Below are 129,604 nucleotides of genomic sequence, written 5' to 3'. Positions count from 1 at the left end.
TCAACGGGGAACCGTCAACTCATCAAGAACCTTCTGCGTTGTCTGATTCTGATGTTGCGCTCCTGGAGAACTTGATAGACAAACGGAACATTCGTGTAAAAACCTTCTGCGGACGGAATCTCGTCCAGAACCAGAATGAATGAAGAGGAATCCACATTGGAAGTATTGTCTGGCATCGTTTCCGATAATAGATGCACACATTTGGCTTCATTGTCAAAACTAAAAAGGTATAATTTACTTTACAAATGGATTCCAGCTGCCGCTCAGTTAAATGTGTGGAGGTCTTTTCCTCTTCAGAGCGCGCGACTTACTGCGGTTGTCTTTGCTCTGCAGGATCGGCGTGTAAAGGTTCTTGGAGCTCCGTCCGTCGGCGGCGGTGCCGGTCAGCAGCGTGGCGTTGTTCCTCTCACCGGGCTGCACCGGGCTGGACTGGTGCCGCAGGATGTCCACCAGAGACCTGACAGGGGGAGGACAGGGAGGATGGGGGAGGGAAAGGAGGATGGGGTGAGGAAAGGAAGGACGGGGTGAGGAAAGGAGGGACGGGGTGAGGAAAGGAGGGACGGGGTGAAGAAAGGAAGGACGGGGTGAGGAAAGGAAGGACGGGGGAGGAATGGGAGGATGGGGTGAGGAAAGGGAGGACGGGGAGGGAAAGGAGGACGGGGTGAAGAAAGGAAGGACGGGGTAAGGAAAGGGAGGATAGGGTGAGAAAAGGGAGGACGGAGGAAAGAAAGGGAGGACGGAGGAAGGAAAGGAAGGACGGGGTGAGGAAAGAGAGGACGGGGTGAGAAAAGGAAGAGCGGGGTAAGGAAAGGGAGGATAGGGTGAGAAAAGGGAGGACGGAGGAAGGAAAAGGAGGACGGGGTAAGGAAAGGGAGGACGGGGTGAGAAAAGGGAGGACGGAGGAAGGAAATGGAGGACGGGGTGAGAAAAGGGAGGACGGAGGAAGGAAATGGAGGACGGGGTGAGGAAAGGGAGGACGGAGGAAGGAAAGGGAGGACGGGGTGAGAAAAGGGAGGACGGAGGAAGGAAATGGAGGACGGGGTGAGGAAAGGGAGGACGGGGTGAGGAAAGGGAGGACGGGGTGAGGAAAGGGAGGACGGAGGAAGGAAATGGAGGACGGGGTGAGGAAAGGGAGGACGGAGGAAGGAAAGGGAGGACGGGGTGAGAAAAGGGAGGACAGAGGAAGGAAATGGAGGACGGGGTGAGGAAAGGGAGGACGGAGGAAGGAAATGGAGGACGGGGTGAGGAAAGGGAGGACGGAGGAAGGAAAGGGAGGACGGGGTAAGGAAAGGGAGTACGCGGCGAGGGAAGGGAGGACGGAGGAAGGAAAGGGAGGACGGGGTGAGAAAAGGGAGGACGGAGGAAGGAAATGGAGGACGGGGTGAGGAAAGGGAGGACGGGGTGAGGAAAGGGAGGACGGAGGAAGGAAATGGAGGACGGGGTGAGGAAAGGGAGGACGGGGTGAGGAAAGGGAGGACGGAGGAAGGAAAGGGAGGACGGAGGAAGGAAAGGGAGGACGGGGTGAGAAAAGGGAGGACGGAGGAAGGAAAGGGAGGACGGGGTGAGGAAAGGGAGGACGGGGTAAGGAAAGGGAGGACGGAGGAAGGAAAGGGAGGACGGAGTAAGGAAAGGGAGTACGCGGCGAGGGAAGGGAGGACGGAGTAATGAAAAGGGAGGACGGGGTGAGGAAAGGGAGGACAGAAGATGGAATGTTGAGTAGAAGAACAAAAGTCTGATCAGCTAAACTCAAAGTACCAACAGCATTGTGAGCAGAATGAACTGCGCTCTGCGTGGGTCAGTGAAGGCAGCACACCTGTCCCGGGGCTCACCTGGGCATGTTGATGTCTCTGTTCCGGGGGCGACGCGCCACCTTGCTGAAGGCGATCCTCACGCCCACGGCCACCACCAGCGTGAAGGAGATCACGCCGCCGATCACGTAGGCCGTGCTGTGAATAATAATAATAATAATAATAATAATAATAATAATAATAATAATAACAAGTTTCTAGGAATACGGTTTAGTCATTAATGCTTTTATCATCATGTTTTCTAATGTACTTCTTTGAGTTTTTTGTCTTCTAGTTGTTACAGGATTGCCCTGAACGCATCGCGTTGTTGCAGCAGCACCTGAACGCCTCACATTGTTGCAGCAGCCCCTGAACGCCTCACATTGTTGCAGGAGCACCCTGAACGCCTCAAATTGTTGCAGCAGCCCCTGAACGCCTCGCGTCGTTACAGGAGGACCCTGAACGCCTCGCATTGTTACAGGAGCGCCATGAACGCCTCAAATTGTTGCAGGGCACCCTGAACGCCTCGCGTGGTTTCAGGAGCGCCATGAACTCCTCACATGGTTACAGGAGGACCCTGAACGCCTCACATGGTTACAGGAACACCCTGAACGCCTCACATGGTTACAGGAACACCCTGAACGCCTCACATGGTTACAGGAACACCCTGAACGCCTCACATGGTTACAGGAACACCCTGAACGCCTCACATGGTTACAGGAGCGCCATGAACGCCTCACATGGTTACAGGAACACCCTGAACGCCTCACATGGTTACAGGAACACCCTGAACGCCTCACATGGCTACAGGAACACCCTGAACGCCTCACATGGTTACAGGAGCACCATGAACGCCTCACATGGTTACAGGAACACCCTGAACGCCTCACATTGTAACAGGAACACCCTGAACGCCTCACATGGTTACAGGAACACGATGAACGCCTCACATGGTTACAGGAACACCCTGAACGCCTCACATGGTTACAGGAGCGCCATGAACGCCTCACATGGTTACAGGAACACCCTGAACGCCTCACATGGTTACAGGAGCGCCATGAACGCCTCACATGGTTACAGGAACACGATGAACGCCTCACATGGCTACAGGAACACCCTGAACGCCTCACATGGTTACAGGAGCGCCATGAACGCCTCACATGGTTACAGGAACACCCTGAACGCCTCACATGGTTACAGGAGCGCCATGAACGCCTCACATGGTTACAGGAACACCCTGAACGCCTCACATGGTTACAGGAACACCCTGAACGCCTCACATGGTTACAGGAACACCCTGAACGCCTCACATGGTTACAGGAGCGCCATGAACGCCTCACATGGTTACAGGAACACCCTGAACGCCTCACATGGTTACAGGAACACCCTGAACGCCTCACATGGCTACAGGAACACCCTGAACGCCTCACATGGTTACAGGAGCACCATGAACGCCTCACATGGTTACAGGAACACCCTGAACGCCTCACATGGCTACAGGAACACCCTGAACGCCTCACATGGTTACAGGAACACGATGAACGCCTCACATGGCTACAGGAACACCCTGAACGCCTCACATGGTTACAGGAGCGCCATGAACGCCTCACATGGTTACAGGAACACCCTGAACGCCTCACATGGTTACAGGAGCGCCATGAACGCCTCACATGGTTACAGGAACACGATGAACGCCTCACATGGTTACAGGAACACCCTGAACGCCTCACATGGCTACAGGAACACCCTGAACGCCTCACATGGTTACAGGAGCACCATGAACGCCTCACATGGTTACAGGAACACGATGAACGCCTCACATGGCTACAGGAACACCCTGAACGCCTCACATGGCTACAGGAACACCCTGAACGCCTCACATGGTTACAGGAACACGATGAACGCCTCACATGGCTACAGGAACACCCTGAACGCCTCACATGGTTACAGGAGCGCCATGAACGCCTCACATGGTTACAGGAACACGATGAACGCCTCACATGGCTACAGGAACACCCTGAACGCCTCACATGGTTACAGGAGCACCCTGAACGCCTCACATGGTTACAGGAACACCCTGAACGCCTCACATGGCTACAGGAACACCCTGAACGCCTCACATGGTTACAGGAACACCCTGAACGCCTCACATGGTTACAGGAGCACCCTGAACGCCTCACATGGTTACAGGAACACCCTGAACGCCTCGCATTGTTGCAAAAACTACAACTGCGTGATCATTTTAGGTCTAACTTCCCACAGACCTGCTGTTCTGCTGCTGCAGCGTCTCGAAGTCCGGGTCGGGCTTGTTGCCGCCGCTGATGGTGACCGGGCCCTGCGTCTGGGCCCAGACGGGGGAGATGTAGTTGTTGCAGGACTCCTGGTCCAGCCGGCTCCTCACGTGCTCGCAGCAGAACCGGTAGTGGCAGCTCCCGCAGCAGTAGATGTAGCTGCCCTTGGAGCAGTTGAACGTGGTGTCAAACTGACCCATCACGTCGTAGTAGCCCCTGTGGGGCAAAGGGCACAGTTTAGGAACAAAGAGGTTTTATTCGGGCTTCCAGGACATCTGACCGCTCGGCAACACGGCAACACACCACTTTAAGCCTCAGTGAGTCGTTCTTTCTGGACATTTTGTCGCCATCAAATCCTCAAAATAGGTCACAAATATCCCATGAGTCAAAGAACTGATCCGTTTACATTCACTATTCATGCAAAAAACACAACATTTAGTGGTAATCTCAACTAGGAGGAGAATGCTCATTATCGGGCAACGCTTCTGTAAACTAGCCTTTTTTTTTATAGTTTTTGTTGTTAAGAAAAGTTGAAAATGTTGTCGCTTCGCTCCGATATCGTTCACGTTTGATGAGCTTCAGCAGATGTTGGACGTGTTTGTCTTGTCTCCTCGAAATCAAATCAAACATGGGAGCTCTTTGTTTGGTTTGAACGAGCTCCGAGGAAGACGAGCAGCCGGAGCCGCGGTGAGATCTGACGGACGGAGGCGACGTTACAAAAGAAGCACGGAAGTTTTAAACGAGAGACGAGCTTTGTGTCGTTTTCAAAAAATCTGGTGTCTGATATTACTGCTGGTGCTGCTCCTCCTGAACACAGCCGCTGCTGATAGTGTGTGTGTGTGTGTGTGTGTGTGCGCACAACTGATTTAGAGCTGATTACATGTTGCCTGGCAACAGCCAGACGCCTCTCAGTGCAGAAATATAAGCTCGGGTGAGATGGAGATCAGAGCTGCTGCATGCCGGAGAATCATGAGGCGCCTGGTGGTTTTATGGCATCCAGTGAGATGAACGCACAGCGCAGACGGGGAACGCGGTCGCCCCACAAAAAGGAGACATTTCTGGGTTTTTTTACACCGTTTTTTATGTTTTACCCACAAGTTTTTGCACCCAAAAGTTACCGTTACGAGTCGCTTTTTGGAGATTATGTTTAAATCTGTTCTACTACTCTCATTATATGAGTCATTTCTGTCATATGCATTGAATGCGTTGTTCATTCTGGTCACATGATCCTCCTCTGATGCTCTTTTTTCTCCCCGTTAAAATGATTTTTCCTCAACCGATGTGAGGTCAAAGGTCAGAGGATGTGTGTACAGACTGTAATTTTTACATTTTGGGCTGTACAAAATAAAAAGAATTTTCATCTGCCCTTTAATGCTCAAAATGGAAGCCGTACCTGCACACGTCCACGTCCACCAGCTGCCGGGGGGGCGGAGCCACCTGGGCGGCGCCGAGCGGCGGCTTCAGGGCGTCGGCCGTCATGTTCCTCGGCAGCATGGTCTGAGGGAGGGGCTTCGGAGGGAGCTCGGCCATCACCGGCGCGTCGTCGCCGTCCTCCACCTCGGCCGCTTTGGGCGCCACTTTGGGCCCGGCGGGCAGCGGGGGCAGCGGGGGCTTGTAGCCGGTCAGGAGGAACAAGGCGGTGCTCTTTTTACCGGAGACGGCGAGGCCGGAGAGGAGGAGAAGGAGGAGAACGAGGGACGAGCGGAGCGTCGCCATTGTTTTTGTTGTTTTCCTTTCAAGTTTCTGAGCCGTCGTTTAAATTGGACGGCTCCCAATCCAAGATGGCCGCCTCTCGATTTATAAAAAACGTCTATGAAAAGTCTCTTCCTGGACTCGATGCACAGGAGCAGAAGGTCTCTCAGAGTTCTCTCAGTTCAGGCGATGTCTCATGAAGGTGTTTCTCTCTCAGCTTCATGTAAACAATTCCCTCTGGATACAAATCCTTCACTTAAGCAGCTGTTGTAAACATTGAGGTCTTTCAGAGGTTTCTTTTTCTTTTAGGAACTGCCTGTGAAATGGCTGTAGTTCTTAAGGTCGAAAGGAAAACTTCGACCGATTTATAAATATAGAATAATGTGGTTTTGTTTCATGGCAGCGGGTGTCGGATGCTTAATGTCAGTTTTACAGTCTCTTGGCCAAAATCTTGAAAATAGGCAGTAATGTTGAGTTTTTTTTTTTACATTTTCTGTAAACAAGATGAGAAAACTGTAAACGCGTTAAACTCCGCAGAAAGAGTCTGGCATCTCCTACCGAAGGGTTTTTTTCTGGGAGACGTTCATGGCACGAAAGTTACATGGAAAACGTGATCTGTAAACATTTAGCGTTGTATGTAAACTTTTTGTATATTTTGTTTCCTTCAACAGACGTTGGGTGTATTCTGGTCTGGGTTTGGCACTTCTGTTGTCCCGCGGGCAACTTATGTTCAAATCATACATGAAAAATGTGGTTTTCTTTTTTAAAAAAACAACTCAAATATTGGAGCCGAGCGTCGGTAAACAACAGCGCCGGCAGCTTCAGAGATCTTTGTTCAGCTCAGAAGAAGCCGGTCTGAATTTGGCACAAGCTGTGACTTAAATGTTTATTTCTGTAGTAAAAAAAAAAAAGACAACAAAAAAAAAAATTTTTTTTTTACATCATGCTCACAATTTGCGGTTAAAAACGAACTCTTCCTCTCCAAAGATTCAGCGGAGGAGAATCAGTAAAGGTCAATATGCTTGAAATTTTGGTTTTGAAACAGTGAATTTAGAAGTTTGACTGAAGCTAGCGAAATGAACGTTAAGCAGCATTAAACGGCGAAGAGAACGAAAGTCGATGATGTCAAGGCAAGAGTGATCGAAAGCGGGAAACTTAAAAAAAAACGACGGAGACAGAAAAATCGTTTTTTTTTTGTTTCTTTTTTTTGTTTTTCGCGGGAGGATCTAAGTGCGTTCGGTTCCCTTGTGTGAGTGTCTTTGCTCTGAATTTAGTTTGGCCCAACAGAAGAGAACGAAGGAGGGCTTGGGCCCGGTTCTAGCAGGGCAGCGAGGTTCTGCCCACAGAACAGACATGAAAATGTCCGGATTCATCCGTCACACACGTGGGCGGGAGGGGGGGGGGGGGGGGGGGGGGGAGGGGAGGGGGAGGAGGGGGAGGAGGGTTCGCAATCGATGCCGAGTTAAGACACGTGTAGAAAAGCAGAGGCGCGTGGTCGGCGAACTCGGGCTTCTTCTTCTTGGCGAAGCGGTCGCGTCATCGACTCCCTGAAGTTTTTGCGCGCTTTTTCGCTTCGTCGACGAAATCCCCGAAACTTCGCGAGAGAATGAGATGGGCTGGCGGGTCGGTATGGCTTTTAGCTGGCGTCCTTACAGTCAATGCAAAATACAGTGAAAGGTTTTAAGTTGCATTTCTTTTTGTTTTGAAGAGGTCACTGCGATAAGATAAAGGGATGGAAGGGGGAGGAGTCGGGATGGCGAGAGGCTGCTCTCGTAGAAGCAGCTGGAAGAAGGAGATAGGGTCACAGGCCGAGCCTCCGAGGCGTCGATAGCAGCGGAAAACTACAAGAAAATCAAGGTCTTCAAAGCTAAATGGCTTCTTCTTTTTTTTTGCTTCTTCTCTCGACACAGTCGGTCCGTGTGGCACCTGGTTTCGGTCTCGCTCCGAACAAAAAACAGTCCTCAATAAAAAGAAAGAGGCGGTCCGTGGCCTCAGTGAGGCGACTCGGCTCCCGGGGCGGCCGACAAAGGCCTCCGGAAAACCCCCATGGGTTTGGAAGACGGGTCCGAGGCCACGCCCACTTTTTAGAGCTTCCTCCTCTCACCGGTTCCCGCGCTGGAAGACGAGAACACAACGTTAAGGGTGCGTTAGATTTAGAAATGTTTGATTCAATCAAACAAACAGTCATGTGACATCATATCAGGTCCATTTCCAAATGAATGGCGACCAGTTTCATCGCTCTTTTAAAGCATCGTCCTTGTGTGAAAGCAACATTTCACATTTGGAGTTTCATCCGGAATGAAACAGGACAGTTAAACCTTTATTTAAAAGCAGAACCCCTAATTGGCTAATACGTAACATTCTATACACACACACACACACACACACACACGCTGTTGTATTGCTTCACGGGTCTACTTAAAGGTTAGCATAAAAAGCCTGTGATGAGACACCTTTTGACTTGGACACGTTGAACTACGAGACTTTTTGGTGACGTTTTCACGCCACAGAAAAACCAAACGGGTGGAGTTCATGTTTTAGGCGTTTAGCTGGATCGCTTCCTGCGTCGAGAAAAACGCAAAGTATTTATTTAAGGACGCCCGACATGTTTACGTCCACCTTTATGTAACACTGTGGCCTGCAGCAGCTTTCAGTACAGATTCCTTAATGCCCGATTAAACCTGGAATTCTGCTTTCGCTGAAGGACGTAAAGCACATACACGAGTTCCTGTCACACACACACACACACACACATATATAAAAAAACATCAGCTGACAGATGAGATGGGAGCAGCCGTGATCTGAATTTGTAAAAAAAAAAAAAAAGAGCGGGAGACATGACAGCTGCCATATGGACTCAACTGACAGAAGGATAGCGGAAAGGGAGACCGCAGATGTGTGTGTGTGTGTGTGTGTGTGTGTGTGTGTGTGTGTGTGTGTGTGTGTGTGTGTGTGTGTGTGTGTGTGTGTGTGCTCTGTTTACTGAATGAAGCCTCGTAGCGTCAGGAATGGGAGGCGACCAGCAGAACGTCGCTGTCGGGGAAAATCTCACAACCTCAGTATTAATGTTTTCTGACTCTTAGCCAATTGTATACAAATACAAGTATATTTATACTATACTATTATATAAATACACACACAGAGTAAATAGAGATATTAGAAAAGGTCTCCTGTTGTCTTTAGTCATCATAACGTAGTGATGTACATTTAAATGGTCAGATAGTCAGAGAAGATGTGTAGAACCTCTGGAGTACAACAAACAGACAGTACTGTGTACTTCATCAGCGAGTATTAGTGGTACTACTTAAGGGTACATGTTGCTTCTCTCGGCCTTAAAGTCGGGATGTCACAAGAACTGCTCCTTCGGGACCAAGTCAATGCCAAAATGTAGTTTTCCTTGTTTTTCTACAATACTGCAAGTACCGGTGATGCGTTCAAGCGCCATGTTCTTGTTGTGATGACATTATCATGCCATGGTATCATTTTTTACAAAGTTCCGTTGTTTATTTCGTAATTCCAAGCAAATTGTGATAAAAAATAAATAATACTTTGTTGCTTTAATCATTTATCAAGCAAACATTCAGCGTTTCCACCTCCTCAAATGCAACTATTTCACTCTTTTCTTCATTTTAAATTATTCCAAACTCCAAATGTATTAGTAGAAAAAAAAGTTTTATCTGATAATTTATGGACCAAACAATTCATCAAGTAAAAATAAGAGTAACTGACAGGTTCATCAATAATGGGGAAAACACATTGCTAGCTACTTGCAGCCCTGAAAGAAATTGATTACTGTATACGTGATTATGTATACATGTGTCATTTTGTGTTATGTATTGATACAGAAAAAAATATGAATATTGATTCCAACCACATACCAGCCCAGTACTAATACACGTCCTGTACATCTCCATGCAGTACGCCATACATATACTACTCCCAGTAGTAGTATACTGCAAGCAGAGCGCTTCCTCTTCTTTAACCCCATTCTCAACCCGTCTCTCATCTCTATCCCCCGCCCCTCCCTCTCTGAAGCATGCTGGGAAATGTGCCAGTGCATAAGGGCATGCAGCAGCAGCGACGGCAGCATGGCTCTGTATTCTAACATGGACTGGGGGCGAAGCGGCTGTGAACTCTGCCCATAAAGGTCAGTGCACTGCCCTTGTGCGTGACACAGTGATGCATGTTGGTGGCGGTGGCATGAAACTGGTTTCAAAATAAAAATCCATTAATGCAGCCTAGTTTTTCGGGGCGATAGCGCGGAGTGAGGAGGATTACAGAAGAGCCCGGGCTTCCATTAACTCTTGGACCAGAACAACGCCGGCATAATGTGGCAACGATTTATTTCGGCACGGAGTTGAGTAACCGGGCGTTTGCCGCAGAGTTCAAGGGAACATATTATTAAGCCTTCACAAAAACGCACAATCGTGGTGGTGGTCCTTGAATGGACCTTGCAGATAAATAAAACTCCAGATTTTAGAGGCCAAATAAAACCCACGGCAATAAAAAACGGTCTGATTTCTGAGTAACAATACAAGTACAGCAGGAAGGAGGGATGTTGAAGCCCAATTGTTGATATGAAAAACAAAAGAAAGACGGAAAATCCTCACATTTAATTAACTGGAACAAGTTTTGTTTTTTTCCTCATAAAACTTCCGCAAATAATTTGCTCAGCAACTCAGTTTGGTTTCCTTTTTTAAAACATCTTTCTGACCAACAATCCAAAACCAAATAATGTTCAGATTTCAATAATGTATTACATTTCTTTTTGGGCCAATAATAATAAGTTGATTATCATAATAATTGCAGATTCATTACCTGCCGATAAAACAAACCGTTCCAACTCTGCCAAAAACCACAGTATACTGTGCACAAGTACCACTTAAAATACGATACCAAAAATATATTTTTATTTCTCCACTTCACACGAACAGAAATGATTTAGTCGATAAACCCTTTGAGCCGAAAGCTCTCAGATATTTACTGATGTTTAAATACGAGCAGCTGCACATATTTGTTGGAATATTTGCTTGATGAATTTCTCAAAATGATTAAATGGTAAATGGACCGTTCAAACGCCACAAGCCATACACACCCATTCATTCCCCGTTAACTAACCCATTCATTCCCCTTTAACTAACCCATTCATTCCCCGTTAACTAACCCATTCATTCCCCGTTAACTAACCCATTCATTCCCCGTTAACTAACCCATTCATTCCCTGTTAACTAACCCATTCATTCCCCGTTAACTAACCCATTCATTCCCTGTTAACTAACCCATTCATTCCCTGTTAACTAACCCATTCATTCCCCGTTAACTAACCCATTCTTTCCCTGTTAACTAACCCATTCATTCCCCGTTAACTAACCCCTTCACCCATTCAAACCGCCGATCCCCTGATTGATTGCTGAGCCATAGTCGCCCGATTAATCGACTATTTAAAAAATAATTCTCCACGGCAACAAGAGAAATTGACAGAACACGGCGAGGAAAGAGGATGTTTTGTTTATTGCACTTCTGATCCCTTTCTGCAAGAATCTAATTAGATTTCTAATGACTGCAGCATGACATAAAACAACACTTTCAAGCTAATAAGATAATTAATGATCACCCGCGGATGCCACGTAAAAAGAACAACCCAAAAAAAAACACATGTTCACATGAGACGGGACAGAAAACAGGAAAAATAGGAATTCCTGCCTCGTCCAAAGTCAGTGACCCTCAGGGGTCCGGCTCTCTTTTCTTTTTAAGCTGCGTTGGATGCAGATCAGAGTTTGGGAACGCCCGACTATAAGCTCCGATGCTCATGACTCAGACTCCAAAAGGCCTCTCCGTCGTGGGTTGCGATTCCTGCTGCGAGCATCCTAAAACTCTCTTGACCCCCCTCCGCACTCCCTCGGCAGCAGAGAACATTCAGCCGTTACATCACCTGCAGCCACGAGCGTGGAAACCAGCGACAGGTGCGAGCGTCAAGCGAGTTCACGCCGACTGGCCTGCTGTTGCGCAACATCCCGCCACGCGCAGACTCCACCGGGAGCCGTTATCTAACATCAGGGGAGGCGGCGTCAGTGTTTTAAAGGTGTGACCCAGAGTGCATCTGCACAAAGAGGTATCACTTATTTTTTTATTTTAAAGTACCGGGGTCACGGTATATAATCCAGGCTGCAAGCGGTGACCCGGTCACGCCACGACGCCCCGCTGTCGTGTAATAACAGGGTTCATTTCACAGTGAGTGCACGGCGAACTTCCACCTGGGAACGATGCATCTGAAGGAGGAGCTGAAGAGCTGAATACAATCTGACCAGGATTTCACTATTAAATAGTATTAACAGTATTAAGTAAATTGCAATATGGAATTTAATGCAGATTATTTGCCTTTATTACACACCGATACCACTCAAAACACAACCTTACAGTACAACTAGAGACGAATATTAAAATAAAACGATCGACATCAATGCGGCAGAGTCAGAGAGCCGGACTTTCAATCCCTGGATCCCAATTTGACCATTTCCCATGATGCAACGGCATATGATCTTTTGTTTAATGCTCAGGTTTTCCCAAACTTCGTGCCCTAAATTCAGAGTGTTTTTCCCGTCAGTACAGAGAATGCAGCTTTCTCTCTCCTGACCACCAGGGGGTGACTCCACTGGTTGTATAGAAGTCTATGCTTCATGTGTTAAAGCTGCATTCTCTCTCCTGACCACCAGGGGGTGACTCCTCTGGTTGTATAGAAGTCTATGCTTCATGTGTTAAAGCTGCATTCTATCTCCTGACCACCAGGGGGCGACTCCTCTGTTTGTATAGAAGTCTATGCTTCATGTGTTAAAGCTGCATTCTCTCTCCTGACCACCAGGGGGTGACTCCTCTGGTTGTATAGAAGTCTATGCTTCATGTGTTAAAGCTGCATTCTATCTCCTGACCACCAGGGGGCGACTCCTCTGTTTGTATAGAAGTCTATGCTTCATGTGTTAAAGCTGCATTCTCTCTCCTGACCACCAGGGGGTGACTCCTCTGGTTGTATAGAAGTCTATGCTTCATGTGTTAAAGCTGCATTCTATCTCCTGACCACCAGGGGGCGACTCCTCTGTTTGTATAGAAGTCTATGCTTCATGTGTTAAAGCTACATTCTCTCTCCTGACCACCAGGGGGCGACTCCTCTGATTGTATAGAAGTATATGCTTCCCGTGTTAAAGCGGCATGCTCTCTCCTGACCACCAGAGGGTGACTACACTGGTTGTATAGAAGTCTATGCTTCATGTGTTAAAGCTGCATTCTCTCTCCTGACCACCAGGGGGTGACTCCTCTGGTTGTATAGAAGTCTATGCTTAATAATTTTTGTATTTGCTTGAGATCTACTTTTGACAGTAGAATCAAATAGTTTTTCAGTATATTTGTACCTATGTCACGCGACAAACTTCAACACCGACTATCCACGGAGCAAGTTGGCCACAGCTTAGCACACGAACCACACACACAGTACACGTGCACATGTGCGTGCACGTGTGATCGAGACGGCGGCCCCCTGAAACAACCCTGGTTTATAATGATGGCTTTCACAACAACAAAAAGACATCATCTAGGGTAAAAAAAGACATAATTTAGGGTAAAAATAAACAGATTGGAAAAGAGGCGTTGAAGCTTTTTGATGCTTTTTCAGCCATTTAACACAAGATCTGAGCCTCGACATGCGGACTCTTTCGTAGTGGACTCGGTGAAGATGCGGTCGAGTCAGGGCCAGACCTCCCTACCCCCCAAACCTGATCAGCTCCCTTCTGGCCTGCACACTGCAAGAAAACGAAACTCGGTCGATGGAAGCGAACACAAATGTGCAAAAACAAAGCAGACGGTAGCAACGCGCTGCCTTCAGCAGTCGGAAGGTCTAGATGCGGCAGCGACTGGGGGTTGAACCGCCGGCCGCGTGACACCTAAAGGTTACGGACCGCATCATCCGCTCACCGCGCCGTATGCTCGCATCATAACTGTGAAGCGGAGAGTGACAGCCGCGGGGAATGACGACGCCAGACATCACACGTATGCCTTCGCTTGCTGCTCGCCGGCCTGCGAAACCGCTCTGAATATATTTCTTTCAAACAAAAAAACAAAACAAGAACGATTATCAACTGTATAATTAGTCAATCTGATCCGGGCGATAATTATTCCCTCTCCCGCGGAAGCAGCGGTGTGATTTGTTTTCTCGCCGACAGCTTCGGGAGGCGTGAATTAAAAACACGCAGCGGCGGGGCGCCGTCGTCCCCGGAGGAGGTCAAAGCGACGGAGCGGCACCTCCCTCACAGCCGGAAGGTGTCAGGCCGGAGAGGAGCCTCTTTTTTTTTGCCGAGGGCCCCGAGAACGATGACTAACCGGCTTTTGGGTTTGAAGACGAGGAGCACTGGCAAACGCCGGGAATCGACCAAGAGAGCAAAAAAAAAAAATCAAACGAAGTCAACAAAGCGACCGTTTGTGACAACGGAGACTCCTGCCAAGAGTCCTCCTGGGAAAGAAGGCAGAGAATGTGTGATAGTGGGAAGGTACCAAGATAAAAGTCACTGTGTGTGTGTGTGTGTGTAATTAAGATATTACTACAAAATGTACCTGTAATACGGGATTAAACACTTCATACTCGCGGTTTGCCAGTACAAGCGTTTACAGGCAGGTTACTGGGAGGATTGGAAAGGTCACACTCTCAGCATGAGTCGATCACAACGAATGTTAGACTCCGGATAGCTTCCGGCATCGAGATCCCGTCGGGGTCACCGGTCAAACGTTTCATTAAAAAAAAAAAGACGCCTTTTGGCAATGAGACAAAAAAAAAAGGCTTTTACAGTTAGCGGAATAACTGACGGTGCACGCCAGCGATGCAGTGGGGGAGTTCCAGGAAAAAGGAGTCACTATAGCAGTACGAATGCGATTGTTCCTGAAGGTTGAATGTGTGTGTTTGTGTGTGTTTGTGTGCGTTTGTGTGTGTGTGTGTATACAGTCAGTTTGTACCCACGTCCCCGGTGATGACGTGAAGACCTGAGACTCTCCGGCGGTAAAATCCCCCGACATCCGGGGAGGGTGGCGTGCGTGTGTGTGTGTGTGTGTGTGTGTGTGTGTGTGTGTGTGTGTGGTTCACTCAAGGCCGTTCCGTCTACGTACGCGGCCCATTTTCCAGCTCGTTCTCTCGGGTGCACTGAAAGGCCGGACCACCACCGATCGGATTAATCACCGCTGACTCATCAAACAACCGTGATGGACGGCGGAGCGGCAGACGATCCGCCTCCTCCGCCACATCGGGGATGAAGATGAGGATGAAGATGATGATGAGCACACCGGGGGCCCCCGGGAACCTTCAGGGAAGTCACTCATCGCACAACAAGGGACCGTAACTTCAAACCGAGGGGTCACCCCAACACACACACCTGAGTGTGTGCGGATACTTTGCCGAGATCTTACCGAACAACTCAACGCTGCTTTTTGCCGCCAACGAAAGGTGCATACTCTCCATGTCCCAGAATGCATTTCAACGGCACCCAGAGGGGTTGGAGAGGGAACTTCTTCTTTTTTTCCACAGATTCTAAGCGATTCAAAGGATTTAATTTATGCGTTCCTCCGAAAAAACACGAATGAAAATAATCCTTATTCTTATCATCTTTGAGTTTAGGACTGCTGGTTGTTTTATCACACAACCTCTACAGGTTTTAAGTGTTTTTCGGGGCTGGATTTCACATGTAATTCGTCACTTTTTGCTATGTCAACGATGGACTACTGCACCCTGACTTTAGATACACCGGTAGACAGGTAGGTGTGTTAGATGTGCAGCAGCTCTACACAAAAAAACACAAACACACACACATCCTCTACCACACATGGCCCTGCAAGCATATGCACGGTGATATCATCCACAAACACCCACACACATGCATGCACACACACACATGTACACACACACACACACACACACGCTCAGTAAGTAAGGCTGAGCACCTGTGAGCCCCCTGAGGCGGTGCAGAGGGGAGCAGTTAGTTTGCAGTGTTTCTCTGCATTAACATGAGCCATTAGCATTCAGGAGGCAGCCATGCGTGTGTGAGAGAGAGTGTGTGTGTGTGTGTGTGTGTGTGCGCGCGCTGTCTTTTTACATCATGACTCTAATAATGTGGCAACACACGCATGCATGCACACACACACACACACACACACACACACACACACACACACACACACACACACACACACACACACACACACACACACACACACACACATGCATTGTTTTAAGCTGCTAGGTGCACGTATGGACGCTGCTGCTGCATTCAGGGCCCCAGAGCGAGACACAAAATGGGAGTGTTGTGTTGCATTATGCCGAGGCGTTACTGTGTTGCACGTATACTGAGATGAGACAGCAGCCTCAAGAAGAAACCTGTTCGCACTCGTTTAAAAAAACATTAAAAAAAACACACACTGCAGCAACAACACCGACGGGAAAAATAAAAAAATAATAAAAAAAAGAGACCTGTTAATGCTTTTTACGCAGGAGCTCCACGGAGAGGATGCTGATGCTCCAGATGCGGCACCATGTTCCCTCTTTTTGGGGTTTCTCGTATGACTTGAAGTAAACATTTAAATATGCGTTGTAGATAACAGCCCCCCCTTAATAAATCAATGGAGGCTCAACAATAAAGCGCAAACATTGCAGTGCCACACATGCGCCCTGGCAGCGACAATGTGGCTTCATTGACGCCTTTAAGTTCACATTCAATCCGTCATGGATAAGAAAAAACAACAACAACAACAAAAAAAGAACAATTGTCGACTGAGGATGTTGTGATGTTAACATGACTCTTTTCCTCCTGAAACAAATGTGACATCTTTGAAGTTACGCACGGTTAAAAGCATATCACTCCCGATGCGTGCGTCTCTCTCCCTGTGTGTGTGTGTGTGTGTGTGTGTGTGTGTGTGTGTGTGTTTGTTTTGTTTACCTGCTTTCCTCTTCCTCGTCTTCGCTATCGTGATTCCTGGATTGTGAGAGAAAACGTGTCACCTACATGTTTCATTGTAATTCCCGGGTCTCGAAGAGGAATAATGGATTTAGCCGCAGTGGAGCCTCGCGCGCGCCGTTTTCCTCCCTCTCTCTCCTCTCTCTCCTCTCTCTCCTCTCTCTCTCTCTCTCTCTCTCTCCTCTCTCTCTCTTTCTCTCTCTCTTCTCTCTCTCCTCTCTCTCCTCTCTCTCCTCTCTCCTTTCTCTCCTCTCTCTCTCTCCAGTGCAATTAAAAAAATAAAAACAACACAAAGAGAAAAGCGTATAAAAACCACACACAATATATATATATGTCTTTATCTTCCCAGTCCAGTGACGTTGTGCCAGTTGAATCGTCGCGGTGGGAAAGTGTGTGCTGCTCGAACGCTCCGCGCACCGCACCGCACCGCACCGCACCGCGCTGCTGTCGCTGCCTCCGCCTCTCCGACGCGAGCTGCTCTTCTCGCGGGTCCGCGGGCCGAGTCATCGATTGGGCAACATGGCGCGAGACCGAGGCGAGCATTCCTCAAGTATACTGGGGGGGGGGGGAAGGATGGACCAATCCTGGAGCGGGAGGAGGAGGAGGGACGCTCATGCGCTCTGATTGGACGAGCACAACGAGCACCTGTTGACAGTTCATGTCCATATTAATGCGCGCATCGAACAAGGATCATTGTTATCTGAGGATCTATACGCTTATAATTGTATGTCTGAACCCATCTGTTATTATTATTATTATTATTACTACTTATTAATAACACAAATCCATCTTTGCTTCCATTACACTTGCTACATTTGGATGTTTAGCTACGATACGAAGTGGGTTTACTTTTGCTCGTATGTATTATTATTATTTAAATTTTTTCCCTGATATACTCTTTTATACCTAAAAAAAAAAGCGTGTCCGTCGTCAGCTGTTTAGCTAACAGCTAACAGTATTTGTTCGCGTTCGATCGCTTACACAAATTGTACCTTTTATTATTACCAAAATATACTATTTACCCTTTTAAAAGGCAAAAAAACGCACAGTTAGGCTCAACAATAGGCTACATGAGATATAAATGGGGGATTCAATTACATTTCAAACATTTAACAGCGTTTTTTCCGCATCCGGGACCAAATTGTAATGGAACTACTTTCTTTCTTCGGTGGATTAATGTGGACACTGCTCTCTAGAAAGACATGTTGCTGCTTCACAAGCCTCTCATCTCACAACACACCACCAGAGAGCCGAGGCAGATGAGGAAATTGCGTTGTTTTTTTTGTATCGTATCATTTGGGTGGACTGAGCCCCGAGAAGAGAATAAAGCCATAAAAGTATACGGTTTACAATAACTGGTGATTTCCCCATTGTAACGTGTAATCATCCTATTATGGTAATTGACTTTTCCACGATTAATACCAGACTAATAAGGTGTGTGAACTCTCTCCTGTGAATAAATATGAGTTTAATATGGGTTTAGATGGGTTCCCCCTCCTCCCCCTGGAGCTGCTCAATGGCTGCTTGATGAATGGGAGGAAGGAGGGAGGAAGAAGGGAAGAGGAAAGAGGGAGGAAGAAGGGAAGAGGAAAGAGGGAGGGTGGAGGACGAAGAAGCACCAAGTGATAATGCGGTGTCATCAGTTACCTTGACAACCGCAGCCTGCACATCTATCGTGTTAATTATTAAGTTGTATTTATTTTTGATAGGAAATTAGCAGAGGCTTGTTCCTCTGGTCTTGGTCCCAGGGGAGGAGAGAGCAGAGGAGAGAGGAGAGAGAGGAGAGAGGAGAGGAGAGAGGAGAGAGGAGAGAGAGAGGAGAGAGGAGAGGAGAGAGGAGATGAGAGAGGACACAGGAGAGGAGAGAGCAGAGGAGAGAGGAGAGAGAGAGGAGAGAGGAGAGGAGAGAGGAGAGAGGAGAGAGAGAGGACACAGGAGAGGAGAGAGGAGAGAGAGAGGAGAGAGCAGAGGAGAGAGGAGAGAGAGAGGAGAGAGGAGAGGAGAGAGAGGAGAGAGGAGATGAGAGAGAAGAGAGAGGAGAGAGAGAGGAGAGAGGAGAGGAGAGAGGAGAGAGGAGAGGAGAGAGGAGAGAGGAGAGGAGAGAGGAGAGGAGAGAGAGGAGAGAGGAGATGAGAGAGAAGAGAGAGGAGAGAGAGAGGAGAGAGGAGAGGAGAGAGGAGAGAGGAGAGGAGAGAGGAGAGAGGAGAGAGAGAGGAGAGAGGAGAGAAGAGAGGAGAGAGGAGAGGAGAGAGGAGAGAGGAGAGAGGAGAGGAGAGAGGAGAGAGGAGAGGAGAGAGGAGAGAGGAGAGATGAGAGGAGAGAGGAGAGAGAGGAGAGAGGAGAGAGGAGAGAGGAGAGAGGAGAGGAGAGAGGAGAGGAGAGAGGAGAGGAGAGAGGAGAGAGAGAGGAGAGAGGAGAGAGAGAGAGAGGAGAGGAGAGAGGAGAGAGGAGAGGAGAGAGGAGAGAGAGAGGAGAAAGGAGAGGAGAGAGGAGAGAGGAGATGAGAGAGGAGAGAGAGAGGAGAAAGGAGAGGAGAGAGGAGAGAGGAGAGGAGAGAGGAGAGGAGAGAGGAGAGAGGAGAGGAGAGAGGGAAAGAGGAGAGAGAGAGGAGAGAGGAGAGGAGAGAGGAGAGAGGAGAGGAGAGAGAGGAGAGAGGAGAGAGGAGGGAGGAGAGAGGAGATGAGAGAGGAGAGAGAGAGGAGGGAGGAGAGAGGAGAGAGAGAGGAGAGAGGAGATGAGAGAGGAGAGAAAGAGGAGGGAGGAGAGAGGAGAGAGAGAGGAGAGAGGAGAGGAGAAAGGAGAGAGGAGAGAGGAGAGAGGAGAGAGGAGAGAGGAGAGAGAGGAGGGAGGAGAAAGGAGAGAGAAGAGGAGCGAGGAGAGAGGAGAGGGAGAGGAGAGAGCAGAGGAGAGAGAGGAGAGGAGAGAGGAGAGAGGAGAGAAGAGAGAAGAGAGAGAGGAGAGAGGAGAGAGGAGATGAGAGGAGAGGAGAGAGGAGAGAAAAGAGAGGAGAGAGGAGAGGAGAGAGGAGAGAGGAGAGAGGAGAGGAGAGAGGAGAGAGGAGAGAGGAGAGAAAAGAGAGGAGAGAGGAGAGAGGAGAGGGAGAGGAGAGAGCAGAAGAGAGAGAGGAGAGAGGAGAGGAGAGAGGAGAGAAGAGAGAGAGGAGAGAGGAGAGAGGAGATGAGAGGAGAGGAGAGAGGAGAGAGGAGAGAAAAGAGAGGAGAGAGGAGAGAAAAGAGAGGAGAGAAGAGAGGAGAGAGGAGAGAGGAGAGGAGAGGAGAGGAGAGAGGGGAGAGAGGAGAGAGAGGAGAGAGGAGAGAAAGAGAGGAGAGAGGAGAGAGGAGAGAAAAGAGAGGAGAGAAGAGAGGAGAGAGGAGAGAGGAGAGGAGAGAGGAGAGAGGAGAGAGGAGAGGAATAGGAGAGAGGAGAGAGGAGAGGAATAGGAGAGAGAGGAGAGAGGAGAGAGGAGAGAGGAGAGGAGAGAGGAGAGAGGAGAGAAGAGAGAGGAGAGAGGAGAGGAGAGAGGAGAGAGGAGAGGAATAGGAGAGAGAGGAAACTACAATATGCAAGCCTCTAAAGCGCTCTGCCTGGAGCTCTGGCTTTTACTCCAAGGCAATAAAATTGGTACTGCCCCTCATCATCCTCATCCTCACCCTGCAGAAAGAAGGAGGGAAGCACGGAGGTTGAGCGTAGATCTCCATGAAAAAACAACCTCTGATATGAATTATGATTAATCATACGTTGTCTTCATCTCAATACTCGATTCTGCTTCCTTTGTGCTGCATTGTGACCGAGGCTTCAGTAGAGACCTGGTCCGCCCGTCTTTATAATATGAGAAAGGTTCCTCTCGGGCTAACGTGAAATTGGATTCCCTTTTAGCGTCTTATTTATTCATATTTATTCATATTTATGCAAATGAAGTCTTCATGTACAGACACAATGTGTCCCCGAGTTCCTCTTAGTAGTAGAATATCTATTTAAGTATATTATGTAATCATCTTTTGACGATTCTTTTCTTTTTTGAAAATGATTACATTATTTTTTAAATGCACATCCATGCAAGAAGTTGATGTTGAAGTACACTAGACTCTGTTCATGTTATGAATTGACTAATTTCCTTACAATCACAGCAACCCGCCCGCCCCAAACATTTAATTTCCACGCCTCATTTTAATGACTAAGAAGTTGCAAAACCCTAAAATGTTAAGGACATGACCTCCGTGGTTGTTCCCCAAGAAAGGTCATCACGGTGGGCACACGTTGTCCTGTTTTAGAGGGTCTGAATACTTGGGATGTCTGCCATAAAAATCACATGATTTCAACATAATACACTACAAACCTTCTAAAACACGCGCCCTTGAACAAATGTCAGCACGTGTGCATGTGCAATTATACATTTTCCGCCTGAAAATATGTTTTAAAGTGAACTCTGACCTGCGTTACGCTCTGCAGGTCCGCCGCTCTCTAACCCCGGCAGTTTGGATCCTTCAAATTATCGTCCGTTTCCCATGCAGATGAATATTTCAGTCCGAGTGTGAAGGTTTTCGGTGGAACGAGCGGCGCTGACCTGAATTCAGTAGGAACGCTGCGGAGGAATCGCAGATGGAGAAGCTACACGTCGGGCTCTGCAGGAATAGCCAGAGGAGTTGGCTCACTTCTACCCAACTGTTTGCCAGCTGTTCCCTCACTAAAGACAACTAATGCTTTCATACATATATCTCTCAATATTGTGCACATATCAGCGAGAGCGCGGGACAGATTATAGCAGAAGGTGAAGTCAGACGGTCCCTGCAGGTGTTATTTTCATAAGAAGAGCTTCACAGAGCAATAGATCGATACCTTCACTAAACGTGCAATCAATGCACAGCAGGAGATCAATGCTGTGCAGAACACTGAATTAAAAATGAGGGGGTTTCAGTGTGTGTGTGTGTGTGTGTGTGTGTGTGTGTGTGTGTGTGTGTGTGTAGTGCTTAAGAGAAGATTTGATTTTTAAAAGTCATGTAAAGATAAAGCACAGGCAGGTTTGGTTTCAGGTGTCAACATGGGTCATGAATGATGATCGAAACAAAGAGAAAACCACAGAGAGACTGAAACAGATGAAACCTTGAATTTAAAAACATTTAGTTTTTGTGTCATTTTACTGCCAGAAGATAATAGAACACCAATACCGGGAAAATAATTCTTTTCAACCAAAGGTGCTGAAATTACAGTACAAAGTATAAAGAGACACAGAGTAACCTCAAAGAAACACAAAGTAAGAACAAATAGAGACAAAGTAACAATAAAGAAACACAAAGTAGAACACATAGAGACAAAGTAAGAACAAAGAAACACAAAGTAAAAACATAGAAACACAAAATAGAACAAATAGAGACATTGGGTCTTTCTCATTTCCAGATGTTGTTCCTCCTCGATCCCCAATTCCTAAAAAGAGTTATTAGCAAATAAACAATAGTGTATGTAAAGAGACACTAAATGACCACAAAGAGACACAAACGACAACAAAGAGACACTAAATGACCACAAAGAGACACAAAATGACCACAAGGAGACATTAAACAATCACAAAGAGACACTAAACAACCACAAAGAGACACTAAATGACCACAAGGAGACATTAAACAACCACAAAGAGACACTAAACAACCACAAAGAGACACTAAACAACCACAAAAAGACACTAAACAACCACAAAGAGACACTAAACAACCACAAAGAGACACAACATAACCACAAGGAGACTAAACAACCACAAAGAGATACAAACGACAACAAAGAGACACTCAATGACCACAAAGAGACACTAAATGACAAAAAGGACAGGCAAAACAACCACAAAGAGACACAAAATGACCACAAGGAGACTAAACAACCACAAAGAGATACAAACGACAACAAAGAGACACTAAACAACCACAAAGAGACACTAAACAACCACAAAGAGACACTAAACAACCACAAAGAGACTAAACAACCACAAAGAGACACAAAATGACCACAAAATGACCACAAAGAGACTAAACAACCACAAAGAGACACTAAACAACCACAAAGAGACTAAACAACCACAAAGAGATAGTAAACAATCACAAAGGCACAACATGACAGCAAAGAGACGATAAACAACAACAAAGAGAAACTAAACAACCACAAAGAGACACAAATGACAGCAAAGAGACGATAAAAGAGGCTAAGCTATAAAGTCTTTACAGGGTTCAGTCGACCTCGGTCTCTTTCTTGACCTCAGATCGCCTGTAAAAAGTTGAACACTGTGGAAACATGCAGCGGCTCTGATCATAAACAACAACAAGAGCCTGTTTGTGGTTCAGGAACTGAACATCTAAAAAACAAAAATACAATTCACCCCAAAGATCTCGTGTTTTCTTTTGGTTCGGGTGACAATTGGAGAAAATATACAAACTAATAATAATAATAATAATAATAATAAGCATTAGTAACACATTATTCAGCCTCGAGGTCATGTGTCTGTTTATAGACAATACGTGAGCCACGCTTTATAAATCATCAGCAAAGAAGCTGTAGAAGAAGCTGTGGATGAAAATGCAACAACAGAAAATGGAAGGAAAAAGAAACAGCAGAATGAGAGCGTGTGGAGGAGGAAGAGATGATTCACAGAGCAGCTGATGTGAGGCTGCTGGAAGAAATGAACCTTTAATGATCCCCTGAGGACCCGGCAGCAGAGGATGAGGAGGGACGATGAGGCGAGGAAGGTGAGGCGCTCAGGTCTCAAGCACCCGGCAACACGGCCGAGTGACCACCTGACACCTGACACCAGGAACACCTGTAACACCAGTAACACTAGTAACTGTAACACCAGTAACAGTAACACCTGTAACACCAGTAACACCAGTAACACCTGTAACACCTGACACCAGTAACACCTGTAACACCAGTAACACCAGTAACACCTGACACCAGTAACACCAGTAACACCAGTAACACCTGACACCAGTAACACCAGTAACACCTGACACCAGTAACACCTGTAACACCTGACACCAGTAACACCTGTAACACCTGTAACACCAGTAACACCTGTAACACCAGTAACACCTGACACCAGTAACACCAGTAACACCTGTAACACCAGTAACACCAGTAACACCTGTAACACCTGACACCAGTAACACCAGTAACACCAGTAACACCTGTAACACCTGTAACACCTGACACCAGTAACACCAGTAACACCTGTAACACCAGTAACACCTGTAACACCTGACACCAGTAACACCAGTAACACCTGACACCAGTAACACCAGTAACACCTGTAACACCTGACGCAAGTAACACCTGTAACACCAGTAACACCTGTAACACCTGACACCTGTAACACCTGTAACACCTGACACCAGTAACACCTGTAACACCAGTAACACCTGTAACACCAGTAACACCAGTAACACCAGTAACACCTGACACCAGCAACACCAGTAACACCTGTAACACCAGTAGCACCAGTAACACCTGACACCAGTAACACCTGACACCAGTAACACCAGTAACACCAGTAACACCTGTAACACCAGTAACACCAGACACCAGTAACACCAGTAACACCAGTAACACCTGTAACACCAGTAGCACCAGTAACACCTGACACCAGTAACACCTGTAACACCTGACACCAGTAACACCAGTAACACCAGTAACACCAGTAACACCTGACACCTGTAACACCTGACACCAGTAACACCTGTAACACCTGACACCAGTAACACCTGTAACACCAGTAACACCAGTAACACCTGACACCTGTAACACCAGTAACACCAGTAACACCTGTAACACCAGTAACACCAGTAACACCTGTAACACCTGTAACACCAGTAACACCTGTAACACCTGTAACACCAGTAACACCTGTAACACCTGTAACACCTGTAACACCTGTAACACCTGTAACACCAGTAACACCTGTAACACCTGTAACACCTGACACCAGTAACACCTGTAACACCTGACACCAGTAACACCTGTAACACCAGTAACACCAGTAACACCTGACACCTGTAACACCAGTAACACCAGTAACACCAGTAACACCAGTAACACCTGTAACACCTGTAACACCTGTAAGAAGCAGAAATGGCTTTTTGAGGAACCTTTTCCGGTTCTTTGAAGTTCCTCTGAATGTTTTTCTTTTTTAAAGAAGCGTTTGAGATACTGTCTCTTTAAAGAACCTCGGTCTGAAAGGTTCTCTTTGGTTCTCCTCTAAAGAACCACTTTCGGTTCCAGATGGCACCGCTATCTTCCTCTTCGTCGACAAACTTTTGGTCCTTTGAACCTCGACGAAGGCCCAGATCCACTCCTTCCGTTCTCACCCTTTCAAAATAAAAGCCTCAGACAGATACAATGTAACCGTTCCACCAGAAGGGAACTCAATAAAACAGTTCAGCCTTCCATCTAATTTAGACACTGGCTCTTCTCCTCCCGTGAAGCTGCGTTCAAGCCTCCAGGATTCTGGAGCGTTTTGTGGAGAGGAAAACTTTCTCAGGGCTTTTTCCAGCTTCAGCACCTCGTCTCTATAGTAACATGTATGAACGGATGAGCGTCAAGGCGGAAGAATGTAGGTCAGAGCAAAGATGGCGTCCTCCAGCACGCAATATAAGGTACAAGCACGGGAGGAACGCTCCGGAAAATGGAGATTTATTTTTAGAACGTGTGAGTGTTTAATGTCCGAGGACAAAATACATGTTTTGTGAAGAAGAAGGAAAGAAAAAACGAGGCTTTTGTTTTCCTTCTCATTATGTTCAGCCTTTACATCACTTCCTCCGGGGCAGGATGGAGGGGCTGTGTGTGTGTGTGTGTGTGTGTGTGTGTGTGTGTGTGTGTGTGTGTGATGCAGCTCTCAGTGGTGGACCTGCCAGACCTCAGTACAGTCAACAGACTGGGATGAGTCAAAGTGTCCTCTGGCCAGCAGAGAGTGCGTCACACACACACACACACACACACACACACACACACACACACACACACACACACACACACACACACACACACACACACACACACACACACAAATCTGTATTACAAAAAATGTCAAATGTGAGAATCCAAAACTCAGGTTTGAGTTCATCCTGTTGCTTTTTATACGTTCACGTTTTCCTCGAGAACTAAAAATAGACGGAAACTTCACTTCTCACAACTAAAAAACATATTTACTAAACAATTTTAGCCACTTTTAACTCCTAATCGCTGCTAAAAGATCGTCTGACGGCGATCTAGATGCTTTATTAGCCTCCACCACCACGTGCATCCATCGCTCCGAACGCCAAGAACCGCTGAGTCAACAGTTTTTTTTGTTTGAGGTCATGAAAAAAACTAAAAGCGTTAAAGGAATGAAACATTTTGACCCATCGAAGTCGTCGCCTTGAGGTAAAACGAGCGCCGACAGTCATGGAAAAGGTCGGAGGGATTCATCCTCTGGGGATCATGAACGTGTGTATAAATAATCCTTCAACGTTCGCTCGAGAATTCGAGAAGCCTCGAGGAGAAATGTGCTTTTTAATGAACGGCTCGGATTTAAAAAAAATAAAATAAAAAAGCCCCGCAGCCGATTAGAGGCTCTCCATCACTCTGACAAATTAAGGTCAGTTTACGCATCGTGGAGAGAACGACTCGTCTGATCTCAAACACAACGCTGGTGACGCAACAGTGACCTCACAAAGGTTACAAACACACATATGTATATGATAACAAACATGTTGCATTATGGGAAACGTAGGTGTTCCTAAAAACCTGGACAGCTCAGACTTCAAAGCTTCGAGTATCGGTTCATGATGACAGCTGTGCGCCTACTGTACACACACACACACACACACACACACACACACACACACACACACACACACACACACACACACACACACACTTCAAATAATAATTAAAAAAAGAAGCGGAAACATCTGCAGCCGGTGACCCGGCTAAGTCGCGTTACGATGAGGTCATACGTGCAGCCAGCCATCCACGAAAAGGAAGGCCGGCGAAAACGGGAGCATATGGCGGCGGCGTCTCCATCTGCGGCGCGAGGAGTAAACAAGCGAGGCCCCAGGGGGCCACACAGGAAGCTGCAATGCATTCTGGGAAATAAAACACCAGAGGTGTGAAGGTGTGACTGAGTGGTGGAGTAAAATGTTTATTATGATTATTATGATCATTATTACATTTATTAATATAAAACAAAATGATAGTTTCAAACATGCTACATTGTAGCAGATAAAAGGATATTTTAAATGTCAATTAAGACTTTTAATGTATATTTCAACCTGATGAAACACATCTGCACTTTATTATAGAGTTTTGTAAACCCTTTTTTTATATTAATATGCTGCCTATGTTATTAAACTGGCATGTTAAAGTAAAGAGTATTATTATTATGTACTTGAGAATAATTCAAACTAAGAGGCACAAAGACGTCCAGACTTCTCAGTTGGATTCGGCAATAATTCGATGATTAATCAATAATACAATCGACAGAAAATCAATCAGACACTATTTGGATAATTGATAAATCAGTTTTTCGCAATTTTTCAAGGCAGGAACATCCCAAAATGTCAAGTTTTTCTTCTTTTAACATGACCGTAAAGGTAATATTTTATATATTAAGCTACTAAATGTCCATTATTTTGTTTTTTATTTTATCCTTCAAGTATTTCTTTGTTTCTTGTGTCTTACGTTTAATTTTGTGCGCTTGCTCTGTGTCCCGCTTGACTTATTAATAATAATAAATGATTAAAAAGGTGTTCAAATTCAAAGTACGTGTCAAACTTTTAATGTGATTTTGAACATTCTGCATATAGTGCTTCGACTAAAGCGATAGAATACATTTAATCCAGAAACGAGTGCATGAACGATGAAAAGTAAAAGCAGCCGGTGTTCAAAATGGGCTTTTAATGAGCGTATCAATAAATCATAACAGTACTTTTACTGTATATGTACATATTGTAGCAGGTGCAAGTACAGCTCATAACTGGTTATTATTTTATTTAGTGCTGCGTTGGTGAATATTTCATGACATGTTTTAATGTTCATTTTCTATCTGTATCAAACAAATGTCACAAACTAAAGAGCACAAATATGGAAAAGAATACGACAAAAGGATATCATTTCACACACACTAAAAAAATAACCTCTTAAGCTGTATAATATTTAAATAAATGTGAATTAAATGTATATCAAGAAAGATTTCGCCTGGAGGAATGTGGCTCACGTTTAAATAAGAGGAAGTAGGATTTCTGCTCAGCAACAGAAATGTACTGCTACTTCATATTGTACTTTTACTCATTACTACATTTATTTGACGTCTGAAGTTTTCTGGATTCATTGAAAACAATGAAACGGCTGCAAATTAGCACGTTTTGTGGACATAATGATACTTAAAGTACATTTTGCTGAAAAAAACTACTATAGAGGGATTTTAAATGCAATTAAGTATTTTTAACCACTTTTATTTAGTTATACGGCTTTGAATACCTTGTTTGAATAATATAGTTATTAGTATTAGCTAATGAGTAATTCATGTTGATTCATAATGAATCACTTATCACTCAGGAATTCTTTAATTAAACTTCAAAACTACGAGGGGCGTTTACTGTCTTATCGTATATTGTAGAAAACGTTAAAATATAAAAAAGAAGTAGAGTCATTTATATATACTTCTATACAACCAGAGGAGTCGCCCCCTGGTGGTCAGGAGAGAGAATGCAGCTTTAACACATGAAGCATAGACTTCTATACAACCAGAGGAGTCGCCCCCTGGTGGTCAGGAGAGAGAATGCAGCTTTAACACATGAAGCATAGACTTCTATACAACCAGAGGAGTCGCCCCTGGTGGTCAGGAGAGAGAATGCAGCTTTAACACATGAAGCATAGACTTCTATACAACCAGAGGAGTCGCCCCTGGTGGTCAGGAGAGAGAATGCAGCTTTAACAAATGAAGCATAGACTTCTATACAACCAGAGGAGTCGCCCCCTGGTGGTCAGGAGAGAGAATGCAGCTTTAACACATGAAGCATAGACTTCTATACAACCAGAGGAGTCGCCCCCTGGTGGTCAGGAGAGAGAATGCAGCTTTAACACATGAAGCATAGACTTCTATACAACCAGAGGAGTCGCCCCTGGTGGTCAGGAGAGAGAATGCAGCTTCAACACATGAAGCATAGACTTCTATACAACCAGAGGAGTCACCCCCTGGTGGTCAGGAGAGATAATGCAGCTTTAACACATGAAGCATAGACTTCTATACAACCAAAGGAGTCACCCCCTGGTGGTCAGGAGAGAGAATGCAGCTTTAACACATGAAGCATAGACTTCTATACAACCAGAGGAGTCGCCCCTGGTGGTCAGGAGAGAGAATGTAGCTTTAACACATGAAGCATAGACTTCTATACAACCAGAGGAGTCACCCCCTTGTGGTCAGGAGAGAGAATGCAGCTTTAACACATGAAGCATATACTTCTATACAACCAGAGGAGTCGCCCCCTGGTGGTCAGGAGAGAGAATGCAGCTTCAACACATGAAGCATTGACTTCTATACAACCAGAGGAGTCGCCCCCTGGTGGTCAGGAGAGAGAATGCAGGTTAAAAACCTTTAAATGCAAAAGAGTCACAAAACCTCCACACAAGTGCAGTTTTCTGAAAAGTACTTCTTTTATTAATATTTTACAATCCTTTATTCATGGTTATGTCATTATTTACTTTTTCAGCGCCACTTTTCAAGTGTCATTATTCCATGCTGTCTGACGACAACAACAACAACAACAACAAAAAACAAAAAAAACAAAACAAAACAAAAGGAGAGGTTTTGAATAATGAGAGTCTATACAACACTTTTGTCAAGGGGCAGAGAGAGATTCACATTTTGGCTCTCGGTTGACCTCTCATCCCTTCCGCTTGTCCAAAAAAAAAAGTAAACAAAAACAAAGTTAAAAGTAGGACCGTCAGTCAAGTGAATAAGTGTCGAGCTGTCTGTCCGTCGGCTATAAAAACACCCCACACTCCTCTTGAGAAGTTGCTGCTCTTTAAACCAAGAGCAGGGGTCCTCGTTCTCCTCTGGGTTCTGAACCCCCATCTCTGACAAAATAATACGACTACAAAGAACCCACCAAGCAACAAAAAAGACAAAGATGGTCTCTCTCTTCCAGGTGCTGCTCCAAACATTGGAGGATAATATTTGCATTTCTAAAAAAAAAAAAAAAAAAGGAAAAGAAAAGCTTTTTGGTGAAAATGGAAAAAGAGCCACTTGGAGTTTTTTGAAGGATTGATACCATTTTGTTGTTTTTATAATTTTGGTGCGACTGTCGGGGAGAGATGATCTAGTCGTTGTGCTGCTGTGGCGACGGGAGCTGCTGGCGGATACATTTCCTCAAAGTGATCTATCAAATACTTCCTGAGAAATAAAGGAAATATCTACCTGGCGCGAAGAGGAGGAGGAGGAAGAGGAGGAGGCAAAATAGAGAGGGAACCCGAAAAAAAAAGAGTCGGAAGAGGAAGGGGAGCGGAAATCAAAAATGTTTAAAAAAATAAAATAAAAAAGACAAAATAAGGAAAAAACGATTGGCTGCTTGCTGTGTGTTTCGGCAGCCGAGGTGAGGATGTGGAATGACTTGTTGGTCGTGAGAGCTGGGCAGTAATTGTGTGTGTGTGTGTGTGTGTGTGTGTGTGTGTGTGTGTGTGTGTGTGTGTGTGTGTGTGTGTGTGTGTGTGTGTGTGTGTGTGTGTGTGTGTGTGTCGTGAGGTCGAAACCCTTCAGTGTGGTAACATGAAGCAGAGAGCTGGAGGACAGAGATGTGGGCAGCAGTGCTGGTGTTTGTGCTCTTCAGCACAGAGAGAGGAGGAGGTGAGGGAGGGAGTGAGGGAGTGAGGGAGGGAGAGAAGGATGGATGGAGGGAGATAAACTGTCCATCCAGCTGCTGGAAGCATCCAACGCCCACGCCGCTCAGAGCGATCACTGCTGGAGCCGCGTTCACGCGTTGAAACCATCGGATACTGGCGGTCACGTCGTTTCTCGTCACGCAGACAAATTCTGCTTTGACTCGTCCAGATTGTGTTACTCGGTGCGCTGTAAACTGTGGAAATATATATTTAAAAAAAAAAGAACGATTACTTGTGTTTTTTTACGTGGGACAATTTTGGCAAGAAGTAGTCCGGCACATAACCTCAAATTCTTGGATTAAAACAACGTGAAACGTGCCAAGTAGTGAAGCTAATTCTGTTGGGTTGGCTAAAGCTAGGCTAGCTGCCCCCTCTGTTTCCAGTGTTTATGCTAAGCTAAGCTAACTGGCCGACGTGAGAAGAGGGGCATCGATCTTGGAGGCAGAAAGCTCAAAACGAGCAAATAGAACCGAAACGATCTGCATGACGAGAAAAATGAGCAAAAGGTTTTTTATTTGTATTTATTTTAATGCAACCGACTGCTTCCCTTCAACGAGGTGAAAGTTAAATAAAATACTGGGCGGGGCGTTTGTGACATCGCGATTAAATTAACGATGTTGGAAAGTTCGGGTCTTTTTGGCTAACGTTGAGGCGGCGCTGGCACTTTAAAATGTGTTTTTATTTCCAATAATCTTTAACGTTTCCAGCAGCGGGCTATTTCTTTGTAAAATGACGTGATAGAGAGAGAGAGAGGGAGGGGGAGAGAGAGAGAGAGAGAGGGAGAATGAGCGATGCTCCTATTAATTACTTTAATGATACAGACTTTTAAAAAGTCAGTAAATGTAAATGCAAAAAAGAAAGTTCATATTAGCACCACATTTTGTCCCACGGGAAAAAAATCATATATATAAAGCATAAAAATGGCGTTTGTTCAGATATTCGAAGGCGTGTTTAAATAACGTACACCCGGGGGATTTGGCTCCGTTTATCCAAAGCATTCTGGTTCTCATCATTTAGAGGAGAAGCACAGGTCACAGGTTCACATCCCGCCTGACGACCGGATCCTCGCTGGATTTACGGAACTAAAGTCACCTTTTTTACTTGAATTCAGATCCAGATTTAGAGTGTGTGTGTGTGTGTGTGTGTGTGTGTGTGTGTCACAGGCGTCTGTTATCTCCTATTCTGTTAAGTGAGCCTGTACTTTGTGGTTAACCAACTATCTTTGGTTCTTTAGGGGCCAATATAATACGTATTACACGTTTTTTAAAGCCAACAGGTGTGACTCTCTTATTCCGACAAAACAAAACCAGAGTCTTGATATAAAGAAAAGTTCCAGTTCAGGATAAAAGATGGAAAAAAAAATTAAAAAAAATAAAGGCCTGATGATGAAGAAGGAGGAGGAAGAGGAATGACAGGGTGGGAGGAGAGTAATCGCTGCCAGGGTGAGGGTGGTGAGGCAGGGTGGGAGGGGCACCCGCTAGGCCCCGCCCCCTCCCCAACGAGGCCGAGGGCGAAGCCAGGAATGTCAGCAGCCGTCTTCATTCGTTCGTTCGTCCCTCCCTCTCTCTCTCGCTCGCTCCCTCAGCCGTCCGCCCGTCCGTCACTGGAGGTCTCGGTCCTCCAGGTACCGGTACTCGAACGTGAAGCCTTCCTTCTTCCGCTGGCCCCATTTCTCATAGTCAAAGTAAATGTAGGTTCCCTGGAGAGGAAAGCAGAGGACAGAGGATGGAGGAGGTCTTAGTGGGTGAGCAACTCCCAGCATGCTTTGTGTCAAAAAGAAGCAGGGAAACAGTATCTTTCTCACCTGCTCAAACTCGTCCGTGATGGTCTTGGGTTCTTCGTGCCTCTGAAACCACATCATGTACTTTGTGTGGAACCTCCACGACTGCTTCTTCAGGGCTTTGGCTGCCAGATACTGGGCCTTAGTGCCCTGCAGGGAGGAGGACGAGGGAAGAGGAAGGTTAGCGGGGACACGTGCAGGAAGAAGACGCAATCATTCCTGCAGCGGGCGACGTGGGGTTCCTACCTCCAGGTAGTAAAAGATGAAGAAGAGGGTTTCCGTGGAAAGCCTCTGGTAGAACTCTACAGTGTCGGAGTGAGGCGGCGGCACCTGGTTGTGGAAAGGCAGGGTGGGGCAGGGGTTCCTCATCAGGTACTGCCTGTTGGGGGGAGGAGGGGGGGGGGGTTTATTATTAATAAGGGAGATAATAATCAGGTACAACCGGCTGCTGTCAGACTACACAACAAACTGAGATAAAAACTAAACACTTCAATCACCTTTTGGTCACTTTAACCACTTAACTGGTGCAGCAAAAGTACATCTAAGTAAATCTACACTTATATTACATACATCATGTATCATTATTATCATATTACATACAATATTTGCATCTTTGCGCTCTCCTATTGTTTGTTGTTGTTGTTATTTTTATTTACACCTTAATATGCACATACATACTTGCACTTCTACTGTTTAAGTTAATTTAATTCCTAAATTAATACTCTGTTATTCTTTCTTTCATACAGCTATTTTATTGTTGTTGTTATTAGTATTTTTTATCCTTATTCTATTAGTATTATTATTGCATATATCCTTCATCCCTGTTGTTTTTATATCTTATTTTCTGTGTAAATGGCTGCTACGCGATACAAAATTTCCCCTTGGGGATTAATAAAGTGTATATTCATTCATTCATTCATTTGTTATACTTGTTTATTCTGTCTGTACATATACTAGTGCTATAGTGGATCATTTCTACTGTTTTAGTTCTTATTTAACTACGCTCTCTTGCTGCTGTAATCCAGCAATTTCTAATAATAAAGGATTATTTTTAATGAATGAATGAATGAATGAATATATACTTTATTAATCCCAAGGGGAAATTTGTTGTCGGAGTAGTCAACAAATTAAAGCTTAATTCCTGAACTCGGTTAGTTAAACGTCGGGGAAAAGCTATTTTACGTCGACCCCATCTCACTTTAAACGAGTATTTAAACCACGGATTCTTCTTCATTGGCAAAAATCTGCCGCCTACGTTTCCCACAATGCAACACAACTGCCAACAGTTTCATTCAGAATCAGGTGTGTTGCGCTAGCAACTGCTAAAGTAGCTCGAAGAGGAGAAAATCTCTTCAAGCTACATTTGCAACTTCACACCCTCAGATGTTTTTTGGTGGGAAAAAAAATTATAATTGCAAATATTTTGACTGATATTGCAAATGGGATATATTTTATGGTTTCATTGAAACAAAACGTTGCAGATTTGTGGAGGTTATGACATCGCATTTAATTTAAAATGGAGTTTTAACTTTGAGGATTCATACAAGATATTTAAGTAAAATAAATATTGTATTATTTTAGTTATGGTGCTTTCCAAGGAAATTAAAAAGCATGAACAATAAATAGTGAAAAAAATAACTATTTCAGCCGTTCTATAAAAGTACGAATAAAACTTTGGTGTCCAATCAAAGTTCCTCTGTTCTAAAAATACATCGTATCTTAAAAGGTACGGAAAATGTGAATTACACAATACACAAGTATTTTAGAAACCGGTAGTGATCTGAATCATGATTATAAAATATAATGTTGTACTCCTGACTAGATGGATAAACAAACAACACACACACACACACACACACTCGTCTGTTAATCCGAAGCCACGCGCTCATTAACTCTGCGTCGGGCGTATTGAACGTTTCAGGACCGATTAACGGATCCATGAGCCGACGGGTTCGGCTCTTCGACGGGAGCCAAAGTGGGAAACTTTCCCCTCGTGGCTTCACAGCACTTTGCCGTCCAAACGGAGTATTTTTAGACCCGTTTGTTCTTTTTCCCCGTTTCCATCCGCGGTCAGCTGATGACCGTGACCCAGTAATGCACTCATGTACTAATATAAAGACCTAACATCAAACAATACACAGAACACTGTGTGTGTGTGTGTGTGTGAAATTAATCATCATTAAATACAAAAAGATTTCCCTCGTGTTTATTTTTACTGTCGATGTCACAACCTTGTAGAAGAAGAGACGTGTGTCTTTGTCTGTGTGTTCGTGTCTGTGTGTGTGTGTGTGTGTGTGTGTGTGTGTGTCTCTCCTCCTCCGGCTGTAAAAACACAACAGGTCCTGTTGGACGAGAGGGTTTGAGTGTTTTGATTTAAATGTCAATTGTACCTGTGTGGGATTACAGCGGAGTCGATACAGGACCAGAATAATCTGCGCTCTAGGTGTGTGTGTGTGTGTGTGTGTGTGTACGCTACAATACAACAGGAGTGGAAGTGTTTGAAAACACACAATTGTGTGCGGCAGCGAATTCCTGCTCTTTGATTTAAACTTGGTGAAAGGACGCAGACTATTATTATTATTTATATATATATATATATATATATATATATATATATATATATATATATATATATAGTCTAGAGACTGTGTTTAAACAGCTATTTGTCTTTTTTGTAAACCAGCTTGTCAACTCTATTTTTGGAATTAATGATATTTTGAAAAATGCTCACATATTTCTCTTTTAATTCAAAATGTAAAAAAAGGATTAATTACAGGATTTTTTCAATTTGACTGATCAGTACTCTGCCCCATCAGCCCGAGGGCATCCCTATTGGGGGACTTTAGATAATAATCTAAATAACACACAAATATAAGACCTAAAAAAATAAATAAATAAAATTAAAAAAACCCAGAAACATCAGGGCTACAAAAATATGTCATTGCCATGTACATGCGCCAAACACAACTCAAACAATAAATAAAATCCGATCCGTATCTAGCAGCTAGCAAACAAAGTGAGACGGCAGAAAGCAAGCCGCTTCCACACGTATCAAACCCTGTAACCCAAAGTATCGGCAACTTATGAGCAAAGGAACACCAGCAACATAAATTGCTTCATCGCTTCACGGTCAGCCAATCCGTCTTACCTTTGATGATAAAACGTAGAGAATGATTTTTTTCCCAGTAAATCCACACTGTTTTATTTTCAACTGATTATCCTGTGTCTCTTTCAAATCATCGCAAACTTTGGGAGGGGCCGTTCTGACCAGGTAGACGGGCAGACTGTCAGCGTACCGGATCAAATGCTTCACCAATGACGACGCCTATCTGTAGCCTATTGGCTCACAGTGCTGTCAATCGTCTTTTTGAGTTTACAGATTGATTCTATAGGCTGTTCATTTTTTCTCGGCCAACTAATTACCGAGATAACGCCGTGCGTAGTCATAAGTGGGCAGGGATGAGAACGTCTTCATTATGTATATATCATTTTCATCCAAATTTTTTTTTTTTAAGAAAAACTGTATTTGGATGTATTGAACAACATTAGTAATATACAAGTGAAATATATTGTTTGCTACATGAGAAAAGTCAAATGGCACCCATAGTGCCAAATGTGCCCAAATGTCCATTTTGGGGACCTCGCCTAAACTGCCTTTACTAAAAATGCTCTAATTTTGTTCTGCTTCACTTTTTCAAAGCAAAACTTTGCAGAGAGACTGGTCACATGTTGTGCTACCACTGGAAGAGGCCTATGCAGGCTGATGCATCATTCCAAGGAGATAATCATCCTGAAAGTGCTTTCTTTTTTAGGCGAACCTGAAATCTCTAAGTTGGGCTGTGTGCCATCTTCATTTACTCTTAAACAGCATATATAGTGGTATTAACACATCTGAACAATGTCTCACAAGTGTACTGTTTATTAGAACACCAAAATTATTAAAATACACCTTGTGGTTGCAGAGATACACCCTTTTTAGTTTAGGTATGCAATTAAGTCAGTTTATAAAAAAATGACCTAGGGCTTATGGGGTTAATACCACTTATCCACTAATATATGTACACAATAATAAACCTAACAAACTGAATGGTCTTTGCTGTACTTTAAGTAGACTTGCTGTATTCACTATATTTATCAGTGCTGCAAACTTTTAATACTATTTAGTGGTTTAATTTACTGTGTTTTCATACAATCTGCAAAGAAATCATCAACTGAAGAACCTTCTGAAATGTAGTAGGAGTACGTTATAGTGTGTAGTATATGTGTTTATTGCACATGTCTCATCATCATCTTGGTGGTAAACGTGGACTTTTCTCCGCACCTGATTCTCTCGGAGTCGGACGGGTGCGGCATGTGGGTCCACGCCGCCTCCTCCATGGCCTGCTGGTACAGCTGGTCTTTGGACAGGGGGACCGGCCCCAGCGGGCAGACGCCCAGTGACGGGGGGATGCTGACCTCCGACAGCGAGAGCTGGGGGGCCGACGGCGGGCCCGAGGGGGCCACAGTGCTGCTGGGAAAGATGTCCGAAGAGAGGCGGGAGACGGAGACTAGAGGACAGGATGGAGAGAGATGGAGAGAGAGAGAGAGAGAGAGAGAGAGAGAAGTTGAGTCAGGGCTGATAATATCGTCAGCAGGTTTTGTTCAGAGGAGGCTGAGAGTGGGAGGTGAGATGACATTTTGTTCCATTAAACTACAGCCTTTCTATTTCTGCTTTGTGCCAACCCTCTTGTTCCTTTTATTAAAGGTACACGTGTGTGTGTGTGTGTGTGTGTGTGTGTGTGTGTGTGTGTGTGTGTGTTAGTGTGTGTGTTACCTGGGGTGAGGTGCAAGGAGGGCACGTCTCCCTCCATCCCTGAGCTGAGTGCTGCTCGCTCCGCCATGGACTTCAGGCTGCTCAGAGGCTCCTGGGGCTGAGGAGGACCGACAGAGAGACTCATGGGAAACCAGATTCTACCCTGTGTGTGTGTGTGTGTGTGTGTGTGTGTGTGTGTGTGTGTGTGTGTGTGCAATGTTATCGTACCTGCCCGAATAGAGGAAATCGCACCATTGATAACGCTGTCATTTCCTTTTTGCTGCTTATTTGCTCTCGTCCGTTTCTTTCACGCAACATAAACTACATTAAAACGGCCAAAATCCATTTCGTCGTCCACTCGTTTACGAGTATTAAGACTCTTTTTCTACTAAAACGCCAAAACTGTGCATCCGGTCTCGAGATTTCAGCAGCAAACTCTAAAAGATGACAGCGGAGCGACGGATCATAAAACTCACGGGTCGGCTTGAATCAGCACAAAGGAAAAAAAAGGGGGGAAATAGAACTTTGAGAGATTCCTGATCACGTCTTATTGCCGATCATTTATGATCCATATTGACAGTTTTTTAGAACTCCAAATAACATCTGAATTCATATATATATCTATATGTCACTGAAGCTGCAGAACTAACTCATGATGTTCTGTCTGCTCAGCTTCGTTGGCTGTGTGTTTTTGCCTGAACTACAAATCACGACAGACAATAACAATAACAATAACAATAACAATGCCCGCTTGTTGGCAGGATTAATTAAATCAGAGTGGAAGCAACAGTTTTGAGTGTGTTTGTATGCAAATTAACAGTCTGGAGGTTTAGGATGTTCAATCTTCAACGCAGTCGAGCCAAAGAAATGTAAAAAAAACCTCAACAATGATCATAAAAATAAACGCATGACATTGCTGCGTCTCCCTTCCTCTCACCTGGATGCCGTCGGAGGACTGCGAGTAGGACAGCGGCCCGTTCAGCAGGCTGCCGCCGCTCGCCGCCTTGGCCTCGCTGTAGAAGGCCGCCGACGGGGAGCTGGACGACAAACAGATGGAGCCCAGTAAACTGGAACCAGTGTCCTTACTGGGGAGACGGAAGAGAGAGAGAGGATGAGCAAAAAAAGGACACAAATAAAAAAGGTAAATATGAGAGGAAACATGTTTTTGTCTGGTAAACCCGCGCCGTCGTACTCACGGCTGATTGGCTGCGGAGGTCAAGGACATGGATTGGATGCTTTGTGATTGGCTGGCGCTGGTGAGGCCGGAGTCTGTTGTGCTGTCTGCTAACACAGCGCTGTAACCTGTCACGGGGGAGAGACGCGCAGACGTTAAACACGCACACGCGTGTGTCAGAGGATTGTGTGGGAGGCGTTGACGGTGCAGGCGGATACTCACTAGTGCTACCGTTCTGCTTCTGCTGGCTCGACGGCCTGATGGAGAGCGACATGCCGCCGCCCAGCCCGCCGCCGCCGCCGCCGCCTCCCGAGCCGCCCCCGTTGCTGCCGATGACTCCCAACCCGCTGCCCGGCGCCAGACCGCCGACCGGGCTCAGCGACATGAGGGAGGAGCCCTGCATCCCCGACTGGCCGGAACTCAAACCCAGGATCCCGGAGCCGACGCTGGGCAAGCCCGGCGCCGGGCCCAGCAGGCCGCCGGTCGAGGACGTCGGCCCGCCGACTGTGATGCTCCCGCTGCCGATGGAGCCCGCCGAGCTGTTGGTCGTCGTGGGGTTGATGCCGATGCCGCCAAGCGAGCCCGGCAGGCCGGAGCCGATCGCCCCCGAGGACGCCGCCTGAGCGTAGGGCGCCGGGGTGGAGCCGGACAGGAGGCTCGCCATGTTGCTCAGGGACGCCGGCATCCCCGACAGGCCGAGGCTCCCGGACATCGGGCTGCCTGACATGCCGCCTGACATGCCGCCTGACATGCCGCCTGACATGCCGCCGGACATGCCGCCGGACATGCCGCCGGACATGCCGCCGGACATGCCGCCGGACATGCCGCCGGACATGCCGCCTTTCCCCAGCGACAGCCCCAGGCTGAGGCCGAGGCTGTTGGAGCTCGCCGTGGACCCCGACAGAGCCTGCGGCTGGGACATGGACGTGAAGAGCCCCTGTGTGATGGCGTTGGGCGGGGAGGAGGAAGAGGAGACCAGGTGGCTGTTACCGGACGCCATGGGGATGGAGATGGGAGCCGAGGAGGAGGTGCCGACTAAGTGTTTGGCCTGTTGCTGCTGCTGATGTTGCTGCGCCGACGGGTGCGGCGGCTGCTGGGTGGCGTTGCTGTAGCTGCCGGCGGACGTGTTGGAGAGGAGACCCCCCAAGCTGCCGAGGTGACCGCCGCCGCCGGAGCCGCCGAGCCCGCCTCCGGGGATGGCCGCCATCGAGACGAGCGAGGACGGGGTCAGACCGGAGACGGAGGAGGAGGAGCACGAGGAGGAGGACGAGGAGGAGGAAGAGGACGAGGACGAGGACAACGAGGAAGAGGGGTTTCCGTTCTTCACGGGTGACTGGAGGGGAAAGAGGAAGATGTTTACACGCCGGTGTTGGTGAGGAACAATCATTGTTCATCAGAAGGTTCGTTTTACTGGTTAATGGCTCTTTGTAAAATTAGCAAAGAAAGTCACAAAACTAAAATGAAAAAAATATATTATATAATACCGTTTCTTATTTTATATATTTAAAAAAAAATAATTATATAATTGTATATATAACAATTATATAATTTTATATTTATTACATATATATACACATATATATATACATACATATACATTTTTCATGTATGTATGTATATATGTGTGTGTGTGTGTGTATATATATATATATATATATATATATATATATATATATATATATATATATATATATATATATACACACACAACAATTATATAATTACTTTTTTTTAATATATAAAATAAAAAATGTATAATATATTCTTTTTCATTTCTTTTATACATATACATATATATATATACATACATATATATATATATATATACATATATATATATATACATATATATATATATATATATATATATACATATATATATATACATACATATATATATACATACATATATATATACATATATATATATATATATATATATATATATATAGAAATAAATAATTGGCTTACAAAAAACTCTATTCTTCCTATTATTAGTTAAGTATATTATAACATATTATTAGTATATTAGGACACGTCATATAATGTCCAATTATTGATGTATTTATTAATATATGTTTACTTAAATGGTTAATTGCTCTATGGAATGTTATAAAATAGTTATAAACAAAAGGTGACGCTTTAAATGACCTATTTGCTCGCGACAACCGTTTCAACCCCCCAAAATATTGAATTTATATGAATTTAAAAAGAAGAAAAAGCAACAAGATCTCAAATTGGAAGCAAAGGTATTGCCTGTTTTGTCATAACAGATCAGAGTTGTCTAATCACATAAATCCTGATTATTTCCATGATTTTCCCGCAGCCTTCTGTATTTCTGAGAGACTGAAAGAAGAGGCGACGGTGGACTTTAACGGCGTCTTCAGACTCACCTGACCGACTTCGCTGTCCGTTGAGCGTCCTCTCTTCTTGTCATCTTCTGAGTTCTCCTGAATAAAACACAAATGAACAACATTAAGCCAAAAGAAACGACACAAAGTTAATGTTCAGTGGGTGTAAAAACAAGAAAGAAAAAAAACTAAAAGAAAAAGACAAATTAAAGCCGGTTTTCCATTTGTTTCAGAAGCCTGCGGGTTCAAACCAACCGGAACAAAACTCCCGGTGGTTAATTAAAAGTGAAACAACGGCGAGTGAACTTTTCCCCCAGAAAGCACTGCGGCCTTCAGGTTCCCTTTCATGCCAACCTCGTGTCAGCGGCGTTTAACCGCAGCACGCCTCCCCTCCGCACCGCAGACCTCTAATAGCGGCTCGTGGGCGGCGAGGAAGAGCGGATGATATGATGACAGCCGAGCAGATGGCAGCGCGGCTCACAAAGGCAATTATCTCACGTTCACATTTCAGATAAGGAACGAGCAATATTACCGCCATTAGTCATGAGGTTCAAGAGGTCAATGAACAGATATTAATAATAACAAGGCTGTAAAGAGTTTATTTTTCATAAAGCTACAAATGTCATCAGTTTGAAAAATAAATCTGATTAAATTTGTCTTTTTGAATTTTTGTATTAAATCAATTTTCTTGAGTGGATATAATAGTGCGGGCCACGCTTTGTGAGCTGAAGGCTGCAGCTAAACGCCAACAAATGATGAAACTTTGATTGCACTCATCTGGTGTAATACAAATACATTTAAGTACTTTTATATACTTTTTATTCCATCTGTATATTTAATTTAAAATTGCTACTGTATTCTTCTTTACTGTTTTTTTAATTACTGTTATTTATATTACTTGATTTTCCTCACAATGCTGCCGTAATCCTGCAATTTCCCCACTGCGGGACTAATAAAGGATTATCTTATTTAATATTTCGTTAGATTAAAAAACATTGCGAGTTTAATTCTACAAATATCCGGATCTTTTTCTGCAACTGTGCAGAAATACTGGCCGTAAACAAAATGAACAGACGTGCAAAAAATGTAAAATAAAAAGCATTTCAATGTTGATTTAGCATTTTAATGTTGCTGGTTAACTATTTGACAAAGCCCTAAACAATACATGTGTTTTTCTTCCTTAACTCGTAATTCTTTAAAAGGAATTTCTACTTTTAAGTGAGGCGAGAAAAGAGAAGTTGGCGATATGTGGACACGTCATATTTAGCCTGATGAGCAGCAAAATAATGAGCTTTATTTTCATCGTAATAGCGTGAAAACTCTTTGCGCGTCCGTACCGTAGTGCAGGTGGCCGGCGACGGCGGGATGGGCGAAGACGACGTGGTGGAGTTCGGCGTGCTGCTCGAGTTCTGGAAGATCTCGTCCTCCAGTTGCGAGTTCCCCGGCGGGGAGGTGGCGACCAGCGTCTGGGCTGCAGGCGGAGACACAGACGGGAGGAGAGTTCAGCCGTGGACGACGGCGTCAAAGTGGTCGTTCTTTTCTCAGAATCCACCGTCTTCTTGTTTGAGACTTTCTGAAGCTTTTTATTCCTCAATGCCAAACGTTTAGTGTATCTTCGCACCGTACGGTACGGCATCGTCAGTAGTTATTTGATCTTAACCTGAACCCAAACAAACTGAATCCCCCCCCGGCTCGTCCTCTACTCACGGATGTCGTCCAGGTCCAGGTCGTCGTACAGGAACTCGTTCTCCTCGAAGTCCGGATCCTGCGACGAGTCGAGGTAATACTCCACGTCGTCCTTTAGGACAAGAGCGAATGAATGTCAGATCAAAATAAAAGACAAACACAACACAAGCTGCAGCCACAGGTCCGGTTTATTAAAGACATGCGCCCACCTTGATCTTCCTGATGGAGTCCACCTGGATGGAGTCGTTGTCCAGCATCCTCAGGATGGTCTCCAGCATCCGGATGTGGTGCCGATGCTTTTCAATGAACTTCTTCAGCTCCTCGATCCGGTCCTGGTTCTTCACGGCAAGGGGAGACAGTTTTGTTGTTAGTTATTATTACTTTTTCAGCTAATAAAATGACGCCAAGCAGAGCCACAACCTCGTGGTTCCTCCTTAACAACAACAAGCACATCGTTTTGGTTAAGAGACTCATTCGTCTGCAGAGTTTGAATGTTTCTCATTGTTGTAAATGTTAGTTCGGATGCCTTTTACAGCCAGATATTATTCAAATTAAGGCACAAACACAATGTTTTGTACTAGTTGGTATAAAATAAGGTTATATTTAACATGCTGGGGGATATACGGCGCCTTGTTCCATCGCAAAGCACCAACGTTCACATCAATTATTCATTGCAATAGCAAGAAAAAAAAAAAAGGGTTTACAAAATGAAAAGCGTGTTAAAATTTTAAAGTTACACACAGTGCAGGAGGGAAGGGAAAGGCATGAAAGTTGAAGCAGCTACATGTGCACTTCCTGGCATTATGCATCATACAACAGGCGCAGCACCACTTCTGATTTCAATATTTAATTAATGTTCCCGAAGGCTGTCGCATGTCGTGAATGTTTTTTTGTGCAGTTTATTTCTATATTTGAGGTCTAACTGTGTTCTCAGAGGCGTTTGGATAACACCTAAAGACAACAAACAAGAGCGGCTCTGCGGGTCACTGGCTGAACTAATGCCATTATTATTTAAAAATAAAACACCGCGGCTGTAAAGAGCTGCAGAGCCACTTTAGATGCATGTTGGTAGCGGAGGCGAACATGCTAATGCGTTTCATCACAATACATATTAATGCTGCTCCAGCACACGTCTCTGTGCCGAGTGCATTTTCCTACCAGGGACACGTTTTTAAACTCTCAACGGCACAGCGGGTCCGACTCCAAGTGCTTGAGGAACGAGTTAAATGTCTCATGCAGGTTAAAATGGTTTCATTAGGATCTTTTTTTTTAAACAACTGCGACTTAATAAAGCCCCAAAAAAACAACAAAGAAAAGCTTCTAGCAAACAAACACGAGCTTTAGAGATGTAGATTCATCGACTATAACGGCGTTCAACCAACTAATGTGTTCAGAGGTGAACACACCGGAGACGCCGCGTCAGCAGGAGTCCAGTAACTCCTCTGAAATGCAGAAAGAAAACCTCATTCATAAAATATGTTGATGTGCAAAACAGTCTTTTTTGTATTTTTTCCCCCTTCCACTGTCGGTTAAAAGCTTCTAACATGTTGTAACCCTCCAACTGAAACAGTTATATTGGGTAATAATTATTATTTTAATATATTTTAAAAAGGGAGCAGATGGAAAGGATGATGCACATTTAAAAAACAAGCAAACGCGAGTAAAGAAATCGCTGCAAATGTTTCTGACGGTGCAGATATGAAAAGACTGAACGTAGTCACAGATAACCAGGAAGGAGGAAAGAAGAGCGAATGATCAGACGGTTAAGGACCGACCTCTTTGTCTCCTTTCTTTTTTCTCGTCTGGACCGATAGAGACTCCACTTCGCTCTCGAACTGGTCCACCTGCATGTTCAACGTGTCTATCGTATTCTGGAGGAAAGAGAGGAAGACAGGCTTTTGTAAAGTTGACCAAATCATTGGTCTAAATAAGCAATTTGAAGACAATGTTTTAGGTGATTGGAGGGATTATTTTGTATGCACTGCACTGTAAACAGCCTCTTATTGTATCTCCAATGAGAAGAGTAATCAACATATAAACAAGCTCGGGCTTCACGTGGTAAAATTAAAATATGACGTTTTTGTGCAATTACTTTGTCACAAACTGCTTGAATTACCTAAAAAAGCGTTTTACAGATTCAATGTAAGAGAAACTATCAATCGTAATGGTTTTATTCACTTTGAGATGAATGCACAAAAACTACAAAGACATGATTTGGTATTTTTCACGCTATATTTACAGTATTAACAATAAGAAAGAAATTAAGTGACAATATGCTTCGTCTCACTATAATAATAATATTTATGAAGCACATTTCACAGACAAAAGAGGTCACAAAGTGCTGCCGTACAGTTTAAAAACACAGTAAATGATGAAGTAAAAAAAGACAATAAAACAAATGGTGAAAATAAATACATAAAAACAGGTCACATCAGGTATTTAAAACAAAGCTAAATAAAGTCTCCTCCTCCTCTCTGATGTATTAATGCAAGTGGCTGCTGGTTAATGAGGTTTTCAGTCTGATGAGACATTGTTTTGTCTTCATTTTGCTTTTAGTTCTCCTTTTTTTTCCACTTTCAGTTCCAGATTTAGTCTAAAACTAAATCTCAAACCACTTTCGTATCGTTTTAAAGACATGAGCGACGAGTTTCCTTGTTTGTCGGCCATTTTGAGACGGCGTTACTCACCGTCAGCCAGACGCCGACCTCCTCCTTCTCCTTCTGGGCCGGGTCCACCTTCTGGGCCAGACCCAGCCCTTCTTTTGAGTACGCTTTCGTCTTGGTTTCCCTTTCCACTATTTTGAACCGCTCCATTTGCTGCAGGCGGACACACACAGACAACAAAAAGAACAAACAAAGCATGTTTCATGTCAAGTCATCTTTTATATTCTACGAGCAGGAACGTCACCACGGATTATTCTGGGATACCACAAAGACAAGATGTGCATTCAGGAAATCACTTGTTTTTGAGACGTTCTCTTTTCTTAAATAATCTCAACGACGATGGAGCTGTAAAATAGGAGAATAGGAGGTCCAGAAACAGGACGAGGAACGCCTTCATGAGCGGCTCCTGGGTGCAGGTCTTCATGTAAAAAAGGCCAATCTGAGACATTATGTATAATCTGGTTTGTACGGAGCTCCCAAAAAAGAAAGAAAAATATGTCTTTTTGCACGATCTCGTGAAAGTGTTTCAAGTTAAAATCAAAAAGACAAGCACGAAATAGCCAGCATTTCTTTTCGCTGGTTCTGGAACGATAATCAGGAAATTCATGAACTCTCTGGCGTCCCACATCACTAAACTGACATCAAAGGGACCCGAACTTAAAGTCTGGACACGAGCAGTTCCTACTCCTCTCCTCTGGGAGGCGCTGCACGCCCAAAGCCACCAGACACAGGAACAGCTTCTTTTCCACCGTCACTACTACCTCCACTTCATTGTGTTTTATGTTCATAAATATACTTTTATTTCCACATTTATGTTCATACACAGCTGTTAAATGTTTATGCTTTCATTTGTTCTACTTTGTCGTCTTTGTTTTTGTCTACTTTTGCGTAGCAATGAGTCATATTTCTTGTATGTGTACGCATACACGGCAAATAAAGCTGATTTATTTATCCATTAAGAACAAAAGTACTGACTTTTTTTTTTACAGCTGCCTATAAACTCGACAGTGTTTAAATATAATCTTTCAAACTCTGTTTATATATATTTTTAAAAGTGTTATGTCTTCAAGTTTTCAGACACATTATTTAAAAATAAAGTCAATTTATAGTATTCAACGGACAAAAAGGATTATATTTTCCACAAAAAAAAAACATATTTTAAGACAAACCTCACCACAAATAAAATGCGTTATCAGTGAGAATAATAAATAAATGAACGTAATCACTCCTGGAAGTCAAATATGAATACATAAAGACAAATGAAGGTGACCTCGTGACCCCTCAACTCACCTGGAGGAGCTTTGTAAGAAGCTAATGTGATTCATTCGTCACCATTTATAAAAGACCAGGACTTTTAAAGACTTTCCAGAGTTCACAACAAACACGATCCTCCCGAGTCGACGCGGTTCTGCAGGGAGCGATAAAGAGTTCTACTCACCGTTTCTATGAGTTTGCGGTTCTCGACTAGCTGCCTTTTGTCTTTGATCTCGTTGGATGCAACCCACGTCTTGATCTGGTCTCGAAGACGCTGAAGAAGAGGAAGAAGAAGAAGAAGGAAGAGAGAAAGCGATGCAGAGACATCAGTGAACGCATGCAGAGACTCGTCCTCGACGGTCACGGCGGTGAACTTGTTGTCTACGCGCAGCAAGCGGGCTCGGCTTGGCGTTCGGTCCTCATGGTAACACAACGAGATGACACACACACACACACACACTAGCTGACCAGGAAGATATTTAATACTCCACAACGCACACTCACCTGTGTGTGGGCTGGTTAAACAGTAGCAGTTCAGAAAAACAACGTAAATTCATCTCATTTCCAATCTCAGCTCCACCTGCCGATTGGCTAGAAATCAGAACCCGTCACACACCTGTGCTAACGCGCACCTGGAGAGTTCGAAGCTGCATTCTGTCACGGTGACATTATTAATTAAATGCAACACTCGCACTGAGCTGCACGGATTATTTTCATTGTTTAAACACGGCATGATAAAGATCAGGCGACACTAATACGACGGGCCGCGTGGGATTATTTCACTCATACGATCCAAATAAGTAAAAAAAGTATTTTAAAAAGCATTTCCAAAACTCACAAGGTGGTTTTTTTACAAAAATATTCAGCTTCAATCCGTATTTGTTGGTGTTTAACCCCCAAAAAATATAGTTTGCTGCACACAAAGTCAGACTGGGACTTGTGTTAACAGCATTTATTAAAAAAGACAAAAATGTATATTTTCCCCTGTTTCTGAAGGGTGGTGACATCATAAAATATGCCGACGGACATTCAAAGCTTCATTTAAAACTTTAACAGAAGCAGGAAAGACGTAATCTGACCTCAGCTCGGTTTAAAGACATTTTAGAGCCGAAAACGATTAAAAGATTAAACAAATCAGGAGGAAATGAATCTGCGTTTCCTCTTAAAGATTTTTACCTGTAGCTTTTTAATCTCTTTCTTGAGGTCTGCTTCATATTTCTCCTTCTGATTCGCGTTGGCTGCATTGTGAAGCTGCGCGGGAAAAAGAAACAACAGCGTCCAACAAGTTCTGGCCCAAAAACAACAACAACAACAAAAACAACAACACAGCAAATGCCTTTGTTATGGAAACAACTTCTGTAAATACTTAACAGAATATATGTATCAATAAGTATATGTATTAATGTATTTGTCAAGTTTTACTGGCCTGAAAATAAAGACTTTGTATGTATAAATATAAATAGATACACAATATATGCAAATAAATACACACTTTATAAAAAAAGCACATGCTATGAGTTAGATGAAAATATATATTTACACACAATTATTGCACTTCACTCTTCACATATTACATTCCTTAATTTGTTTTAGCTTTGTGTAACTCACTTGATCTCTGTGGGGAAACTTCAAGTTCAAGACACACACGATTAATTACAAAAAACAAACGATTAATAACCACGGGACAAAATGAATTATAAAGAAAAACTTCATACAAATGGGGAAACAACAACAACAACAACACAATACTTATGGGATGTAATGAAGGAAAAAGGGCAACTGGGATGCTGGGTAACTAAAACACCGGCAGCTTTCTGCCTCTTTATTAGCAGAACGGATCTCCGCTTTAATAACGGATCACTTTATTATCCGTATCGGGAGTATTGTGCGTTTAAATTAAACTAACAGACATTTTTCATCAAGCACAAAAACCCTTAAATCTGAATAAATAAACCAGCCAAACAGAAGGATTAACAGGATTCTGTGGGCTTTTATTCCCTCAAATCATAAAGCAAATAAAGACAATTAGAGTCTGAGACAATTAGTTAACTGGCAACAGTACTGAACAGTGATAATTGTCTTGAGTTTTATTTTTTTAATATACCACAGTTTTCTTGTTTTCTTATTCTTAACTTTGATATTTTGCAGACTGGTAAAGCTTCCCTCGTTTTAAACCATTTGTAATGTAATATTTTAAATATTTTTTTTGTACCATTGTGACATGAAGAAGTGCTCCGGGAAGTAGTGATGGGAATGTTTTCTTTTGCCATCTAAACAGTCTAAATTCCTCACCTTTTGCCAAATGTCTTCAAACTGTTCAACTCCTTCCGCTACTTTTTTCAGACATCGATCTATTTCACCTGGAGGAAAGAGGTGCAGAATTAACACCGATCACATTTAAAGTAGAACAAAACAATGTAACCATCGCAAGACAAAAGGGACAGCTTTAAAAAGCAGATTCAACCGATTATCGGGGGTGAAAACCAGAAAACACACATCAAAAATAAAAATACTAAAAGTAATTTCAGATTCCAGTCGTGAGCGGTTGAGCACGCACGCGCACACACACACGCACACGCACACGCACACGCACGCACACACCAGCAGAGCATTTACAAATTGTGTTTGACATCCTTTATTAAATATGCATGTCTTAAAAGAGGTACATTATGCTTTAGGGTTCAACGTTAGTGCCTTTTGCAAGACTACCCTCCGCCATTTTCTCATGACTGAAGGGAAGCGACAAAAACTATGTTTATTTCTGTTTATTTCTGTTTATTTGGGCTCATTCTTTCTCTTCAATGCGCCGCGGAGCTGATGGCTGAACAGACACGCGTGTGATTCCTGACTTGGACTGAAACTGTCTCCGGCATCTGATCCAAAAATAACAGATATCTCAGTCGGTCTTCGTCAACAACGAGTATGAAACGGTAAAAACACGCCACCGAATACCAGGAAATATTTCATCACAGATACTGTTTACCTTCATGGTGTCCGGATATTTATCCTAATTTAGGCGTATTGTATTTTATAGTATTTGTGTTTCTGTTTGTAATTAGTTATAACAATGATTCATTACAAGTTACATTGACTTTTTAAACATTTACTGTTGTATTTATTGTCTTTGATAGTTCATTATAATATAAATAATAATATATATATATCAATATTTTGCAATGCAATCTTGAGAGTAAGATTATTCATGTGATCATTATTATTTAACTGAAGGCCGAATCGGCCCAGGAGGAAGATATCGAGGTATGAAGGACTGGGACTCTCGGTCAGGAAAATTCTATTTTTCAGGTTTTTCCCCAATTTTTTTCCTGTGCTGCGTTCAGGAAATGCCCCCAAAAAACGATCCGGGAGTTACAATTAAAAGTGGACAAAATGTTGTGCTAAAAGATAAGTTCCTGTTTAAAGACACAGCTCTCTAACTTATTAAAAACTGTAAATGTCGCCACTCAACTTAACTGCTATTATATTAATGTTGTTCAGGTTATTAACTTACCAACGGTGAGCGCCGCTCTGCACATTTGCAGAGTCGTCGAGGACAGAATAAGTCGAGTGAACAAACTCTAGTTCGGCCTTAAAGAGCCTCGATGTGAAGACTCTGCTGCCGGTGTGCTATTTTTAGACCAAAGTCTACCTCCTCGGTAATAATACATTACAAATTTGACAGAGACTAGTCGGGGCTCGTGCTTAATCTGTTCTTCTTCGCGAGGAGATGATTTTTTCAGGGGACACATTTGTTAAATATGACCGACGTTCCAGTTGGAGAAAGTCACGTGACGGGACGAGTGATGCAGCCGGAGAATCGGTCGCGTCAGAAAGGTGCGTTTGAAAATAACATCAGAAGAAGAGGAGAGGGGTGTCTGTGGGACAGCAGAGCCTCGGGGGTTTTCTGTCTTTTACTTCACGGTCTGGGTCGGGTTACACAGCTAGTCGTGGTGAGCGGCGAGCTTTTGGGTGCATTATCTCCTGAGTCCCGTGAACTTTAAAACAAATAAAAACTCTGGAGCGAAGAGCGGCAGACGACCCGGCTCCCGTCTGAAGCCTAAAACGCGCTCCGGCGTCTGTAGAAGTCTGCGGGAGCGTAGCAGACATTTGTCTGCTGAAACAAACGGGGACGCAATGTCGGCCAAATGCACTCGCCTCAAAATCTGCAGCTACGCCGATGCTCTCTGATGGCTTCAAAGGTTTGGATGCAGTGCCGGTTATTTGCGGTCCGACTCGGACAACAGTTGCCGGCATACGATGCTGCAGCTGCTGCTGGTAGTTTGAAGACAGAGGAGGAGTGTATCTAGCTAGTATTCTGATTGGTTTAAAAAGTCTACTCTTTGAGTTGTATAGCAGCTATAAAGGCTTTTAAAGCAGTTACTTAAAAAAAAAAAAAAAAAAGAGATTTAAATTTTTAAATTGAAAGAAGGTTACATTAAACGGTCATTTCAAACTGTTCTGCTATTTTTTTATTGTCATGAAGATTTATTAGTTTCCCTAATAGCCATCTTGATACAGTTTAAATACAACTCTGCCCTTAATCAATTGCAGGTGGTTCTTTGTTAAAGTGCTGTAATAAAGTAAGTGAAGTAATAAATACACATGACGTCTTGTGGTTTACTTTTTGAGGGGGGGGGGGGGGGGGGGGGACCAGAGATGCATGAATTAGTCAATAAAATTGGGTAAAAGAAAATTAATCTCAACAGTTTGATGGTTCCAGGTTCTGAAATGTGAGAATTAGTTTTCTTTCTTTTGTCGAACGTAACAGTAAAGTGAGTGGGACTTGGTTTTGGACCGTTGGTCGGACAATGCAAGACATTTTGGGATCTAGTCGGCAGAACAGAGACAAGACAGCGACAATGGAAATCGCTCCATATTTAGATTTTTTAAAAAGGTAAAAAGTGACGAGGAGGCGCTCAGGTAAAGCCGTCATGTTTGAGCTGAAGCGACAGAAACCAAAAACACATTTATTCCCCCCCACGGCTCAGTAAACGAGCTTCTGTTTCAACCGGGCAGCGTGGAACTAAAATATATTTATTTATATATATAACAAAACACTCACAAAGCAGCAGCAGGCGTGATCACACTAAAGCCGTAGAAATGTTTTAATCTCGTGATTCAACCGACTTAAAAAGGGACAGATGGGCCTGCAGTTCACAGCCACCTAAACTGTGGCCCTTCCTGTATTTCCCTCACATTGTCTGTGGTTAACCTCACCCACCTGGAACCTGATCAGAGCGCAACAACTCCCACTTTGCATAATTTCAGGTGTTTTGATGGGACTCGAGAGATCTCACCTTGGAGTTTCCTTTTATCGGCCATGGCTGATGACTAGGATGATGTCTTCATGCCTTCTTTCACTGCGGGAAAAACGCAGACAAATGAACGTTTACGCATGCATTTATTGGTTTAACTAAAAACGGGCCAAGTGCACGATATTCGTGAAAGAATATGCAGTAAAAAAAGACAGAGACAAAGGCATGAGGAAAGAGGTGGGACGGGGGACAAGCAGGCAGAAATAAAGAGACAATTTTCCGCCTTATTAATAAGTAGCTGGGCAAAACACTGAATCCCTGATGATGGAGCTGCAGAGCTCAACCTTTATCCTCCAAAATGTCCCTACAGGAATTAACTGTAACTAAAAGCAACCTCCTCCCTTGGATACTTTTATACTCGTTTCATTAATCTGGGATGTTCAAGGCATGCGATGGGTCACGTTTAGGGATTTGCACATCAGCGGATGAGCGCCAAATTGTGATTATGCGCATCCCCGCGGCTGATTTGACACTAAAACCTACCTGGAAATGAATGTGGGCATGATATGTGAGCACAAGATGGACCAAGAAAGACATTGCAGGCAGGAGAGATATGGACAGCGCTTTTGATTGGAGGTTTATGGCCTCCTTAAATACTTGGTAGGTGCGTGTGGCGCCAAAAAGCATAAGAGCACATTTTCAGACAATAGGTGATGAAACCTTAAGTGAAACTAAAGTCCTGACATATAAAATTCAAGTATTTCTGTCTAAATCGCTTCACAGGTGGCGACAGAATACAAAGTGTCTGCTGCTGCATGCAGGCCCACATGTGGCCTCGCTACCGGCCTTGAAGGAGTTTCAGTATATTAATTAATTTTAACTCTCATTTTGCTTGCTGTAAGTTAAAACAAGCAAAAGTGTAGAGACGACTTCAACTACGGTCACTTGTTGTGGCGATGAAACCTTTATTAAATGAGATTCCAGTGTCTAATCCGCATGCACGGGTGTCCTGAAGAGAAAATAACAGTAATAATTATAGTAATTTGGAGTTATAGTCACACAGTGTGAAATCTGTCACAGATTGCAACCTTGGCGAACAACAATAAGGCAAATACAATTACGTGGATGATGCAGTGACATTTTGCTATGTGACGCGTTTTAAAATGTTATTTCTTGACAAACACCTTTATTTAAAAATCCTAAGATCCTAAAATTAAAAAATGTGAGCACTGATGACAGTCTCTATTTTATTTTTTTTTAATATATATATATATATATATATATATATATATGTGTGTGCGTGTATAGTTTAAGTCTGTCTGGGGATTTCTGGAAGTTTTTGTCATCTCCTGCCTATTTTTTCTTTATTCATGTAACCGCAAGGTTTTTTCATGTAGTATTTGTACCCCTTTATTTATTTTAAATGTGCCCGTTTATGTTCCTTCCCTCTATCGTAAAGCACTTTGACCTACACCCCCTGTATGAAAGCTGCTATTAAATAATAAATAAAGTGTATCATCATCATCATCATCATCTCCCACGCTCTTGTACTTGTATTCTCCTGTCACCTCTCAAATAAACGTACACGATGCCCCAAAATATACACTGAAATAATGAACCCACCCCGATCAATAACACTGACAACATTGCAATACACATGTTTTGCACTTTAAATATTTGACCCAGATAAATGTGTTATTTGTGTATCTCCTAAACACCTAGAATACGCCGGTGTGACCTGACACACTGATCCATTATGTCAGCGTATATATAAATATATACTTTTTTTTTTAAATAATGAAACTTACCTGTAAAACTAAGACACAGGTGTGTAATTGAAATGCTGATCCAATCCTCACGTGCACGTCCTCGCTCTCTAACAGCACCCATAGGTTTGATTAACGTGATGAAGCCAAAGTGTAGCTCAGTAGCTTGTGTGGGGCTCCGAGCACATCGGAGCACTAGCACTTTAAAACAAAATAAAGTTTACATCCCGGCGGGGGAAGTTGTGCGTGTGCGTGTGTGCGTTTTTAGTGTGTGAGTGTTTTTTGTACCCCCAGTTTTTAACGGCTAACAAACACGTTGATGTGTTGTCAGTGTGGAGAGCAAAGCAGCTTCCCACCGGCTGCGATATCTGATGTGGGAGACACAGTTTGGAAAGGGGAGAGAGGCAGAAAGAGAGAGAGATGGGGGGGGGAAGCCACATTAACGCATCACCTTTGAGTCCGGGACTAATTTACCTGGATTTTTCCGAGCTGCGATTTCTTCCCTCGGTCGCCCGACTCCGGCAAATCTTCGACGATTCAGTACAAAGGCTATTTTTTCTAAAAAATATAATGTCAATTCTTCTCGCTAAACAATCACTCCGCACATCCAAGATGGCTGCCAGGAACACCTCCTCCTCCGATGCCCTGTTGGACACAAGTCCCGCCCAGCTGAACTGTGATTGGCCCGCCGCGGCCGATGCGCACTCCTATTCGTCGAGGCCCGCCGTCGGTCACGAGAGGCTTGTTTTACTACTTCCAGGATAGCTCCCGCTCCGATTGGACCGTTTGTAAAGTTGAAAGGTTAGACCGAATTGTGTCACGCCCTCTTCTGCATTTTTTTTCAACGCAACTTTATTTATAACCACACATAACAACAAACTAAGATCAGTGACAAAGCCGATGTCTAAAATGATATCTTACTATGATATTAATTGCTTGGAAGTCAACGTTTATTCAAATTAAGTGTGTTTTTATCACGATAGACTACCGGGTTAATCTTTTTCAAGTTAATTTTTTTAAATCTTATTAAGTTTGTTTATTTCTTACCAAGCCGAAAGCAAATGACAGGGAAAACAACAGAAACGACAAAAGCAATTTAGCAATTTGAGACCATGCATGAGACAATAAAATGTAAAAAAAAGTGTAATATATAATCAAAAGTTATAACAGAAATAGTAGTAAAAAATTAGAAAATCTAAATTGTTTAATAGAAAAAAAGTAAAGTATACAACTTAAATACAATAAAAATAAGTAATACATTAAAAACACGATAAAATAAAATGACAATTTAAACTCATGTCCAATAAATTAACTATTTGATTTACTGCATGTTGCTCCTTATTATTTTATCCTAGTATGTTTCTTTTTATTTGTGTATTGGTATGAAAATAACCCAGACGTTCCTTAATGTGTAATGTATGGATGAACAAACCAGTGACTTTAAGCCTATGCTCCAGATATAAACCTAACTCTGACCATGGACACCATCCACTTAATTCCCACATACAACCACATGTTAAAATGTTGACAGTGTGGTCAGAAGATGACATTGAAAAACGTAAAGGTCCTTTCCTGTGCATAGATAGCATAGCATTTCTACTTACTAAAAAGGACATAGTTGTGTACCCAAACAATAAACTATTCTTAACTAAATAACTAAAGTCTTTAATAGGAGAAAAACAGGCAGAATTTAGAGATAAGTGGAGCTACAAACGGTACAAAAGGACGACAAAATGGCATTATTAAAGAACATTTTACCACTAGGGACGCTAAGAAACATATACATACACCAATATGGAACCAAACAAACCACATATTTATTCTACTGATGACTTACAGAGAGCTAAATGAACAGAATGACTTCTTGCCCATATTAAGAACAGCGATTATACTCGTCGCATTGACCTCAATTGTGATGAAATGTAGAAGCGCTGATGATGTTATATCATCCACTTAGTCCTGGTCGACACTTGGAAGGCAGCAATGACTTATTTACTTTTCATTGATTCAAGTATATACTCTTCAGCTTCATTTATTACTGGATGAAATGAAACAAATGGAAGTATATTATGTTATTATCAAAATGGTATTTTTCTCTCCTAACTAACAGAGTCCAACATGTAAAAGATAAACCCTGAATCTGTTAGCACAGCTAATGACAAAGGGTGTGTTAAACTCAGATGACACCGCTGTTCTTGGCTTACTAGGGCCCAATCCCAATGTCCCCCCTAAGGCCTTAAACCCCCAACCCTCAAGGACTCACTGACGGCACCTGGTAAGTGGTCGAGTGAGAGAGGCTGTAAGGGCTTGCTGCAACATGCAACAATAAAATATGATGTACAATTGTGGGTACTTATGTTATACTCCCTGATTTGAACGTCTTCCAGGCTCATTTCTTCACAAGAGGAGAGATATTACTGTCAAATAATTAGTTTAGTCTTAGCTTCGATAACTAAATGAAATATTTTATGAATAAATAACTAAATAACTCATGATTTCATGTGTTTTTATGTTCCATCTTTAATGATGAATGTGAGTAAAAATCAGCAAATGCAATTTGCCATCCTCTTTGTTTACAATTTTTTTGTTTTTTGTTCCAAAGTCCACTCGTTCATAACGTACCCGTGAATCAGGATTCTTCCTTATAAATATCTCTGCGTCCACATCAACAGCCCGCTCACCTGAGGATGTTGTATTATTTCCTGAGAAGACTCAGACTCCGTGGTGTAAATAGTAAACTCGGCTGCCAGCTGGATGTTGTTGGACAGACGGAAACAGCCAGTTATTGATCAGACTTTTTGGGATCCGCCCTGCTGACCTCTGTGGTTCCTGCAGCTGCTCCGGATCAAAGGCTTTGAAATCTTCTTTCATTTGAGTAGACGATAAAAAAATAAACATGATTATTAGTGTAGTATTAATCAGGTAAAAATGAATATATAGGAGTATAAAAGCATTTCATTCAGTTAAATAAAATGTAATGAGTATGACTGCTCAAGAACTGCACATTTACTTTAGTTGACTCCTTATATTCTTAAGTAAATGAACCCCTGGCCTGGATCATGGCTCCTGCAGTGAGTTATGAACATACCATGGTCACTTCATCACTGACTGCAGTGTTTCAGGTCCCATATCACACCATCAGGATCATAAACCATCATAACAGCTGCATGACTCCTTCCTACCACTGGAGGGCGCTGCAGACTTCAAGCATGCTGGAAACTCAAAAGTGCAAACCAGTTTTACTATTATAAGTAAGACCTCATTTCTTAAATATTTAACAAGTGAAATCTGTGTTCAGCAATTTTAAATTAATCAGTTGTCTGAATCACTGCAACTTCTCTGAAAGAGCATGCAGATAAATGGTGGAAAAGTAAAATGGCGTTCAGAGTGTAGTGGTGGTGTATTATTTCTCATATACTCATCTGAACGCTGGACTCGAAGGCCGAATTCATACCTTTATTTACATCATTCGTGAATCGTGTCCCGATTGTAAAGAAACAAACAAAACAATCACACATTTAAAGTCATTTACTTTCTTTCACGATGACATTTCAAACCTTCGACTACAGAACTACAACATCAACGTCCATCTGGCCAAATCAAAATAAAATGCATGACAAAGGCACCGGATGTTTGAGCAAAACAAACGCTCTTTATCAATGTTAAATATTTTACAAAATAATAATACATACACTACAAAATGCAATGTCAAAAATGAATGAAGCACATAAATAAATAAATAAATAAATAAATATGCATCTCTTTTTAGACACAAAACCAAAAAAAGGTGAAGGCCAGTCATCTTATCAACAATAATCTGGAGTCTGCAAATACTCAGAGCAAATTCAACAGTCTTGGTCCAGAATGACACAATTACACTCTGATGCTTTGATACCGGCTTTATACAATGTTTGCAGCCCTTCAAAGATCAGTCAGTGCACTTTGAAATTAAACTTGTTTCCAAGCACATTATTCTTCTCAATAAACTGCGTCTTCTAGTTAAAGTATAACATCAATTAATTACTGAGGAAAAGCAAAACGTAACCTCAACCTCCAATGAAAATCTTCACGACAGCTGAGCTACAGAAAAAATAAAATAAAGTCCTTCCCACCTTTACAGTGGCACGATAAATAAAAAGGAAACTCAAATATAAATCCAGCAGTTTGTTCAAACTAAATAAATCCTGTTATTTGTCATCTAATCTTCTCATATCTTCTTTTCGTTGTTTTAAACAACTCAAAATAAAGATAAACCTCCCGTCTCTTGCAGCCTTTTCTTTCTCTCCTGTGGGTCAGTTTCTGAATCTGTAGGAGATCGGCAGCAGCTTGTGAGTCTTCTTCATGCTCTGGACCTTGGCGTGCGTCTGGTCGTCCATGGTCTTGTAGCACCGCCGGGCGTAATCCAGAAGCTTCTCCTTCGACGCCTCGAACTCCCCGACCTCGGCCACCTGCAGGAACAGCAGAGGGGATTTAGTGGACGTTAAAACCCGGTGGATACGGACCCTGTCAAACATAACATAACAGTGTTGTGGTCCAGAACACCTAAACCGAGACCAAGAGAGGGCCAAGAATTTGAAGGGGTTGAGACCTAGTCAAGACCAAGACTGAGACCAACGCAGGTTAAGACCAAGATCAAGATCAAGACCAAGACCAAGGCACGCCAAGACCTAGTCCAGATCAAAACCAGAGTTTACCAAGATCTCGAGAAGATCAATACTTTGAGGGGTTGAGACTTTTTGGCAATGCAGTAGCTGACAGGAAGTAACAATGAGTTTGACACCCCTGGTTTAGGGAGATCATTTCATTTTGAGGACAGAAATTGGGATCAGTTAAGAATTTAGGATAATTTATTCTTGTGGCAATCAAAAGATAAAATCGATTGAAAACCGAGTAGAAAACAAAAGTTGATGATTGTAATTGTTTTTATTCGACACCCTTGGATCAACTATTGCCTGCGGTGTTGCAATTGTGAACACAGAGCTTACTTAAAGTAATAAATCTGCTCCCAAACAACAACAAAAAAACACACACACACACATATACATATATATATATATATATATATATATATATATATATATATATATATATATATATATATATATATACATACATACATACATACATACATATATATATATATATATAGCATATGTGGTTGTCATTCTAGAAGTTGACAGACGCATGCCAGCTATCATGGACAGGAACAATAAAAAAAATAAAAGGTCAGACCTTCTCCGGAGCCATCAGCAGCAGCTCTGCGATGGGGGAGGTGGAGGCCATGGTGTTTCGGTCGACTCCGTGGATCTGGAAGGCTCTGGACATGCTCCTCACCCGCTGGTAGGTCGCCAGGATCTTATTGTAACGGATCATGACGCCCTCTGGGTCTTTAACTGGGGAGGAGGAGGTAGAGAGAGAGGGGAGACAAAACGGAGGGTGTAAATACTGAAAATAAAAGAAACTGCTTTTGGTTGACGTGGATTAATTTGGACTCAATCACAGAATTGTGCTTTTGGTGCTTTTTGACAGTGTGCAGGATTTGGCGCCATCTGGTGGTGTGGTTGCATATTGCAACCAACTGAATACCTCTATAGGGGTATACGCTCACTCAGAGGGCCTCCGTACCAAAATCACACTGATGGAGGCGCAGCAGGAGTCAGGCGGCTCTCTCTGGAGCCGGTGTTTGGTTTGTCTGTTTTTGGGCTACAATTAAACATAATTATGAATATTATATCCAATTTCTGCCAGTAGATCCACCAGAATCCTACACAATGGCCCTTTAAATGTGCTGGTTTGACAAATACATTTGTACATTCAACAATAGTACTAAAGTACACAGTGTAGTAACACAGTATAGTGCAGTATAGTATATAGCATTGTGTAGTATAGCATAGAGTTTAGTGTATTATATAGTGTAGTATAGTATATAGTTAAGTGTAGTTTAGTACAGTATAGTTTATACTATTGTTTTGTAAAGTATAGTCTATAGTATAGTATTGCAAATAGTAATGTATAGTTCAGTGTTTATTATTCCATCCATCCATCCATAATATATAGCATAGTGTAATATAGCATAGTGTAATGTATAGATAGTATAATGTAATATATAGTGTCGTATATCACCCACCTCTCTGCCTCTCCCTCCCGTGGGTGATCCTGAAGATCCTCCTCATCTTCATCCTCGGCTCTCCGTTGGCTCGCCCCCGGCCCTTCTTCTTGGACCCCTTATCCATCGAGGAGTCCTCTTCTTCCTCCTCCTCCTCCTCTTCCTCCTCCTCTTCCTCTTCCTCCACATACTCGTCCTCGGTGTAGAATTTATCCTCCGCCAGATGAAACTCCTGCTTCACTGCAGGCGAGGTGGAAACAATTTAACGAGGCAAGATTTCCGTGTGATATTTGAATACTTGGAATGTTTTTCTGACATAACAAAAAGATGCATTGATTTGCTCACCGGCGTTGGCGGTGCTGCGACGGGTCCGGGGTCCTGACCCCTGCAGGCGCTTCAGAGTCATCCCAGACCTGGTGGTCATGGGGGAGGGAGGGGAGGGAGCGCTGGCTGTCTGGACCTTCACGGCCCGCTGGGGGTCTCCACACCACTCCGTCACTGAATGAAGGCATACATTGACTCAACTCTAATATACATAAGACTGCCTCCCAAAAAAAAGTTAGAATACAAATTTAAAAAAGTAAGGGTGTATATAGCATATTATTGGTTTCCTTGTGGGTCTTTTACAGAGTAACTAAGTTTTGACAATTGTCAGATTACTATTTGTGTAGTTTATACAGTTGTCATATTTTAATTGTATCTATTGGAACAGTATATTTCCAAAAATAATTAAATTAATTTTCATCTTTCATTTCTCTGATGCCAATGTTAATCCATATTGCACAAATATACTACCGTAAAAGTCGGGTTACAAGCCGCTACTACCTTCGGTCAGTGTCCCCGTTAGCGCCCCGCTGTAGCCAGCTAGCGCTCCTGCTAGCTCTCTGCTAGCTCTCTGCTAGCTCCCCGACAACCACCGACGACCATCCCCGGCTTCGACACCCGACTCGGGCAGAGGGGACGCGGCCAGTAGCAGTATCAGCAGCAATGGGGAGCTAGCACCAGCGCAAGCTAGCAGCAGTACTAGCTAGCGCTGCTGCTAGCTTGCTACAGCAGGGACACCCACCAGAGGTAGAAGCGGCTTGTAACCCGACTTTTACGGTACATGTAAATATTTTTCATCTTGTATTAAGTGTCTCTGGAGAGTTATATGCATAAATCTCAATGAATGCAACTTGTATTACAGACTCAAGGTCCAGATAATACAAAAGACATTAAATAGAATGAAATGCATACAAAAGCACAATTAAAATACATAGACCTATCAATGCTTTATAAATAGACAGCTGCAATGTCTCCACAGATGGGACTGGTAGCCTGTAGTACTATACTTTATGTTTGATAAAACCATGATTTTTTAATTTATTTTCTCCTTAATAATCTAAAAACGACTCCTCACCCTCGGGGCCCCTCATGCTGACGATGAAGCGGTCCAGCTGACAGCGCAGGAAGTTGCGCTCCTCCTCCAGCTCCTCGATGCGCTTCTGCAGCCAGGCGTTCTTCTCCAGCGTGACGTACAGGTGAGCTCGCAGGTTAGAGACCAGGATGAACGGGCTGTACTGAGAGTGAAGAGGCTCCTGCACCACGGGCTCTGCAGGGCGAGAGATTTGCCATCAGAGTGTACTCCAAAGTGTTATATTCATATACATATAATATAATATAGATCCTATTATTAAAGGGATCCTATAATAATAATAATAATAATAATAATAGGATAGAATATATATTCAATTATTTATAAGTATTCAATTATTTATAATTGTTTCTCTTTTTGTGAGGTTATATTATCATGTCATCATATTGTGTATGATAATAATAAATAAAAAAAGACTAAATATATATATATATATATATCATATCATTTTATTTTTCTAAATTTACCGTTAAATTAATTAATTGAAAATTGTTATTTTAGTTATATTATTTATTTGTGTGGTTGTATTGTCATGTCATCACATTTTGCCTTCATTAAAAAAAAAAAAATAACATTTTAAAAATATCCTAAATGAATAAATGTTGAGAAGGCAATGAAAAGTGTGAAAACAGTTCAAGCTATATTCATTTTTGAAATATGTGCCGTCAGAGTACCTCGACAATCCCGATATCATCACTTCCTTCAAAGTCAGATACAATACGGTGTGTATTAAGAAATATTTTACATTTTATATACAACTAATGAATATTGGTTTCAACGTGCTTGTTAATAAATGTCAAAAAACTGCCGATTAACTACCGATCCCAGCAAGTCACTCATGAAGAGCTGGAGCGCTGAAGCAGGGCTCATGTGTAGTAGACGCGGCGTACCGTCCATCATCTGCTGACCCTGGTTCAGGTGGTATGCAGGCGGCCGCTCGATGCTCTCCTCCAGAGGGAAGGAGACCTCATAGGCGTCCAGGTACAGACCTCCTCCTCCTCCTCCTGAAGATGATGAGGATGATGACTGGGGCATGTAGTGCTCTGACAATCACACACAAGACACATCGGTAAGTTAAGTTTACCACAACAAAAGATTATTTTCCTTATTAAATCATCCGTCGATTCGGCTTTTAGTAGTTGATTTACGTTTATTTCGGAGAGTTTCCAAAGATGACCTCCTCTAATACGGCCACAGTCAAAGCTGTTTCACACAGCACCTAATGACGGTCTTATGTTTGGGCTAAAATAACTAAATTGAGGTTATCAATGAAAAACTGGCCATCCTAATTCCTCAGAGCAAAGATGTAAAACAGAGTAGAAAATCCTTGTATTTGAGGAGCTGAAAACAGGAAATGTTTATTTTTAACTTAATAAATCAATGAATTAAGCAATAAATCAATATCTAAAGTGCTGTAGATAAATTACTGTTGACCTACTTATGGTTTCCACTCTAATAACAAAGTTCATAAAGTTATACAAGATAAGTCTGCAGGTTATTCACTTGCGCTTTAGTTACATAATTACAATTAGTTTCAATTAATGATGAAATTAGAAGAGATATAACTTAATTTATCCGGTACAAAATACAAAGTAGGAAAGAGTGCAAATAAAAAAATATAGATTTAAAAAAAGGAGTAAAAAAATATCCCTTTATTTGGTATTTTATGGGGATAAATCAATAAAAAAGATGATCAGTAAAGTAGTCATAACATAGAAAACAGCGTTTAAAGTGTATACAACTAAATGAGATATTAAGACATAAAAAAATCGAGGACTAAAATTGATAATTCTTACTTTTTAGAGGCAGCACGTGATTTGTTGCACCACAACCCTGTTAGCTAAATGTATGTTACATTACATTACGCTAACTGTCGAGACAACCCACGTTTAGAAGACGTTGAATTTCGCTAATTACAACGTTTAAAGGTAATTTAAACGCATCCGTCTGAAGGTGTGCAGCACGACGTAGATGCGCCATTTAACGCTAAAGGTGTCTGTTACCTGGCTGGTGCGCATCGTCTCTGCTGGCCGGAGGGTTCATGACTGGGAGCCGCGTGCAGGTGAGCCTGTATTATACCGCAATGCTGTGATACACTCGTTATTATTGGTCTCCAGTCGTCATGTGTGCAGTTATACTTCTGTAATACGGCCTGAAACGACCCACAGCTGCCCGCGCGACCTCACCCTCAGCGGCAATTACCTGATTATAAGTGGTTTCAACAGGTGTAGCGCAGCTCAGGCACGCGCATGCGCACAACGCATGTGCAAAGACACTTTTTTTTAAATACTTCTGTGTTGTGTGCGGCTTCTAAACATTTTTTCTGTGTGGCTCCACCTCAGGCGGAAGTGTGTGTCCCGCAGGGGCCCAGACCGGAAACGCGTCACCGGACAGGTAGGTTGGAGTAGGCGCGGCGACGTCTGCAGAAAGGTGAGCCAAACGCGGAAGTGAAGGGACAGCTGCGCGAGAGAAGCTTCAGAACTAATTTTATGCAGCTGGACTGGACTGAACAACAAAAACAAGTTAGTTTAAGTAAAACATGACTTTAATTAAATGTTTGTTTAATTTAAGGTCAAAATCTCACCTGAGATTGAGTCCATGAAGCTAAAGGAGAATGAACTGGTAGATGTAGAGGCTGGGAGGCTCTCTGTCTACATGGTGGCTAATATTCATTATACGGGCAGTGGAAGAAGTATTCAGATCATGTACTTAAGTAAAAGTACTAATACAACACAGTAAAAATACTCCATTAGCAGTGAAAGCCCTGCATTGCATTGATGTTACTTAAGCTAAGTAAAAGTGTTTAATTAGCCTACAATCTGATAGAAATGTCTGTTATACTATTATATATTTGTATAATATTATTATTACTCATACATTAATGTAAAAACAGGATGTCTTACTGTAGTTGGAGCTCATTTTGAACTATTATGTAATGGATTAATCTGCTGATTATTTTCTCCATTAATAGATACATTTTCTGGTTAATAAAAAAGAAATCAGTAATCAAATTGATTATAAAGACAATTAACAACAATGCATCACATTTGAGGAGCTTTACCCGTGATATGTTTGGCATATTCCGATATTAAAATGTCTTTTATCAAAATATTCTGCCAATCAACTAATTGATTAATCAACTAAATGTTTCAGCTGTTGTTGTATGAACTGTTGGCTAGTTTGATTTATTATAAAATATCATATTATCTGTCAATTTCTAGGCTGCTGATTTGTAAATTAATTCCAGTATCACAAAGGTATGACGTTGTTGATATTCCACTTCTAGATGTTTAGTTTTTTTGTGATTTTCTTTTCTTAAGACAAACTTTCAAATATGAACTTTATATATCTGTAGTTTATTCATGAAGATGAATCTCTAGCTCACCTTCAAACTAGTGTTTTATGCAGAAAAATGACAATTCTCACTTATTAAAAACCAACAAACGCACATATTACTGCATTAGCTGCTCTTAAAGTCGGGATAAAACAGATTTCATCAGAACAAAATGGCACATTTTAATGCTTTTATATAATATCAGCCTGATAAAGCCTTTCTCCTCTTCCCCAGGTGCATTATGGGCCTGTGTGACGGCCTCTCCCACTGTAAACTGGCCCTGGCCTTCGCTGTGATGATGGACTTACTGGGAGGAGCGGCTCTGCTGGTGGGAGTCTTCGCCCCTCTGGAGATCAAAGGACGGGACTTTGGGGACTTACTGGTCTATACTGGTATGAAATAACTCTCCCAGTGACGTGAAACAGACGAGTTTTCAGTCGTCGTGGAAAGTAAATCCCTCACATTGTTTTCCTGTGTTTGAATTTAAAATGTTAAAAAGCTACGTTTATTATTCTTAAATACAGAAAAGACATTACACAACATAACGCAACTGAAACGAGAATATCTTTCTTTTCTTTTTGTTTATTTCATGTTTTTCTCAGTCTTCATTCAGTGATGAATGATCCTGAACTTTAAACTTGTTCCATGATAATCATGAAAAATAAGAAAATACAATCCCAATAGAAAACATTTATGATGTTATGGAAAACAAAAACAAAAAGTTCAACGTAACGCGCCGTATTTTAGTTTACAGAGCGGTATAAACTTTAAAGAAAAGGTTAAAATAAATGAGGAAACAAAAATAAGAAAAAGAAAACGACAAAATAGGATGAAAAGAAAATGGAGAAAAGCTCAAACATAACTTTATTGATATCAAAGAAAATGTTGTGCAGCGGTTGCAGTGTTATATATTATTATTATTATTTTATATATATTTACGTATATATTTTTGTTGTTTGACGTTCATTAAAATGTATAAATCTATCTAATTATGTGGTTGAAAATGTAATGAAAACAGATATTTTTAGTGTATAAAATGCATTTATTGAACTGCAACAAGAAATCACATATAAACAAACACTAAAAAAACATGTTAATGCTAATAAAACTCCAATATCACGTAACAGAACTGTAACTGAAATACTTCTGACGGGCGTATGATATCAGTCACGTACACTGCAACAGGAAATAATAGAATAAGTTGATATATTTTTGGGAGTATTTTCACATAATATGACTTATAAAAACACGCTGACTGCTCCGTTCGCAGGCGCTCTGTTCGTGGTGATGTCTCTGGCCGGCTGGGTGCTGTGGTACAGCGGGAACATCGACGGTCTGACCTCCAAGAAGGAGCTCGGACACATCAGCAGCGCCGTGGACCGGGTGGCTCGCAACCTCAGCCGCAAGATCCGCACCTACAGAGGCCACCTGTGAGTCCGCGGACAGGAAGTCCGACTGCTTTTCAGTTTAAAAGTCTCCCGTCTCCCCGTGTCCGTCAGTATTAATATGAAATATACGGCGAGTCAAACTACGAGTGTTACACGCATGTCAGAAGCATTTCAGTTACAGTTCTGTTATGTGATATTGATGTTTTATTAGCATTAACATGTCTTTTTAGTGTGTATATGTGGTCTTTTGTTCAATAAATGCATTTTTTTATACACTATAAATATCTGGTTTTATTACATCACCCATAAGTAATTTTAGCATTAATGTAATGTTTTTGAAGCCTCATTGTACAATGACAAATTCATAAAACGAGATTTGTTTTTCTTGACCAAAATCACAGCTGTGTGTTGACAACGTTGCTGTATTTGTATCAGACTTTTCAAGTTTATAATCAATCAGTAGTTATTGTCAAACAATATCTTCCCAATCTCTACATGATGTTTTTGTCAACCTTAGTTATTTTGTGATGGATTCTTTTTATTCAACCATATAATTAGATAGATTTATACATTTTAATGAGTTAACCCGTCAAACAACAAAAATAAAATAAAACATTGATAATATTGATGAAAGTACATACATATATATCTACATGTATACGTCTATTTGTGTGTATATACACATATGTCTGTGTATATAGATGCAGCACTCATTGTCACACACTGTAGATTATATAAGCTCTTATGTGTGTGTGTGTATATATATATATATATATATATATATATATATATATATATATATATATATATATATTATTTTATATTGTGTTTACATTTTTTATTATTCATATCTTATTTAAATCTTTGTATATTTTATGTTTATTATTTACATTCATTCATCAATACATATTATATTCTGTACTTTACTACACATTTTTCTAATTTAACTTTTATTAAGATATTGTGAACTGAAAAAAAATGCATCAGAACATTTAAAACAAATACATAATATATTGCACAGTATATCTTTATAATAATTATGATGTATCACACAGTTTCTTATTTTCCTCCCCTTACTTTCTGCCCTGCATCCTATTTTTTATCTGGTTTGGTTCTTGTGCTGCTGTATCAATTTATTTCTCCTCACTGGGGATCAATAAATAGTTATTGGTCTTAATTTATATTCAGAGTAATTAGTAGATCTATAATATCTACTGACCTCTGCTGGTGACTTATAGGCATTACAACAACATCAGCACACCCTGAACAAGAAGGATCAGAACAGTTAACATAATGATATATATTGTCTAATGTATTTATTGTCTATCTTTACTGCTTCTTTAGGATGGAATATAAGTGATTTATAATCAAATCATAAATATAACCTGAACTCCAGGTTACTACGTCCATAAAAGGACAAACTGACCTGGCAGCAACTTTTCTCTCCACCAAAAAGGGAAGTTTCCCTCTGACACGGCTCAGATAATCCGATTCACCTGGAAACACCAGCCTCGTAATAGATTACTCCCGGTGGGATTATTGTAATCTGCTCATCGACAGTAACTGTAACAGACCGGTTAATCCCAAAAAGCAGCCATTAGATCCATGACAGCGCCCGGAGCCGACAGATGTCAGAGCCGACATTTGTTGCACTGGTTTCTTGAAATGGAGTTTAGAGTTATGAAAACAAAGTATGTATGAGATCGTTATTAGTTGTAGATGATCATTTAATCCTATAAAAAAAATGGAAAACAACATTTTTAGCACCACAAACAAATACTTTATTATGATTTGTAGAGAGGATTCATGCTATTAAATATCTTAAATGTATTATATATGAAAAGCAACGCTGACAATGGAGAAAGATCATTTTTTTATTGGTATAATATAATAATTCCTTGAAGCCTGGTGCATGAATGAAAGCTGATATTTGATCAGATCTTGTTTCATTTTGTTAACACAGAGCAAAATGTTTTCAAAGAGTTTTATATATCTTTTTGTATTAATCCATAAATCAGAAAATACTGTCATTAGCCATGAAAAAAACTATTTTCTCCATGTTTTTATTAATAAAATGTTGTATAAATGAGGTTATGAATGCGTTGTGAACAAACCCCTCTGCATAGGGTCAAAACATTACCTCATAGATATCACCATGAAACTTCACCACCTCATCACTGAGAGGAGGATTTATTGTTTTTATTAAATGTTGTGTTTAAATACATAAATGAGACATTATTTAATGGTAACTTTTGGCAAATTTAGGAGAAATCCACAGACGCAAACAGACAAAGTAGTAAAATAAACAACTAATTGTGCATTCTGGATGTTTTCTTTCCACTAGTCTGAAAGAACACCTGTTATGGAAGAAAAATTGCCCAAAATCTCTAGATTGACGAGTGCAGGAAACAATATTTTTTGCCTCGAGCTCCACTTAAATTCATCAAATCTTATGGAGTTTCTCTCGTATGTCAAAATCCCCCAAATGGATTAAATCTGAACTCAAATAACTTCAGATTTGTCTCTCAGGTTGTTAAGAAGATACTTTGGTGCGGTTCCTCGACAGCTCCTCGGCGCTCAGTCTGTAACCCCCCGCATGACCTCATGTGAACTCCGTGCCAGCCGGGTATTCCCCTGCAGACGGTCTTAACCAGTAATGGGATCACGAGGACAGCGAGCATGTTTTCACCGGCATTACCTCGGAGAGCGGCGGGTGAAGTCAGGACGTTCTCCTCTCGGTTCCACGGTTCTACAAAAGATAAAAGATCACCAGGAAAACTTTGGGTTTTAGCGCTTAAATGACTTCACATGCTCACGTTTTTGTAAAAAATCGTAGGGTGAAAGTAGTACTACAGTGTAGAAATACTATGATGAATGAATATATACTTTATTAATCCCCAAGGGGAAATTTCGTGTCAAGTAGTAGCCATTTACACAGAAAATAAGATAAGATATAAAAACAACAGGGATGAAAGATATATATAAGATATATACAATAATAATACTAATACAAATATAAAAAAGATAAAAATAACAATAAAATAAAATAGCTGGATGAAAGAAAGAAGAACAGAGTATTAATTTAGGAATACAATTAAATTAAATTAACTTAAACAGTAGTATGATACAAGTAAAAGACCGGAATTTAAATTCTCACTTCAAGTAAAAGGGCAAAATATACTTTAGGTACCAAAAGCACTGCTTATTCAGAATAATATAGAACGCTGGATTGAAATTGTTGATGCAATAATGTGTTTAAAGGTGCAGCTGGTGAAGGTGGAGCTCATTTTAAATACTTTACACACTGCTGAGTATCTTAATCAATTCATTAATTAATAACTTATTGTGTATATATATATATATATGTTGTATTAAGAAGTAAAAAAAAAAGTACAGTATTAGCTTTCAAAATGTAGTGAACTATAAAGTAGAATAAATATTCAAGTGAAGAATTTGTAGACGACCTTCAGTACAGTACTTGAGTAAATGTACTTAGTTACATTCAATCACCTCAAGCGACCCTTTGAGTCTCACACACACACACACACACACACACACACACACACACACACACACACACCGAGAATATGTTCATGAAAACACATTTTATGTATTTATTCCGTGAATTTACTGGTTACGTGGCTCCAAAGTGATGAAGATATTTATTTTGTTCAATCTTCCGAGAGACCTGACCTCCCTCTGCTCCCTCGACTAGTATCCACATTGGACGCCATGATGCCCGGTAAGGTGTCTAGATTAAACGTTCCTATAATGGGAATAGATTCATCAAGGTCGGGCCAAAGGACTTAGATAATACTTATCAGCCCCGTTCTGGTCACCACGGATTTTCCATTCCCTGTATTCTCTCTGTCTGCTTTGCATTGCTGCCAAATCCTCCTTACGTTGCCTAACACCACCACCTCTGCTGCTTCTCCCTCACTCTCTGCTTCTTTTCCTCCATTTTAATCCTCCTCTCTTTGCAATTAAAGGATTCTCTTTCCTGGAACTCCATCTAAGCGAGGGTTAGCAAACAGCTAAAGGTTTGTTTTTTTGCGCAATTGGTCTGCTTGTTATTTAATTGTTTCAAGTGGTTTGTGAGAACTTTCTGTCTCCTGACCACCAGGGGGCGACTCCTCTGGTTGTATAGAAGTCTATGCTTCATGTGTTAAATCTGCATTCTCTCTCCTGACCACCAGGGGGCGACTCCTCTGTTTGTATAGAAGTCTATGCTTCATGTGTTAAATCTGCATTCTCTCTCCTGACCACCAGAGGGCGACTCCTCTGGTTGTATAGAAGTCTATGCTTCATGTGTTAAAGCTGCATTCTCTCTCCTGACCACCAGGGGGTGACTCCTCTGGTTGTATAGAAGTATATGCTTCATGTGTTAAAGCTGCATTCTCTCTCCTGACCACCAGGGGGAGACTCCTCTGGTTGTATAGAAGTCATATAAGTGACTTCTCTCTTGATTTATTCCCTCAGTAAACATTGTAAACATGAGTTTATGTCTCAATCTCTAGTTTCAAGTCTTCTTCAATACAGCATGATGTTCATTTAGTAAGTTATGGTCATTTAGAGTCAAACAGACCATAAAGCAGGGGACGCTTTAGGGGCGGGGCTACAAGGTGATTGACATGTTGCAACCAGAGCTGTTTACGGTGTCTCTACAGTCCACATATGGCCACTTCCATTCACTGGTTGCAAAAATCCAAGATGGCGACATCTATTCAAAGTTTACTAACTAAAGCTAGAGAACATTAGCCACTGATCATACCATAGCGAGTAAAGGCCAAAGCGGGCCTTCAGGGGAGGACTCAAGTTTAAGTAGTGGGTGTCGACACATGATTTAAAGCTAATGCAGAGCTAAAAGAAGTAATGTAGATCAAATCGACTACTTTACCACCGACTTCCTGTTTTGAAGCCGATAGCCACGGTCGGGTTAGCTCGCTAACTAGCATTTGGGCTGTGGGGCGGCTGTGGCGTACGTGAGAGGGCAGAGAATATTCATACCTCATGTCGTGATTGCTTAATATAGGTTAAAGGGAGCGAGGGAGCGAGAGCATTATCCGTTTTCCGTTAATCTTATGAGATCGCTTGTGCACGCAGCCCCACCCCACAGGCCTGACCTGCTTTGCCAAGGTGCTTTTTGAAGATGCTTTCTTACATTGGTTATGACTTTCTTATTTGCATGGGTGAAGACGGTGCCTTTCGCTGCAGTTTCGCTTTAAGAAGCTATTTCACCCAGAAGGTGACATTGATTTTGCACTTCCTTTGGCAGAGCGCCGCAAAGCCTCGGCAGCCAGATGGCAAAACCCAAATCACCTGTGGAGCCGCAGGCCGCCGGTGCCAAGAGGGGAGGCCGGGTGCTTGAAGTTCAGCCTCAGCACGTCAGCAGAGGAATTAAGTTGTTTTATTTAATACAGAAGGGAGATCAGCGCTTTGCCAGCACGGCTTACTGTAGCCTAGAAGCTGCTCTGCCGTTGCCCTGAGATAACGCAGTGGGTGTGAGGGAAGTCTGCAGTGCAGTTATGTCACCGTAAGCAGATTGAGCGCACGTTAAAGTTTGTTGTTGTTGACGTTGCTCTGCCTGCTGACAAGAGTTCCTGAGTTCACACCTCTGCAAGAGGGTTTCGTGTTTGCCAGATAGTCTTTTTTATTTGTATTTTTTGTGCATCTTCTCCACATGTAAGTCTGAGTTGTTGTTTTTTTCGGGCATCGTCCTCCAGTCCAAACACACGCAGGTCAGGTTCATGACTGTAGGTGTGAACCATCGTGAGAATGGTCGTCTGTCTGTGTGTCACTCCGCCTTCCGCCCGATGTCATCCAGGTTAACGGATAAGCAGATACGGATGGATGGGTGGATTAGTGTGAATAGGTTTATAACATCATAATGGTCCACTCCTGTTTTTTTTTTATTTTTTTTTTACAAAATTACAGTCCAGTGCCACTCAAAAAAATGAATTACATTTAGGGGGAAACCCGTATTACGGACACATCTTTTTAAACAGTTTTTTCTTAAATTAAACAGACAGTCCGATAACAATAGTAAAGATAAGGTAAAATGAAGTAAAATATATTAAAATCAGTACCCATATTTGCAGCATGCACATAAGAACATAGAATGTAAAAAAAGAAAATCAAGTAAATTACAAAATTTTAAGAGCTATATTTGTCTCCCAGTGTTTTCTGAGTTGAATCTATGAGTATGTTTACTTTTAATGAGTGGAGAGCTCAGGAAATGAAGGCACCCGCACATGATCAGATCTGCCACCTGGATAGTTTTACATTTCAATCTTAAAAGAGCCCTAATATGCCCATGAGGGCATTGAAAGGGTCCTGGTTATTGCTTCTCCTGTCTCATACTGGCTGCAAAGAGATCTCTTTAATTTGATGTTTCTACTGTCTGTGTGTGAATAAATTCTACGTAAAAAACAATCCCCCCCCCCTAAGGGCAGACTGAGCGATTGTTAAATAAAACTGTGAATCATAGCTTGTTTTATGAAAAAGAGCCCTACACTGCTGTATTTAGATCGATTGAACACCATAAGTAATATACAATGAAATATATGGTTTGGTACATGAAAAAATTCAAATGTCACAGATGTGCGCAAATGTGCCCCAATGCAAATTTTGGAGACCTCACCTGAAAGTTCTCTGTTCTAAACCCTCTCTAACTTTGTTCTGCTTCACTTTATCAAAGTCAACCTTTGCAGAGAGAATGTTCACATATTGAGTTATGATTTGGGTTAGAGAATGTTCACATATTGAGTTATGATTTGGGTTAGAGAATGTTCACATATTGAGTTATGATTTGGGTTAGAGAATGTTCACATATTGAGTTATGATTTGGGTTAGAGAATGTTCACATATTGAGTTATGATTTGGGTTAGAGAATGTTCACATATTTAGCTATGATTTGGGTTAGAGAATGTTCACATATTGAGCTATGATTTGGGTTAGAGAATGTTCACATATTGAGTTATGATTTGGGTTAGTGAATGTTCACATATTGAGCTATGATTTGGGTTAGAGAATGTTCACATATTGAGCTATGATTTGGGTTAGAGTTGGACCTTACAGCTGCATAATTTCAAAGAAATAATCATCTTGAAAGTGATTTTTTTATAGGCGGACCTGAAACCTTTTAATTTTTTCTGTGTCATCTTTATTTACTCTTAACCAGTAACATGTATACTGATAGTTATACATCTGAACAAAATCTCACATGTGTACCTTTTATTGTAACACCAAAAGTATTGAAATAGCCCTAGTGGTTGCAGAGATACACCCTTTTTAGTTTGGGTATAGAATTTCGAGGAAAGGGCCTAAAAATAGGTTTGTTTTCTATTGGTTAAAATGTACCCTTGCTGTTCCTGCTACACCTCTGAGTGATGCATTAGCTTTAAAACCTTAAAGTGAGCTGGCAGAGAGTTGAGGGTGTAAATACCAGTCTGGTCCAGACCCCTGATTCCTGCAGAGTCCAGACTTCCCTGTGCCGACTGGTTTAAGGTGGAGCAGATGGTGGGTGAGCGGTCAACTCTCCCTTAAGCACATTTAAATCGCAGAGGCACTCGCCAGCTCGCGCTGGAGTTAAACTGCTAAGTCTCTGCCTGCGTGAAGGTCCAAGGTAATTTTGGGGAAGGACTCACTTTTATTCTGTCACTTTACTTGACCGGGGTTTATTTATACGTCGGATGAAACCTGCAGCGGGCTCGTGATCAGGCAGCGCCTCGGCGTCAGGTCAGTTTTCAGCCGCAGGGCGATCCTTGGAGTTCGTCTCGGTCCGACCTTTAACCCGTCGCGTGTCAAACCTCCATCTTCCCTGTCACTCTCATCATCATAAAACTCACAACGAATACACAATAACACAATGTTTTGGCGATATTTAAATTAAAATATATTAAAAAAACACATTCAAATATGACCATTCAACAGGCAAAATAAATCACATCTAACTCTTGATTTTACTAAACAACTCCTGGACCTTCATGAGACACTAAAGCGCCCCAAAGAAGCTTTTTTCAGTCTTTTCTTAATCATTTGGAAAATGATTTGAGTCAGAATAAAAAATGGAAAGGTTTATTTTTTTCTTCTCTTTTGTAAATTGAATTAAGTCCAAATTTACTTCAAGTTTACCGAGATTTATATAAGCTAAAGTGTGATAACGGAACTTAACTAAGCTCAACTGAACTGAAGTCAATGGGCTTTACTGCACGCAGCCTCGAAAGATGAAAACAATGCTAAACCAATAAATCCTTTGTTCACTTGTTTTGTTTTTTTACACGTGCAAAAATGATCTTTTACAAGTAAAGGTGCTGCATTCCAATTATTTACTGTCAAATTATACTTAAGTGCCAAAAGTAAAAGTACTCATAGTGAATAGACTATATCAGAATAACAATGCATGTTAATGTTTAATGTCTAAACAAATACATCAATTATTCATTTATTGATTCATTTCAATCTGCAAAGTAACTAGGAACTTGTTTTTGTATCTTGTTTCTTTTTTTGCTCTACAACCTGTTTGTGAAAACGCCTCCTAGACCGATGTGACTTGACTGCATGAAAAAAAACTAAAATTAGAAGCTCAGGGATTCACATGATCGTGGCTCCGCGTCAGAGTGATCCAGTTTAATTGACTTATCTCCACAAGTGGAGGCTGAGTTCCTCTGCTGCTCACAAACACATCGTCAGTATTGGTCCTGGACTCCTCCGCAGCTCACACAGGTAGGAAACACACCTGAAACATCTCCATCCTCAGCACTTGAGAAACCGAACGGCTCATTGGACCTATAGACCATTTGACTATGTTGGTTTTGGAAGTTTTTATTAAATTAGGTCAGTAGAGGCATTACAAGGGAAGGGAAGACTTTTAATAGATGAAAAGTAACACATTTTTTAAAAATTTAGATGATAATTAAAAGTGTTTTTACATAATTATCATAGTATAGGATATAGTTGACAGACTGCAGTCTGCAGGGGAATCATTAGAAATGTGTGTTGTGTACCTGACCTATTACTTTAAAGATAATAACGGGATTTTATAAATCTAATGGTCATTTATTCCATTCCCGCTCTCTCCTGGTATTTCCCCAAATAGTTGCATAAATGGGTTTTTAATTTCGAAATTACAAATATATTGTATTGCTCTTGTAATTTAATATTACCAAAAGCCAATTTTGTCTCAACACTTGCATTTGTACTTTCATTGTACTTGTGTATTTGTGTTGTTTGAAAATATTAATTAAAAGTAAAAATATATTCCATAAGTATTCTTTCCAATAGTTTAAATTAGTTGTTTCACGTGTGTTTTAACACATTTGTTCTCAGTCAGCTTCGGGCATAATGCATGGAAGTTCATTTTCCCATTTAACGTTGACATGGAAGTTCATTTATTTATCTTGATTAGTTTATATTAATTCATCAATCTTAGTAAATTATTTAGTTTTGACCCCACAGTTATCCATCTTAAATACACATTTTTATCAGGGGATTTATATCTTGAATATATCTCTTAAAAAAAAAAAAGAAATTGAGAATTGGGTTGGTCATAAATATTATTTTCTTTATCTCCAAATATTTGTTCATACAAACTTTTAGAAGCCAAATGTGTTATATCTGATCAACTTTGCTAAGAGGAAAGGACAGATCAGTTTACCATTTAAAAAAGAATTACATTTTAGTTAAATTTTTTATTTTGACAAACTTTAAGTGTAGCAATGTCCCATCTAATGTCTAGATTCTTGATTTAAGATGTCAAAATGTGTCGGGTAACATAATTTAATGGTTTATAGAGTGTTGCTAAGAATCTGTACCAAAATGCACTCTGCTAGTTTTAAAATAGCAAAGGGGGTAGAGAATTGCAAAAGCGTCTGAAGCGCCCCCCTTTACATGTCAATAAACAAGCATCCCAGCCTTGACCTGGGTTGCACCTTGTCCGTGACACCTCTTGCCGGTATTACTGACGGTTGATTGGCTTAATGAGCTTAACAAGCGGCTTCTGCTCTTTTCACAGCATATGTTTCCGTGGACTGAACTGTAGGCCGCGACCAGGATCAAGAAGGATACTGCAGCCATACCTCAGGGATCTGTTTACCACTTGACAGAGTAGAGGAGGCTACTCCCTAGGTAGAAGCTGTGTGTCTTAATTGCTCTAGAAGAGCACACATTCTCACTTATAAATAACTGTAAAACATCCCCAACACCATCAACAATGGGTAACACCAAGAGTGGCGCTGTGTCAAAGGAGATTCTGGAGGACCTGAAACTCAACACCAAGTTCTCGGAGGTTGAGATCGCCCAGTGGTACGAAAACTTCAAGAAGCAGTGTCCAACGGGGCGCATCTCAAAAGAAGAGTTTCAGAACATCTACAGCAAGTTCTTCCCAGAAAGCGACGCCCAGACGTACGCCCAACACGTCTTCCGCTCCTTTGACACAAACGACGACGGCACACTGGACTTCAAGGAGTACATCATCGCTCTCCACATGACATCAACAGGCAAGACCACCAGGAAACTGGAGTGGGCCTTCTCGCTGTTCGACGTGGACAAGAACGGATATATCACCAAGTCAGAAGTCAAGGAAATCTGTACGGTGAGTCTTAGAGAAACGTAAGTGGTGTTAGTAGCTCTGCAGACAACCAGTTCTTGGAGTTTTATAACTGTTTGGCGTCCAGATGTTGAAGGAATTGCAGGAAGGAACAGTTTAGTACTTTGAGTCAAACAGCAGTGTCATCTGCATAGAAGTTGATCTTAGACTGTCTCTACTTTATCAGTTAGTGGCTTCCAGACAAACGTCAGCCACTGGCAGGTTTTGCAGATCTCACCAGTGTTTAATTAAACTGGGTTTAAGTGGGAGAAGGATATTTTGTATATCTTAAGAGTTCAACGTGTTCACTTTGGTGGAATGGACAGGGACATTGATTTGGAGATGAGACGTTGATGAAAAGTGAGGGAAATAGATAGATGAACGGAGGTAAGGAAGCTCATCATCTGTTACCTGAAGGAAGCTATATAGCATGTAATGTTAAAACATAATCCTATGGAAAGATGTTGCTTTATTTGGGTGTAACTGTTTTTTTTTACAGTAGCTTCCCATTTTTTTCTTCTCATTTCATTCCTTATTATCACCTCAACTCAATGAAAGCATCGATCTCCCTGTCACCAAATGTACCTGCAGCATTGAAACCTCTTCTGCATCTTCTGGTATTACCCTTGTTAGGTAACTGAAGACATACGATTAGACTTGATTGATTGATGCTGATAAACAGTTTAAGGGCTAAGCCTACAGAGGGCTTTGGAGTGATGATGAGAGGATATATATAAAAATAGATTTAAGAGAATAAAAAGTGGGCCGGTAAATGTTCTTATCTAATTCTAACAATTTTGGATTAAGGGAAATATGACTAATTATTCAAACTTAAATTAGAAAATGAAACATAAAAAAGTATAGTGTAGATAACAGTATCGTCTGCATATGGGATGCATGTCCCATACTGCAACACCATTGGCAATTTAGCAGAACTTAACATTACAGTGAATAATACATATTATGACTTCCAACATCTGAATGTTAAATTGTCAGATATTGACATAACAAAAAAAATGTATTGCCTTGGCCAATTTCTCACTGACAATTTTGAAGGATGACAGATATCTGACTGAGGTCGGTGGAATTTATTTTTTTAATTTACAGACGGAATTTACAAGATTGATACAAATGTACTATTATGTACTAATGTGTATTATTTGATGTGTTGCTTGGATGAGTCAGTAAACAGCTTCATAAATGCTTCAATTAGCGGTTGGGAGAACCTGCTCTTTGGACTCATCCAGGCTCAGAAACCCTTTTAATTGAATGTTGAATTTTTGTGGTTTATCTTGTAGATTATTTTCCGTTTCTTACTGCTATGGACCCTCTCGTGAGTCTGAAATCAAGTTTAAATTGAACTGAATTAAAACCATATCTGTGAGGTAAACAGTAAGATATTTGGAAAAATAGGGTTTGAGAAAAGAAAAGGACAAATCCTACAGTTTGACGAGTAAGATTTGACAGCCAGAACATTACAAAATATATTTTCTTTAAGTCCTGCAATTGCAATGAAAATTGATTGTATATAGTTTCAGTATTCATAGTGCTGTCGATCTTCATTTTTTCCCATATGTGATGAATTTTATGTTGAAAATGTAAAATGCTTCAGATATTTATATTTTATTTATATTTAGTGTTCCAGAAAATGGTTTATAAGTCAAAGAGACAGGAACACACCAATTTGTGTAACAAATACACCGTTTCCCTGCAGGCCTATTCATAGCGACCACATTTCAATTTGTAAGATTAGAGGTCATATAATCCCAGAACAAAGAGGAGTTTGTTGGTTAATCTGTGGCACCACAGCAGTTTGTTGCTGTCCATTGTCAATAGACCCATTTGCTAATAGATGAGAAAAAAATGGTTGAGAATAAAGGACGATATTGGAGAGATGGTTTCTCTCCGTTTGCAACTAGTATATTTTAACATTGGTTGTGACTGGTCAAATTGAATGCTACTCTGTTGTTGACCAAATTGTGTGTTATTTTTTATTTTTCCCTAACAGGCTATTTTCAAGCTGATTCCTAAAGATGAGCTGGCTACTCTGGCTGACGATGAAAACACAGCTGAGAAGAGGGCAGACAAACTCTGGAATTTCTTTGAAAAGGGTGAAAACGGTGAGATACAACAGGGTGAAGGGAGACATGAATGAATTGATTTAGCTCTGTCCACCGTTTGGCCAGCCACAAAAATGATCTATGCTTCCTAACAGCTCTGTCTCGGCTGGATGACTGTGCACATTTAAGTTCAACCGCCTCTTTATAGTCCAGGAGCTACAGAGAGACACAAAGAGACACAAAACAACTTCAAACGGACACAACATAACCACGAGGAGATGCAAAACAACTTCAAACAGACACACAATGACCACAAAGAGACAAAAATAACTTCAAACAGACACAAAATGACCACAAAGAGACACAAAACAACTTCAAACAGACACAACTTGACCACAAGGAGATGCAAAATAACTTCAAAGAGACACAAAATGACCACAAAGAAACGAAAAGAACTTCAAAGAGACACAAAATGACCACAAGGGGACGCAAAACAACTTCAAAGAGACACAAACGGACCACAAAGAGACAGAAAACAACTTCAAAGAGACACAAAAGGACCACAAAGAGACACAAAACAACTTCAAAGAGACACAAAATGATTACAAAGAGACACAAACAACTTCAAAGAGACACAAACTGACCACAAAGAGATGAAAACAACTTTAAAGAGACACAAAATGACCATAAATATAGAGAAAACAACTTCAAACAGACACACAATGATCACAAAGAGACACAAAACAACTTCAAAGAGACACAAACTGACCACAAAGAGACGAAAAAACAACTTTAAAGAGAAACAAAATGACCACAAAGAGACACAAAACAACTTCAAACAGACACAAACTGACCACAAAGAGACGAAAAAACAACTTTAAAGAGAAACAAAATGACCACAAAGAGACACAAAACAACTTCAAACAGACACAACTTGACCACAAGGAGACACAAAACAACCACAAAGAGACACAAAATGACCACAAAGAGACAAAAAAATTTTCAAAGAGACACAAAATGATCACAAAGAGACACAAACAACTTCAAAGAGACACAAAATGATCACAAAGAGACACAAACAACTTCAGAGACACAAAATGACCACAAAGAGACACATAATCCATTCATGATTGTAGCATTAGGCTTCAGTCTGTTTCTCTTGGAAACCTTTAGCAAATGTCTTTAATTTAATTTCAATGGCCTGAACTAAACTTCTTCTTTTTTTTCTTTCTCTTCTTCTTTTCTTTCACTCCTTCCAGAGCGAGTGGCAGAAGGCGAGTTCATCCAGGGAGTGTTGGAAAATGATGACGCTCTTCGTTTGATTCAGTATGCACCTTCGAAGTAACAAACTTCATACGCTAAATCAAATAAATGTTTAAAAAAAAACTCTGTCGATCTAAAAACTACGAAGAAGACGCAAATACTCCCTAACACACATGCCACCTAATTAAACTAAATTAAAATGTGTTACTCTCTTCACCGAAGTTGCAATAGATGAAGCACAAACTGTCTGTGTTTAGATTACATATCTTGCGATAATGTAATTATGAAGGTGTGTTGTAGCAACTCAAGCAAACATTTTAACATGATAACATGTCACATGCTTTAGTATTTAGCGTTATTACCATGAACATGTTTCTTTTTCTCTCTTCTGGGCAGCCTAGTTTCTCGTTTTACACATTGGGATGTTTTTTAAAACCCTGACCAACATGTAAGGGCATCAAGGTGCAACTGTACCTTTGTTATTGTCAACTTTTGTGTCTTTTACAGTGTCCGATTCCTCCATGTGGTACAGTCACGTTTGATGTTCTAGGTATAGTGTTAATCGTGCACATCGCAGAGTAGACTTCCGTCCATGTACAACTGCATGTAAGGTTAAGTGTCGTCCCTTGATCTCCCCTCAACGATTTATCCAATAAATCAAACCCATGAAATTGTAATAAAACTTAAGGTGTCCAGAGTTTTTCTTTTTGCACTATTCTCTTAACACTTTCACCGTAAATAAAAACTTGGATTGTGGGATAGAGTGTTCGTTGTGTTTGTGGAAAAACATCATGGTTGGGCTTGAAATAAGTACGTAAACGAAGTAAAATGCAAACAATTTGACATAAACTAACGGAAAAAAAAATTTTGGGACATGAACGCCGGTCTACTGATTGAAAGTCCTGTGTTTGTTTGACTAAGGGGCCGAGGGGGCGGGACAAAGCGTCAGTATTTGACGCAATCGAAGGGAAAATCCATCCAATAGTTGTTGAGACGTTTGACTCAAAACCACTCGGGGACAAACCATGCTGGTCACCAAAGTAATTGGGATCCATCCTCTGGGAAGCACGAACATCTGCCCAGCAACAGTGAGAGGAATAACTCAGCCTCTTGTCCAAAAACAGCACAAAAGAAGTGTCCCATCTCTACAGCGCCGACCTGAAGGTGTGAATGACGCTGGTCTCCGTGAGCTTGTTAACCCACTTCTTAAACCTGTTTATACAGCGTAAACCTGCCGTCACAGGTTAATCTCCAACAGAGGCATTAACTTTATAAAATAAACTGTGATCAAAAGGATAATCCACCTATCCCATGGCTCCGCTTGTTGACTGGGATTAAGTAACCAGGACACTTTTTCTATGCTTCTGCTTAGACTCTGAACAAATATGCTTAGATCTGAACATATACACTTGTTTTGTATTGTTCTTATTTTGTGTCTGCTGATATATATATTTGAGTGTTTTGGTCCTAAAAATAAGAGCCCAACCCTTCGTTCCTCCCAAAGTCTCCAGCTGTTTCGCGGTTGTCCTGTTTCATTCAAGACAAACACATAATGTATAAAAGATAATCGCATTGTTTCATCATGACAAGCTCTAGTTTTATCTCTTGATCCACTTTCTGGGAAACATCTGATGTGGTTTTTAAAGTTCCCTTCAATGTTAAGTCCAATTCATTTCTCTGAATTTTTTATTTCTTCACCAAAAGAGGAAATATTATAATTATATAACTTATTTTTTTACCAAAATAACATTTGAAAATCTTCTCGTGGAACTTCTTTGACTTTGAGCAAATAAATCCTCTATATGGGTGATTAAAAGTACATCAATTAAAGTAATAGAGATATGAGAGATATCAAGATCTTGGAATAAGAAGCTGCAAGTGGAAGCTTCCTCAGAATTTTCAAAATAAAATGAAAACGTTTAAATAAACTGTTTTATAATTCCATTTAATTCATATTTTAATTACTTTCCTGCCTGTGAGTTTATTGCTGCTTCGCTGCCAATATCATGTCTCTCTCTCTCTCTCTCTATCTCTCTCTCCCTCGACTGGGGAGATTATTGACATAATCTTCTGTCCAGCATTTGAAAACATCTGTCTTAATTTCCAGATCCGTCTATTTGCTGTAATCTTGTCTTCTTTATTTTAAATAATGTTTTTCCATAAGCAGTGAATAACTGGGCATAAACACTTTAATCAAAGCAGTTTCTTTTGGTACATACTGATGATTTAACTTGACATGTGAGTCTAGAAATTGTCGATAAAAGAAATAAACATATAACAAATATTATTAAACCCTGGATTCCCAAAACAAGCTAAACCCTTTTAACATAAATATAAGTTAGGTTGCAATTTTATTTTGACACCTTTGCGAAACAAAACTATAAATTGACATAAAAGTTATGATTTCATGGAATCTGTGTATTCAGAATTCACCATCAGATAATGTAGTTTATTTATCACCTTATACTGGAGGGCATTTTCATTCGTCTATGCAAACTATAGATTTACAACAACAACACAAAGATCACAGCATATATACCACAGTCACATCCACAGTTGTACATTACCATCTCCCAACACCTTTTAAATCTACATGTGAAGACAGTCTCACATCCTCTCACACGGCTCGATCCCTGAAGAAGTCACTGTGCATAAGGCTGAACGTACACCAGCAAAGCCATACTGATCTGTTAGTAGGAACATTTTATTTTGAAAAACAACCCTGGAAGAGAATTGTCATTGCATAGCATCAAAACATGTATTTCTGTTGTTATATTCTCTGAAGTTCTCTGCACATATAAATAGCTGTAATAACATTTGTTATGAGTCATAGAACAAAGTCTAAGGTGTGATACAAAATAAATTGATTATTGATGCAAGTATTTTAACACAGCCTTCAGTTGACATGGCCCCACATTATGGCCTTCTGCTCCCTTTACCATATACAAAAAAACGATTAAATCTTTGTTGTTAAAAAGAGGCAACAGCTTAAACATTTTACACAATGTTTGTGTTTTGGTCTTCCTGTCATTCGAACTGCTGGCAGCGTCCTATAAATGTGAAAAAGTAAAGAAATTAGGAAATTAGTTTTTAAAACATCAACAAGGGTTTGAGGGTGCAATCACATGTTGAACAGAAATGGGTCACTACTAGTGACCGGCTAATGAGAATGAACACCTTTTCTTTGCACCTTGTAGCCTCGGTAAGCCCTGATAGTTGTGGTTCTTCTGCTGATGGTAGAGTTTCACCTCTTTTACCAACCTCCCTCCTAGAAGCAAAGGTTTGCAGGAGGATACTAATGTTGCTCCGTCTGCTCACTTGTTCGCCGTAACAATACGATCAACCAACAGAGCAATAGACCGATCAGTTTGTTTTGGAGTCCTTCTGCCCCCTAGTGGTGCAAACTAAATCAAATGACTCAAAATGATCATTATGTAATTTGAAAACAGTCCAGACATGCAACAATTGTCATTTGAAACCTCATATGTACAAAAAATTTGTGGATTGAAACACAACGGCTTCAGTCCTGACAAGATATAGCTAAAGTCCTCGGTCCTCCAAAGTCTCAGCAGAGTGAGTCCTCTCTCTCGTCCTGCAGAGCGTAATCTATCTCGTCCATCTCCCGCTCGCAGTCTTCACATCCTTCGACGCAGCATCCCTCCACCACCACCATACCATGAGGGTCCACCAGCCTTCGCCCTCCCATTCCACATCCTCCAACTCTTCCCACTGCTCCCATTCCTTCCATACCAACGCCATTCCCTCCATAGCCGCCCATTCCCATTCCCCCGGGTCCTCCTACTGCTCCCATTCCTTCCATACCAACGCCATTTACTCCATAGCCGCCCATTCCCATTCCTCCTACTGCTCCCATTCCTTCCATACCAACGCCATTTACTCCATAGCCGCCCATTCCCATTCCTCCTACTGCTCCCATTCCTTCCATACCAACGGCATTCCCTCCATAGCCGCCCATTCCCATTCCCCCGGCTCCTCCTACTGCTCCCATTCCTTCCATTCCAACCCCATTCCCTCCATAGCCGCCCATTCCCATTCCCCCGGCTCCTCCTGCTGCTCCCATTCCCATTCCAACCCCATTCCCTCCAAAGCCGACTACTCCCACCCCCATTCCTCCGGCTCCCCCTACTGCTCCCATTCCCATTCCTCCCATTCCAACTCCAGCTCCTCCAACTCCTCCCATTCCCATCCCAATGCCCACCCCTCCAACTCCAATCCCTCCTCCGCCAAGCAGCGCCCCACCAGCGCTGTACGCCAGGGGGCCGACGGCCGGTCCCATTCCTCTGGGCCACAGAGGGTCCATGAGCGCCCCCTGTTGGCCGAGCTGGATCAGCTGACTGACGGAGTAAACGCCTCCGCCGCCGGCTCGGACGACCTCCTCGTAGGAGGGGGCGCAGACGGCGGCGCGAGCGTCGTCCAGCCTCACCCGGGCCCTGTGCTTCATCTCTATGAGGGTCTTGGTGTAGGAGTTGAGCGTGGCCACGGCGGCCGCCATGCAGCAGCTGAAGGACAGCCACGCCATCCTGGTGAGAGAGAAAAGAGTCGGTAGAACATTTAGACGTCTTTACTCAGACCTGAAGGCCAACGCAATTTGTTGTTTGAAGGCCCGTCACACCAGAAATACGATTCTTACGACATTTTGGACTAAAAATTGGAGATCAAATCTTCTTTTCGCAGTAAAAACTTTTCACATTAATTGTTTTGCTGCAAAATGTCACTCTTGGGGTTAAATTGGAACAAACTTACGCAAAAGACCATGAGTAGTCCCAGGTCTGTGGCCTCCAGTCTTTGGGCCCGATGCTCACGGTCATCTGAAACACTGTGGTGTACATCATGTGTGCTACCATCCCCATCAAACCTGTAGAGGAAGAAGTAGGCAAAGACAGAGTTAAAAGAAGAGACAAATGAGAGAGAATAAGTCTGATTAGTTAAGAGCAAATAAGAAGTGATAAAAGACAGGCAGGGAAAAACAATATGAGAAAATATTTACATCAGGGGGGAAAATAGACTTGTCAGCAGTTTGCACCTCATGCATTCATCATTGCTTTAATTGAATGATTATCTTAGCGTACATAATTCAAACAAAGTGATGCTTTCTCACCTGAGAGGACGGTGCACATGGCGGCGAAGGCGTTGATCTTGAGGGCGTTCATCTCCCTCTTGGCACAGAGGCAAATCACCTCCACACACATGAGCAGGAAGCCCATGGCCAGAAGACCGATGTACATGAACTCACTGATGACTGAAAGCCAGAGGACCCCTGTGAGAAAAAAAGACCAAAAACATTTAGCGGATACGTGCTTTTACAGTTTGGTAAAGGACCTGAATACTGAATACACTGGATACTTTGCTTTAGTGAGATAAATATTCATTGGAATACAGGTTATGGTTTCTGTGTTTTCTGTTGCTGACCTTGCGTCTCTCCTGGCGTCAGCTCGATGAAGCTGCGACACTTTTCTTCCTGATCTTCACCTGGAGGAACAATCACAGCAGAGTTCATCCCGACGGTGATAAACATCAGGGCATCTGAGTTATGTAGTTATTGTGGTAAAGTGCAACACTTCGGTCTTCTTTCCATCTTTGAATTGTATGCCAACAATCATTTTAGGGGATTAAAACCAAACGTATGCCGGTGCTTATAGCCACAATAAAAGCTTGAGGATTAGAGTTGTGTAGTTTTTTGAGGCGAGATGTAATCTCTTGCAAATTTTAGGTCAATACTTATTATAAACCCTGAAAACGAAATAGAAAGGGTTGCCTTTAAGCCCAGCAGTTCAAATTACTTTGGAAGAAATAATTAAACGTCGACCAATCACAGTGTCTGTTAGTTGAACAATACATGCCAGGGATTACTTTCTTTTCAGGATACCTAAACTTGCTCTGTGCATTCTTTCTCACATAATGTGTGAGATCTAATAACATTACCAACGTAACAATGCAATAAAATAGCGCACCAAAGTAGCGCACCAAAGTAACGCAACAAGGTAGCGCAACAAAGTAACACAACAAAGTAGCGCAACAAAGTAACGCAACAAAGTAACGCAACAAAGTAACGCAACAAAGTAACGCAACAAAGTAACGCAACAAAGTAACGCAACAAAGTAGCGCAACAAAGTAGCGCAACAAAAAACAAACAAATTGGGAAGTTAAATGCTTTGAAGACTGGTCTATAGGGATAAATGTGTAGTTTTAGATCTTAAGACAGCGTCAAAGATAAATACATTTATTTTTGATAACTGAAGTAAATGTATATTTGAAGTGTTATCACATTACTTGTACTACACTTCAAATTGGGTTTCAACAATGAACCTTTTGTGTACAAACCCAGTTGTGTAACCAATGAGCACACACACCTTCATTGTGCTTCTCACAGGAGAGCCAGAAGCCGGTGTGGAAGTACCGCAGCATGTACTTGTCCTCGCCCGTCTCCCAGATGTATTGGACGGCGTTGGCCAGCTGCTTCTTCTTTATCCTGGCCAGCTCCTCTTTCTGCAGCCAAGAGAGCGTCACGTTGGTGGGCACCTGCCTCGGATCCGGGGTCGGGGTCTCTGGATGGAGGAAAGAAATTAAGAAATAAAGAAGTAGGAGCTTAGAGGTGACAGAGGAAGTAAAGGGGTAGAAAGAGACTTTTATGTTCCTCAATGCCGCTTGAAAGCCTTTTCTAAAGCATTCTAAGAAACTCTGGCTCTAAAGCCTGAAAGGGTCTCCTGTAGTTCACAGCGTGTAACACAATCCAGCCCTCAAACACTGTTCTTTAGGTAATCTGTCGTTTTCTATGGAGCGAAAATTGAATACTACATGGAAACAAATAGGCTTAGTGCTGAGAGATAAGACAGCGGGTGAGTGAATCCAGATAACATGCAGATGCAGATACAAAGTTCTGAGATTAGCAACAAAGCCGGGATTATGTGAATCTCTGCCGGTCAAGTCGAGAGAAAAATACTTGAATATGTGGTGCAAGAAAAATACTGTGAATGCCATACAATCCTGCTTTCTATTTCTGGAAATATTATTAGTTATTCTTACATTATTAATATGCTGTACGGCCCCTGACGGATTAGAAGTCTAAAAGAATATATTTTTCAATCATGCATGTGACAGCAGGCCTTCACAGGAAGGAGGTCAGAGGAAACGATAAGTTTACGTGTCTATATTTAACAGGTGTACAATACACATTATTCTAGTATTATTTTTGCATATGCAGCTTTATTCACAGCAGGTTGGTTTCTCTTATTCATGAATGGGAAATAACTAAATCTTTTAGTTTGTTTTAGATTTGTTGATTTGTTTTATGGGTTTTCAAATATATTAAAAGATCCACCTGCATGAGGTTGCCAAGCAAAACACACATAACCTGTATATGTCAGACTGTTGCCAGACAAGTAAGTGCAATAGTTTCATTAGAAAAAGACCCCCTTTTTAAAAGACTTTCTACCAAACATGACGGGCAGTTGTTGAAATGTCTTGCTGATAAACAGACAAACTGAAAACATTATAACATTATAAAAGTACGAAATGAAAAAAAAAACATGTTGTGTCTGACCCTATAGCATTGAGGGATTGCCTCCAAATGGCTCTCAACATGGCGACCGCTGAGCTGGCAGTTTGCAGCTAACAGCGCTAACAATGCAAACAACGGCTGGCAGAGCTAACGGTGTTTACCTGAGTGGAGAAACAGAGTATGGGCGCTATGCTACTTAGATAGTGAGGCACTAAAATATGCACGCAAGGCTGGTCCAGCTATGATTTATAGAATTATGATTTATAGAATAGAAATAAACACTGATTTGATGTTCTCCAGCCAAAAGACAGTTGAAAAGTGACATCACTGCGGAAACTGCAGTTTCAACCGTATTTTTATGAGAAATTGATCGATGTGAAGCAATATGTTAAAATGTTGTCGTTTACCATCTTGAAACCTGTTGGGTTTCGTCAGTATCTGGTTCATGGACAAACATCAAGGGGCAGCCAAACCGAGATCAGAACTCGGCCGTCGTTCCCCGGCCTCACCTGTGGTGTACGGCTGGCTGTTGTTCTGCCCGCAGTTCCTCAACTTGACCGGCGACAGGCAGAGAGGCTTCACCACCTTGTGCGTCCCCTCGCACCAATAGGAGGTGCAGAAAGCCGAGACGGACAGCGTGAGGGCCATGGAGGTGAGGGAAAGCGACAGCAGGGAGCGGTTACGTCTGGACATGTTCTCCAGCATCGTCGCTTCTCGCCACAAAGGGGCCGGGGGACACTCGGAGAGAAATGAGTCACGACCAGAAAGAGTCACTTTGAGGGTTAGAGAGGTTTCGTGAAGCCAAGATGAAGCCTGGCGGGTTTGCGGTGGCGATTGAGATTGATTCAAGCAGGATGGTCGAAAGGAGAGAGGAGAGGGGATTAGGGATGGTTGAGAATTGGCGCAAAGGTCAAAGGTCGGGTGGACGATGGAGGGAGGGTCGTGAGGCTTGTGGAGCGGAGAAAGATGAAATGCGTGGGACTTAATCACTTCCAGCGAAGTAAGAAAGAGACAGATGTGCGGGCCAGACGCTGCAGGAGGAACTCCGGCTCTTCCCCTGCTCCAGTTGCAGTTTTAGGAAAAGTAGTTCATCAGATTTAAATCCTTTCTTCGTGATGTCACGGCACGAGCCAGGCGGCATGTTTGACTCCACACATTTCTTGACTCTACCCCATGTTTCCACGTCTCGGATGCTTTTAAGTTTAAAACGTTTTTTATGACTTTTGCTTCGCTCGGATGAAGATAAACGTCTTGATCTTATCCTGCGGATTTTGCGACTAATCAGTCGCGGTCTCAGGGCGCATCCCGCTCTTCAACCTGTTCCTCCACCTCTCCAGGAGGGATTGACCTGGCGGAGGACTGATTAGTCCGGTATGTCTGGCCTACCTCTGGGCCTGGTAATCTGAGTTAATCTTGCAGGGATGAGATTTATGTCAAGTGAATCTCATGTCGTCTTTGTCTGGACGACCACCTGAAAGTAAAGAAGGGAGATTAAGAGATAAACAGTTGAGTCACGAAACAGTATTTTGTTTTTTATTGTATGTAAGAACTTGAACCTGACTTTCGTTTTCAAAGGATGTTTAAAAAAGTTTGAGGGAAGCATTTTGATTTTCGAGTAGCGTTTCAAGAAGCAGCTTTAACTCACAGTTTGGCTTCCAGGTATCAAGCAGTGTTTTAAACTTACATTCTCTCTCCTGACCACCAGGGGGCGACTCCTCTGGTTGTATAGAAGTCTATGCTTCATGTGTTAAAGCTGCATTCTCTCTCCTGACCACCAGGGGCGACTCCTCTGGTTGTATAGAAGTCTATGCTTCATGTGTTAAAGCTGCATTCTCTCTCCTGACCACCAGGTTGCGACTCCTCTGGTTGTATAGAAGTCTATGCTTCATGTGTTAAAGCTGCATTCTCTCTACTGAACACCAGGGGGCGACTCCTCGGGTTGTATAGAAGTCTATGCTTCATGTGTTAAAGCTGCATTCTCTCTCCTGACCACCAGGGGGCGACTCCTCTGGTTGTATAGAAGTCTATGCTTCATGTGTTAAAGCTGCATTCTCTCTCCTGACCACCAGGGGCGACTCCTCTGGTTGTATAGAAGTCTATGCTTCATGTGTTAAAGCTGCATTCTCTCTCCTGACCACCAGGTTGCGACTCCTCTGGTTGTATAGAAGTCTATGCTTCATGTGTTAAAGCTGCATTCTCTCTACTGAACACCAGGGGGCGACTCCTCGGGTTGTATAGAAGTCTATGCTTCATGTGTTAAAGCTGCATTCTCTCTCCTGACCACCAGGTCGCGACTCCTCTGGTTGTATAGAAGTCTATGCTTCATGTGTTGAAGCTGCATTCTCTCTACTGAACACCAGGGGGCGACTCTTTGGGTTGTATAGAAGTATATGCTTCATGTGTTAAAGCTGCATTCTCTCTCCTGACCACCAGAGGGCAACTCCTCTGGTTGTATAGAAGCCTATGCTTCATGTGTTAAAGCTGCATTCTCTCTCCTGACCACCTGCGGGCGACTCCTCTGGTTGTATAGAAGCCTATGCTTCATGTGTTAAAGCTGCATTCTCTCTCCTGACCACCAGGGGGCGACTCCTCTGGTTGTATAGAAGTCTATATAAATGACTCTACTTCTCTTGATGTATTCCCTCAGTAAACATTGTAAATATGAGTTTATGTCTCAATCTCTAGTTTCTAGTCTTCTTCAATACAGCATGATGTTCATTTAGTAAATTATGGTCATTTAGAGTCAAACAGACCATAAAGCAGGGGGCGCTTTAGGGGCGGGGCTACAAGGTGATTGACAGGTTGCTACCACAGCGTTGTCTGATCTGGAAGTTGTCGTTTTTTCGTCTTGCAACTTTAACCCATTCCCTGTGTTTTTAGTTCATAAAAGTAAAAATGAATATTCAGCGGTTGTAGTTAGCTCCACCCTCTTTTCTCCCTTTTGGTCCCAAAAAAACAAGATGGCGACGGCCAGAAAAACCAAGATGGCGACGACAAAAATGTCAAACTCAAGGCTTCAAACCTCGAGTTACAGTGACTACATCGTTTTAAAGTTGGAGAACTCCTCTCATTCCCCGGTTTCTGGCAGTAACTTAAACACTCGGTATTCTCAACCAATGAACCTAGATGAAGTTTACTGTGAATATTCTTACAATATATACTATATATTCTAAAAGGTCCTGTGCAGCAGGTTGGACAAATCCCTCCACAACATTTTTGTTATCTTTGTATATTTCACTGCAGTTTGAAATACAGTTCGTAAGGAAAGACCAGAGCCAATGAAATTCGAGTTAACATGTGATCTGTGTCTATATTCTGATTTATTAATGCCAGAAACAAGTCGTTCTTCCGTTGAGCTTCAATTTGTTCCTGGTATGAAACTATAATCTGTACATGTGTAGACGTAATGTCTCACACACCTGTTCATTTTATCCACAGCTGACAGATTAACTGCTGCAAGCACACGGCTTTGAGACTCGAACTCAATGCACCATCTCAGCGTGCAGAACATATAACAATATATCATATTTTAGCGATTTTTTTAGTATATTCTCCACATTGAAACAATAACATATCGTCAATAAAAGCCGAACGCATACTTGGTCGCTTTGTCCTCATCTGATAAACTGAAATCTTTGCGTGTGATTGGAAAAAAAGAAATCCAGCCGCTGTTCACGCTTAACTCTTAATCACCTTACACCCAAAAAAAAACAACTAAAAAAACGACTCACCGTGTTCGAGACTCTTCGCGTTCCCTTTCCCCGCTCCTCGGATGGGGATTCGGTTTTCCTTCACCTTTCTTCTGCGCTCCCTCATCGCTCCCTCCTCCGTCTTGGGTGAGTTTCCGTCAGAAACCCACTCAGATTTCTCTAATCCTCACAAGTCCATCTGTTACTTTCCCTCCCCTTTGCTCTAGTGTCCATCCATCCACAGCTCTCTTATCTCTCTCCCGCTCTCTCTTGTTTTCTTCATCTCTCCTGTTCGCCGGCTCATAACCCCCCTGACCTCTGCTCCTATAGTAATTAATCTGACACTATGGTATGGAACAGCTTGGCTCCAGATGAGTGGCACAGTGTCGCCGTCGCTCTCTAAACTTTGACTCGTCTTAACCCAAACGAGTACAGCTGTGCGGCGCCTGCAGCCGCGTGGCTTTAGGTCAATCCCATGCCTTGAAAGTCTTTGGTTTGAATCTCTGATTGCTAAAACTGCGACAGCATGCTTGGGACAGTTTGTTCAAAGTTTGAAAGGTTTTTCTTGCCTCCGTTGAGTTTGGTCGGCTCTGTGAGGACAACAGAGGGACGAAGTGCAAAACCTCCTTTCTACAAAATTATCCAGGAATGTGAGAAAAAAACTCCTCTTTTGTCTATTTATGTCAGTTTTTGGTCTTTTTTTGACTATTTCTTTCTATTTCTTTCTATGTTTTCTATTTTTCAGATAGGACGTTTTGCTCTTCGGCCATCGATGTGCATATATATATATATATATATATATATATATATATATATATATATATATATATATATATACTGTATATAATTTGTGAAAATTATTGGCCAAGTACAATACAATACCAATGAGAAGATGACAAGTCCATGACCTCGTTCACCAATCTATTAATAAAGTTTTTCCCAGTGCATGAGAAGAGTCTACGTCAGATTCTCAACCAGCGTTCTATAACAGTGAATCCCGCCAATCTCCACAAAAAGGTGCGTGAAACTGCATGTGCACGCAAAAACTGAAACGCCCAAAAAGAAGTCTAAAAGTGGAGAAACAACCTCCAAAATAAAAGAAACTGGAGGTACTTCTGCAGGGAATGAGCGCCAAACAAGCTGCCATATTTAGTAGCTTGATCAATACCTAATTATTGGATGGCATGGTTCCCAATAAACAACATTATACAATGTATAAGTATCATGAACATTTATGCCCTTTGACCTATAAAAATACATCCTCCCTGCAGCACTCTATACTAAATTTACCAACAAAAGCGTCAGTGCTAATTCATAATTATTTAGTCTTACATGTCACTGCAAAATAATTCACGAAGATATGATATATATGTTGCATGATATTGAAGACTCAGACATGTTTATAATCAATGCTCCAATGAGCAGCATCTAGAACTGTCATTATGGTCTGCGTGAGCGCTGCTGTAGCTCATCAGGCTGTAGTGGAGAGGTTGTGGGTTTAAGTGTCCAATATGTAATCCGACTTCCTTCTGTTAAAAAAAGGGCAACGCACGGACTGAAGTCACCGTTGTGTCCTGATGGAACAATGCTGCTCACTAACTATGAAAACCCTTAATCTCACCCTTTTCTGATTTTAGACATAAGCTGTTGCATCAATGGGGAAGCTCAGAGCCGATGTTCCTCTTTTCATCAAACTGGGTAACGGCCTCACTCCCCTACTCTCCTGAATGAGTGAGATGCAGTGAATACATGAATGAATACACCAGTCAACTGTCTCTCTGTTGTCATGTTGTGTCTATTTGTGGTTGTTTTATGTCTTTGTTGTCATTGTGTGTCTCTTTGTTGTCTTTTTGTGTCTTTCTGTGGTGTTTTATGTGTCTTTTTTGTCATTTTGTGTCTCTTTGTGGTTGTTTTATGTCTCTTTGTGGTTGTTTTATGTGTCTTTGCTGTCATTTTGCGTGTCATTGTGGTAGTTTTATGTGTCTTTGTTGTCATTGTGTGTCTCTTTGTGGTTGTTTTATGTGTCTTTGTTGTCATTTTGTGTCTCATTGTGGTAGTTTTATGTGTCTTTGTTGTCATTGTGTGTCTCTTTGTGGTTGTTTTATGTGTCTTTTTTGTCATTTTGTGTCTCTTTATGGTTGTTTTGTGTGTCTTTGTTGTCATTTTGTGTCTCATTGGGGTTGCTTTATGTGTCTTTGTTGTCATTTTGTGTCTCTTTGTTGTCATTGTGTGTCTCATTGTGGTAGTTGTATGTGTCTTTGTTGTCATTGTGTGTCTCTTTGTTGTCATTTTGTGTCTCATTGTGGTTGTTTTATGTGTCTTTGTTGTCATTGTGTGTCTCTTTGTTGTCATTTTGTGTCTCATTGTGGTTGTTTTATGTGTCTTTGTTGTCATTTTGTGTCTCTTTGTGGTTGTTTTATGTGTCTTTGTTTTCATTTTGTGTGTCTTTGTTGTCATTGTGTGTCTCATTGTGGTAGTTTTATGTGTCTTTGTTGTCATTGTGTGTCTCTTTGTTGTCATTTTGTGTCTCATTGTGGTTGTTTTATGTGTCTTTGTTGTCATTTTGTGTCTCTTTGTGGTTGTTTTATGTGTCTTTGTTTTCATTTTGTGTGTCTTTGTTGTCATTGTGTGTCTCATTGTGGTAGTTTTATGTGTCTTTGTTGTCATTGTGTGTCTCTTTGTTGTCATTTTGTGTCTCATTGTGGTAGTTTTATGTGTCTTTGTTGTCATTGTGTGTCTCTTTGTGGTTGTTTTATGTGTCTTTTTTGTCATTTTGTGTCTCTTTATGGTTGTTTTGTGTGTCTTTGTTGTCATTTTGTGTCTCATTGGGGTTGCTTTATGTGTCTTTGTTGTCATTTTGTGTCTCTTTGTTGTCATTGTGTGTCTCATTGTGGTAGTTGTATGTGTCTTTGTTGTCATTGTGTGTCTCTTTGTTGTCATTTTGTGTCTCATTGTGGTTGTTTTATGTGTCTTTGTTGTCATTGTGTGTCTCTTTGTTGTCATTTTGTGTCTCATTGTGGTTGTTTTATGTGTCTTTGTTGTCATTTTGTGTCTCTTTGTGGTTGTTTTATGTGTCTTTGTTTTCATTTTGTGTGTCTTTGTTGTCATTGTGTGTCTCATTGTGGTAGTTTTATGTGTCTTTGTTGTCATTGTGTGTCTCTTTGTTGTCATTTTGTGTCTCATTGTGGTTGTTTTATGTGTCTTTGTTGTCATTTTGTGTCTCATTGTGGTTGTTTTATGTGTCTTTGTTGTCATTTTGTGTCTCATTGTGGTTGTTTTATGTGTCTGTTGTAATTTTGTGTCTCATTGGGGTTGTTTTATGTCTCTTTGTGGTTGTTTTATGTGTCTTTGTTGTCATTTTGTGTCTCATTGGGGTTGTTTTATGTGTCTTTGTTGTCATTTTGTGTCTCTTTGTGGTTGTTTTATATGTCTTTGTTGTCATTTTGTGTCTCTTTGTGGTAGTTTTATGTGTCTTTGTTTTCATTTTGTGTGTCTTTGTTGTCATTGTGTGTCTCATTGTGGTAGTTTTATGTGTCTTTGTTGTCATTTTGTGTCTCTTTGTGGTTGTTTTATGTGTCTTTGTTTTCATTTTATGTGTCTTTGTTGTCATTGTGTGTCTCTTTGTTGTCATTTTGTGTCTCATTGTGGTTGTTTTATGTGTCTTTGTTGTCATTTTATGTGTCTTTGTTGTCATTTTGTGTCTCATTGGGGTTGTTTTATGTGTCTTTGTTGTCATTTTGTGTCTCTTTGTGGTTGTTTTATATGTCTTTGTTGTCATTTTGTGTCTCTTTGTGGTTGTTTTATGTGTCTTTGTTGTCATTTTGTGTCTCTTTGTGGTTGTTTTATTTTGTCTTTGTTGGTATTTTATGTCTCTTTTATGGGTCTTTAAAGTCATTGTGTGTCTTTTTAAGTTGTTTTATCTCTTCAAAGTAATTTTGTGTCTTTATAGCTATTGTGAGTCTTTTTGTTATCTTTTTGTGTCTCAGTTGTTTTGCTCATTGTTTTGCTCAGAATGTATTTCCCTTCAGAAAATTATTCCTATTATTTAATGTTTACTAATGATTGTGTACATAACAGTGACATCAACTGGTGTTTCATTAAGTGTTTCATACATGTGACTGGAATAGTATATATGTGTATTTATGTCCCCCTTGTGGCGACAGTCGGTACATTTTATGGGTTGTAAAACAAAGTTATGCTCAAGAGAATCCCCAATAAACAATAATTCTGTTTAAAAATAGAGATTTTAGAACTATGCAGCAGAAAATGAGACAAACAGAAAGGCCACACTGCTGTTAGTCACTTATTGTATCATTTTATTTTCTCAAATACTGTTTACTATCACAGTTTACAACATAAATTTAAATACACAGCAAAATAAATTAATTTCATACAAAATTAAACGTGAGAGGACTTGTTTCTCATCCTCATCTTCCTCCGACTACAACTCCGAGAAGCTTCCAGTCAAATCTTCCACCAAAGTTCATATTTAAAAAATATAAAAGAAATACACAAAAGACGCGTCCAGGCCCACGAAACACAAACAACAATTTGCTTCCTGCTTTTGGGGTGGCTTCGATTAACTGATCTGAGATGAGTCCTGCTACGGTTTCTAAGTCAAAACACACACACGCCCACACACACACGCACACACACAGTGTTCAAATTCAGACTTCATTCAGTCAACACTGCAGCTAATCGTCACGCAACAACACTTTTCTGTTTCTTCTTTCTGTTTCAGGAGATACAGCGGAGACATGTTCAACTACACAATGAATCCAGAACGACTACAAAGCTAAACAAGGAATGAAAGAATAAAAAAGCCACCGTTGGTTACTGAGTTGATTGATAATACAGTGTTTGAACAGCCACGTCAGATCACATCGATCACGTGTGATCATTACAATCCGGTCAACCCGTCTTGATGATGACACTGAAAAGAAAGTCAACCTGAATAAATAGATCAATAAATAGTCACCCATGATTGTAACACTCTAATATACTGTATATTTCAAGGTTTATCTGTGATTTCTTCCACTATTTACATCAGCACAATGTACACTGAACACACACACACACACACACACACACACACACACACCCATACGCACATGCATGCATGCATGCACGCACGCACGCACACACACACACACACACACACACACACACACGATGCTCTCTGCTTCTCAGACTTGTGCACGGACAAAGAAGGACGCCTGACCCAGTAGATTGTGATTTTTAAAAAAAGGATGTTTCACACATATTTTGTGTGCATTTTTGTTAATATATTCCACAATGCTGCAAACATTTTAACCATTTTATTTGGACGTGTGTAGATCGCAAGGGGAAGGAAGCGTAAGCTGAGGAGCTCACAGGTTTAATTAAGGGATCAGTCAAGTGGTTTTACGTGTTTTAAATGTCGCTAATGCTCATTTTCCAAAAGTATACCATACAAGGTTTGAGCTGTTTCATAATTTCCAGTCTGCTTGTGATTTTAAACCATCCATTATTGCATGATGGTCCATGACGGAGCAGGGACTCACAACTAAGTAAGTCTTATAAATTCGCCTTCCTTCCTTCGTGGTGCATTCAGGGACGTATTCTGACATTGGAGTTTTGAGAGTCGGTCGCTGAAAAAGTTTTAATGCAAAAAAAAGGCCAAATTTGAGTTCTCCTGACGGTTCCTGCCCCAAAAAAAGTGCTATTTTATTTTATTATATTGTAAGGCTGACAAAATATTGTGAGGGAAAACTCCACCTCCAGGATGAAGGTAGCTAAAACCAATGACCTGCAGGATACATAGTAAAGAAGTTTAATATCTTTGGGCCATAATTTAACAAATGGTTGCGACAAATAGATTTAGAGTGGGGTCAATCAATATATTATATGTATCTGGCAGGATATATGTTATATTATATTATATAAGCCTTCAGAACAGGAATGGGTTGTTGTTTTTGTTCCCCGTGTTACCCGACCCGTTGTCGGAGAGCAACTGTGGAGTGGATCCTCCCAAAGGAGCCACGCCCGCTTGGCAATTCCCTCCAAAGGAACTGGACTGACCCATTCCTGTTCCCATTAGGAGGGGGTCTGTCAAAGGAATCCCCACCAGAGAGCCGGACTGCACCATTCCAAGGAAGGGGTTCACGTTCACTCCCATTTGTGGACTCCCTCCCATAGAAACAAACTGTACCGTTCCAGTTCCTGAGCTTGGGGGAGCCACCTGAAGCATGTTCAAGCCAGACTGAGAATCTCCCGCGGTACGGGACGGCGGCTGAAATAAAGGAGATTCCCTGCGAGGAACAGCAGCTCCAAAAGTGGGAGCTGGAGCACCGGAGGAGGGAGCGAGGGTGGAACCAAATGGACGGCAGTGTGGGGTTGACGTTTCAGGAAGGAATAGCCCTGCAACAACCCCCGATCTGACCGCGGGGCCAGATGTCATGCCCCGGGCTTTGAAAGCGCCTGGGAAATTAGGAGGAGTAACAGGAGGGTGGAGGGATGAGGGGGTGGAGTTTGAAGTGTTCCAGCAAAGAGAAAATGCACCAGAGCAGAGAGAGCGAGAGGGGCGAGAAGAGGTAAATATCTGCTGGTTAATATACACTAGTTTCTATACTAAACTTCAATAGGTCACTAATGCTCACACACACACACACACACACACACCACATCTATACAGCGAGAACACAGGGGAGGGCGGTGAATAGGCAAATCACATGATCACAAAAAGCTTTTCCATACAAACCTATTGATAAATATCTATTTGTCAATCTTACCGTCTCCACCCCCCTCTCCCTCTGGACTTCAGCTAAACAGTTGTTGAATACATTTGAATCATCATCACCAGCGAATTACAGATTTTTTTTTCGTATCCCGGTGATTTTCCAGTCTTTGAAGTTGAGCATGCATCCATTTGAATCAAGCGCAACCACAAATAATCCCACGGTGTTCGTCACCCAGAGCGAAGCACTTCCTCCGTCCTTACCGATGGCTTGGGTCTGGGCGACGAGCGCGTTGGCGAGGAGGCGCAGCTTGGGTTTGGGATTAGAAGAAAAGAGATCGTCCAAGTCAACGAGCGACGCCCCCGCAGAGCCCAGAAACGAAGCAGTCTTTCTGTACGCCTTCTCCTCCTGCGCGGTTCGCTTTCCTGCAATACAATAAAGGTCCAATTCTACTCTAAAAGGTGTTTTCTTTTGGGGACAGGTCAGGGAGGAAGAGAGAGCAAAGCGGAAGAGAGGTTTAATTGATTACGTTGTTAGGCAGCTGCTGACCGATGGGAAGATGGGGGGTGAAATGGAAAATGGAAGAAAACTGTAACGTAAAGACAGACCCAGGAACACAAACAGTTAAGTTGTTAGAGAGTCAGATTCTCGACTGAGCAATAAGCCAGCTGGCAAAGTCTTCTACAGATTAAAAACAAGCATTTTTCCAAACTATGCAGAGGAAAAAAATTAGTGGATCATTTTATTGTCGAGTACCAAGCAGACAATGAAGTTTTTTAATTTCCCATGAAATGTGATGGATCACAGAGGCAAGCCTTTGGACGGAGTGTAAAGTGCGACTTACCCGTCCCATTGCTAGATGCGTTGCTCGGCGCACCCCATGGATCACTTTTTTTAGATGCAGCGTCGCCAAAGGGGTCACTAGATGGGGAGGAGTCTAAGGGTGCAGCGGGTGAACCCCACGCATCATCTGTGCCAACTGGAGCTGCAGCTTAACAGAGCAACAGAGCAGAAACGTTTCAAAAAGCACAAATCAATACCATACCGATATGAACTTTGGTCATGTAAAAATAAGCGGTTGTATATATATATATATATATATATATATATATTGTTAGTTTCTTACCTGGAGCTCCCCATGGGTCATCGTCCACTTTGGATGCATCTCCAAATGCATCAACATTATCAACAGGTGAGAAGGAGCTTGTCCCGTCCCCCCAGGGGTCTCCGCCCTTCGTTTCCTCTGTCGCAGACGGCGCCCCCCAGGGATCTGACCCGTCAGTGGGTGTAGAGCTAGCAGGGGCTCCCCATGCATCTGCACCGCCTTGAGGCGAGCTCACTGGCGGGGCATTGAAGGGATCGGAGGCATCCTCCTTTGATGGACTGGATGCCACTGTGAATGGGTCCTCTTTAGGGGGCGTGGTTGGTGCAGCAAAATGGTCCTCTTTTATGGGTTTGGGGGGCGCAGAGAAAGGATCCTCTTTGGGCGGTGTTGTTGCAGCAGTGAAGTGGTCATCTTTAGATGATGCTGGGGCTGCAAATGGGTCTTCTTTAGGGGGTGTTGATGCTGGTGCAGTAAAGGGATCATCTGGGCTACTGAATGAATCACCTTTTGGGGCATTAAAAGGGTCATCCTTGGGTGCGTTGAAGGGGTCATCTTTCGGGTGGTTGAAGGGGTCATCTTTCTTGGCGTTGAATGCATCTTTGGGGGCATTGAAGGGATCGTCTTTTGGGGCGTTGAATGGATCATCTTTGGGGGCATTGAATGGATCGTCTTTGGGGGCATTGAATGGATCGTCTTTGGGGGCATTGAATGGATCGTCTTTGGGGGAGTTGAAGGGGTCATCTTTCTTGGCGTTGAAGGGGTCATCTTTCTTGGCGTTGAAGGGGTCACCTTTCTTGGCGTTGAAGGGGTCATCTTTCTTGGTGTTGAATGGGTCTGCTTTGGGGGCATTGAATGGATCATCTTTGGGGGCATTGAATGGATCATCTTTTGGGGCATTGAATGGATCGTCTTTCTTGGCGTTGAAGGGATCGTCTTTCTTGGCATTGAATGGATCGTCTTTCTTGGCGTTGAAGGGATCGTCTTTCTTGGCGTTGAAGGGATCGTCTTTCGCGTCGTTGAAGGGATCATCTTTCGGGGCATTGAATGGATCATCTTTCGGGTTGTTGAAGGGATCATCTTTCGGAGCGTTGAATGGATCATTTTTGGGGGCTTTGAAGGGATCCGGTTTATCTTTTGAAGCAGCAAATGGATCTTCCTTGTCTTTGGGTGCATTGAAGGGGTCTGAACTATCTTTTGGTGCGTTGAACGGGTCGTCTTTCGACGCAGTGAATGGATCTTCCCCATTCTTTGGCGCTGCAAATGAATCTTCATCAGTTTTTGCAGCTGAAAATGGATCCTCATCCGTTTTAGCTGGAGCCCCCCAAGGATCACTGCTGGCTCCTGTATCAGCCGTGTCAGGCTTTCCGGGTGTGCCCCATAGATCTGTGGCTTCTTTCGGTTCTTTTGGGGCTACCCATGCATCTGGTTTCCCCTCCTCCTCCTCTTCCTCCTCCTCTTTTGCCTTCTCCCCTCCCCAAGCACCTCCTTTATCATCATTGCCTTTGCCGGCATCCTCCCATTTCAGCTCGTCGTCACTCAACTTGGCCTAGGATATTACAATTCGAGATATAAACACAAATACTGACAATTGGCTTCATGAGAGGTGCAACTCAACCTGTCCTGTTGACACATGAGATCTAACCAATTTGCTCAAGTCGAGTAATGGGTTGCAATTGGTATTGGGAACCGATCCGTAATCTAATTTCAAAGGATCCATTCTTTGACTGAAATTTTGCCTTCAAAAACTGTATTATTGGGTTCGTTGAGACTTTTGAGGCTATGGTCTGCGGTGTCGCATTTGTGCTTTTGTGTCCACCTGCTGTAGATGAGCGCTGTACTTTTTACACTTACCCTCCTCTCCATGTCTTTCTTATCAGCTTCCTGCTTTAGACGCTCCTCTTTGCGGGCAGCGAAGGAAGCGGTCAAGTCGGCCACTGACGGTATGTTGTCTAAGGATGGAAGCCCTGCGGACCCAACGACGTAGCATGGCTTGTAGTTGGGATCCTTGATGGCGTCAGTAGATGAGGCTTGTTAGAAGGAATGGAAATAAGATTTGAATGTGAGACACAAGCAAATTCAGTGAATTATACTACAACGGTTCAAACAATTGGCTTTTCGCAGTTATAGTTCAGGACAGGAGGACTCACCAGCAGAACCTTTTGAAGTCTTCTCTCTGGTCTTGACTGCAAAGTCTCTCTCCTCCTTTAGTTTATCATCGTCCTCCATGAGAACAAGGACAACTTTGGCCTTCTCTCTCACATTTCCACCCTGGGACAAAGATGCTTAAATTAGACTTCGATTGACTGACCATTAGACTATCTAAGCCTTAAAAACAAACTTCAGATGTTACAAGTTTTATAAGCCTGAAAGTGTCAAGCATTGTCTTCTGGAAAACGATTAATTATAATGTGTGAGACACCAAATGTGTACTTGGCATAGAGGTTAAAAGGAGTACGATGATATGAATATTATAGTGGCAATAACGGATCATTTTAACATTATAGCATTAAACCTTTAAGTAGATACTGAAAGTATCACCTGATCCTTGCCGTCCTTTTCTATAAAGCGATACTCTGTTAGGGCTTTGACGATGTAGATGCTGTCTTTCATTTGCAGAAGCACACGATCGTCTCCGGTCTTTAACAGGTACTCCAGCAGCGTCAGGGACTATGAAAAAAAGCATTACAATAAGCAAGTTCTGACGTGAAATAAAAATGTATATGACTGAAACCAAAATAAACTGACAATCTGTACAGTTTTCACGACTACTTTTTTACAAATAATTGTAGTATTTGTTAAAGACAAAACCACGAACGTAAAACAAATCTGTGTAAAGTCACAGATTTTGTCTGAAAGTATAAACAATATACAAAAGCCTCAAAACATGCAATGCTAGTGGACACTGGTGCAACTGACATGCAGATCACAAGACTCGCAAAGTCACGATGGTCTGTCATGTTACCGAGATGGTGATACCAGTAACTTAATAGCAGATATGTGGTGCAGTTTACACCTTTACGAAAGACTAGATTAATAAATCATGTCATGTGAACCCAGAGTGTTTTCCCTAAATGGAAACATGTATTTTAGAAGAGCTACAACAGTAAAAATAAAACCTACTATGCTTGTAAATATTGCAATGTTAAGAGTTTAAGAAGTTTGGGTATCACTCTAAAAGTGTCGGTCCCTCTACTGCAGTGATGTGATAACACAATTATTCTAACATTTAAGTCTGAATCAAAAGGAGTCCATGTAAAAAATGTTCAGCAATAAGAAAAGATTCTGACTTTGTCATGCATTATGGTTAGTCTTCGGTATGTCGTAGGTTGTGAATTTAACTATATAAAACATATTAGTAAACATATATTCTAAATATTATCTGCTTATTGTCTGGGTTGCCCCATTTAACATATTTCCATTATGTCTTATGACTGTTTTTATATACTGTATTTTGACGGTATTGTGAATGAATTGAAACCAAAATGAATTATTGTTCGAGGCCAGAGAAATGTTGATCATGTGACCTTATTTGCCTCAATTAATTGTCATCTCCAACTCATCCATCTGAGCCACTGCATAGGGTTCTGGTGCTGCAGGTATTTTGAAAATGTCCAATTTCTATGAACAGGCTGAAATCTTAAAATCGACATAACATGCACATAAATGACTGTTCAAAACGGTATCTGAACAGTCGTGTTACAAAAATACACTTATTTTGCATTGCCGTTGATACCTTGTGGATGTGTCTCCAGTTCTTGTCGTCTTTCAGGCGCTTCCAGAGCATCGTCATGATCTCATTGCAGGCCACCACATTGTAGGTCAGATCGGAGAGGTCGGCCATCTGAGTGCTGGACGGGCCCCATGGGTCATTAGACGTCGCCTCTCTCACCTGCAAAAGAAGCCAAGCAAGAAATGTCAGGAAACATAAGGTGGTGTCAGCCCGAAGGTCAGAGACGCCAGCTCGTGACAAAAAGGCTCAAAGTCTCCGTAGAAATCGTGATTTCAATGTAGCAAGTCATCCTTGCAATCACCTCAAATATTTCTGCGAACAAAAATGATAAGTAATCTGTTCTGGCAGGTTATTACGGATCATGTTTCATCAGATCAGCATTATGACAAACAGGATATCCCCAGATTTCCCTGATTCCTAAAACCTGAAGGTTATGATATAAGAGAATGGCTCATTGTGATTTAAGAGAACGGTCAGAGTTTACTGCAGTAAAACATTCAATGCATGGCTTGTTTTATTGATCTCACCCTTTCAAACCCATGTTGGACAGTTAACAAGGGCAAAAAAAATGCCACATATGTGTTGACTAACAGTGTCATCCTGTAGGTGTGCTAGTGGCCTACAGACTTAAGGTGCATTTCACCCCCATCTCTCTTCCCATGGCTACTGCTAACTATCTAATTAAAGCAAAAATAATCCAAAATGCAAGACTTAAAAAATCCAAATCCAAATAATTTTATTTCCTGCTCGAGGGCATATTTATCTGACATGATTAGGATGCTGAGGTCAGCTTAGTTCTTCATTAGTTTATTTTACCTTGACCTCAGCCTCAGAGTAGTTCTGGACCAGGTTCTTCAGCTGTCGGCGGAGCATAGAGGACGTCATGGTGTCTAAGGGAGATCAAAACCAAGGCGATCACTTGTAAACAATGAGAGGAAGGATCACACACACATGATCAAATAAAAAACACAAACCATCTTACCTTTTTATAAAGCCTGTGCTGTCAAATATATATGTACGACGTTGCTTCAGTGCTGGCTTAGCGAGTGCACATCCTGCTGCCCTCACTGCGTTGGCTTGTCTCAGGATGTTTAGAAACCAGATCCTACAGCTGCAGAGAGGAACCAGACAACATATACAACAATTATATATATATATATATATATATATATATATATATATATATATATAAGAGCTGAGGCATTGGGTTGGCAGTGAGTCACAAAACCAAGCTTACATTTATGAATGCATGGCTGCACATTTAGCCTAAAGGCCTATCAACACATACGTGACAGCTCGTGTTAGTTTGTCACAATCACTGCGACAAACCACAGATCCTTAGCTAGCTTAGCTATCTAACAGCCAGCAGTGTGAGGAAATACGAGCCTAAAACCCTTCACTCATATTGCACCTGGAGGATCAGCCTGATCCCGTGCAAACTGTAAGTCGACGAGCTTGCAAGCAACGCATCTGTAAAGATGTGTTTTCAGGACCTCGGAGAGCGACTGAAGACGGCCAGCAAGCCGTAAATATGGCGAACGTAGTGATCAATTCAGCTTAAATATCAGACTTTAGCGATCGAATTAAAGGGTAATATTTCGAGAAACAGTCGCTGTTGTCGGATTAAAAGAAAACACCGGCTCTTTGCACGTCGTTTCGTGTATGAAATGTGCGTATTTGCAGCATAAATAACAGACTAACCCCCTGAGTAGATCTGCAGGATCCTTCGAGGAGAACGACACGACGACGACTTCCGGTTCCGTTTTCAGCACCACCTGCAAGTCCACGCCCACTCACGATCTATTTTTGTTTAATTATTTTTTTAATTCTCAATTTGAAAATACATTTCTGTTCACCAGTTGTGCTTCTGTTGTGATGGAACTGAAAAATAAAATTAGCAGAAAATAATTTTTGTCTTCCTAGTATCGTGCCGTAAATATGCATTTTTGGTTATGGCGGGTGTGCTTTAACTGAGGACGCAGACACACACACAGACACTTACACACACACACAGACACTTACACACACATACACTTACACACACATGCCCCCCACTTAGGAAAGAAGTGATTCAATGAGTCACAACCACTACTCCCACATCAATAACAGTTGAATCAAGATGGCGGCCGAGGGCGAGTACGAGTCGATCCTGTGCGTGAAACCCGATGTCAACGTCTATCGCATCCCGCCGCGCGCCTCAAATCGCGCGTACAGGTAAATAAATGACCTCGGGGTCGTCGACGGCGGTTTGAAAAAACGGCGTTTTGCCGTCGCCCCGGTGCGGCCGTTTCACTTCCACCGGAGAGCATGCTTACACATCACGACGGCGAGGGGAGGGGATGGGGGGGCTTTGTGTTTGTTTTACAAAGAGTGGAGGTAAAATGACGTTGTTCCAGTTGTACATGTATATATGTGTATGTTTCCGGGTTGGAACCCACGGCGGGTTCTCTGTGTCGCTTTGTTGTCGCGCTGTCAGGGATGTGACGGGGTTTGTTTGTCATCACGCCGGGAGGAGAGGGGGTCGATGCGGGCGGCTTGCCAGGACAGCCCCGCTCCTGTGCGACCACTCGGGTGTCCTTTACACAGGGACACCATTGAGACCACAACAACAACAACAACAACAACAACAACAAAGAAACCTTTTCAGGGGTTTCTGTGTGGATATTTTTTATAGATACAAACTTTATGTCTAATACGTGATGCGCATTTGCAGACCGCTTTAAGAGATTCAATCTATTTTTAATGTCATATGCAGATAACAGTTACTCTGTACAATGAAAAGCTTATTTTGCTGGGTCCTCCTAACACACATACTTGCAATAAAAGGTAAATAAATAAATACAAATATGACACAAAATATAGTATCAGTATTGCACAAAAATAAGGCACGAATGTGATGACAGTATTGCACAATCAGTGTATAAAGTGCACTATGCATTGCTACAAATGTATAAATACACGTGTGTGCATGGAGAGATTACAAATCTATCATAAAATAATCATATGGATCCATATGTTCACCAGAAACATTATATGATAAAGAGAGTGGGAATTAAAAAGTAACGTGTATGAATGTTAAACCACCTTTTCTATTCATATACCAAAGCCTATACATTAATAAATAACCACGTCTATATATATATAACTTGGTTTACAGTGGGGTGGATTTCAAGAAATGTCCGAAGGGAAACAAGATGATTAAAGAGATGAAAGGTTAAGAAAAATGACTTTTTCAATTTTTCTTGTGTGCTGGATACTTTTCACCTCTAGTTCATATCGTACCCTAAAACAAGTAAAATACTGGATACTTTCATCTCTCTATACTTCTAAAAGTATTTTAAATGGAAATAAAAGCCATAACCTGGTATGGGCATCACAAGTAAAGATGACTTCATTTATGTATAAATACCTTCCTGAAAAGTGTAAGTATGATATGTTGTGTATCATTCAAGGCGATACAAATCAAAGATTGTTTTTTTTTCATAAAATCTAGATTTCATTGGTTAGTTTTTTAGGGTTTCCATTGTAAAAAAATACATTGTTTTGTGGTTAATATATCAATGATAATGCCAATACATTTTATTGTTAATATATCCCACACACATCTTGTTTGTCTACAGGGCAGCCGACTGGAAGCTGGATTCTCCAGACTGGTCCGGTCGAATGAGGATCACAGCCAAGGGCCCAGTGGCGTTCATCAAACTGGAGGACAAGGTCTCAGGTGGGACTTCATTGTGTGTTTAGACCTACATATGGCATTCTCTCTACTGACCACCAGGGGGCGACTGCTCTGGTTGTACAGAAGTCTATGCTTCATGTGTTAAAGCTGCATTCTCTCTCCTGACCACCAGGGGGCGACTCCTCTGGTTGTATAGAAGTATATGCTTCATGTGTTAAAGCTGCATTCTCTCTCCTGACCACCAGGGGGGGACTCCTCTGGTTGTATAGAAGTCTATGCTTCATGTGTTAAAGCTGCATTCTCTCTCCTGACCACCAGGGGGGGACTCCTCTGGTTGTATAGAAGTCTATGCTTCATGTGTTAAAGCTGCATTCTCTCTCCTGACCACCAGGGGGAGACTCCTCTGGTTGTATAGAAGTCTATGCTTCATGTGTTAAAGCTGCATTCTCTCTCCTGACCACCAGGGGGTGAGTCCTCTGGTTGTATAGAAGTATATGCCTTATGTTAAAGCTACATTCTCTCTACTGAGCACCAAGGAGCGACTCCTCTGGTTGTATAGAAGTATATCCTTCATCTGTTAAAGCTGCGTTCTCTCTCCTGACCACCAGGGGGCGACTCCTCTGGTTGTACAGAAGTCTATGCTTCATGTGTTAAAGCTGCATTCTCTCTCCTGACCACCAGGGGGCGACTCCTCTGGTTGTATAGAAGTATATGCTTCATGTGTTAAAGCTGCATTCTCTCTCCTGACCACCAGGGGGGGACTCCTCTGGTTGTATAGAAGTCTATGCTTCATGTGTTAAAGCTGCATTCTCTCTCCTGACCACCAGGGGGAGACTCCTCTGGTTGTATAGAAGTCTATGCTTCATGTGTTAAAGCTGCATTCTCTCTCCTGACCACCAGGGGGTGAGTCCTCTGGTTGTATAGAAGTATATCCTTCATCTGTTAAAGCTGCGTTCTCTCTCCTGACCACCAGGGGGCGACTCCTCTGTTTGTATAGAAGTCTATATAAATGACTCTACTTCTCTTGATGTATTCCCTCAGTAAACATTGTAAACATGAGTTTTTGTCTCAATCTCTAGTTTCAAGTCTTCTTCAATACAGCATGATGTTCATTTAGTAAATTATGGTCATTGAGTCAAACAGACCATAAAGCAGGGGACGCTTTAGGGGCGGGGCTACAAGGTGATTGACAGGTCTCTACCACGGCGTTGTTCATGGTTTCGTTTGACAACTTTCACACTTTCAGTGTGTTTTCCCTTCATGAAAGTTAATTCTAACATTTTTGGTCGCCTACAAAACATTTTATCCAGCGTTCGGTTGTATTTAGCTCCGCCCTCATGGCTTCAAAACGTCCACAAACCAAAAGGTGACGTCACGGGGACTACGTCTTTACACTGTACTTCATTCCTCGGCATTCCAAACGCGGTAACTTCCGTTCATCGGTTGCAAAAAAAAACAATCTAAGAATCTCTTCCCCCACCCTCGTGTCCTGCAGGGGAGCTGTTCGCCCAGGCACCCATCAACGAGTACCCCGGCACCGCCATGGAGACGGTCAGCGACTCCAGCCGCTACTTCGTCCTGCGGATACAAGATGACAACGGTGAGGACGCGCACCTTATGAAAAATGGACCAGTTTGAAGGCTGTCGGTTTACTGGAAACGCAATCTCTCGTCCGCAGGTCGCAGCGCTTTTATAGGAGTCGGCTTCGGGGACCGAGGCGACGCTTTTGATTTCAACGTGTCTCTGCAGGACCATTTCAAGTAAGCGGTCGCACTTTTTCAAACTTGGTTTGGTTGCAAGACTGGAAGCCTGCGAGTCTAATTCTCAAAGTACTGCCCACGTCTTTCATTTACTTCCGTCCCAAAACCCTCTGCAGCGTAAGCAGTGCACGTCTAAACAAGTCGCTTGTCTTGTAGTTTTTCCCTGGAAACTGCTGAGCTGCGTTGTCTCATCTGTGTCTCTGTATCTGCAGGTGGGTGAAACAGGAGAGTGAATTCAGTAAAAATGCCCAGCTCGGGGAAACGGGACCTAAACTGGACTTGGGCTTCAAAGAGGGACAGACCATCACACTCAACATCGGGGTGAGAGCCTCAAAATGTTCGGCTTCTTACTACAGTTTCAAAACACTTTGAATGAAATGTCACTGTTGGTAAGTGTAGAAGGTGACAGTGTTTTTAGTCCGTGGTTTTAGAGTTAAATTAGCCTGAAAGAAGTCTAAATTAATCAGAAATGACATGTTCGTTTAGTTTTATTTCCGTGCTGCTTATAAAAGAGAAACTGGAGCTCAGGTGTAACTGGAGATGTAACGCTTTGAGGATCGTCTGCAATTCACAAATTGGTCAAATCATAATTATACATCACATGGCTCGTAAAACCCCCTTTTCACCCTTCTGTCAAAGCTCAGGTATCATTTGGTTTTGTAGCAGTAAAACACAAAGAAATAGAAAGTGATGATGATAATAATAATTTTATTTATAAAGCACATTTCGCAGACAAAAGAGGTCACAAAGTGCTGCACAGTTTAAAAAAACACAGTAAAAATACATTACTTGCTAATACATAAACACAAGTAGTGAAAAATAAATAAATAAAAACGGATAAAAAGCTGGTCATATCAGGTGTTTAAAACAAACGTAAACAGGTGAGTCTTTAGTTGTTTTTTAAGAGACAGCACCGAAGGACAGTCTTGCTCATGAAACATCTGAGACGTGCTTTTCCTTTTCTCTGCCTCTAGCAAGGTAGAAAGAGGGATAAGCCCCGCCCACAGAGCTCAGGTGGGTTCGGACTCCTCCCACCACCGCCTGGAGGCAAGATGGCCACGCCTCCTCTGTCAGGCTCATCCAATCACAACATAGTCCCCCAGACGGGGGACATGGTGACGGGTAGGTTAGCGTCTGTTCAGGCTGCAGAAACATGAATGAAATGTCAGCTAGTTTCTGAGCTGTGTTTTTAAAAATGTTTTCATGTGTCCCTGTATCTCTGTCAGGCTGCCTGTTGGAGCTGGACAGTAGTAACTCGAACACCGTGGTTCAGTCAAACGCTAGTTCAGATCTTTGGGGCGACTTCTCCGCTCCTGCAAGGTACTTTATTGTGATGTTGTTGTTGTGTAACTCGAGGAAAACTTTGTTTCTCTGTGTTTGATGGGGGTCGAGGTCTGGACTCGTCATATACAGCGAAACAATGCAAATAAATTGGTAAATTACTGTAAAGGCCAAACTAAAGCAAGCGTATTGTCACAATTTCAAAGGGCTCTTTTTGTTCTCATTGGCGGCACCTGTGGCGATGAGCGGTAATTGCAGGTGTTTCCCGGTAATGTCGCCACAGGTGCCCACTTCTTTAAAACTGGGAATGCAAAGGCTTTCGTCACAGAGCCATCGGCGATAAATAGACTCAACAGATGTTTGTTTAAATACTAATTTTACTTTAACACAACTCAAACGCAATTGTTGAAAAGACGGGGAAGAGCTGACTCATCCTGAGTCTCTAAGCAGGAGAATTCTCAAAATGAGTGCATGTGCGTTTATATGCAGCGGGTAAAATAAGTATTGAACATGTCACCTTTTAAATTGAATTTCTGAACTTATTTGTTTGGTTTACTTTGTATGTATGGATTACTATTGTTACCGACATCTGTTGAAGATTTCATGTCAATAGCACCTTTTTTAGAAATATATTTACGGAGAAAAATGGTGACGCTGTTATTATTTATATATATATATATATATATACATACACCCACCCACACACTGCAGGTAAAATAAGTATTGAACGCGTCACCATTTTTGTTTACATTTGAGTTTTTAAAATGGCATGTTTTTAGTTAATTTTGTTGCAGAAGAAAGGCTATAACATGCAAAACACTGCTATTGTCCTTTTAATAAGAAATGGGTTTCTTCCCTTTTTTCCCTGTGAAATGGCTTTTACTATCTTTATTTGGGGAGTTTTTCCTGATCCGATGTGAGGCCCCGGGACGGGGATGTTATGTGTATAGATTGTAAAGCCCTCCGGGGCAAACTTGTATTTGTGATGTTGGGCTATATAAAATAAACTAAATTGAATAAGTGATTAATAGTACATGGAAGAGAAAACACCTAACATCAGTTCATGTGTCTCCAGCTCCGTTCAAGCGACGTCACGACCGCAGGACGCCGGACACTGGATCCAGTTTTGAGTCGCCGGCTGTCTCGTCGGTCGTGATCTCCATCTCACCCGCATCTGTGTCCGTAGCTTCCTGTTGCATCACACTGAGAGTAACTCACACACACACACACACACTCTCGCACACTCGCACTCACACACACTGATCCCAAAGCAGAGACGTGAAACTCCACAGAGCTTTAGAAACAACATTTCATTCAGAAAGAATCACGTTTTTCTCTCAATTATTCTTGACAGGAAGTGATGCGCTAATCAGTTTTAAAAAGCCATGATATGATGTAAGCCATTTCCCCCCAAAAATAAGATATCTAAGGGCTATGTGTGGCGTCCTGAGTAGCAGGTTTCCCTCTGTAATGTCTGCATCGCCTCCCCAGGAGACGCCGCTCTGTTCAGAGCTTTATGTTTTTCCAGCTGCAACGGCTCCCCCTGCAGGAGCTGCAGAGTACTGCATCTCGAGAAAAGGTGCTCTCTGCGACCCAAAAAATGTGCAAAGAGCTGCAAAGCTCCGCTGACGTGAAGGCGACTTTAACTGTAAGACAGTTTCTTTATTTCTCTAAAATTGGCACTTAAAATCTTCATTTTATCTATCAGCCTTTTATTATTTCTAATGAATAACTTGCCTGAATAGTTTTGAAATTACGGCAGCAGTCTGTCTAACTTTATTTAAATATAAAGCCTGAAGAAAGAACAGTCACTTAATACATTTGCAAGATTTAACACGAAGAAGAAATAGTATTTTCCGACTGAACAGGGGATGAAATGACTCCCATCTTCACACTGTGGAGTCGGGCCTCGTCTCAGCATTACTGTACATAAAATGAACGATGATGCAACTTCAAAATGTTTAGATTAGCGGTGCATTATGGGATATGAAATCGATTTCAAATGAACGGAGCCCTCCGTTTTTTAAATCACCGTTATCATGCCTTCTATTAATATTCGCCGCTGTAGGAACCAGGACTTTTCCATTGCACAGTATTGTTTTAAGTTATGTTTATAGAAAAATACACGGGGCGCGTTAACAACACGTCTATATGTTTACAATGTGAAATCATATTTTTGTTTACTCCTGATTGGCTTATTTTGTTGTAATACTGACATCAGTTGCCAAATCCAGACGCGTGTTAATTATTTGCATTTTTTTACGTACTTTTACTGCATTTTATTTGCATTTTTTCTTTACAAAGAATAGAATAAGCTAAGAATTAAACATACTATGCTGAGTTTAGCGATGGGTTTTAATTAAACTACTTAAATACTTGAGAGGCCTTCCTCACCTCCCAATCGATTTCCTTTAAAAATGCAGTCGGAGAGAATAAATGAGGAAAAACACGGAGCAGTCCTCACGTCTCTGAGCTCACCAGAGGAAAGGGCACGATTATTTAACTGCTTTTCCATGTTTGTGCAATGACCATTAAGCTTCTTTTTCTTTTTATATATAATAGAGAAATGTTTAGAGCCTTCAGCTCTAAATACTGAATGTTTGACTGAAGTAAGGCCCGATGTTGAGCTTAACAAGTAAACGCTGTTCCACAGCAGGTTGAGACAATCTGAGGGAAATAGTTGGAAGTTAAAGGAGAAGTTCGCCATTTTTGGGAAACGCTCGTATTTCTGGAAACTAGCCTGGCTCTGTTCCAAAAGAAAGGGGGGAAGAAAAAAAAAAAGTCTAATTTAATTAACACGTTGTACCTCGTTTGTTTTTGTTTTCTTCTTTTTAAAAGTGGAACTATTCCTTTAAATATGTTTTAATACTGTATGAGTTTACCGACGTGGACGGACCAACCGGATGTGGCTTAAATAAAAAAAGCTCTTTTACTGAAACATGTACGTTTTTGGAGATTTGAACACGTCAGTCTCCGGACTGAGGGCGGGAGAAACAAAGTGATTGTCTTTCTTCACGTGATGATGATGATGGTGATGATGATGAATGTCTTAATGGCAGCAAATGATATGTTAGTTGTGCAGAAAAGGCTCGTTTACAGGACTCTGACATATGAAATGTCACAAGCATTTCTCGACTGTGAATTAATTTAGTTTGCGTACATTTTTTTTTGTAAGGTTTGCTGTGATGAAATCACAGGAGCTTTATGAGTTGGCTTTACGATTTCGGGCTGATTGACGGCGACGTGTGTGTTGTGTTTACATTGCTCGTATCGCTGGCTGAAATGTATTAAAACAAACAAAAAAAGTCTCATTTCTCACTCATTCCACTCTGGCTTGTAAAATCACTGGACTAACACTTTTGATTTATGACCAATTTAATGAGAAAGAGGCAATAAATCCTTTCAATGGATGTGTGATGTCTTGTTGTTGTTATGGAGCACTCAAGTGGGACCGTTTATGAGAAATGGTAACTGAAATTACCCGCTGTGATTTTTTTTTTTTTTTAATTTTTAACTAAAATATCTTGAGCATATTTCCATATGCGCTGATTGTCTATTGCACATATTTTAAACACTAGTGACTACATCTAGTAAAATTATCTTTGCACAGAAACCAACATTTGGTTTGTTTCATCATTAGACTTTAACGGAGACATTTGCATCCTCATTGATTGATGTACTGTTGGAGTTTAAAAGTATTGAATCTATTGAAATTACATATTTTTTTTCATGCTTTTTATCATATTTGTGCACACCAATAAATAACTGTCACATCAAACTGTTTAAAAGTGCAGCATTTGATAGAAAATGAAGTTTCTATGACACACAGGGTTTTCTGGTAGAGAAACACATTTTATTTTAGTGTCACTTGTTGAAAACTACACATTTAACATTGTTTTATCCTGCGACTCTTCATATTATTATTTATGTGGAAAGCACCACTCTCTCTTTTCTCACTTGAGCTCAAACCTTTCCATTTTATTTATTTTTTATGAGACAAATGAAGGCTTTAAATACCGTCCCTGGCTATTGAGTGTGCATAGAGATCACCACCATTATCTCCAGTAAGAACCCGAGGCAGTCGCAGTGAGAACTATTGCGTCATGAGGTCACGAGGTCACGAGCTCACAGAGCGGTAGCTTTTAGCTCTGCTGACGGACAGAAAGAAGAGCGACAGACAGCTGGACGCACGGACACGCCCAGGAAGCCGGTGACCTCATCGACGCCTCGATTCATCTTCCTCGTCTTCTCGTCACCTCCCTTCAACTCTCGAGGCCACTTTAATCTTGTCGGTATGCGACTGTAAAGGTGTGACCGCACCGTCTGACCTTGTGTTTGAGTCCCGCCGCTCCTCGTCTGATCCGGGTCCATCCCTCCTCCGTAACCCGACGCCGAGCAGCGCATCCCTTTCGCAAAAAAAAAAAACAAGCGCGTGTCATTTTGATGGATTCATTGGGATCCTCGTCGCAGCCAAGCGGACATTCAGGACTTTTAATACACTCGGTAACCTATCCCGGCTATCATCGTCGGTTTGATTTAAAGGTTCAGCGTACAAACACGAGTTTTAATTAAACTCCGGCATGTCGTAGCCTGCTAAGGGACGGACAGACGGACAGAAGCACGGCCAACGCACTGCTGAAGACTTGTGGGCTAATCTTAGCTGAGCATCACTTTCAAAGCTGTACGTACATCAGCACTTCATGAAATATATAGACCAGTAAAACACATGGATTTGGCTTGAGGTTGTGATCTGTCGCAGGCAGAAAACAACACACATCCAGTTACCGCTTTTGTCCCGGACTCTAGCGTCAGTTTTGGACGTGTCAATGTTTTAGTTTCCCCTTGTTAGTGTCTTTTCAAAAATAATCTCCCATATTCACAGGAAACGTAGGAGTTTCTGCTGACATCCATACTTAAAAACAAACAAACACGTAAAACAAGTTAATTTAGCTTTTATGTTTACTTATGCAACTAAACTTCTGCGTTCAGATCGCGGTTTGTGCGTTTCGTGAAGTTACGGAAAACAAAATGGCGGTAAAATAAGTCGACGTTGACTTGGACACGAACAGCGTTCTCCGAGGTGAAAGTCCTGTGTTTGTTTGACCATCCGGCAAAGACATTTTCTTACTCTCAAAACTACTGACACACAAGTTTAGATTGGAGTTGGTCGAACGCCTGCTGCGTCTCAAACCAACACCGACACATGGCTATTTAATGACTTTTTGGAAATACAGTATCTCAACATGTGGGAAAATTTGGTGCAGACATTCTTGGTCCCCAGAGGATGAACCCCTAAACAAACTGCAGTTGTTTTTTTGTGAAGAAGTATTGTCAAGATGAATGCACTCTGGCATCAGTTAGGCCACTGTGGTTCACACGTCCTGAAAGACATTCATTCAGTACTATTAATAACCAGTGTTGGGGGTAACGAGCTACAAAGTAACGGATTACAGTAACGATATTACCCAAGACATTTTTACCAGTCCGAAAAGTTCTCTTTTAGTGGCGCGCGAGTCACACGACACTTCCTGCATGAACAGTAGCAACAAGCTGCTAGCTAGCGCTGCTGCTGCTACTGCCCACGACCCGTCTGCCCAAGTCGGGTGTGAGCCTGGTCCCGCTACCTTCGGTGGTTTTCGGGGAGCTGGCGGAAGTTAGCGGAGAGCTAGCGGAAGTTAACGGAGAGCTAGCCGAAGTTAGCGGGGAGCTAGCGGAAGTTAACGGAGAGCTAGCAGAAGTTAGCGGAGAGCTAGCGGAAGTTAACGGAGAGCTAGCCAAAGTTAGCGGGGAGCTAGCCGAAGTTAACGGAGAGCTAGCCGAAGTTAGCGGGGAAGTGACGGAGCGCTAGCAGGAGCCCCAGCCGGCTACAGCGGGGAGCTAACGGGGACTCTGACCGAAGGTAGTAGCGGCTCATAACCCGACGTTTACGGTAGATTGTTCATGCAGGAAGTGTTGTGTGACTCACGCGATTGTTATTATTGGAAATTATATTAATTAATAACAATACATTATTATTGAAAATTGAAAATAAAGTGATGAAAGGGCCATGATGTGTGTCCATGTATCTTTGCGGTTAATTTGGACATTTGCTTAAAAAAATGTAAAGTAAAGTAACTAGTAGTGAAGTTACTTTTCAAATGCAGTAACTAGTAAAGTAATCTAGTTACAATTTTCAGAAGTAACTAGTAACGTGTAACTAGTTACTTTTTCTAAATAACTACCCCAACACTGTTAATAAACATTAATTCAAAACTCAAGCTTTTTCTTTGTTCTTTAGGTTATATTAAAAACAGCAACGTTCATTGATTACAGCTGCTCTGACCGCTCACACATCCAACAAGCACTTTGGTAGAAGCCTGACATCCCGTCGCCCCTCAGCCTCTTCATTGCTGCTCTCCATCCCGAAAACCCTTTTATTTTCCCCCCAGTGTCGTAAAATAGGAAATATATCCGGCAGCAGCGCCCGTAAAAAGTAATTTCCAGGGATTTGCCCCTTGTGTCAAATAAAACCACTCCATGACAACCTAAACCTTTCATAGTAAGTGCATTTCACTTTTGCTTCTCGTCTTTTCTGCAGCGCCTGAAGGCAGCACAATAGTTAGAATAACAGCCCGTCGGCAGGTACGTGACAACAACACAATCAATTCCACCGCGGACAAATATACAACACAATATCTCCACATGTCGTCTTAAGTTGCATCGCGTGACGTCTGCATTCGTTGTATTTATTCACGGCCGCGTGAAAATGATATGTTCACGATCCGTCCTCTTGTCAGCGTCTAGCCTTTCGTTTTCTCACTCTGTCGCGGCCACTTTGGCAACGGCAAACACACACACACACAGTCCTACACACATTGCGTTAAGGCAACATATCGGGTGAAATGTCAGGAGTGGAATAGTTCACGACCCACCGCTCTCCTCCTCGGCCCTGCTCCCCAAATGTGATACGATCATCAAACTGTCTGCCTCTAACAAGCGTTAATTCATGAGTTTGGGCTCAGGATAACTCAGGATATCTCTTTATCCCGACTTCACTTCAGTAACATCAAGCATTTTGTTCTTGTCTGCAAAACTAGCAGCTCGTTATTTGGCACCGGACCCCTGAGTGATTTAGGTGACTCTAACCTTTTACCTCTCAAAGGAGAGGGCAAAGGTTAAAGTCACGTTTTGCTTTAACCAACACCTCAAGGGGATGATTTACGCGGAAGTGTGTGTGTACTCCTATTGGACTAAACCAAGCAGTAAAGACATATTTGCATTTTAAATTGGGTTTATGTGTTCACAGAGTTGTTATTTACTGCCTGTGGGTGAATCTCCATCATTACATTACATTTCATTTAGCTGACGCTTTTATCCAAAGCGACTTACAATGAGTGCATTCAACCATGAGTACAAACTCAGAATAACAAGAATCAAGAAAGTACAATTTCTTCAAGAAAACAAAACTACAAAGTGCTATAAGTAAGTGTCATCTAAGTGCTACTAGAGTGCTACTTTCTTTATTCAAGGTATAGCGTTAGCTTTCTAGGAGCTAAAGAAACCCGCTTCGTCTTCTTATCCTTACGACCATTTGAGTTTGAGGCGGAAAGGGTTTCACAAGCAAACTTTTATTGGAGCTTAAGGTCTGACAGAAACTAAAAATGGAGCCACAAGGTTGCATCGGGTACAACATGATACGCTGATGATGTATGACGAGTTGTCAGCGAGGCCTTCAGAGGGATCGGGGAAACGAGGCCTCAGATTTACTGTGTTTAAACTCTTTTCCACCCAAATGTCAAAGATTCAAACGGCCTCTGCCTCTGGAGACAGAGGGGGTTATATCGCCCTGTCCCCAAATGGGATTTTAAAAAGTAACGCTATGTTCGGTCTGATTGTTCCTGCAGGAGAAACAGTGTGTGACTTGGCCAGCGCTGCTGTGTGTGTGCCGCCGCTCACAGGTCGGAGCGGTGGCACGTACATGGCGCTGAAAGGTTGTAGTGTCGAATTTACAACGCCGGATCTATTTTTGAAAACATCTGGGGAAGCTCTCCAGATGGTCCCCGCTGTGTGCATGCCTCCGTATATGTGTGTGTGTGTGTGTGTGTGTGATCTATTTGCATTGGTGTGTATAATCTCCCGAGGACATCATTGAGATATGAGCGTGCCGGGTCATGATTTATGAGTTTAAAAGCGTTAAAAAAAACTATTTTATGAGACGATTCATCATGTTCACACTGTTCACAAAAGAGCCTTTTACAAAAACGATAACTTTATTGCATTTAAATGATACTTCCATAGACTGCAAGTGTCTGCAGTAGCGTGCACTTACATGATTAACACGTGTCAGTAACACTTGGTGTTGCGGTATGCATGTTGTTATATTTAGTCGGCGCTCCGCAGTGCGTCCCATGAGCGCCTCTCACTGCGTAAATAAATCCACGGAGCTGTCCGTGGTGCTGAAGCAGAGGACATTTTTTAAATCTGAACACATTAAATGTAATAAATGTACAATATAAAGTGAGATAATACGTGGTTTGCTCCGGCTAGCAAGCTAAAAGTGGCTTGCTGCCAAACTGAAATATACACAGCATATGAATATTTACTTCCAGAAAGTGCCTTTAAATAGGCTTATTTTTATGTAATATTTATGCCCTCTGAAATACTTTTTTTACGACTAGAAACCGGGTCAAAGTGTTTTGGCACTGCACCCCTCAGTCTGCTGGCGGACGTCTTGCAGGCTATAAAACTACTGCAGTCTATATGCAGTTCATAACCTACGACGATGAATACGCTCAAAAGTCTAAACCCAAATATAGATGCAAAAAAAGACGGTATCTTTTACAAGGACCCGGTAGCATTACAGCCATTAATTATTATTTATACAGCACTAATAAACACTAATAATCCCCAGAACAGCAGCTGTCACATAACCTCTTCAACACATTTTCAATATGATAGTTAAGGAAGTAAGTTGTATTGTTAGAATCATTATTTATTTAATCCACAGTAGCTTTCAAACCATTTGAGCCGTATAGAATATAGAGGTCTAGTTCTTATTAACGTGGACATATTAGATATATAATTCCACATTTTTAGTTTTTTCAGTTGGGTTGCAACAATACTTCAGCTGTCGATTATGATCACTTTTTGATTAATTGATTGAAATATTGCCTGCAACCTATTCTGATAGCTTAAAATGACGAGTGTTGTTTTGTCTGATCAAATCCCAAAAATATTCAATTTACAGTCACTAAAAATAAACAAAAAAAAGCAGCAAATTCTCAACTTTGAGAAGCTTGAACCAGAAGATCTTCTAACCATAATAGCTTTAAAAAGGAACGATGAAATATGTTGCTAAACTATCAACTAAAAACAATATACGTCAGGTTTTTAAGCTAAACCTAAACATCACATATCTTTATAAAAACACGAGTTGTCATGTAAAAAGTGGACGCCCTTCTTCATAATTCTCCAGTGTTCTCGTTCTGTTTCCCTCCTCATCTCTCTCCTCTCCCCTCCTTCTCCCTCATGTTCCCGATCTTAACTTTCCCTCGGCTCTTCTTCCTCTCCTCCTCCAGCCTCGCCCTCTCCTTCTCCATCACCCACTCCCCTTCCAGGTAATTCAGCGCGACCTCGGGCCGCCCGCGGAGCCGGGGCCTCGGGTCGAGCAGCGTCCGGAAGAAGCACCGGGCCACCGGGGTGAAACACGCGAACTGGGGCGCGACGGGCGTCGGAGGCGTCGGAGGCGTCGGAGGCGTCGGCGTCGGCCCGTCCTTCTCCACCGGTTCTCCGCCGATCAAACCGCTCTCGTCCGGTTCTCCCGCTCCGTCGGCCCACTCCCGGTACTTCAGGTACGACCGGCAGTCGCTGGCCGTCTCGGCCCAGGGGTGGCTGCCGGTGAGCATGGCGTAGGTCAGGATGCCCAGCGCCCAGCTGTCCGTGCTCGGCTCCACGGACGCCCAAACCCTGGCCTTCTTTTTCCCTCGGTCCTCGGCCTCCTTGACGCCGATCTTCCCGTCGCTCTCGCTGCTCCAGCTGTCCTGGTTCCCGCGAGCGATCTCGGACTCCGGGGCGCAGTAAGGGGAGCTGTACCAGACCTCCGGGACACTGGTGCCCACGGCCTTCACCTGGTGGAGAACACTCAGACATTCGGCACTTTTTCTACGACGTTCATGACAAATACAGTCGATTTAGCGTGATGCAAAAAGATGTTACGAGCTTCCGTACATCGATAGATATTCTTTAAACTCTGGACTGTGTCTTTTACGATGATGATGATGATGATGATGATGATGATGATGATGATGAAGCAGTAATTTAGTTATAAGCCTCACTGACTGAACTAAACAAAGAAAAATGGATTCCCAGGCACCATAAAACCACAAATCCCTCCGTGGACCTGACAGTAAAGCTCTGGATAGTTTTTGGTAAGTAGTGTTTTTTCACCATTGACAACAATGGATTCGATGGCTTAAAAGCCGACATGTCAACGGCCTCTTATTCTGCCAAATTAAACGCTTTAGGACATTTTCGGCATGACCAACCCATTCGGCATGTTAGTGGTTCGGTGTGGTTTGTGGTTCTCACTGACCATGCCAAAGTCTCCCAGTTTGACCCAGCGGCAGGCGGAGTCGCACAGGAAGACGTTCTCCGGTTTGAGGTCTCTGTGGACGAACCCGAGGGCGTGCAGGTGGGACAGAGCGCCACACAGCTGGGACACCACCCGCTGGCAGGCGTCCTCCTCCATGCCGACCTGAGGTGAGGAAAGAGGAGAGCGTTGGAACGTGCGAAATCCGGCCGAACCGTGCCGACCGTGAACACAACGCGTAAATAAACACCTCGGGCAAGATGACGTCGTAGAGGTCGCCGAAGAGGCTCGCTTGCTGAGCGAAGACGTAGTGCGAGGGCGTGGAGTAGGCGATGCCCAGCGCCCGGGTCAGGGACGGGTGGGTGCAGAAGGACAGGGAGAGGTTGTACTCCCGCAGGAAGGAGAAGAGGGACGTGGACTCCCGGGGGAAGAACTTCAGAGCCATCGGAGTACCTGCAGCACAGACGGGACACACACTGAGGTACAGGTCTTTTTTTATGGCGTAGTAAAGTGATGATGAACAAGTTGACGCCCCCACCTTTCTGCCTGTGCACAGCCAGCATGACTTTGCCGTACGAGCCTTCACCCAGCAGCTTCAGCACCTGGAAGTGCTCCGATGTGTCCATCGACGTCAGAGACTGAGCCGTCAGGTGGCACAACTCATCCAGAAGCTTCGTGGCAGCCTGAGAACACACACACACACACACACACACACACACACACACACACACACACACACACACACACACACAGGACGAAAAAAGGCACACATAAGTTAAGTAGTCAACATAAATAATTCAACAGTAGTTTGTCCTCCTCCCTACTCTCTCTTTCTCACTCCTTCCACTGTGTCAGCTGACTTTTGGAGCACTTGCTCTGAGCGTTTAAATTAACTTTCACAAAAAATGCGTATCGATCATACACGCAAGGACTTTTGGTGGGTCCAGGTTGCTTTATTTGCTAAATGCCAGGCAGCTCTGATTATTAAGATGCTTCACACCTGCCATGCCAATAAAGAAGCTTTCTGACACTTGTGTGATGTTTTAATAACGTCATGACATTCTGTACGTGAACCAGTAAATAAACCGATGAGAATATCAAACCATGAAGTCTATATTTAACAGACATTTTGAAAAGAAGCGACAGTGCTCTCTTCTCTCTTAAAGCGACAGTGCTCTCTTCTCTCTTAAAGCGACAGTGCTCTCTTCTCTCTTAAAGCGACAGTGCTCTCTTCAAGCAAATGTGCTCTCTCTTAAAGCGACAGTGCTCTCTCTTAAAGTGACTGTGCTCTCTCTTAAAGCAACAGTGCTCTCTCTTAAAGCGACAGTGCTCTCTCTTAAAGCGACAGTGCTCTCTCTTAAAGCAACAGTGCTCTCTCTTAAAGTGACAGTGCTCTCTTCAAGCAAATGTGCTCTCTCTTAAAGCGACTGTGCTCTCTCTTAAAGCGACAGTGCTCTTTCTTAAAGTGACAGTGCTCTCTCTCTTAAAGCAACATTCTTCTCTCTTAAAGCGAATGAGCTCTCTCTTAAAGCGACAGTGCTCTCTCTTAAAGCGACAGTGCTCTCTCTTAAAGTGACTGTGCTCTCTCTTAAAGCAACAGTGCTCTCTCTTAAAGCGACAGTGCTCTCTCTTGAAGCAACAGTGCTCTCCCTTAAAGTGACAGTGCTCTCTTCAAGCAAATGTGCTCTCTCTTAAAGCGACAGTGCTCTCTCTTAAAGCGACAGTGCTGTCTCTTAAAGTGACAACGCTCTCTCTTAAAGGGACAACGCTCTCTCTTAAAGTGACAGTGCTCTCTCTTAAAGCGACAGTGCTCTCTCTTAAAGCAACAGTGCTCTCTCTTAAAGCGACTGTGCTCTCTCTTAAAGCGACAGTGCTCTCTCTTAAAGCGACTGTGCTCTCTCTCTTAAAGCAACATTCTTCTCTCTTAAAGCGAATGAGCTCTCTCTCAAAGCGACAGCGCTCTCTCTTAAAGCGACAGTGCTCTCTCTCCAGGTTGCTTTATTTGCTAAATGCCAGGCAGCTCTGATTATTAAGATGCTTCACACCTGCCATGCCAATAAAGAAGCTTTCTGACACTTGTGTGATGTTTTAATAACGTCATGACATACTGTACGTGAACCAGTAAATAAACCGATGAGAATATCAAACCATGAAGTCTATATTTAACAGACATTTCGAAAAGATTAAAATGCTGACAGTCGAATCCCCTCGCAGCTTTTTGGAATGCAGCCGTGATGATTGTCGTCAAGGCGATGCTGGCAACACGGATCCACGGGTATCAACATGTCCGTTAATAGCCTCCTGAAATCCTCTCACAACACACTCTGATCTTTGTTTTGTCTGCTGGGACGCCCGGCGTGTTTCCACCACAGCTGGCACCCTCGGGCCCCGGGCTGGGGTTCGGTGTCAGCGTTACACATCCAGACGTCGGGCAGCTCATTACCGCTCGTTAGGGAACAAGTCGGAGCTGAGAATGCGATGCTGTGAATTCCTCGTACTTAGAAAGCATGCACACAACGGACTCGCCACATTCTAGACACGCCGCACGATCAGGTGCAGTTCTGTTCTCGCTACAAATGTAACATTTCTACAAATTGATAATGAAGATGGAGTGGGTCTTTTTTCGTCCGATATTTCTTTAATCTGCAAATTCAATACGAAAAAAGATCAGCGTTGCAGTGACGGCAGCACTTTGCCATGTGGTCCATGTCTAATCAATATGATGATGGTGGTCTCAGAGGAAGCTTTACTCAGACCCTCTCAGTGTTCGCTGGGCTCTAATTACTGAACTATTCAGGTCATTCTGAGACGAGGCCACCATCTTGAATATTCAATTCAAACTTTAGCCTTTATATTTTTGTTCATGGTTAGTTTGGCAGCTCAAATTCACTCTGATATTCTGTTGAATGAAAAGTGCGTCACTTATTACATGCATAATTATTATTATTAAATTATATTTTTTTATTTGTGAAATTCTATACAGTAGCTATTTATCTCCAATTGGACGGAAAGTAAAGTCCAGTTTAGTTCATGACGTTTACATTTTTAGAATTTACAAATATATGTTTTTTTTTTATTTTTGCTTGTGCATTCATATTTCTTTGTGGAAAAAATTCATATTTTGCTAATGCTGTGATTAAAAATAAAACAGACACACATGGAGAATAGCTGATGCACTCAGAGCCGGTCCGGTTTAGACGAGTGTCAAAGGAGGCGACGCCGGAATGATCCCTCACAGAACAACCCTGCCAGCTTCACTGCGGGACGCCGCGTTACATAACACACACACACACACACACACACACACACACACACACACACACACACACACATACACAGGCAGGGTGGGCTTGAAATGACTGATGTGTGTGTTTAAAAGAAATATATTCTACAATAAATTGTCAAAATTATTACACAGCCTCTATGTTAATGATGTGAAGTCAAATTATGTCTGAAATTTACAATCAGACATTTAAGGCAATAATTGTGCTCAATAATTAGTTGATAGATTAGTTGTTAGATGATTAATAAAACCTCCAGTCCAGATGTTCATACAGTGTCAGTGTGTTAAATGATGCCAAAGCATCTGGATGAATATTATTGTGAAGCTGTGTAGAGTCATTTTCTACTTTATTTTAAATCATATAACTTCTATTAATTTAAGATATCAGGCAACAAACTCCCTTTATGGACTGTTCTGATGATAGTCGTGATCGAGATGATTGTTGAGACGAAATACACACACAAATATAAAATGTTCACAATGCACTTCATGTAAAATCCTACTGCATCAGACATTAATTATGATTTCTCTCAAATGTGTTAATTTACAAATTACAGTAAATACGAAATATATAAATATACAGTACACTCATTTGCATTATTCCTGCTCATGAAATGATCAAATTACAATCCATATTTTCGACATTATCTGGTAATTACTTCTTATTTAGGGGTCAGGTCACTCAAATATATATACAACATTTTGTTGCCTCTAGTGGTATTTTCATCACGCAGATAGTTTCTGTTTCGCAATTTTTATCTGTCCATGTTATGACATATCCGTCTCTGAGATTTGTGCAGTTCCTGTGAAACGAGATGACTGAGAAAGTGTTTTTTTTTGCTTAAAAACTGAGTGACCGGATCATTAGATCAAACTGCAGTGAGAGAATCCCTGCAGCGGCGCTGACTTACTGCCATTCTGCAGCCGTGGTTCAGTTCAGCGTCGTTGATCTTCAGTCAGAAATCTGACAAAAATTATCTTCATTTAGCAGGTGCACCTGTCGGCAAAACCCTCCACATCTGCTGCACTTCTTTCCACCTTCGGTACAAAAATAAAACGTGCGTCTCAGTCGGCTGCAGAGAGTTTGGTTGTAGGTCGCAGTCAGAGGAGAAACTCTTCACACTGACCGACGAGCTTGTTGGAGAAAGTCATGTCCTCACCTCCACTCCTCCCACTGGATCCTAGATAGTGTCCTGCATGTGTGTGTGTGTGTGTGTGTGTGTGTGTGTGTGTGTGTGTGTGTGTGTGTGTGTTCGTCCTACTTTCCATCCCTCATTCCTTCCTTCCTCCCTACTCTACTACCTCTGTGTGTGCTCTGTAGAGGAAGCCCATAGTGACTGTTTACGTGCATGATTGCATGTATGCATGTGTGTGTGTGTGTGTGTGTGTGTGTGTGTGTCCACGCTCTTTGTGATGTCCCTTTTGAGCGTTCGACCACAAGTGAGGACGTTTTTTTTCCCAGTGTGAATGCATAAATGAGTGTGTTTGTGTGCGTGGGTGTTGATGTATCAACATGTGCACAACGCTGCAGTACCTCAAGTGGCCACTAGAGGCTCCAGAAGCGAGTCAATCCCCACAGACCTTCACCTTAAAATGAACCAACTTCACAGCAGCAACAAACATGTTTACAGCCTGTTATACTGCAACTAGGTTTGGCATCTTCAGCTAATTTATGACAGCTTTATACAACTCACCCATTTAAATTATTATACATATGCACGTTATAATAATAAGAAATAAGAAAGGTAATCATGGGTTCCCTCTCTGTCCTGTTGTGTTATCCAGACAATACAAGCTGTTGATCTGTCACCTGTCACTCTCTTTCCCTCCGTCTTTATTCCTCCCTCTCTTTCTATCTCCCGGGTCAAAGAATGCAGAATGTCCCGCTAACACCCCGGACCCCCTGCTGGGCCGTGGATCAAGCCCTCAGCTGCCACCAGTGACCGCAGTGCATGCGTACAACCTGTCGGTGTGTGTGAGGTCATCCGCCTGTGGCCACATGTCAACGCGGCGCTGACACTATGCAAGTCACCGTGTGTTACTTCAGGCCTGTGCATTCCTCTCGTGTGTCACTCGGCCTCGCGTGGCTGTTTTTAAACCTGCAGAGCTGCGCCAGTGTTTGCACTGCAGCAGCTGCAGATGTGGAGCTTGAGTGACACGGTCACGTCTGCTAGAGGCGGAGCTAAAAGGTTAGCAAAACTTGCATTAACCCACAGTTAAGCACAAGCACTTTTGCATACAGCACGTCTCCATAATGTTCTCTCTTAAAGCGACAGTGCTCTCTCTTAAAGTGACAGTGCTCTCTCTTAAAGCGACAGTGCTCTCTCTTAAAGTGACAGTGATCTCTCTTAAAGCGACAGTGCTCTCTCTTAAAGTGACAGTGCTCTCTCTTAAAGTGACAGTGCTCTCTCTTAAAGCGACAGTGCTCTCTCTTAAAGCGACAGTGCTCTCTCTTAAAGCGACTGTGCTCTCCCTTAAAGTGACAGTGCTCTCTCTTAAAGCAAATGTGCTCTCTCCTAAAGCGAAAGGGCTCTCTCTTAAAGCGAGAGTGCTCTCTCTTAAAGCGACAGTGCTCTCTCTTAAAGCGACTGTAATCTCTCTTAAAGCGACTGTGCTCTCTCTTAAAGCGATAGTGCTCTCTCTTAAAGTGACAGTGCTCTCTCTTTAAGAGACAGTGCTCTCTCTTAAAGCGATAGTGCTCTCTCTTAAAGCGACAGTGCTCTCTCTTTAAGCGACAGTGCTCTCTCTTTAAGAGACAGTGCTCTCTCTTAAAGCGATAGTGCTCTCTCTTAAAGCGACAGTGCTCTCTCTTTAAGCGACAGTGCTCTCTCTTAAAGCGACTGTGCTCTCTCTTAAAGCGACAGTGCTCTCTCTCTTAAAGCGACAGTGCTCTCTCTCTTTAAGCGACAGTGCTCTCTCTTAAAGCGACAATGCTCTCTCTTTAAGCGACAGTGCTCTCTTAAAGCGACATTTCTCTCTCTTAAAGCAACAGTGCTCTCTCTTAAAGCGAATGTGCTCTCTCTTAAAGCGACAGTGCAACAATAGTACAAAGTAAGTCATATTTTTTAATAATACAATAACATTATATTATTATATACTATATTATATTATAATATTATATACAATAACAATTCCAAGTGATTGAGTAGTTTTGTTACCTCAACCTTGTTTCATGTAAAGGCAGAAGTATATTTTGAAAAGACACAATTAAGGAGTAACTTTTTTGTAAGATGTCATAAGAACCGTTGTACGCAGGTATATTGAAATGGCTTTAAATGGGAAGGAAAAGTAAAGCAAACCCTTCTACCGTGTAGTTATTAACAAGGCAAACTATAGTTTTCAACTGCTCAATTTTCCCGTTCTGGGTATGATCATTGATGCAGTGTCATGTAAAGTGAGATCATGTGAAGTGTTGTGCATCACCACCAAGGAGCAGATCTCTGTTTCAAGTGTAAAACTTTATTTAAGACTTCATGTCAAACATACAAAAACTACATGTATAAATAATACTGTAAAAAGGCAGCTCAGCATGACAATACTTTATTATTATTATTATTAAATATTAGATAACCCATAGAAAAAAGAGAGATGCCTGCATCTCACACTATAATAATATAAAAAGCTCATAAATAGCATCCTAAATAGGTTAAAAACAAAACAGTAGAAAAATATGAATAGTTCCACAACATTTCCTCGTCGTTTAGCTCATTGAGTCGGTCAACACTTGGCAGGCACTGTGAATGTAAACAGTCTCAAAGAACGGTCACAGGTTTGGGATTCCTCTGCACGGTGCGTCAGTACGGCACACTTAAAAAAAAAAGCTACAAGTAAAATAAGACGTCTCTTTAAGAACATGCGATGAACTTAAAACCTATCGCGACAAATAATACGTCAGTAATGACAATGCTACTGAGCAGGGATGATGTTCACCATCTCCATTGTATTATTTTAGCATGTTGCACAAAAGATACATTGAATACTGATGGGAATGTCATTAGCTCTGGATTCTTCTTCTGGGGACATTGCATGTTTTGCACCGAATTTTAAGCCAATCCATCCAGTAGACCTGTGGGGACCATGAATATCTGTACGGAAGCATCATGGCAATACATCCAATAGTTGTCAAGAAAGTGGTGGACCAACCAAATTCCTTATTTAAGTAAACATGTAGCATAATAAGTTAACAGTGGTTTCATGTTTGCTGGAGGCGGAGGCTTAATGTCGGGGGCAGGAAAGTCTCCGGAGCCGCAGCAGCACTCTTTTTGACCAGTTACAGAAGACCTGTAGCTGTTGAGAGATCTCCACGGAGAACTGGAGGACATCGAAGGCCGTGGAGACGACGGGGAGGGAGGGAGCCGCTGACTGAGGAGCCGCTTCGCCCATCTGGAGGCAGAAAGACGTATTCATGAGGTCGAGGAAGCAGATAGAAGTCCAATCAGTTTCATTTTCCCTTCAACTGCACAATGTGCACTATTTATTCTTTTTTATTCATATCTAATTATCTTAAGGGTTACTTAATTGATAATTATTTAGGATAGGAATATATAAGCATTATAATTCTGCCTATACCGTTTCAGCAATATCGTTTTCTAGATTGTATATAGACTCTACTCATTGTATTATATGATGACTGTGATGAATAAAACACTACTACTACTACTACTACTACTACTACTACTACTACTACTACTACACCACTGGACTTATTAGTGATTAGCACTATATATATATATATGAAAAAAATATATATATTAAAAATACATACGTATATACATATATATATATATATATATTTATATACACTTATAAATATTTTTTTACATATTTTTGCTATGAAATTTACTGAACCAAATGATGCCAAGCCAAACTAGATGTGATGTTAATTCTTATGAAAATATAAATATGATGGTAATGAATTTTATATTTCTGGAATTATTCTGGAGTCTAAAATGTAGTAGTGTTCTGTAGAGGTGTAGTGATTTTTCCCTTTTTATATTTAATATCTTTTTGTTAATAATTTGCCACAAGGAAGTTATTTCATGTGTTTCTGTCTCAAGTATTTTATTAATTTTCTAATTTGACTTCCTGTTTGCTGACATTTCAATGTCACATTTTATAATCTCTCATCCTTTAAAAAAAAAAAGAAAACGTTTTTAATCCTTGATTATAACTTAAAATCAAATAAAAAGTACTTTATTTACATTTTAGCTTTATTTTTTGGGGGGTGACTTGTCGTCCATATAATTCATGTAAGAACCAAACCATGCTGGTCTCCTCACCTGGTGAAGCGATGCGTTAACGAGGTTGGACAGCTGCAGGAGGTGAGTGCTGGCGCCCTCTTCTGGCTGGGAGGACAAACTGACGTTTTCTTTGGCTGTCTTTAACCAATCAACATGCAGCCGGAAGGACCTGGTGTACTGGAGCAGCTGGGAGAGGGACTCGTTCACCTGGGGAGAGGTAAATACACAGAGAGGAAACGTAAATCTACTATTTAAGTTTCTCTCCTGACACAATTGAGCATCTGGATTCCCGGAAACTTTACCTTCAAAGAGCTGAAATGAGTGAAAGTGTCTTCTATGTGAGGAAGACCGTCCAGTCGATGTTCCATCGTCTCAAAGTTCATGAGTTCATCGTCTGTCTGCAGGAACACGATGACACATAAAGGTTGCTTTAATAAAACAGAACATTTGACAACAAAGTTCCACCTTAAATCAATATTTCAGATGACAAAAAATATCGCATTAAACACATATATTTTCCTTTTTCTCATTATTTTATGGATTTGTCACTGATTGACTTCTGACTGTCTTTAAATGGAGGAATACTTATGTATTGTACAACATATGGAGAAAAAAGTAAAGATTTATTTTCTGTTTACTTGTATTTTACTTGTTTTTTAAGTGCAAACTTCACGTAAGTACATTTATTTTCTACACTACATACATACATACATTTTTAAAATCTTTATTTTACTACTTTTTTAAAAACCCTGATGGGAAACATAATTAAAGACGTGTATAAACCGCAACATCAGAAGTAAAATAAAAAAAACAGAAAGTAAATATCATTAACTGTAGCTCCTCCAGTACACAGTGAAGACTCACCAATTCATGGAGTTTTCGGGATAAGTTTGTCAAGCCGTCCACGTGATGGATCATTGGTCGGATCACGCCGCAGAGCGGAGAGGGGTGGGCGGGGCGAGCAGACGAACGGACAAACAGCTCGGCCAATAGCAGAAGGTGGAGGAGGCAAAGGGCGGAGTCTTGAATCACTGAGAAGATAAGAAGAGATAAAAAAAACTGTTAGTGACGAGTTTATTTCTTGTTTTTGTGTCTGACTACAGGGACAGCAAACAACAAAACACAAAAAAAGCTCTTTATCTAACTTTGGCACATTTACATTGAGGTGGAAAGTATAACAGATTAAAGGTCTGAGGTGTGAAAACAGTTTAGTGACCAAAATAGGTCAGACTCTGATCTACATTGAGCTGAATGTGTGTCGGTGTGAGAGGAGGAAAAAGATTTCTGCAGACTGGTAATTTGTATTTCTGGGTAACGAGGTCTCAGCACAAAACTGCTAAATGATGTGAATACAGGTGTGTTTTTTTACCACCTGATGAGTAAAAGTCCAATATTCACTCAACCTTTAACTCCGTTTTTGGTCTCCACAAACTCCCGGGAAAATATCCGGCTCTCTAGCTGCAAAATGCTCAACTATTATCACCTGCTAGCTCGTTGCTAACTGTGTCTGTTTGTTTGGTTT

General features: G+C 42.1%; 9 protein-coding genes across 9 annotated transcripts in view; 3 read left to right on the top strand and 6 right to left on the bottom strand.

Moving 5' to 3' along the window:
• Positions 1 to 5,794, bottom strand: part of shisa7b (shisa family member 7) — a gene marked incomplete at both ends in the record, with an annotated part of 16,791 nt that extends 10,997 nt beyond the window's left edge. Inside the window, 4 exons of the mRNA XM_079231931.1 lie at positions 312 to 457; positions 1,830 to 1,946; positions 4,052 to 4,294; positions 5,472 to 5,794. Of these exons, the coding sequence (XP_079088057.1) occupies positions 312 to 457; positions 1,830 to 1,946; positions 4,052 to 4,294; positions 5,472 to 5,794 (829 nt within the window). The remainder of the gene's footprint in view (positions 1 to 311; positions 458 to 1,829; positions 1,947 to 4,051; positions 4,295 to 5,471) is intronic.
• A 26,451-nt stretch (positions 5,795 to 32,245) lies between these two features.
• On the bottom strand, positions 32,246 to 51,664 carry LOC306749022 (CCR4-NOT transcription complex subunit 3-like; the record flags this gene model as incomplete). Its single annotated transcript, XM_079232267.1, has 19 exons — positions 32,246 to 32,344; positions 32,450 to 32,575; positions 32,672 to 32,804; positions 36,747 to 36,972; positions 37,239 to 37,335; positions 38,155 to 38,302; positions 38,414 to 38,519; positions 38,614 to 39,111; positions 39,208 to 39,724; positions 40,785 to 40,841; positions 42,080 to 42,213; positions 42,450 to 42,540; positions 42,638 to 42,766; positions 44,204 to 44,299; positions 45,116 to 45,244; positions 46,530 to 46,619; positions 47,522 to 47,596; positions 48,638 to 48,705; positions 51,640 to 51,664. 19 exons carry the CDS (start codon positions 51,662 to 51,664, stop codon positions 32,246 to 32,248), a joined length of 2,844 nt encoding a protein of 947 aa, XP_079088393.1.
• Positions 51,665 to 57,655: 5,991 nt separating this feature from the next.
• Positions 57,656 to 62,926, bottom strand: LOC306748937 (coiled-coil domain-containing protein 106-like; the record flags this gene model as incomplete). Its single annotated transcript, XM_079232169.1, has 7 exons — positions 57,656 to 57,811; positions 58,596 to 58,756; positions 59,491 to 59,709; positions 59,815 to 59,967; positions 60,869 to 61,060; positions 61,774 to 61,926; positions 62,887 to 62,926. 7 exons carry the CDS (start codon positions 62,924 to 62,926, stop codon positions 57,656 to 57,658), a joined length of 1,074 nt encoding a protein of 357 aa, XP_079088295.1.
• A 355-nt stretch (positions 62,927 to 63,281) lies between these two features.
• Positions 63,282 to 65,861, top strand: tmem238a (transmembrane protein 238a). The gene is made up of 3 exons (XM_079232221.1): positions 63,282 to 63,405; positions 64,452 to 64,609; positions 65,488 to 65,861. Exons 2-3 carry the CDS (start codon positions 64,459 to 64,461, stop codon positions 65,649 to 65,651), a joined length of 315 nt encoding a protein of 104 aa, XP_079088347.1. The 5' UTR covers positions 63,282 to 63,405; positions 64,452 to 64,458; the 3' UTR covers positions 65,652 to 65,861.
• A 9,954-nt stretch (positions 65,862 to 75,815) lies between these two features.
• Positions 75,816 to 79,595, top strand: LOC306748798 (visinin-like; the record flags this gene model as incomplete). Its single annotated transcript, XM_079232018.1, has 3 exons — positions 75,816 to 76,196; positions 78,199 to 78,310; positions 79,510 to 79,595. 3 exons carry the CDS (start codon positions 75,816 to 75,818, stop codon positions 79,593 to 79,595), a joined length of 579 nt encoding a protein of 192 aa, XP_079088144.1.
• Positions 79,596 to 83,078: 3,483 nt separating this feature from the next.
• On the bottom strand, positions 83,079 to 87,737 carry LOC306748807 (germ cell-specific gene 1-like protein; the record flags this gene model as incomplete). Its single annotated transcript, XM_079232027.1, has 7 exons — positions 83,079 to 83,252; positions 83,637 to 84,054; positions 84,278 to 84,389; positions 84,633 to 84,791; positions 84,944 to 85,003; positions 85,885 to 86,079; positions 87,542 to 87,737. 7 exons carry the CDS (start codon positions 87,735 to 87,737, stop codon positions 83,079 to 83,081), a joined length of 1,314 nt encoding a protein of 437 aa, XP_079088153.1.
• An 8,913-nt stretch (positions 87,738 to 96,650) lies between these two features.
• Positions 96,651 to 103,157, bottom strand: LOC306748718 (uncharacterized protein; the record flags this gene model as incomplete). The annotated part of the gene is made up of 9 exons (XM_079231930.1): positions 96,651 to 97,042; positions 97,701 to 97,862; positions 98,282 to 98,428; positions 98,564 to 100,088; positions 100,394 to 100,569; positions 100,690 to 100,810; positions 101,081 to 101,209; positions 102,276 to 102,431; positions 103,089 to 103,157. The coding sequence occupies 9 exons, from the start codon at positions 103,155 to 103,157 to the stop codon at positions 96,651 to 96,653; spliced, it is 2,877 nt and encodes a 958-aa protein (XP_079088056.1).
• A 1,234-nt stretch (positions 103,158 to 104,391) lies between these two features.
• necap1 (NECAP endocytosis associated 1) lies at positions 104,392 to 110,122 on the top strand (the record flags this gene model as incomplete). Its single annotated transcript, XM_079231929.1, has 8 exons — positions 104,392 to 104,486; positions 105,893 to 105,993; positions 107,447 to 107,561; positions 107,592 to 107,711; positions 107,924 to 108,032; positions 108,686 to 108,833; positions 108,938 to 109,031; positions 110,068 to 110,122. 8 exons carry the CDS (start codon positions 104,392 to 104,394, stop codon positions 110,120 to 110,122), a joined length of 837 nt encoding a protein of 278 aa, XP_079088055.1.
• Positions 110,123 to 118,468: 8,346 nt separating this feature from the next.
• On the bottom strand, positions 118,469 to 123,856 carry LOC306748876 (serine/threonine-protein kinase SBK1; the record flags this gene model as incomplete). The annotated part of the gene is made up of 5 exons (XM_079232106.1): positions 123,754 to 123,856; positions 120,098 to 120,242; positions 119,810 to 120,012; positions 119,563 to 119,724; positions 118,469 to 119,098 (listed from the first exon to the last, which is right to left on the bottom strand). Exons 1-5 carry the CDS (start codon positions 123,757 to 123,759, stop codon positions 118,469 to 118,471), a joined length of 1,146 nt encoding a protein of 381 aa, XP_079088232.1. The 5' UTR covers positions 123,760 to 123,856.
• Positions 123,857 to 129,604: the final 5,748 nt, after the last annotated feature.

Source organism: Taurulus bubalis, assembly GCF_910589615.1.
Source record: "Taurulus bubalis genome assembly, chromosome: 16".
Lineage (NCBI taxonomy): Eukaryota > Metazoa > Chordata > Actinopteri > Perciformes > Cottidae > Taurulus > Taurulus bubalis.
This window is presented reverse-complemented; position numbering and strand designations above follow the sequence as displayed.

Excerpts from the sequence above, each read along its gene's own strand:
- tmem238a (XM_079232221.1), top strand. The coding sequence starts at position 64,459 with ATGGGCCTGTGTGACGGCCTCTCCCACTGTAAACTGGCCCTGGCCTTC. Across the intron at positions 64,610-65,487 it reads GGACTTACTGGTCTATACTG|GCGCTCTGTTCGTGGTGATG; the intron begins GTATGAAATAAC and ends CTCCGTTCGCAG.